This window comes from Epinephelus moara, chromosome 16 (assembly GCF_006386435.1).
Source record: "Epinephelus moara isolate mb chromosome 16, YSFRI_EMoa_1.0, whole genome shotgun sequence".
Classification (NCBI taxonomy): domain Eukaryota; kingdom Metazoa; phylum Chordata; class Actinopteri; order Perciformes; family Serranidae; genus Epinephelus; species Epinephelus moara.
The window spans coordinates 18,943,299-19,087,477 of NC_065521.1; the positions used below are offsets into that span (position 1 = coordinate 18,943,299).

The following is a 144,179-nucleotide window of genomic DNA, read 5'->3' on the forward strand; positions in this document are numbered from 1 at the left end:
CCAAACTATTGTGCACTGTGACAATCCTATTTTTCAGAAGTTAGCAAAAGCTAAACAAAGAGTTGAAATTTGGGCCGATTTTCCAACCTTGCTTCTTTTACCCAGAAGCACATTCTGTGGGTGCACAGGGAGAGAAAGTCGAGGAAAGCATAATAAATTAACCGAGATTTCTGACCTCAATTGTAGATTACAATTCAGCCCCACATTCCTGCAGAGTTGGAGAAAGCATGAGTGAGAGATTAATTGGTAATAGATTCTGGCCTGATCCGAAGCCAGTGTTTTTGCTGTGGGTTCAGAGTTAAGTTGCAGGCTTGTCTCTGGTGAGACTTCATATGACAAAAGGCAACAATGTGATTCATTAGACAGGATCCAGAAGCGAGGCTACATTTCTAAAGCAGGGATTGTGGGCAGAAGAAATATTTCATGATAAAGAAGACATAATTTCACTCTACTCAGATTGTCCCACAAACATCTGGTGCCAGTTCACCCGAGCACTGTACTCATAAATATTCACAACTAAGAGATAAAACTTCTTTAACCCTTATGGAACCTATATAACTTCATACAATAAAAAATGTGGGTAAAAAGAAGTTAGCGTGTGTGATTAACTAGCTTACTGCCAACAGGGGTGAGAGAACCAAACATTAGTTAATGAAATGCTCCTCTGCCTTGGAACTAACGACATTTTGTTGGGCTACGGGATATGTAAAAAATGTAGTAGTAGTATTTCCCCACTGTGTGAAAGCTTGCCCTGGATGCTACTATTGCAATTTTTGGAGTTTTACCCACATGGCTGAATGCACTAACACTTTGGCTAAAGTGTCAGCTAAATAAATGTTATGTCATGCAATATCAGAGTGTCGGCTAATGTTGGCAGCTCTGTTGAAAACCAACTGGAAATATTAAAGTTTCTACAAGGCAGCATTTTTATGTTGCAGGAGCAGTAATATTTAAGTAGCTAGTCACAATCTGCTAGTGACAGTTGTCATTTGAGCTGGCACAAGTTTAGGAAAAACCATCGCCCTGGTTCTCTTGTCAAAAAGTCAATGGAATTTTCCCATTGGAATTTTGATTATTGCAGAAAACAAGCTCTGTGGAGAACAAATGTACAACAAGGCTGTAAAGCTGTGTTTGGTGTAATCATGTTTAGTAGTCTTATTTAACCACTTGTTAGCAATCGTCTTTTTTAAGAAATGTAAAAGCTTTACAATTCACGAGTGGGAAGTGTATTTACTGATGTTTTTTATTCATAGAACAAGATGTAAAAGTTTCTAAAGCTTGTTTTAACCATAGACCTTACAGTATTTCAGGCATCTAAGCAAAAACCCATTCACTTCAAGATGAGGGAACCGGGAGTGCTAAATACTAACTATTAGGATTCATCTCTGCACCACTATGTTAGCAAACTAGACATGAGAAGTTGTCTTTTTCTCCCTCTATCTAAAATAAAAGACTCATTGAAAAGATGTTTTCTGTGGGCCATAATATGATCTGTCTTAGTGCTCATCTGGTGACGCAGCGAAAGGTGAACTTAGTGGAAGAATTTGTCCAAATCCTGACCCTACCTTAGGCTAGAGCTGCCCATCACATTCCCTCATATGAACAATGAGTCCCTTATCTCTTGAGAGTTTTCTGACCATACCTGAGGCCAAATCTTCAGCAAGGACCTCCCTGTAGAATTATGTGTGCTGATCTGAACTTCTTGAATTTATTCTACTAAAACACCTGCCCAACATTAACTTTTCATGGTTTAGGACTAGTTGAAAGAGTGGAAAATCTTAGTTTTGACTACAATGTTTTATTCATTATGCATCTTGCTTATGGCAGATGCCAACCTGAGAAGTGCAATTTATTTAGTCATTTTAATTGGACTAAATCTTGTTGAAATAAATTTGACAAACCACTGCTCTAAGCTGCAGGCTAGTGGATTTGGTTCCATGTCACGGCTGAGTTGTTACTGAAATGTCTCTTTTAAGTAGACAAGGCCGTAGGGTTTGCTTATCTTTCTCTTAACCTTTGACCTCTGGACTACCACCACCTGACCTGCGTGTGTGTATGTGTGTCCTCAGGCGACGTGTTCCTGCTGCAGACCAGGGACAGAAAGAACCCTCTGGTCTACACTGTCTTCTCTACTTCCAGGTCAGAGTCCTTTCATTATGTGTGTGTGTCTTTGCAAGTGTGTATGTGTTTGTCAGTGTGTGTGCAAAAGAGAGAGAAAGGAGATAAAGGTAAGAGTGTGTGTGTTCTGATGTTCCTAACCGAGCTCCCCCTTTCCCCCAGCAGCAGTGTATTTAAAGGCTCAGCTGTGTGTCTCTACTCCATGAATGACATCCGGAGGGCCTTCCTGGGGCCCTTCGCTCACAAAGAGGGGCCTAACTACCAGTGGGTCCCCTTCCAGGGAAAGGTCCCCTACCCACGCCCGGGAATGGTATGTTAATAACTGACAAAAACTCGTCCATAGAGTAGTGTCAGCAGTCTCTCATCCCGGTGAAAAGTAGATTTACAGAGGATCTGTACTTAAGTACACCTCTGAGGTATTTGTACTTTAATTGGTATTTCCATTTTATGCTACTACAATTCAGAAAAAAATATAGTACGTGTTGCACATACACATTCGACACTCATAGTACTCTACATTTATACGACAGCTATAGTTTTATATAGTTACAGTCTGAATGGAGCAAAGTGAGTACTTTTACTGATCCTTCAAAACATTTTATTTTTCCTTTACATAAGTGAACTCCTGGATGTATAACCTTTATATCATTAAATTGTTAATGCAAAAACTTCCCTTGTAATTGAATACTTTAACATTGTGGTATCGTTATAGTACGTTTTATGTGAGTCATAAGTAACTGACACAACAACTTTTGCTCCCTGGTTTCTAATATTTCCATTTGGGACACTGAAGCGTAAAACTACAAAGTCATATCACTATGAATACATTAATGTCATGTAATATCCTTGTGATATGAGTCTATGCACTTCATACACCTACAGTATTAGACCTTATTTATCCAAAAGCTCTCCACAGTCCACCCAATCAATATGTGCTTATTAGGGCTCTTACGTTCTGCTAAGCACACAAGCATAGCGTCAGCAGGATTTGTTATGCAGAGCTTCAGCTGTTACTGCCACAGCAGAACAATCCCCATTGTATGACTGCAGAATAGTAATTGTATTTGGCCTACAGTAAACCCTCTCTCACGCCACCATCACCTCACTGGGTTGTAAAATTAGCGGAACGAATCAAATTAAAAGAAAACGATCCTGCTTACAAGAGAATTATGCAAAACTGCACAGAAAGCAGATTCAGAGCTTGAAATGCAAAAACCAGATCAAAAGTTTTTCACTTTATGAGCAAACTGTAACTCCTGGACACAACATACAAAGTATGAAAACTGCATGACGGGACAGAGTAATATAGTAAAATGTTAGTATCTGGAATGAAAGTCTAAGTCTGGAATTTTAATTAGAGAGGGAGGCTGGACTCTGACCTGCAGAAAATCTCTCACGTCCCTGTGACCCATCACACCATAATCACCTCACTGTGGCCGGCTGGACATGGCTTTGTCAAGTCAGGCATTTTATACTGGTTTACATGCAGAGAACACACAAAACAAATTTGCCCAGCAAATATAGTATGAGTCATATGGAACATTTGAGTCCATACATGGCAACAAGTCTCTGAGTACAGTCAGTCTTGTTCTGCAGAGCTATAGCAAATCCTTTACAGTAGAAGTGGATTGGCTGGATTATAAAGCACTTGGCAGCAGCTAAATCCTATTATAAATACGAAACGTGCATACTTGTACATTCCCGGTTATTCAGATTTACAGAGTTTGTGTTTTAATGTTTAAAATTTACTTGCACCATTTTGCATCCCCATTGAAGCACAGTAAATTGTGAACCACCAAAAATGCACATGCAAAAAAAAACTACAAATGAAACTTTACAATAGTCATTTGCAACACTTATTCTTGAGTTGTAACTCATATGTGCTTGTCTGCAAGTTTCTATAAACAAGGACTTTCTGCTGGAACATAAATTTAACTTTCTCTTTCCTCCATCAGTGTCCCAGCAAGACATTCGGCAGTTTTGAGTCCACAAAGGGTTTCCCAGATGATGTGATCCAGTTTGCACGTCACCACCCTCTGATGTATAACCCAGTCTACCCTATGAGTCGACGGCCTATCTTCGTCAGAACTAATGTGGACTACAGCTTCACACAGATTGCTGTGGACAGAGTCAACGCCGCAGATGGACAGTATGACGTTATGTTTATTGGCACAGGTGAATGATTTGATTTCAGTTTTATCTCTTAACTTTATATTTAAACATTTAAATTCTGAGATGTTGTGTTATGACGTGTGACTTGATTGACTGCATCCCTTATTTCAGACAAAGGGACTGTACTAAAGGTGATCAATGTTCCCAAGGAGAGCTGGAACAACATGGAGGAGCTTCTACTGGAAGAGCTGGAGGTCTTCAAAGTAAGAAAACTAAGATGAAGCTCATGTCTTGTAGATATGAGTGCTTATGTACTGAATGTATGTTGAGTGACAATACATGGCAATTCATGCATTTTAAAATATTAGTCTTTAATAATGCTAATTCATTTGAGAAGTGACATGGTAATTAATTTGCTGTCTCATCTCCTCTGCTCTTCAGGATGCCTCATCTATCATCGACATGCAGATCTCCTCAAAACGGGTATGTTTGTTTTATACTTAAATCACTGACAAAAAATTGGAGCGTTGTGGCTCCCCATTAGGGTAGAACCTAAAGGTTGTAGTTTTACAGGCTCATGCAGCACTGGTTGTACTGGTTGTTGAGGACATTTAAAGTCAAAAAGGGGCTGCCAGATGTGCAAGAGCAGTCTCTTAGACAAAACAGGGCCAAAACTGTAGAAAGTTTGGAAAGCATGGAAAAGAAACTTAGCTGGAGGGAAGTGTGGGGCTTGGAAACAGGCAGGATAGGATTCATGCCAGGAGCCATTTATGCTGTGCTTTCATTTACCCAAAATCTCAGTAAATGAAAGGGCCAGGACCCAACAGATCCTTAACGTTCTGGTCAGCTTCACTCTGGCACATTTTATCAGGGTCTAAAACGAGCCTGTCTCAAAGACGATACACCTGGAGTCATAACCAAGTGCTGAAGTATGCAACAGCAGTGTTTGAGGGCAATCACTTAGGAGGTGAACACACTGGACTAATTATGGATAATGGCTGGACTACTGAGCGGGACATAGCATTAAGATGATACTGCCTATCAGGCCAGTGGAGCCAGCCATAGCCTGATAGGCAGCCTAAGCAGAGGTCAGGGCTAGATAACGGCGTCGCCTACGATGTGGCCCAGTAGCTTTATAACTGTCACAGATGCAACATCACAAGGAGATATCATAACATCATAACTGACTTTTTGAGTCCTGAAACTCTTTTAAAACTTGTCCCTCCACTCTGTGTCCTCACAGCAACAGCTGTATCTGGGCTCAGCCACAGGCATTGCCCAGGTTCCCCTTCACCGCTGCAGTGTGTATGGAAAGGCCTGTGCTGAGTGCTGCTTGGCCAGAGACCCATACTGTGCCTGGGATGGAACATCCTGTACTCGCTACCTGCCAAACACCAAGAGGTCTGTGACACAAACACTAAATACACACACCAGATGATCATTTATTACACTGAGCAGAAAACAAACACAATGAAAACGTTTTCATTTGCAAGTAAAATCAATACTTTTTAATTCCTAATCCCTCTACAACATTTTACAGACGTTTCCGTCGCCAGGATGTAAGGAACGGAGACCCCAACACCCTGTGCTCCGGAGGTATGACTCTAAAACTGTAGTCTTGTCTCGTCAAATCAAAACATGAAAGCTCTGACTGCTGTGACTTTTTTTTTTTTTGGTTGACTGCTGCGGAGGTATATTCTGTATAAAAGAATAGTGCCTCATTCAGATGCCAAGAGTCTCTGTGAGCCAGAGCAGGATCAGACTTCTCACTGTCCCTGTGCCAAAAAATCCCAAATCCCTCCACCCTTCACCCCCAGTGACCTCTGTCCTCCCAGACCACAATACCAGCATTCTGCTGCTATCTGTCTTTCTGCCACAAAACTGAATCAGGCTAATCGCTCAAACCTTAGGAGCTCCTGAGTAATGCGCTTACATCATGTGGCATGCAAGCCCGGTTGTGTAAAACTAATAAAGGTCAAAGTAATTGTCTGTGATGAGAGAAGCATTACCCCAAAGCGCTGATCAGGGTTCAGTTTAGAAGTTTACAAACTTTTGTTTCCGCAATAATTTGTGTAGTGCTGTGTAGCGCTGGTGGCTAGAAACAAAAGTGATCTCATTCTGACCAAGTCATGGTCTTGATGTTAGGTATATTTTGTAAATCTTGTAGAAATTTGAGCACTGATGTACTCCCACTTGTGGTTAAGATTTGGGGCATGGACACCGATTCGTAGTTATGCATGATGCCAATATGAGTGATGAGGTTTGATAATGACTAAGCACCGCCAGGACCAGAGGAGTCCTTGCTTGGTGTCACACATCAAACATGTGACCAAATGTTCAAATCAACCCCCTTAGGTCCTGACAAATATTCACTAGTGTTCTATGGGATGCTGTCATTATGTGTGACGGATTAAACTTTGCCATCAACAGCCAACAGAGGCTTTAATTAATCAGTGCTGACTACGACTCTACTGTAATAATACCTCTATTGAGTTGAGCTAATTTTTCTTGAGATGCCAATGTTTAAATACATTTGCTCACAAGACTGAAAACGACCCAGAAAGTATTTTCAAAACTGAGTCTTTATATATCAGGAAACTGTTTCAAGCTTTGGTTTCTTAGACCGTTAGTATTATCAGTTCAGTTTGTTTCTGTCCCATATTATCCTGTCTTTCCTGGATCCGTCCTGTCTGTTCTTATTTTGTTCAGGTCTTGCCTTGCCCAGTAATTTTACTAGCCCTTGTCTCTCTTGACGTTTCTTGCATTGTCTTGTCTTGTCCTGCCCTCTCCTCTCTTTTTTATTTTTTGCCTTCTTAATTCTCGCCTGGACCAGGATTGTTATGAGTGAGTAAATGTCCTTAGTTACAGTAGACCCCATAATGTCCTTGTCTCTGCTGCCCCCTGCAGACCACCATAAGCACCGCGTTGCAGAGAGAAAGCTGTATGGAGTTGAGGGAAGCAGCACTTTCCTGGAGTGTATCCCCAAATCCCTTCAGGCTAGAGTCACCTGGACCTTCCAGAAACATCCACAGAACCCAAGGGAAGAGGTGAGAGGGATGGTAGAGAATGGAGAGGGGATATAGCCAAGAGATCTGACGAAGATATTGTCTAAAGTCACAAAAAGGTTTTACAACATTGTGTATCTCATGAAGCCATTTTTTTCAACAATGTGCAATTCATGTAAAACATTTATTATGATTCTTGTCTAAAAAAGGACCTTAGTCCTGTATTAGTCATGAAAATGTCTACTGTATCCAGATTTATTCATTTTTCCCACAACATTGTTGTTAAACAGAATCACTCAAGTCAGTGTGTTCTTAAATGCTCTGTAAAGACATTGGCACTGAAGATCCTTTTTTGCCTTTTTCCTTCTTGGTGATGATTATTACTGCCAAAGTCAAATCAGATTAAAGAGAAGTCCTTTGACAGTACAGGGGATGAAAAGCTGCCAACCTTGACTGTTCAGGTTTTGCTGTTGATAAAACGTAGGCTTCACCCTATAGTTGCTTTCAGTGCAATATGTGCAGTGTCATGTAGAGCCACCGTAAGAACCACAGTTTAGCTGCCATTCTCTTAGCTCTTCCATTAATCAGGGTCAGAATCATCTTTACACATGTACAAGGTAGTTACCTCTACAATCTCAGAACCCATCGGCTATCGTCTGATGAAGATGAAGCCCCTGGGGGCGAGGGCCAATACCCCGGCCTGATCTGCTTTAGCTGGTGGATATTCCAGCTAAGATTTCCTTTTCCTTGTGGCAGTCATTTAGGATACTCTCTAAAAAACAGATGTCTGCAGATGAATGCAGATACATTTTTATGAAGCAAACATAAACCTAACTCTTCAGACGTTAGCTGATGGGTTCTGAGATTAGGGTTAGGGTTAGACTGACCCAGACTGTTTACCTACTATTGAAATGAGATTGGTCAATACTACTTGGACTACAAATGCAAATCAGAACATTTGCATTACCAAAATCTTATCCCTGCTCCTACATATTCTGCATACATATGCATGTTTATAGAAATTATTTAATCAAAGACATTGTACAAGTGTGTGTAGCACCATGAAGACAAACAGCACGAGTACACATAGTGCAGTTCAAATATTTCAATGAATTTTGTTTTTGTTTTCCAGGTGCGTCTAGATGATCGCATACTCCAGACAGACAGAGGCCTTCTGATTCGTCGTGTCCTGAAAAGAGATATCGGCATCTACCAATGCCACGCCATGGAACACGGCTTCACCCAAACCTTACTAGGCATCACCTTGGAAGTTGTACCTTCAACATCCTCCTCAGTCTCCAATCTACCCTCTGACGCCCCTGTCCGATTAGACCCCCGCAGTGGAGGTGGGCCCCCAATGAACAATCAAAAGCTTTGGTACCGGGATTTCATGCAGTTGGTGGACCATCCTAACCTGAGCACCGTTGACCAGATTTGTGAGCAAGTTTGGGCACGAAAGAACGCCGGCGGTGACCAAGTGGAAAAGACCTTCCCTGCTCCAGGGAAGGATGTCCCGCCTCTGGGCCCTGCTGTCCGCCCAGCTAACAAGAAGTGGAAGCATCTTCAAGAGATAAGGAAGGGGAGAAACCGCCGGACCCACGATGGGAAACCAAACCCTCGGGCGCCTCGCAGTGCAGGGGAGTAAAAACGTAGTGTAAGACATAGAGGGAGAAAAGAATGACTGATACAATGAGAAAGGAGGAGAATAATAGAATGAGACTGAGAGACCAAGAACTCTTGGAGGTGTTCACGGTTACAGATACACCCACGCACATAAAAACACACACAGACACACACACAGCACCTCCTCTATTGTGTATATTTATCTATGGATGCCCCCACTATATGGTACCCTGATCCCTGAGTCCTCGTCCCACTGGCCAGCCCCTGCATGTGCTGCCTTACTGCCCAAATTGATTCTGCACGATCCCTTTACACTGTTCCACTAGCGTAGTCAAGTGTACAAGCAGGTACGTGGGAGTAAACCCACTTTTATCTGTGGGCAATAAACTTATACTAACCTGTCATTCCCTTTATCACTGACTGAATATGGAAGGTGGGTTCACAGTACAGGATTACCACATCTTTTGTTGGGTAATAAAGGTTGCCTACTACATGCCAGCTACATGTCATATTTGGATAGTGGCTCACAGTATGAACACCTACTCTATGGACTACACCACTCAGAACAACAACAACCCCAAAGTTTTGGATGAACTCTCCTCACAACTTTTCTTACCTGAAGATTTCATACTAATGTAGAAAAATGGTGGACTGGAGTGCTGCGCATAACGGAAGTGAATGGAGAAACTGGAATATACTGAAAAGTAATGATCTCTAACTGGAAACACATTTAACTATTTATGTGCAATTGCACAAGCATGCAGACAAATAAACACTTTTTTTTAAAACATTGTTTCTACAGAAATAGATCAACTTCCTGTGGTGCTCCTGTTGCACATATTTCCAGTAACCTCACTTTTCACATGGTTTTGTGTGCATATTACATAATGCAGTCACAGAAGAGGTAGAGATGCCAGCAGCGTGGGTCAGCCTGTGGAACAGATCAGCATGTTGCAAAACTGGTTATATTATATAGTAGGTTTTTTAGTGGTTTCCTTAGGCACATTGAGGCATGTTGCAGCAAAATAAATCACACAATACTTGCAGTCATGGTTAGAGAGCAGTCGTATCTAGCAAGATATGATTATATTGCTTTACTGGTCCAAACCACTAGAGAATAAGGGGTGGAAAAACTACTGGCATTCCATGATGGGAGAGAAAGAAGAGATGTTTACAGTACACAGACAAAGCTGGAGCACAAAGACGTCAATCTCTAAGAGCAAGTAAAAGCCCAAATAAAACCTGGATTACATCCTGACAAGTTTTAGTTATGTAGCATCTTCAACACACACAAACAATGTAATAAGCATTGAAAACACATATAGAAGAAGAGTTTTGACATGATCTAAAACCTCACTTTAAAAATCACTATTTATTGGTTTTTATTTTGGGCTGTGTTTAATGTTTAGTGCATTGACATCAAGGAGAAATCATGAACATGGTGGTTTGGGTGGAAAGCATTAATACAATGAGGAGGAAGAGGGAAGTGGACTCTAGTATGACAACCCATGTTTTTGGGCTACAGTACAGTATATATATTAGCATGATATTTATGAGTGAAAGTATGATTTTGTTTTTTTGTATTCTAAGCGGTACTTCTACTCCTTGCTCTTTTACACTGTTCTTGCATATGTTGTTTGTGATAAATAGATATATGCAAATAATATAAGATTGAGCGAGTCTCTGACTCCTCATCCAGCACGGTAAAATGCGCAGAAAGCTGTTGTTCTGTGCTACCCACAATGCATTTCACTGTCTGCAAAAAAACAAACAAACAAACAAAAACCTTCCATCTGATTTCTTAAACTGTTGGAATCACTTTCAACGTAGTGTTACAGTCATTAATATCATTGACTTTTGCTGCTTAACGATGTCATCTCTTCCTAATGGACATTTAGTACGATAAGGTCTTCCTTCTCTCTGTCTTTAGTCTAATCTCTCTCTGTGTATTATCTGTAAAGAAACCTTGTTTGTTGGTCGTCTGTGCTGACATGATGTGTGTAGCCTGCCCCCTTAGTGTCCATTGTGTGTACGGGCTCGGATGAGGAGCCTACCTGTGGTACCATACTTTATTATATCATAGTCTATCCACATGAAAGAAAGCAACTGGCTGTGTAAGATAAAACATGCATTTATGTTTTGCATTCATGAAATCTCAGTAAGATTTTTATGATGAATTTATGGTCTAACTTGTGTTGCTGCCACAGAATTGGCTTTTGGTGTGTTCTTTAATTCACACAGGCCCTGATAACTGGAGGCAGCACAAATTAGGTCTGTGAGTGGATTTTAGATGTATGGAATCATTGTCATTGTTATTTATATACCTTCTTTATAGAGATGTAATTAACTCTTTAAACCGAACTGAACTAAACTGACTGACTCCTGTAAAAGACTGACTCTGCATTTTGACACCACATCCAGGATCTACTGCAAAAAAAAAGAGTTTAAATGAAGATGCCGCCTGTCTGCTTTTAAACCACAGAACTAATTTAGATTACTAATTCACTAAATGGAGATTATTAGATGTGTACTTTTGTTTCTTAAGTAAGAGATAATTTACAATGGTAGTGATGTCAAATTTGCTTGAGTCTCTCTTTTAGGCCAGCTGTTGTTTTGTGCTCTTTTGAAATTGCATGACCAATGTTAGTGGCTAATGCGTTTGACAATGGTGCGGTGGCGAGAAAGAGCGAGAGAAAGAAAGCACAATGTTGAATATTATTATTATTCCTATGTATTTATGTGCAAAGATAAGCTGATATGTTGTGGTGGATTTTTATTTTTCTTATAAATGTAGATTTACATCTGTATTGTTCATGTTCTGCTGAAAAGGACTCATCCTCAACATTTTTTTGGACATTACAGCCAATAGTAAAAAGAAAAAGAAAAAAAAAACCTCCTCCTGAACAGTGTCCAGTTAGAGTCTTTGTTGTTCACACAGCCCTCCAATCAACACTCCTATTGTATCCCATGCCATGTGACGCACCCCTGTACGACAGCTCGCTAGGAGAGGCTTGTGTGTGTGTGTGTGTGTGTGTGTGTATTTGTGTGAGCAAGAGAGAAATGTGTGCTTGAGGTCTGTGTGTGTGTGTGAGTTTTGGGGGAAAGCAGAGCTCTGTATATAATGGCAAAGGAACAGTGGTGTGTGTATGTGCATAGAGCGGTCTGTAGGTGAAAGTTCAAAGGTCGAAGGCCAAAGTTAACGTGGTGCACTGTAATACTCCCAGAGGTCTTTGTGAAATGTCATGTCTGATTGTTTTTGATTAACACAATAAAAATATGCAGTTACTTAAAAATGAAACTCCTGATCTGTTCTGTAATATAAGGCGGAGAGGGGAATTAGGAAAAACACACTGTGTGTCTTTATAGTTCACTTTTTCAATAATAACAAGTCATATTCTGAGTCATGACAGTCCAGTTTATTAAAAGGATAAAGATGCTAGTGTGAGATTTCTTAATTTATTTAAATTTAATTCAATTTTATTGAACTTTTTTCTCACTTTGTCCCAGATTTGGATTCCTCATTCTGTTTGTCCACATGGTGGCAGTAACACTATGATGTAAGGTCTTTTATACCTCAGTGGAATTCTTTTTTTATTGAACCTTCTTCATTTCAAAATGTTTTATGTAAATCTAAAAACGTAAATGTAAGGTTTGTGCATAATATATCAATTTTAATAAAACAGAAGCAAAAACCACTTCCTAGAAAGCTACATCTGAACAAGTAAACTCAACAGATATGTCCACAGAAAGCTGCCAATCACTCTACTACTGACTACTCCCGTCTGTCATTTTAAGAGCCCACTCTCTGCTCAGGTGGGATCTATAGGGTGAGCTGAGCAGGTTCAAAACATTAAAGAAATAAATCGTGCAGGAGTTATTGTATCATCACATCAAAATTTGTCTCTGGGCACACACATGAGCTCTAATAACTTTCAGTGTTTTGATCCCGTGTTGTGCTTCGATCTAATCATTACGTAATGAACTAGACTAGTCTCGGACAGCTTGGAATCAGAGGATTTGATTCCCTCAATCCCATCCCCTGACAGAAATCTGCTCCTCAGACCTATCTGAACAGACCCCTCTGGAGGGGTTGGGATGTCCTAAAGGGACTCTGAAGCTCGCAAGAGCAAAAAAAAAGAAGAAGAGGAGAGGGAAGTAAAAATACAATATTAGGGGGAATGAAACAAAAGGGACAAGAAGAAATGCATTAAATTCCATCCTGACCCAGATCCACCCAGCACCTCTTTATCCATAGGACCACAACAGAGATGCCTTCGAAGAGCTCCTCTCCTCTCCTCTCCTCTCCTCTCCTCTCCTCTCCTCTCGCTCTTTCTCTCCCCTCTATATCTCTTACACACAAAAAAAACTAGCACACATACACATACATGAATGAGGCCACTTGCATTCCTTTACACATGACAAACATTCACATATGTTTAAGAATTCAGTGACACACACACACACACACACACACACACGCAGTATGTGGTCACCACTCAAGCAAAATGAAATTGGGTCCATATTACTCAAACTGGGAACCCATTAGTTCCCCAGTGTTTTCAGTGGCCCTCAGCTTTCTGTAAATATATTGGTGTGCATGTGTGCGTGCGTGTTAAAGTGGGTCTGCAATGATCCGTGGGGTCCCAGTTGAGGGCTCATTTCCGTATGCTGATTTTACTGGGTACCACTTGCCGTTCGGTGTGTGTGCGTTTGTGTGTTCTTGTACTTCTATTATTGTGAGGGCTTTTTTATGAGGTCTTTTTGAAAAGTGAGGACATTTTGAAAGTTCGTGTATCAAAGGGGTGTTTGATGGTTAAGACTTTGTTTTAAAGTTAAAGTCAGAATAAGACTTTGCCTGTAGTCAGAGGTCATTTCATCAGCGAAGGTGCTCACAAGTATAGAACTACAAACGTGTGTATATGTATACGTATGTAACTGTATCTGCCTCTTAATGTTTCCTTATCCAGGTACATATCTGTGAGTGTGTGTGATGCAGGTGTGTGTCTCCCTCCTGCCCAGTAAAGCAAACACATTTCCATATATAGCTGAGTGTATCGTAACAGGGTGAATTGAACTTTGGCACACAGTGGCCTCTGTATGAAACATGATATCACTGAGACTTCAACACACACACACACACACACACACACACACTAATGCTCTTTATATGCACCAGCATGTTTACATTCAATTGGTTGCACGGGTAAATGAGATATAAAGAAGTCTTATTCAAGCTGATCCCATGCCATTCAATGCAACGTTAAACACAGACATATATGGAGCCGGTCGAATGATACACTTCTCAGTGAGCTCATAACAGAGTTAAGGTTACAATGATGCCATTTTGATATAATAGGTATGTAAGACACAGCTTTCTTATGGAATATTTTAGATTTTTCTTTCTGAAGTGGTCAGACCCTGGATAATATCTGGCACATCTTACACTTACAAGGTAAGTAAAGAAATTTTACTCTGGTATTGTAAAACATCTGAAAACATGTATCCAGCATTGTCTAAACGTCAGGTACTCCACCTTGAAAGAATTATAGGTTTGCTCTGGACAGTGTATGTAAGGAATATCGAAAAGTTTATTGCTTCTCCGAAAGAAGTCCCAAACAGTAAGGAGTAAAAAAAAAAAAAAAAAAAAAAGACTTAAAGGAATAGTCAAAAGTTGTTTTTTTTTTGGTTCTTTCTTTATGTCTTTTATGTCAACAAAGTTCAAAGTCTAATCAAACCTTTTTTAAAGAGTATGAAATGTGTTAACAAAAATATTTAAGTTAAAAGTGCTTTGCTCAACAGCGCTACTAGTGGTCAAAAACTCTACAGGGTACCTTTAGGTCTTTTGGTACCATTTTTGTTTCCTTCTATCAGCTACCGTAATTTTTTTTTTTTCTTTACAAAAAGGCTTCTCTACCAGAAAAGGGGCTTCTCTACTACAAGTTTTAACTGAAAATATTAACTCTTTAACCCCTTGAGCGGATGGCTTATATTTAACTCAGGAACTGTGAGGTCAACATTCATGACTGTGGTATAGTTTTATAAATTACACCTTGATTTTTTTTGTGGATGTAGTGTGATCCAGCTGGGGCAACAGACAATTAAATACAGGAGTTGTTTTTTATCCTGCACCTCCTAGAAAAATCATTTGTGGAAAGCCATTAGCCAGAAACTCACTGAGCTGGTCATGATGTCACTTACAATGGCATGAAATTCTATAGCTCTATACCAAAGCTATTGAAAATGACCACAAAGCCCAAAAGAGTCTAATCTACACACACGATGATTGTGTTCTTGTGTCAAACAAAACTCTCTCAAATAAAGGTTTTCTTCAAAATCAGATTATTTTAATGGCATGACAGCGTCAGTAAATGATGCGCAAAAAGACTGTAGAAAATGAAAGGAATTACATCCAACAGAGATTCTGAGTTCACGTTGTGACCACACATCACCCACTGATTCGATAATATGAGAGCATGTTTAGAGTCAAAGCTGCAGAGGCTGTGACTGTATTTACTCAATGAATAAACACTATTCTTTCACTACATGCAGGACTGTTTATGTCGGGTTATAAATGAGAAACGGGAGAATGTATATCCCTCTGATTGCATCATTGTCTTGGACAATAAACACATTGTAAAATAAATGTAAAGCAGTTTCAATGAACCATTAGAATACATCACTGCTACCAAGCCACTGATTCTATTGCCATGAAAGTTATTTAAGTCATTGAGTTGTAGTGAATGTAGATCATTTCTGAATAAACACAGGGTTATATTCCTCCAGTTGACTTCTTGTGTTACATGTTGAAAAAATAAGTCCAGTCCTGTAAAGTCCAGCTTTAGCTCCATCTTGCTTTTCTTTTATCCGCAAAATGCAGTTAACACACACACACACACACACACACACACACACATACACACACAAATTCCACTAGGCAGTGAAACAGACTGACAGGTCTAATGATTAATGAGCCTAATTAACAGCAATCACCTCGGTGATTAGCCTTAGCAAGTCAGAAAGCCTGCTGACACAAAGGAGACATTGCTCCCACTAACTAGCCATAGTCAGTCATTCACACACACACACACACACACACACACACACACGCACACACACTTTTGACCACTGCTTGATATTCGATGATGGAAGGCACCACCTTGACAACCCAAACATATTCCCCAGCAAATTGTTTCTATAGAGTATAAACAGCTTGGCCACGAGTAAGAAAACCAAAATGAAAAACAGTAAAATAAAGAAAAAGATAGAAAGAAAGAAAGAAAGAAAGAAAGAAAGAACTTGACAATTATAAGACAAGATTAAAAAAAAAATTAGAGCAAAGGATTGAAAGGCTTCTTTGACCTGAAGTGCTGAGACAGTTAGCCAACAGTTTATCCTACTAAGACATAAACATTCCTTAAATGATCTCCAATTACTGCATATCTCCAGCCAAGTCATTTCATTAGTTTCAGTAGTGTTGTACTACAAAGACAAAGAGAGTGTAATAATGAATTAGTTCATCTAATGCCAGCGCCTCCCTGTCTCTGTTATGTCAGGTGTCGGCACATAGCGTGTGCAAGCGGAGGGCAGGCAGTGTGAATATCAGACTGTTATAGAGCTCTGTTAAGGAGGTGTATTTAAAATTAAATACATGCTCTGCTGAAGGGAAATGTCCCCTGAGCAAAATCAGGCAATTTAATCATCTATGTAAGTGAAGTGGCTGCTATGTCCATGAATCACACCTCATTTAATCACTTCTTTACACAGAAAAGCTGGAGTCGAGTGAGGAGTTTGTGCCTCATACCCATAATGGTAGAATACTGGAGGTCGTTTGTCAGTGCCTCCCAAATCCGCCCACGTGACTGATCCAAAATTTACTTGGCCACTCAAAGGCTACAACCACTACTGGCACCTTTTAGGGTTAGAATGTTTTCTTGCATGTTACTCAGTGCATGAGTTGACATAAATCAATCAACACATTCTCACTCTGACCTCGTCACATATTGCTGTGCTTGGTCATGGACTTTCCATGTCCACATACATGGTACCCTGGGTGTGTTGGTTGTTGACATGGGACACCATGTCAGGTTGTCTTCTTTCAAGATACACTTCCATTTTCACAGGAAATTTTATGTTTACATACAGGCTCTTTCAAAATAAATGCACTACGTCGGTACAGCACCGCAAATTGACGTTTTTTTTTTTCCTTCAACAACAAACACGTGGTTCGGTTTAGGAAAAAAGAACAGGGTTTGGCTTTAGAATCTTACGGGACATGAACACCGCGTGGTTTGTTGGAAACATACACAACCACTTTTTTTGTTGGTTTCTGACACCGCAAGTCACTGCCCAAGTATCAGATTTCGATGATTCATAATGATTGGACCTTTAAACACTTTCGAGTGTACTATGTGAACTATAAATGATCTATTTCTTTAGTGGAGAAAAAAAAGTGTCAGCACTACACCCCTGCTCCTTAATCTCAAATGATTTGATTTTGATCAGATACTTCCAACATGTAGAAAAGACTATGTACATCAAGTAACAAAGACCACCACAAACAAGACATTCTTTGAATGAATGACTTGATGACTTACAAACACACGTACACATATACGTGATGTATATATTCATGTTACCTGGAGAATCAATTACAACCCTGCCTATACAAAGTAAGACTTATCTTTAATAATAAACACATAGGAAGGATAAGCATTCACCTGACTGAAATTTAAAGACATTTCTCCACACTGCAGTGTGCTGAGTTTCATTTATATATTTATTTGTATTTTTCTGTGTACTCATATTTATTTATATATATGCGTTGGTAACATGGTTTTGATCAAAAGGTCATTATGCCAATAAAGTCTCCCTTAGTGTTATGAACGAGAGGGAGAGTTACTTTTTTTTTTACAAAATTTAGCTATATTGGCAAGTGCGTATGAAAATGTGTGGTCTCAGGTGGGCAGTTCCAGAGGCGCCTGCTCTGTTAACCAGTACAGCTGTTGCAGCTATTACACACACGCACGCACACATACATACATACACACACACACACACACACACACACACACACACACACACACACACACACACACACACACACACACACTTGCATGCACATACACATAGCCAGTCTTAGGTGGGTCATTACCTTTGACATAATCAAGGCAGTCTGGAAAAGGACCAAATCCAGCTTTAGCACTGTTCCCTAAACAGGAAAAAGGACAGGAAGTGAGCCATACATGTGTGTGACAGTCAACAACCAGTGGTATGCAGGTTATTTATCCTACTTCCCACAATATTTTTAACATTTGGCATGTAATTGTGTGCTGGTGTAGGTTAACTTCCACCTTAAAATAACCAAGTGTTCGTCCTCCTCTCAGTTGTTTATTGCACTCTGGAAAAAAGCAGCACGTCTTTGTTTCTCTCTCTGCATCAGTTTCTAATACCTAAACGATGAGTCTTTGAGCAACACCACATGAAAACACATGTTCTCCTCTGTGCTGCAACAAACATCTGCTTAAGGCTCAGATAATTTCCCTGCATTTGCTGAAAAGGATCTCGCTAATGCCAGGAAATCACTGGCCCAAACAACATCAGCTTCCAGTTCCTGATGACAGGCTGCGTCCTATTTACAATGACGACACAATAACAGCAAGTGGATCATCTGCGTGGTAGACAAAAGTGCAAATGAGCTGACGCCAGTGGTGAATCATCGCTGTATAAATTATCGTCAGGATCAGGCACATGGGGGGCTAAATACAGTACACTCAGTCTGGGTCTCTGACTAACAATCATCTGTATTGCTCTAAAGCATCAACCTCCAAACCTCATTATATCCGCTAGTGTTTGTGAGCAACTGGAGAGAATGTAAATACTAAGTTAAAAGTTGGTAACAATTTGAAACATACATTAATCAAGATAAGCACATGTATTTCATACATTTCTTATGTATTCTATCATAATTGGGGCCAGTTGTATTTAGGTACATATAAAATATTGATAAGCCAAGTCAGTATTATTTATATAGCCCAATATCTCAAATCTGCCACACGGAGATATAAAGGTTTACAGCCATGCCAGCGTCCTCATCCCAGCACACTTAACTATGTGGCATAATAATAATTCAGCAAATGGAGTCAGGGTTTAATTCAATTCAATTCATATTCAGTTCAATTTAAGCTGGTGGGAATTATCCAGGAATCTGTATTTGGGGGTAATTTCCAACATCTTGGAGTCATGATCTTTCATTTGATGGGCGAAGTTTCATGTATTGGTAAACCTGTTTTATTGGGGGGCAATCTCTTTTACAAGTGCAGCTGGTGGGTGCAAACTGGGTGCTTCAGTGTGGTATAAAATTCTGTACATATTGAAGATGGTCAGAGAACACTTGGGTCTTCTCTCCACGCTGCATGCATTAAAGAGACTTGATTCCTTACACCGAGTCCGTCACTTCTTCAGAGAGGAGAATTTCCCTCACAGCTATTGTTGCCAATTATTTCTAATCAAATAACTGGTGAGGTGTCCCTCAAGGATCATTGTAAGGCCCCCCGTTATTTACTCCATACATAAAAATGGGCATTACAGTGTTAAGTTGGACAGTAAATATTATTTATGCTGATAATATGATCTTGTATGCCAATGGCCCCATCATAAACCATGCCTTCTGCGAGGTTTTCTTTAATCTTGGTAAGCTGTCTCTAAATTTTGTTTTGATGCCGAGGACTGCACATGGCATGAAACTTGCACTGTATACACTGTTGCAACCGCTCCATTTCTGCCTGCACTGAATTAACCTGCCTCCTGCAGCTGCCTGCAGTTAGGAGGGTCATTATCCTACTTTGTGTGGCACCTGTTTACCATCCACCAAGGTAACAACTTCCAGCCCCTTTTCATATTTTCATTTATCTCTTCCTCTCTCCTAAGATGCATGCTGTCAAGGTTTTGGTTTGATTTAACATGTGATTATATCTAAAAAGAATGATACCATTTTGACTTTGAACCAGCCCACAAAGTGTAGGGAAAAGATTAAAGACCTGGAGTATTTTCAGGGAGATGAGTTATGGCCAAAAGATGTTTGTTGTGGGATTGGCGACAACATTCAAGAAAAGAAAAACAAAAAGGATTTATTGAAAAATATGAATCAACATTACTCTCTTTTCATTTCTGAGTAAATTCAACATGAATGTAAGCCAACTAATGGTTGTTTTTTAAAGTCTGATCATTGTGACAGTCTCGGGTCATGCTCAGGACTGTTAAAACATGTTAAAATGGAAGTGTTACATTTGTATTTACTCTGTAACAAAAGGTTGACAGAGATCAATTGTTCGAGAATGAAACATACAGAAAGTATTGTCCTACACTTAATACTTTAATATATACTACCATACCAGATAAAGAATACACAGTCACTGGTATTTGCAATACCACTATCACTATTACACTATAGTAGTACTTTACAGAATGAGCATGTAGATTTGAATGTTTATACTTATTAAAGCATACTATTTGTAAATAAAATCTTATTGTACTCATAAATTTAGTGCATACTAAGTCTGGTAAGACCTCACTGTCGCTTTATATTTTCAGAAGATAATTTTTTTAAGCCTCTGTGCTGGCAAGAGCTGTGGCCAGATGCATAATGTTTTTTGCCTGGCCATCCATCCCATTCTTGTGAACATGATATCTCAAGAAAGACTTGAGGGAATGTCTTCAAATTTGGTACAAACGTCCATTTGGACTCAACAATGAACTAATTACATTTAGGTGGTCAAAGGCACTGTTCCCTCTAAGCTGTTTTACTGTGCAATTGCGCACTGCTCCCCACCTCTTCGCGCAGATGACAAAAAAGTTGCGCGCTCAAATATCCCCGACCAGTTTTTACTGTTTTTATTTTTTTTATCATATGCGCTGTCTTGTGACTTGAACAGTAAATACGTACTCCACTGTGGGCGTTTGTCTGTGCAATGAGTGACAGATGACAGTGAACTGTCGGTCAGTGATGATGTGAAAAAACACGCCCACCAGGCGCTGCCCAACCAATATCTGCAACGGTTGTTTAGCTTGACAGCCAATCAATGGCATTATGTTGGGTATTCGCTGCTGTCGTATTTGTTGTTAGCCGTTAGCCATAGCATCGTAGCTATGGCTAAATGTGTGGGCTGTGGTGCTTCGTCCTCTTGAAAAATCTTAAGAAAAAACGCGCGTCGTTCAAGGTGGAGTGGCTGTCAGAGTACAAACAAACAGACGAGAGAACACCACCAGTGAAACTCTGCAATATTTTTTCTTTTTCAAGCAAGAATGGAGTTGTTTGCGAGACGTGCAAGACGTGAAGCAAAAGTACAAGGCAAGTTTACACACACACACACACACACACACACAGAATATGTGCAATGCACAAACACTTACAACATAAACATATTCTGATATTTTTCTGCACTACCTGGCCAGGCCAGCAATATGTTTTGCCAGTAAAAACTTCATCCTGTACAGCACTGTCAACTACAATTTAAGTTTACATTTAGTTTTTGGTCTAGCATATTATATTTGTGGCAGTTTAGAGGCCTAAAGTAGTTGGCAATTACTATTAAAGAGTGTTACTTATTTTGTATTCCAAATAAAGAGTGTTACTTATTTTGTATTCCAAAGAGTTGTTTGCTCTTTGTGTTGCCATCACTCTTAAAGGTTTGTGTATTGTCTCCAAGTGACTTTTATGGAGCACATTTTTCTCTTAATTGTTCACATTATGGCAATAAATGCAAAATCTATATTGCCAAAACAATGTTTCGTTATTGTTAATTGTAACTGACCTAGATATTCAGTAGCTCATGGTGTTAAAATAATCTTATTATTAATCTTTATAGTAATATTCACTTGTAATGATATTTGGGGTTGGAGAGGTGATGCCATGGCACCGCTACAGTATGTGGATGTAGTGTGTACGCGTCAGATGTCGCCCACAGTCGCTCAAGTAGGTGATCAGAGGAGTTGAATGTCTGCTCAGGAGTTTTCAAAATTAGAGGGAACATTGGTCAAATGTCAAAGTCACTGTGACCTCGCTAAACATGTTTTTTGCCAAAACTGAAGAATTCATGCACTAATTATTACACAACTTTCACACAAATATCTAACAGGCTAAGATGATGATGTGATGACATTTTAGATCCAAAAGGTCAAAGGTCAATCTCACTGTGACATCATAATGCTCTGCGAAAAAACTTTTCTGGCCATTACTCAATGCCATAACTCAGAGGGGGGGACATTTGGCCAGATACTGAACTGGTGACTCTAATCTTGGGTGCCCACCTGAAAATCATAGTGACTGTATAGATCTTGTGCTTGAAGCATTGTCTACATCCAGACATGAATAACTTCAACTTGACCAGTGTGCAAAGGCAAACAACCACAAGGCGGTAATTCTAGTCTTGTGATTGTAAATGAGAATACTCGAGGGCTCAATAATGCAAAACATCTGAGCACTTTGTGGTTGGATTGTGCACAAAACATGACATTATGTTGTTATTTTGAAGCTGTTGCAACTTTAGGGATACAAAATCCTGTCAAACAGGAACCATTTTGGCTGTTAAGATGTTTAAAATGTGTTTTTCATGGCATAAGTTACAGTAATCAGTCTGCTTCCATTAATGGATATGTTTTTGTATTGAGGGGAAGCGTTTAATGGAAGTTATTGCCATGAAGACAGATTCAGAGCCAATAAATAGTTGTTATTCATCAGTTGAAATGGAAGTCTAACATTTGAGAACAACTGTCGACAGACTAATCTTATTAGATCAGGAAAGTTGATATCAATGAACTGTTTTTTCAGGGCAAAGTTTACAACATGTTTTCCCATTTTCAGCACCACTGTGACTTGGGATCAAGTTAACAATTTGACTTGAAGTATATTTATCATTATGTAGAAAATCATTCAACAGTGTGTTTTTTGGAACAAAGTATTTCTTTCCATTCTAACCTTATGTTTTTTCCTACATGCAGAAAACAGTGAAGCGACCCTGGAACAAAACAAGACACAACAAAGCTATCTGTCTCTTATGAACTCCAAGCAAATATTTAAATCATTTCTTTTTATGGGACTCTTGTAAACAAAACAATAGATTTTCAAAGGTTTTCTCCTCTCAAGGGTGGGAATATACATCAGTGAATTTGGATAAATCATGTTGGATTAAAAAAAAGTGTCCACACCATTTTAATTACAGCTCGTTATAAGCTGGAGTGAGGAACACTTCTGTGGTTTTTATGAAAAATGCCTGGAAAACAAAGCACAGCCAGACCTTCAACATGAAGGAGAGTGAGATTCCTGTGGTTGTTGGGGAACATCAACAGGTCAGTGAGTGATAAATGATGCTGGTCTGAAAACAGAAAGAAAAATAATATACAGTACTGCTGAAAGTGGGTCATATAATGTTTGAGCCTGTGCATGGATGGTGGGTCCTCTGAGACTGGGGTGCAATGACACTATCTTTCTAATGAGTAATGAGTTGCATTATTGAGACTGGAATACATGCCTTAACAGCCCCGCCTCAGAGTCTTAACAGGTTGTGACACACCAAGAAATTGTTCATTTCGTTCTCCCAGAGGATGAGAGAGACCGAACATATGAGATTAATGACCAAACTCTCCTGTTCTCCCCAAGAGGCATCCCTGCACCTCCGTTCAGTTCTCCCTTCAACTTCCTCTCTTTGTTCACTGTCCCTCCACATATCTATTCAACATTTTTATCACCGAGCACTCCTCTCTCTCTCTCTCTTCTCCTCTGTGTTTTATCTCCTTCTCCTTTATTTATCAGTCGACTTCCTGTATCAATGCCCCTCTCTTACTTTACCATCATCCACCACTTTAGTATGTTTATCCTCTTTTCTTGCTCCTCCCCTCTGTGCTGGTCCTCATTTCTTCCAACACTGGAGATTTAAACAGCATTTTTGAACATTAATTTATTATTGTGAAATTAATTATAATGCCTTAGTATAATTAGATACATAGATGCTATTTGGCATTATACTCATAGTAGTGTTCAAGCTCATTTTTCCATCTGTTATACACTTCTTACATTTTCACTGTTACATTCTGACACTATTGTGTTTGCGCTGAGAAAGGAGCGTTTTTTGTGCTGTAGAAAACAAGTTAAGAGGCTGGTGGGCTACAAATGTTCTTGATTATTTAAAGTGACATTAGTTTTACCTCTGGGGGGACCTGTACCATCATGTGCAGCTCACATGTCATTATGTATGCACACTGTGTCACCGTACTTTACTGTTTAGACAAGAAACAAAAGTCTGATCGGTGCTATGTGGAAGTCTGTTTGTGTAACCTCTCCAGCTTACAAAACTGTACTCATCCTGCCAGTATCAAAGTTGTATCCTTCTCATTGTCTCTTTCCTGAGTCTAAATAAGGTCTTCTAGTAAATATTTTGCCAGAGCAATTTCACTTCAGCCTTACAAAAAGCTTCTGAGATATCACTTCACATTGATGGATGCCTCGGGAATTGACTGTCCCTGTCAACAAATAAACATTTTACAGGGAAATCAGGTAAAAATATGATTCAGAGAGAAGACAGATTGAAATAACAGCATGTGGTTCATCCTTTTTCCATGAAATACATGCCATTTTCAGACGTCAAACTTTTCAGACATATTTATTAGATCAGTGAAAATCACTTCATGTAGAAACACTGCAAAACTCTAATCTTACCGCAGATATACAGTAAATCTTAGCTAGTCTTATCCATTAGTGTAGTGGTTAGAGCACTCGTCTTCAATGCAGAGGGTCCAAAATTCGAATCCTGCTATGGTCAACATCAGCAAAGGCATGTGGTCGCAAGAGGTTCCCACTGCTGAATCAAATGGGTTCAGATCAGATTCCCTAATTTTACAGCAGATATACAATAAATCTTATTCTTACAGTCTTATCCATTAGTTCAATTCAAAATCATTTTACTGACAGTTTGAGAAAGTCGCAGTTCACAAAGAAGAAAATGAAAAAGGGTTAATTACATAATTTGCATCACTGTGGGTGCTGAACTTTTAGGAAACATGGATGAAGAATTGAATTGCACTTTGAGATTTCTCTGCATTAGTGTGAAGATGGCTCTACATGCCATGATCTTTGATAACTACCAGTCACCAAGTAAAACAAATGTCGAGGGAGATTCTGAATTGAATCCTGCATGCAAACAGTTATTTTCTGCCCCAATCTTTAATAAAAATGGATTTAAATGCATCAAAAGCTGTGTAGATTGCCAGAGTTTAGAGAAGAAACTAAAAGGTGAAACAAAACAGAAAATTCATTCAGTCATCTCACATGCCAACAATGAGCAGCTAAATAGAGTCCAAGTGGAATAATTAAACATATGTTGTGGAAATTCAGACACTTTGGGGCTGGGCAGGCTCTGCAGTCGGTCAGCGTGAGACTGATTCTTTCCAGGACACAGACATAAAAGGAAAACCTCATGCCTCCAATCAGGATCAATGAGTTCAACAGACTGCTCCAGTGGGTACGATCAGAACAAAACCAGACCAAAAAAGAAAACCGAACAAGAGGAAACTTGTTTGTAGTCAACCAGAAATAAAGTAGACCATGAGAGGCGAGCAGACCGGTGGGAAAACTGCCTCTGAGGTACAACACAACTGTGAGGTGCTGTAATAAACCTAAATCGGAGGTCATAAAGCTGCTTTGTCCCACAGCTTTGAACATAAAATGTATTTGAATACATTTAAACTGACACTGGAACACGGGACTGTGGCCTTGAGCATCTTGGGAACGCAGCAGAGACAGGAGCACAACATATTTTTGGTCTAAGCAAAGGAAACAGTAAAGGCAAAAACAAGAACCACTGCTGAGTTAATGTACACATGCTACATTTGGAATTGCATGTTTTGTCACTTTAACAACTTTCAATGGATGTTTATAATCCTGGGAACGTCCAGCTTTCAGCAACAGTCTTTTCACTGGATTTTAAACACCATTATATACAGTACATGTAACCATTGTTGCTGTCAAGTGTTTTTCTATAAGGAATTTCACTCTTCTCTTATCTGGCCTTTTTTGGCAGAAGTCCTGTATTTGCTAAACAATGAATATGGCATCATTAAAGTAATTTATTCCAATCAGTTTGGGCCATTATGTCAATTTAATGTATCCAAATGGACTAATTTAATACCATTAAACCTATAAATGAGACTTATTCTGATAGATCTTTGGCTGTGTTTACATGTGACTGTAATGTAAATAGATCAAGTGTGTTTCCGTATGGTTTCTTACAGTTTGGACAGCTACCAGAGGACTGTGCATTACCACAAACGCTTTCACATTAGAACTGGATATATAGCCCGAGTAAAGAGTTTGAGTCCAAAAGAGTGTAATGTATATATGTATCTACAAACAAACTCAAATGCTTATTAAAAAGAACCAATGAATTTGGATTCTTTCCATATAAGTGAGTTAACGCAAACTAAGTAGATGAAGTCGGCAAAGTTTGTTAGTATTCTGGATTTAGTCTCGAGACAAACCCAAGCTGCATTCTGTCATAAACCTGTGGGCATCCACAAAAAAGTAGGGTTGGTGCTGGATGCAAAATGGTTAAAAAACAATTCTACTTGTCTACTCTACTAGTTTCCTTTCACCTCCTGACCAGTAAATGTTCCACTACATGAAGTCCCAAAGGAAGTGCAAAATCAAAGTGCAGCTTTAAGTCATTTGGCCTTCAACATACCCATACATCACTGCGTCATATAATGTGAAAGACCGCAATCTTTTAGAAGTAGAGGATCCAATCTTTCCAGTCCCATTTCAAACATGTAAAACATTAACAACTGTAACAAGTTGAGGTTTCCTGACATATTACATGTCATAGAAATAATGGGTTTGCTTTCCAGCTGCGATGAGCCAAGGACGACTGTGGGACTGAAATTACTTATACAACTGTGTGTTAAGTTGTTGTGTTTCAAAGTATATTAAGTATTACATCAGCAACATTTTGTTAAATCTCTGACAAGCACATCAGTGGTACTGTCTGCTTTTGTTGATATTTGAACGTGACAGTCAAGCTTAAAAAAATACCCCTTTCTTCGTGGATTTAGTGTCTCTGAGACAATCGTAGTGGTGATGATTTTTTTCTTTCTTTTTTAAAATAAGAGATTCTTGCAGGGAACCTCAGGGTTGTGGACAGGAAATCCCCCTCTTAATCCAAACTGGACTTCAATCAGCCTCCGAAGCGGCTTAAATGTAATCCATCAAAGGTGGTTTACATTGCTGAGTGTAAACCACCTTTGATGAACTTACACTGCCCTGTGGTCCTGGGCTTTATGAATAAGTGTTTAATCATCCACCGCAAGATTCTAAAGTTAACTAGTTAAAAGTTTGCACTGAGTGTAAAAAGAAAAAGCAACCATAACCAAAAGCAACCTAACCATAGGGTGTGTTTGTCTATAACTTGGTTAGAAGTAATTGTAGGTGCATGGGTTTTTTTTATGCGTCTGTGGTTGTACACATGCGTTTGTGTGTGTATATAAAACATTTTCTAGAGTTTAGGATAGTGGGAAAGCCCTGTGTTCTGTGCCTGCCTGGGAGACTGTGTTCACTGAAGTTGTTTAAGCGTACTTCATTCCTCATAAAGACGGGTGATGTGTCTACGCTGTTGGTACTAATGCATGAAAAGAAAGAGTCAAAACAAAGTATGTTTAATTTTCTGATGAGGCTGGCTGTTCTCATGTACTGTTCGTACATATACTCACAAAAAGTAATGCACCACAATTCATATATAACACACATAAGCATGAGCCAGTAATTTGTATCAATGTATAATTGGGAAGGCTGTGATAAAGTAGTGGCAGTATAAGTAGTATAGGGACGGCCTGCATGAAAAGACAGGTTGGTGTGGTGGGTTGGTCACAAATAATGGAACTCTTCCCCAGGAGACTGATAAATCAAGTGAACTCTGAGTTATTTTAAAAAGGTACCTTGTCACCATGTTTCTCTTCCTAAAGCTAACAAAAGAAATTTAACGACGCCCAACCATGTTTCTTTTCCTAAACCTAACATGGGTAACTTTACTCGCTTTACAGTAAGTATATAACATTACGACGCCATTTGTGGGGCACTAATTCATTAGGTATCATACAAACCGTTGTAGGCGCTTTTTTGTAAGCTATCATACACCCCATATTATGAGGATATGTTGGATTAGGTGTAGTGATATAGTAACAAAATAAGGCAAATACAAGACTTTAAGTTGATGAAAGGGTTTCAGTCTGGAATTATTATTATGTACTTTATTGGATGAGGGTTCCTTATAAAAAAGACCTGCTTTATTGGTGCTGCTTAAGGTCAAGAGGTCATCAATACATGGGTTCATCATGTGGAGAAAAACTGTAAAACTGTAAAACCATACAGTTAAGATACTCCTGTAAATGTGTTTGTTAGTGTGGGCCCTACACACAGTGTCAGGGGATTCACCCAAACCATGAATATCCATACCAAGTATTTCAACAGGTTATTACTTGTATTTTGCTCTGGACCAACCTGCCAGATGAATCAGTGAACCAACAACCATCCAACCACCTTTAGGAAAAAATAGGGTTTTGCAAAAAATGCCGAATTTAAGAAAATTTGTCATAAATGTTCAACTTCCTTTTGACAGAAAATGTGTGCACCATTCCCCCAGACACCTGTTTAAACCAAGGCCTGCTGCTGTGGCCTAATGAAGTGTGACTATGACACACACACACACACACACACACACACACACACACACACACAGTAGAATCAAAGCCACAGGTTGTCCTGCATTAGCACAGCTCACTGAGGTGGCTGAGATAAATGAACAGATGCAGATGTCTGAACCAGGCTGCAGCTTTGTTTATGTCCAGTTTACTTTACTTCACAGGGCTTGGAAGTCACATGGAGTCTAGTCCACCAGCTGCAGTTTGTCTGAAAAATGCTACAGGTGTCATTTTTGTGTATGTTACACTTCAAAAAAACATGCACTGAAAGATCAGAAGAGCAAAATATAAAAGTGCAGTCATTTTAGTGCAAATCTCCACCAGGTGTGTCTCGGGGCATGTTGGCAAGGAACAGGGAGTGAAGGGCAGACTGTGTGTCCAGTGTGTTAGTCAAATTCAGGGTTTGAGTTTGTGCAGAATGTGGGCAGCCCCTAGTGTGACACAAAAAGCTACCTTGCTAGCTAGCGTGCTAACATTTACCACAAAATATACATATACACAATTTCCATGCCTATCTCTTTGTAATTAATTTTTTTTTCCCCGCTATGGTCTTTAACTCAAATATTTGCATGTTATTTTTTTTTTACATGGATTCCTATCAACAGAAAAAAAAAAAAAACTAAATAAATAAAATACTATCCGTAGTTTGTACTTGATCTTAAACAACTTTCAAGTTTCAGGATTTTGTTTTTAAACTAAACATCACTGCCAAAGTGGTCCAGGTGAAACATGTTGGAGAGAAGACACAAGCCAGTGTTTGTCTCCTGCCAAAATGCTGGTGTTCCAAGAATAAACTTCTTCAGACACTTTGTGGTTAGTATAGACAAAAGACTAAAATGTTAATGGGAATAGAAATATTTTCATTCATTTAGAAGATTTTCTGTGCCTAAACCAAAAATGACAATTAGTTAAGTAAAATGTTATTAGATCGTAAGGCATAATGACTTTTCTTCAGAGAACTAAAAGCCATTATGCCTTACGATCTATTAACATTTTGCACCTGTCTGCTCCTCGTGTTCAGACTGAAATGGGGAAAAAAAAGCATTCAGTTTCTCTGCCCCCTCTGCTTGGAATACTCTCCAATCTGAACTAAAAATACTAGAACTTATTTCACCTGAAGCCTTTCGTGCTATCCTAAAAGACCGAGAACGGGAATCTATCAAACAGTGCTTTTATTCTTAAGCTGTTACTGAAACCATAACTCCTGCACTTTATTTGTCATATTGTTTAGATTTCTATATTTGTATCTTTTTTATCTGTCTTTACATTTGTAGTATTTATTATGACGTGTGCTGCTGCCTTTCTTGGCCAGGTCACCCTTGTGAAAGAGGTCTTGATCTCAATGGGTCTTTTATCTGGTTAAATAAAGGTTAAATGAAATGAAAAAAAAAGAAGTGATTTTAGTCAGATGCTGTTTAAGCCTGGATATTTGGTCGGGTGAGTAGTGTTTTGAGTATACTTCACTGTCTTTGTTGTCTTTTGTGGTTCAGTATGAGGCATTCAGAGAATTAATATACCAGCAAACTATTTGCTATGCAAAGCTATAGTGGAGTAATGGCATCCTGAGCAGAGAATGAAATTACACATCCTCTGTGTGCGTTGTAACGTGGGTTTCTCTGGTTTGTTGTAGTGCATGTTGGTGCATTTCTTCCACTGGCTATAGCTCAATGCCACTGCTTTGTACTGGACTTATATGGCAGTTACCGCTGATAGAGATGCCATCTTTGCAGTCACCACGTGCCAACCCTCCATTACCCCCAGTTAACACAGTTTAGCTGTGCAGGCCAGGTTGGTGCTTTAGTGACCAGGTGCCAGAAGATAAGATGCATGCATCCAAGAGGAAGCTAGGAAGAATACAGTGCCAAAAAAAACAAACCAAAAACATAAAGTTGAGCAGTCTAATCAGCCAACACTCTAACACCTGTCTCCACTGGCTGCCAGCTATGCAACCAGGAAAAGAAAATCACACTTCTTTAAAGCTGTTCTAACTCAAAAAGTAGATAAAAAAAAAGAATAAGTCAATAAAATATATCACTTGGTGTCATGGGATGCTGTACATTTTTAGACAAAATGTGTCCATAATGTTTTAATTTGGAAAAAAAGCAACAATTGACCTCATGATGCACTGAAAATGTTTAACCTTTCATTAGTTTCATAGTTTGTGTGTTTTTGTTGATTCATCAGTAGCCTTAATAAATCCTCATTCTTTAAAAGTGAGAACTTCTTCACCATGTGCGATAATTTCACTTTCATTTCCAGTGTAATTCAACTTGTTTCAACTGTTTGAAATGCAGTGAGAAAGTAGACTTTACCCCATAAAGTCTTACTTTAGAATATAACTTTAAAGTTAAAATAAGTTGTTTCCCCCTCACTTTATCCAGGCTCAATTGGTTTCTTGAGGGTGGACCCACACCGTGGGACAACATAAACACCGGGCTGCTTTAATTCCTTTTATGCAGCGGAGACTGACATCAGAATTGGCACTCTTAAGTTTTTACAGGGCCATGTGTGTGTTTGTGGGTCTTTATGCACGCACATCTGTGTGTGCAAAGCATGTGTGCTCATTCATTGTGTACATTTGTGCGTGTGCTTATTGGGCCGTGGTAATTGTCAGGGTGTGAAGTCGTTTAGTGGGTTCGGTTGCAGGTTTGGTTTTTATGAGATGATCTGTTTGCTGAAGCGACAAGCAGCCATTGTTACTGCACATTTCCACAGATGTTTACTGCCCAATTACCCTCCAATCACATGCATGGCCAGACGCAGTAACTGGGTAACGTAATGGGCCAGCACTGGGTCTGTAAATCTGCAATCACACACACGCACATGTCCTCCTGCTAATAATACTTTTGAGAGTGTGTGCGCACACAGAGCAGAAGTACAAGAACTTTTGCACTGATACACATTTTGTTGTTTTACATACAGTATGGGGACCACCATTGCCGGCAGGTTGGGTTACCCTAAACCTAGCATGTAGGGTTACCCTGAGAGCAATCCTTACCCAAGCCTTAACATTAAAATAACCTTTAAAAGCCAAAGAAAATTGCTTTTTTTTTTCATCAAGCTTTTCAGCCAAGAGCATTTTGGCCCTTGCATTTTTAGAAAGACACAAAACACACACACAAATTGAAATAATAAATGAAAGCAGACATGGGATATAAAGCCAGTCTCTTTAACCCTGCCATGCCAAACAGCCTTGCTGCAGGTGTGCAGTCTGCATGTTGTTGATTCAGTATTAAACAGAGCATGTCTTGGCTTCAGTGCAGTAAAAGCTATAGTTTATAAAAGTGGCTCATTTCAGGGCACAGCTGTTTGTCTCTGTTTATGTCACCTGGGCCCTTAGTCATGTCCTGCCAAAACACCAAATAGACTCCCCCCTCCCCCCCCAGACTAAGTCAAATTCTTCAAAACACAGACTCAGATCACCTCCTTTATGTTAGAAAATCCACTTTTAATGCTGTTAAATAGCATACAAGTACATAGCATGCATGGTAGAAAGACACTTAAATAAAACATAAATATGCTTTAAATTAGGCTCTGTCAGAGGCCCCACAACCAGCACAGTTTTACAGTACAATAAAGGGACAGGTCACAAAGTTAATGTTCATTGTTAATCAGAAGCTGCTTTTACACTTATAGCCTAAATTCTACATTGGGAGTGTTGATGTCTGCATGTTCAGGGAAACTTGCTTGCTTGCTGAACTCTGCAAATTCATGATGGCTATGTGTGCTTGTTGGACTGCTGACCTTCCAAGCTCGTGAGTGCCAAGATCCTGAGTAGATAGATGTCTTGACTGTTTACTGCAGTGTCGACTTCCACAGTCTGAACCTCTTTGTCTGCTTGATATAAAGTAGCTGTGGTGGTCAGAGCATGTGCAGGCTTTTATGAATCAGTGCACCTCCAATCAGAAGGAGCAGCTAATCACATGGTGTAGTGTGTGACTGGAGCGAAACCATGTCTCAGTTTTACAAAAGTAATCACAATGCATTGATCACACTGATGAATGTTTGAGTCTTTGTCTTATTATAAACCCATCAGGTTTTCTTTTATAAATACTGTAAAACACTACAGTTGGACATTAAAGCAGGACTGATGCAAATTCAACATGTGTTTTAGATAAAAGTGAAGAAGAACTGACAAACTGCACTGAACTAGCTAAAGAGCAGACATCTTAACACTATATAAAAGTGAGATGCGATACTACTACAAACTTTGTGCAACAGTACAACAACTGAAATGCATTTGAAGGCTTTACAATGTGTGTTTTGCACATGCACAAATAACTAACATTTATTCAGTAATGCCACATTTTTGTCAGCGACTAAAAATTACATATTTGCAAAAATGCATAAATTACCAATATCATCCTGAAGTACTACTTTTTGTGTCATTTTAAGTCTTAAAACACTGTCCTGGGAAAAAGGTGTCTGCATTTATTTTGGTAGTTCCATTATGACAGATGCCATAAAATGGAAACTTGTATATTCAGACAGTTTTACACACTGTAAGTTTACAATCATATTTACAAAAGTTATATCTTATTTCATATTTTCTGATGACAGTAATGCAGGGTCATGATGTGGGCTTACAGAAGCACAGCAACAACAAAAACTTCAGTCCAGACAAAGTAACTTTTTAGCTGTTCACAAAAATATGACAAGACTAAAATATAAAATTAGGTGACCATTTTTTGAGAAAAGTAACTTTTGAGGAGGGTTATTTTCTAGATATATTAAGTTTTACCCTGCCTAGTAAACCGTCTCTTTGTGTCATCACACCATCTTCCCGTCACTCTATCATTTTCCTTCCATTTAGATACACATCAGGAGCAATATTGTTAAAGAAAACACTATAAGTGGAGTCTAATAGCCAGTCTCACAGTCCTCAAACCGAGAAAATAAACCTTGCCAAAGTAAAATGTGTGCTTAAGTGTGCTGTACAAACTGGAATACTCATTTCATACTAATGAACTGGGGAGAAAATGGTTTTAATTAATAGGGATTAGGATTTTCTTTTTTTAAATAAACTGTAAATACAGACTTCACAAGATGCTCATAGTACCTCATTCTTTTAATGTCTCCTTTCCTCTCTCTTTTTCTTTCCCCTCTCAGAGGTCATTCACACGCCATTAAGGTTACAAAAAGGTCACTGGTGTTAATGTTGTTTCCTGGCTAATTTTAAACGAGAGGGCTCCCACAATATCGATACCATCTTCCATATGTACACATGTCACAGGGGTTTCACCTTCTGGCAGCCATATTGGAGGTCCTCAGTTCTTTGGCAACAAAAGGCAATTTGTGAACAGCTGATTGTGACTACATGTGTGTAGCTGTCTTCAAATGAATCCAATAAGTATGGGTAACTTTTGTACAGTTCATAATTGGAAACTGAAGATTTCACCCCCTGATTAACATTTAATTTATCACACTTCAAAGGTCGGTAATATCAGCCTGGATATCTGGCATATACAGACATGTGCAGGGGCAAAGATTAAAGGTGCAAGATTCAAGAAATAAGTAAAAGTATTTCATCTGGCAATTATTAGCTATGGCACATTATAAGCACATGTTTTTTATTGTTTATTTTGTGCACTACATGTAACCCATCATATACACAGCTCTCCCCTGGACCTCCATGGTGGCGCCGTAGGAGGTTGCTAGAGTAGCAACTCAAAAGCCTTCATTAATGTAAGTTAATTGTTACATATGGATGATATGGTTTAGAGAAACTCTTAAAACTCATTTCAATAAGAAAATCATTTTACACAATTGTATTTACATTTTCCCTCTGCTTCAGTTTGATTATTGTTGATAGCTTATATTACTGAAGCTCTGTCATGCCCATCCACACTGACCTCACTGAAACTGAAGCTTGGCATTCGTTCTCCTCGCCTGCCGCCTGCTTTCCCTGACCTCCACTCTTTATTTCTTTCCGAAGCCAAATTTGACTTTAGCTTATAAAGCTCACATCTCACCCCATTCAAGGCCAGTCTTTTATTAATCTGCCCTGTCTCTTTATCTGTGTTTTTCTGTCCCATTAATCAGTTCAACCCTCTGTTCTCTTTTCCAGCTGTCATCTGTGGAAGGAAAACCTTTTTTGGATTCATTTTCCATAAAAGTTATATTTTAACAACAAACCTTGAAGACAATACAATGTGGATTATCGTGTTCAAACTATGAACCGTCTTAAAACTGGTGTTTACAAAGCAGAAAGCATAGGAGGAGTCGGCCATTACAGCTGACCCCTTCTATTGTTCCCTCTATTGTCAGTAGAGAGCGACAGCACACAGAGGAACTGTGGGAAAATGAGTTTAGTGTGAGGTGAGGCTATGTCAGAGAGGTCAGGTTATGTAATTTCTCTTTTTAATGGATGGGTTTTGACTACTAAATGCACAGCAAAAAAACGACAGAGGCCAAATGCCCTATTGCCGAACGCGCAATATACGACATTCAGAACATAGCAGCAAACACTTGTTTGCCATGTAAAGATACAGTGGAGAAATGGCATCCTGAGCAGATAATGAAGGCACACTCCCTCTGTGTGTGTTGTGATCTGGGTTTCTCTGTTCTTTGTTGTGGTACCGATCCAGCTGCATATGCATGTGAGTCCCTCCAGCCCCCCTTTTCTTCGAACTTGTTCATATCGGTGTTAGCTCAACTGTTAGCTCATTCAGCCCTGTTGCCGTTGTTAGCACTGTTAGCACCCCTAATAACGCCGCCCCCAACTCACAGTGGCGGAATGGCAGTAAAGTGATACACCCACCCTCCAGTTCCCCCCCAGGTCACCCGGTGATTGTAATCTAACCCCCATTATCACTGTTAACTCTTTCAGCACTGTTGTTAGAACTGCACTGCTAGCCATCACCATCTCATCTTAGCCACCTTCATGCTTGCTTGTAATGTTCAAAGTGAATATCGTATATTGCAAATTTAACAAAAGAGTGAAAAATGATTTGTGTATCCACCCTGTGATTCGGATCTGCTAAAGGGTTCTTCCTTACAGTATGTGCCCAAGAACATGAAACACAAGACATTAAGCCGCTTTGAAAGATCCCTTCAAGGGTCAGTGAGGGGGGAATGTTGATCTGTAGCTGGTGTTTAATGGAAAGTTCAACCCACAGCAGTAAAAATAAAGCAATGTGCCTTTAATCTGTTGAACCATCAACAGTCGTCCCATGGTAGCTTCCAGTTTGGGCTAGTTGAGCTTATGCATTCAGTGTTATGGGTGAGTGGGATTTCAGTTTATTTAAGCGTGTGTGTGTGTGTGTGTGTGTGTGTGTGTGTGTACGTACAGTGGCAAGATCAGACATGGTAGGTCTCTAAGCCTGGGTGAATTAGTTGCATATGCCTCCTATAAATACACTGCAAACTCAGTTATGTCTTGAGCTGAAGTCATGCATAAATATTTCATTTTTTTAAAAAAAAAAGCTAAGTGCAGAGCAAGGCAAGAAACTTGGACCATTAAATATCAAGTGAGAAGAAGATGAATCCAGTGAAAGTAAATGTATGTGAGCTACACTTGACAAACCTGCTATTTTGTAGTCCAAAGATGCAAAGTATGTAAATGTGATGTTCCTCTCTTCTGAAGCTCCAATCTGCCAAAAGCCAACCCAAACTGTTCATTACAGAGTCAGTCCACAGGCACACATACCTTCTTTAAGTCTGAGGTTTGTAAAGGTTTTATATGACTTGATGAAATGGAAGCAGTGTCAGGCGTTTTTAACCGTAAAAGTATACAAGTGTGGGAGCAGGAGGAGTCCTTGTTAATCAAGATTTTTAAAAAGCATCCTCAAAGTGTTTCGTCTCCTCTTTTTAGCAACAGCCTTTTCAGTTCAGTAGCAGTCTTTTTTTGTGCCGTCTTTACAGACAGCCAAACACTTCTGTGTTTTTTGGGCCATGTCCAGAACCAAACCCTAGCACCTGACCTACACATACACTGATTTCACAAAATCCATTCTGTTAGGTTTAATGGCCAAAGCAGATGCTCTGTTCTGATCTACCCCATTCTTACAAACCCAAGCGCCAAAGTTTCAACTATTAGGAGTTGATTCTGGTCCTGACCCTTTTTGCTGCCCAATTCATCTTGTCCTGTACTGCAATCTTTGTCCCTTTTCTCTTCCTTTCCCCCTGCTCACTTTCTCGCTGTTACTCCTCCAAAGCGCTGAGGTCCCTCGGCGTCCGGTTACGTTCTCCAGAGCTCTTGCTACGTGCCTTTCTGGCACTCTCCTGTGCTTGGCGGTATTTTTCCAGCATGCTCTTGTGTTTCCTCCTCAGCTTGTCATTGCACCACATCCTCTCGCAGTACTCCTCCACGTGTGGCAGGTTTGACGGCCCAATCAGCTGCATGATATCCTTGAACCATGTACGGGACTGACCAATTTGGCTTGATGAGCCTGCCCTGCTGTATGCGCTACAAGGCATCCAGGCCCTGTAGCTTCCTGTGGAGCGGTCTTTGAACGAGTCAGAGAGGCCAGCATTGTCGCGTGCCATGAGCTCGTCCACAGTCTCCCCCTGGAGGACTTCGAGGGTGAGGCGGGCCAGGGTCTGCGTGAAGCCATGCTCTCGGGAGCGGCAGATGTACATGCCTTCGTCCTGGCGGAAGAGACGACGAAACAGGAGGCCCTGCTCAGTGGACATCACGCGTTCATCCAGCTTTACCTGAGTGAGGCAGAGGAAGAATATGTTCCTATTTACAAATTATATGCAAGAGAAAACAACATACTGTTAACATACTAAAGAATCACAGATATTCACTTGAATTTTACTGAAAAATCAGCACAGTTTTGTTTGAGATTTTATTGCAATTATGTAATCACATCGCTGCAATGAGGTGCAAAAGAAACATTTGGGAAACAAATATATTTCGGACCTTACAGCAGCATGGATTCTAGATCTGTTATGCTTTGCATGCAAAGTTGGGAGCAAAGTTTGTTATTTTTAAAATTCAAATAAAATCAATTGAACTTTGATGCTTTCACCATGAATCTGTGGATGTCACAAATATTTGCCTTTAGTGTATATAAAAGTTTCAAAACCTTTTGACAAAAATGTAAAGATTTAAATGAATAAACAAGACAGCAGGGCAAAAGATAGATTTCTAAAGCTACTAGATTTCATGGGACTAAAGCATCTTCATCTTCGAAATTCTTATGATGGTAGACATCTTTGTTAGAGAAATCCCTGTGACAACTGTGCTTTCAATGTGTTGCTTTCAGCCCATTCATCTGGCAGCTGCAAACAAGCTATAAAGAAATCAGGAATGATTGGGCAACTAGCATGTAATCCACTTCACAGCATGAGAAAAGAAAGGGGGCGAATGGGACTCATTGTACTGTTTTCTCAGCTTGAATTGCAAGAGCAAGAATGCTGCATGAAATCCAGTCACTGTTAGTTTTCACTCTTTCTCTCACTCTCTCTTTCTTTCCTTATGTAGCTTCAGCCCAAGTCTCTCATCTGTTCATTTATACTTCTCTTTTCTCTATTTACCTCTTTCCTTCCCCTCTTCAGATTCTATCCCTCTGTGCCAACACAAACATGGCAGCCTTGTCAGCTGGAGTGGCAGCCAAATGTTTATTTGCAAGGAAATGGAGAGGGGTGGTAATGCCTTAATACTCTCATGGCTGACCGAGACACTCGATTAAGCTTGGAGAAACATACCCTCGAACAAATGAATGATTACTGTGGGTGTGGGCAAACGCAGTGTGACATAATTTTCTACGTAGTTTTAAAAGAACTTTGTAATGCTGTGTTTAAATCTCAGTGGCAAGTAGACATTGAGTGACACTTCAGCTTTCAGTGGCATGTGGTCAAGGTTTGAATTCACTGTTTATCCAAGAGAAAGAGTGGTTGTGCATTTTCCTTTGAAATATAACTGCTTAAATGAAACCACATGCCAAATGGCTGTCAAATGTTTCAACCACGTGCCAAATTCACATACAAATCTCACTTTTAAAGGCAGTTAAAGGCCGTTACTTTGGCCATTGCCGGCCAGAAGTTTCATTCATCTTCTCATTTGTCTCCCAAAGCTTCCCCACCTCCTTCCTATCATATAGCACAGGTTGGCATTTCATCATTACAATAATGATTTTGTTCTGATAGCTACACTTATCTTACCTCTTCCTTGCGGTCATCACGTTGGACCAGCCAGGTAACAGTAGCTTGTGGAGAGCGAGGAACACACTCAAGGAAGGTGCTGTTGTTCTCGGTCCCGTACACAACCCTGTCTTCTGTCACATCAAGGTCTTCTGGTTGAGAGAGAGATCATTTGAAAGATTGTAAAATGATTGAATTGTCAGTCTAGTAACGGACTAAATACCCTCTACAGACACCTACTTTGTGCGTCAAATGTACAGTATAACAGCATTTGCCAAGTAAACTGAAGTCCTCTTGAGCAACACATTAAGCCATATGTATATGAGACAATTCCACACATCTAACTGACTCAAGCAGTGAAGACACTGTCAACAAAACTGAAGGTAAAAGCCAGTCAAATCAGGTATCTGACAAAACAATATCAATGAGGTGTTTAAAATTTCAGGACATAAACCTATTTGCTTTCTTGCCAAGAGTTGGATAGAAAGATCAATACCAATCTCAGTTCATTGAAGATTCAGTAACAGAAATCTTAGCTTGGCATAAAGACTGGAAACAGATGGAAACAGCTAGTCAGGCTCTGTCCAAAGGTAACAAAATACACCTACCAGGAAGTCACTGCTCCAAGCCAAGACATATATATATATATATACAGTGGTGTAAAAAAGTGTTTGCCCCCTTCCTGATTTCTTACTTTTTTGCATGTTTTCCACACTTAAATGTTTCAGATCATCAAACAAATTTAAACATTAGTCAAAGATAACACAAGTAAACACAAAATGCAGTTTTTAAATGAAGGGTTTTATTAATGAGGAAGAAAAAAATCCAAAGCTACATGGCCCTGTGTGAAAAAGTGTTTGCCCCCCAGCTCCTGTTAAAACATAACTGTGGTTGATCACACCTGAGTTCAATTTCTGTAGCCACACCCAGGCCTGATTACTGCACACCTGTTCCCAATCTAGAAATCACTTAAATAGGACCTACCTGACAAAGTGAAGTAGACCAAAAGATCCTCAAAAGCTACAGACATCATGCCGAGATCCAAAGAAATTCAGGAACAAATGAGAAAAAAAGTAATTGAAATCTATCAGTCTGGAAAAGGTTATAAAGCCATTTCTAAAGCTTTGGGACTCCAGCGAACCACAGTGAGAGCCATTATCCACAAATGGCGAAAACACGGAACAGTGGTGAACTTTCCCAGGAGTGGCCGGCCGACCAAAATTACCCCAAGAGCGCAGCGACGACTCATCCAAGAGGTGACAAAAGACCCCACAACAACATCTAAAGAACTGCAGGCATCACTTGCCTCAGTTAAGGTCAGTGTTCATGACTCCACCATAAGAAAGAGACTGGGCAAAAATGGCCTGCATGGCAGAGTTCCAAGACGAAAACCACTGCTAAGCAAAAAGAACATTAAGGCTCGTCTCATTTTTGCCAGAAAACATCTTGATGATCCCCAAGACTTTTGGGAAAATATTCTGTGGACTGACGAGACAAAAGTTGAACTTTTTGGAAGGTCTGTGTCCCATTACATCTGGCGTAAAAGTAACACCGCATTTCAGAAACAGAACATCATACCAACAGTAAAATATGGTGGTGGCAGTGTGATGGTCTGGGGCTGTTTTGCTGCTTCAGGACCTGGAAGACTTGCTGTGATAAATGGAAGCATGAATTCTGCTGTCTACCAAAAAATCCTGAAGGAGAATGTCCGGCCATCTGTTCGTGACCTCAAGCTGAAGCGAACTTGGGTTCTACAGCAGGACAATGATCCAAAACACACCAGCAAGTCCACCTCTGAATGGCTGAAGAAAAACAAAATGAAGACTTTGGAGTGGCCTAGTCAAAGTCCTGACCTGAATCCTATTGAGATGCTGTGGCATGACCTTAAAAAGGCGGTTCATGCTCGAAAACCCTCCAATGTGGCTGAATTACAACAATTCTGCAAAGATGAGTGGGCCAAAATTCCTCCACAGCGTTGTAAAAGACTCATTGCAAGTTATCGCAAACGCTTGATTGCAGTAGTTGCTGCTAAGGGTGGCCCAACCAGTTATTAGGTTTAGGGGGCAAACACTTTTTCACACAGGGCCATGTAGCTTTGGATTTTTTTCTTCCTCATTAATAAAACCCTTCATTTAAAAACTGCATTTTGTGTTTACTTGTGTTATCTTTGACTAATGTTTAAATTTGTTTGATGATCTGAAACATTTAAGTGCGGAAAACATGCAAAAAAGTAAGAAATCAGGAAGGGGGCAAACACTTTTTCACACCACTGTATATATATATATATGTACATACATACAACTGTAACTTGTCTTAACACTTTGGGTTTTATATGGATTAAACAAGAAACAAATAATGGGCTAATTAGTCAGTCTTAAAAGGTGCTGGAAGGCAGATATTTTTACCATTAGACAGTGCCAGGCTATGCTATTACTATCCTATTTCTGCTATGCTACGCTAAATGGCTGCTGGCTTTACCTTCATATTAAGTGTACAGACATGACATGACATGGTATCAGTCTCTTCATCTAACTCCTGGCAAGAAGTCAAATAAGCTTATTTTTCAAGCTATGTCAGACAAGTCCGATCATTACCTACTGTACACAAGAAAAAATGCAATTTGAGCTGCAAATCTCAGAAAATACAAATGATGTCAGCCTCATATCATGGTGATTTGAAGACACAGTTAGTACACTAAGCAGTATCTTTGCATGTACTTTGTAAAAGTTCACGTCATGTAAGCACACATTGAGAAATCACTGACAAATAGCAAACGCCCGAAGTTAAGATGATATTTTAGTCTTAGCAAAGAAAACACATGCCTCCGGGAGTTCTACTTAACAACAACTTGACACCTTGGCACAAAGAGACCTTGTAGAACAGGGGCTCATCCAAAGGCCTTAAGGGAGGTATATTTATCAACTCAGCACCACACCTACACTCAGGTGAGCAAACACATCCACAACACATCCTTTCTTCTCCCTCTCTACAGCCTCCTTTTTCTCCTTTTATTCTGTCTTCACACTGTTTCTTGCCCTCACACCCACATCTACTTTATCTTTACTTTCATCTACTTTATCTTTACTTGATCTTTTTCATATGATCGCTGATGGCTTTAGATAACCTAAGTTTGAGCTTGTCAATCTTTCAGCTCTCGCTCTCTGTCACACATACTTGTTTTTAACAGTTGTGGGATCCACTGTTTTTTTGGTCACTTGTGAGGACCACACACACACACACACACACACACACACACACACACACACACACACACACACACACAGACCATATCTTTCGTTTGGTCTTCTCGTCCTCTTAATGAGGTTCTTAAAGATCAATGATGGCAAAAATCGAAATGTCTTACAAAGCCCAGCAACATGTACAATCTGGTGTGAAATGAGTAAGGTTGTGTTCTGCATGCACTGAATGTGTGGTGTGTAAACAGACATGTGTTGCTGAGGAGTTAACATGTATTTTCTGTCTAATATACTGTACAACATCTGTCTCACACAGCTTGGATAAACTGCTAGACTTGTACAAATCTAACTTCTCACATAAACACTCTTTGTCTTTCATCCTGAGAAAGAGGCATGGAGACTTACACTGACCCTTACAGACACTAACACATACTGTACAAACAGTCTTCATTCAAACACAGGTTGGCACATGTCCAGCAGCATCCTTCCCTGGACCTCAGGTGTTTACAGACACACAGACAGTATACACAAGAGTGGGGTCTCACCGGCACTTATTCCTATCCACAGCTAAATAGTTTAGAGTTTGAGGAGAGAACTGCCTTGGTCTAGACCATACAAGAAGTAATGCTCACCCACAGTGTCCTGGGAAGATTTTGTAAAACTTTGCTGACAGATAAAATAATATTTAGAACATGAGCAAAAACCAGAACAATAAGCAATTGTTAAAACCTATGAAAAAATGTGCAACAGTTGTGATATAGTAGTCTAGGAGGAGTGTCATGTACTATGGCAAATATTTGTTTACTTGAATCTCCTATTTATGGTGATAATAAGCTTCCCTTTTCATTTCTCAATTTTATTTCCCATTTCTAAATGGTAAAGCAGATGGAGCATCCTAACCTAGATCTTCCAGCAATACAACAACCACCCTCTGAAACAGTTTGACCACTTGTATCTTTACATTGTTCTATAATGTTAAAGGTATGGTTCAGTATTTTGGGAAATATGCTCATTCACTTTCTTAGATGAGAAGATTGCTACCACTGTCATACAGTATATTTGGTTAATATAAAGCTACAGTTAGCAGATGCTTAGCTTAGTTTAGCATAAAGACTGGAAGAAGGGGGAAATGGCTAGCCTGGCTCTGTCTACTGGTAACAAGATTGGCAATCAGCAACTCTTAAGCTCACTAATTATATTGTTATATCTTGTCTGTTTTAAGACGCACAAAAACTAAAGTTAAAAAAAAAAAAAAAAGTTGAGGTTTTATGAGGAATTATCACTTGGCCGGGTGCTGTCCAGGAAGTCACCCAACCAGGAAATCGTCCTGCGTAATGGACAAAGAGGACTCAAATGAAGGTTTTAAGTAGGTCGTTGCTCTTACCATTCAAGTTCTGATCCACACACTGCAGCACAGGGTTGCCATGCCTGATGTCCTGTCTGCGGTAACGCCGTTTGCTGTTTGGCATGTACCGCGCACAGAGGGATCCATCCCAGGCACAGTAAGGGTCTCTGGCCAAGCAGCACTCAGCACAGGCTTTCCCATACGTCTCACAGCGATGCAGCTTCACCTGCGCAACACCTGCTGGCGATCCCACATACAGGGCTTGCTGTTTGAAATCATGAGAGGAGAGAGAAGAGCATGAGGTAAAATGTTGCTCAAACAGTTGTTTAATAGCAGTGAGAATTAAAGTTTGAGAGAATGAGGTTTGTAATTACAGCCACATTAACGTACCCTTTTCACGGATATGTCCATTGATGTAACTGGAGTTGGCACCTGCAATAATAAAAAGAATTGACCTGATTTATTTCACAATGTGTGAAAAGGCTTACAAGTAGAAAGGTGACAAGTTGCAGAGCAGAATTATTCTTTTAGATAGAGAAGGGAAAAAGGTTTGAGGTGTGATAAGGTTTAAACAGGTTTTCTTTGAAGACATATATGTGGTCCCTTATCTGTCAACTTCAAAGAGGGATGAAGGGACAGAAATGTTATCTATAATGATGAACGGCCGCTTCTTCAATATGGCCTAAAAAACAATGACTGGGGAAGAAAAAGACACCTGAGGGAGTAAATCTTACTTTGAAGACTTGTAGCTCCTCCAGTGTGACCTCCTCTGTCTCCAGGCTGTTTCCAGTGTGCAGGGCAATGACCTTCAATACTGTGCCAACGTCTGAAAGACACAAACACCTACTGTAAGTGACAAGGTCATAGAACAGGAACAGAATGTCTGCATGTTATTGCAAATTCCTCTCTGCCACAATAATCCAATTTCCCCACAGGGCTCAATCAATAACATTCATACTACTATTACCTGTGCCGATGAACATGACATCATACTGCCCATCCTCTGCCTCGACCCGGTCCACCACGATTTGTTTTAGCTTGTAAGGAATGTTGGCCTTTACAAGCACAGGTTGACGCAGGGCAGGATACACCGGACGCCACATCAATGGGTGGCTGCGTGCAAACTGCAGCACTGAATCAGGGAAGTCTTTTGTGCTGCCAAACTCTCTGCCCGGCTGGTTGGTAATTTTACTTGGGCACTGGAGAGGTGGATGTGGAGAAAGATGTGGAGAAACAAAGGAAAGGGGAGATGGATTATCTAAAACGAACAATTTCAGTAAAATCCTTGGCTGGTTAACTGCTGATGCTACACTGGAAGAATGGCTAGAGGCAGGGGTAGACAAACATAGGCAGAAAGAGAAAGCAAAATTCTGGCATTTTTCCAGCACGACTCTACATTCCCACCATTTACCACCACTGGAGGTGTGATTTCCAGAAGAATTGTAGCCTAATTATGGTTTTAAAGTCTTCTCAAAGAACCCTCATTAGCAGTTTTATTGTGCCTGAAAATGTTGGATGAAAGTTCAAAACCACAGTTGTAAAGTTATGTGTTTGGAAGCAGCTTTATAGAAGCAGAGTTTGTTGTTAGTTTAAACTCCTTCCATTTGTGTCATTGTAGTAATGAGAAAAAGAATGTGCTGGCACTTGGCTGAGATATGTATTACTCAGATAATTAGGAGGGTTGAACACGGTCCAAGTGAAAGCATGTATGCGAACCATGTGGCCTTTGGGTTTGCTCATTCTGATCAGCAATTCTTTGCAAAGAAGCCAATGTTTTGCAGTTTTGCGCATTTAAGATTGGTGACCGCAGCAACTGAGAGAGAGAGGCGGACTTTGTCTTCACAGAGCTTCTGTCTCGATTCACAAGATTCCAATCTGGCCTTATTTGGCCAAAGAACACAAATAAAGAAAAATAAAATTAAGAGTGTGACTTTGAAATAAACTAAGGAGCTGCAAGATTAGCTGCTCTGTGGCGAATGATAATTTCCCTCAAACTTTGAAATCCTTTGAAATTACCTGAGAGCCTGAGAAGCAAACAAACTGACAAGTGATCATTTGATGAAGGCTGGGATGACAGAGATGCAGATAAGAGAAGCCCCATCAGTAAAGAGAAATATCACTGCAGCAGTTACTGACTAAAATGAAAGCATATGTCAAAGTCATAATCTGTCAAATGTAAATTGAAGCTGAGGCGAAATTCAACTGAGCTCAAGTCCCTTGCACAGTCGGGATTCTTTAGAGAGCAGTTAGTCATCTGACCACTTGGTATTTGTATAAATCTCATTACCTGATGTTGCTATTCCAGACTATACTTCCATATGGTAGATATATTGTAACTCCTGCTTATCACAACAGTAAGTAATCCACACAATAGCCCTGTAATGGTCTGGATTCAATTTCAGAGGGCGGATCTGAACTGTGCAGGGACTTAAATCTGCACAAACCATTGATGTATAATTCCTGTGAGTATGATTTACTAAATGGCGTCAATCACTGTATATGGCAGCAGGTAAGGAATGCGTAAGAAAATCGAAACCCAATTCTGCAACTTACTAACTACAAATGCTTCTGGAAAAATGCATGAGTTACGAGGTTTTACAAGAAGAAGGGTTTGTGCATAATTCAAAATGGGTTCCAAGCACACTTTACTTAATCTGTGGGTAAACTGTGCTAAAATCAATGTAATTGTTATTTTTACACACAAAACAAATCAACGTTATATTCTTTTAATTTCTTTTTGGAACTGAAGGGACTATGTTTTCAACGTGAATTTATATAAGATTTCCACACAGCTCATAGTTGTGCAGCTCATAATGCAGATCCTTGATATGTCAGCTGCTAACTAAACCACTCCTCTGTTTGCACAGCACGTAAAACCTAAACTGGAACAGCTCCAAAACCTTTTGTCAAACTCATCTGAACTTTGCTGCAGCTAGTCGACTGCTTTCAATCTCAAACTGAGAGCCAAGTGAGGATTAATGAGAGAGAGAAGAGGTGAGCATATTTGGCAGACTTCTATTCACACCCATTATTACCATGTACAGCCAGTGTGTTTGCATGTACGTGTGTTAAGCACAGTGTGCATTGTGTCAGCCCTTTTGTATTGTATTTGGGAAATTGCTCAATTATAACAAAAGGACCCAGCAGAGGGGAGTGAGATTAGCTGAGGTACAAATCCTGGAAAATTACTTGCCTCAATTCTGTATCAACCTTAGCTCACATAAATAAGTTAGCAAGAGCCTGTTTTTAATTAAGAACCATACTGATATCCCATATTCTATCTCAATTCAAAGTAGGTAGTTGACAATCCCTGAATTGGTCTGAAATGTGTTCTGACTGAATCAGGTAAAGGAGAAAGGATTGCTAAAGTCCCCCTCCATTTAAACATGTCTTTCTTCTGTTGTCCCCTAAAATGTTTGAACTTGTCTGTAATCTGTGCAAAGTTTGCCTCTAGAAAGGTGTTTTCACATTCCACGTCTAAAGGGGGTGACGTCTGTGCACAACCTTAAAATCTGAGTTCCAAACTTACCCGGACAAGCTAGATTAGGTATGTCACAAATTCAAAAGTCAATTGCTGTCTATTGCAGTAAAGACATATCGACGGGGGAACGGACTTCGACAGAGCACCAGCAAAGGAAACTGAAACCTCCAGCACAGAGCAGATTTTCAAAGTTTTTTTTGTTTGTTTTTTAGATTTAAACTTGACCAATGTGGACACACTGTGACAGTGTTGCAGATATTATGTACGTTTCACAACCACTAACGCTGTGTCAGCCACTGCCAGTAACAAGCTGACAAACAACATTAACAAATACAAGATGCTTACTGCACTTATCATTCTGATACATCTGCTGAATCACCAATTTTGATGCACAACAAACTGCTGATCCCAGGCTGGGAGCAGCTCGGGTTCAGTTCTAGCCTGCGGCCCTTTGTCATCCCTGTTCTTATTCCCCTTTCCTGTCACTTGCTAGCTCCTGTAATAAAGGCGAAAAGCCCTAAAAAATAATCTTGTAAAGTATGACACTTTAAAACCAATCTTAACTGTCAGGGCAGACAGGGTGCAGAAAATATGCAGATGATGCTCTAATTTTAAATGCGACAGCATATTATAATACTGCTGATTTAAAACTACAAAAGTGGTTTTCATGTCAGAAATCAATCCAAGAGAAACACCCAGGTAAATTAAAAACTGTATGGATCACCAAAAAATAATGTCATTCTGGTAGCAACCCAAAAGCCTGATATTAAACCATCAATCAAGGGGCCTTTATGATTAGATGTCCATGTGGATGAAAGAGGCAGGCAGAGAAATATATTACATATCTCAGTCCAGGTAGGATTACCATTAAAACTCTGGTAAATCCGCAATCCAGACTATCCCATCATTTCCTCTATTACAGAATGAGTTCTGTCACAAATTTAAACAATGTGCAACAAAAGTTCGATCCAAAATAAATATCATGGGAGCATGAATCCACCAAATCTCTCTCATATTAACTGAACTTTTATTTTCCATTCCTGGGTGAGTTTTGACAGGTGAGTAAGGAGAGATGATGGATATTACATAGTATGATGTTTAAATCCAGGAAAATGAAAAGGACGTAAATGTTCTGTCTGGTGCGAGTGAGACAGAAAAATCTAGGTCATTGTAACAGTTCTACAGATGAATAGAGTGAATATTTTAACTCCAGCTAAACATCTATGTAGGACAGCAAGACATTTTTCATCAAATGAGTTTTGATGAATATTTCAATCGAAAAGAAGCAAGAATCAACTGATATGCCTCTATCTTCTCACTCTTCTCTCCTTCCCATCTGTGCTTCTTCATCAGCCTGCCTTGCGTCGTCATCATTCTCCCTGTTTCTTCTCTTCCTCCATTTCCTCCTTTCCTCTCTTTCTTTCTCTCTTTCTTCTATACTCTCAGTTTTGGGCCAAGACATTCCTGTTAATCAGAGAGTCAGCGGAGTGAAACCACAGAGGTGTCTGCTCTGTTCTCACATTATTCATATTCCTTCTGCCTCCATACGCTCGCCTGCACTCTGGTAATAAGGTGGAATTACACGGGCGACGTGAGCGTGTGTATGTGTGTTGCCTAACACACGTGTGTTTATGTGTGTAACAAGTCTGAATTACAGTGATGTGGTTGAGAGAACATGACAGAGCTCTGCTGAGAGTCAGGATGTAAACCAGGAGAAGGCTCTGCACTGTGTACAGTCACCACAGCTGCACTACCGCATACAGTAGTTTACTTTACTGATGTGGAAACTTTCTTCGCCTCATTTTTAATGTTTTTATCACCTTGCAATTCTTTTTTTCCTGCTCTATTGTAGCTTAGACAGTAAGCCTGAGCAACCTCTCATAAGGATTGCATTTGTACACAGTTGTGTCACTAGCTAAATATGTTTTGGGAAAAACACAGCACATCCACATTATCACTGTAGAAAAATGAATGAGTTCAAGCCACTGGATTTCCTCTCACGTTACAAGAAATAATACAGATTTTTTCCCAGTGAGGTCACCACAATGACAAAAAGGGATGCTCCACCAATTTTAAACTGATTCTGAAGTGATTTTAAGTACTGGCATGATAGTGTATAGGTACACCTAGCTACAACTATTGCATTCTAATATGGCACCCCTGCAATAAAACCTACCTTAATAAGGGTTCAGATATTGTTAAAACTGTTTTCAGAGAGGTATGATCATAGCGGAGGCTTTAGCATGCACTGCTGCTGCTGCTGCTCCCGCCATGTTTTAAAATGAGCTTGAGCCTTCCTGTTGGTTATCCAAGAACAAAAAAATTGCTATGTTTGAAACAAATGCATTTACTAGTTTTTCAGCATCAGTTTGAGGTAAAAATCCTCTAACTTTTTCCAAGCAAACTCAGTTAGCACAGGACGTCAAAAAGGCACTGGTCTATGTTGTATGGACGATAACATTATGATGTTTTGCAGATGCTGGGGTTTGTCCGCCATACCTTACGATTAACTGTCATTAGTCTACCTCAAGATGACGGTGACATGAGAGGTTTGGAAGATGGTGGATTTTTGTAACTCAACTTAAAACCAACAAAATATCAACATCGACTGTTGACAGTATTCTACGTTAAACTGACTTTTGGTCACCTGACGTCACTACCTAAATTCAACCAATGTAGGTGGCCAGCTGGGCAGATGAAAATTACAGTTTACAAGTTTGTTAATAGGACTGAGATGAGAAGAGGATAGAGAAATGTAAACCTGTGTGTCATCAGCGTATGATCGGTCGGACATCTTATGTTTCCTTATAGTGTTGCCAAGCAGTGGCAAGTATTATGGGAAATAGTGTGGTTATGGTAAGTGCAGTGTGGTTAAGGTACAGTTAAGATTGGGCAACTAAAACTTTAAGTAAATTTAGGGTTAGAGGTGATGTACTATGTAACAATCACTCACCACGCCTGGTCTTGGATAAGGGACCCTGCCCTCATAGGCCCCCCACTGGTAGTCCTGACCCTCTTTATGAGCGAAGGGTCCGTTAAAGGCTTCTCTGATGTCAGCCATACGGTAAACACACACGGCAAAACCCTGGAACACATTACTGTGGAGGAGAGATATACAGCTGAAAATCTTCACAAACAGATTCAGTTACATTTGCAAGAAAGACAAACTTGTTGAGTGGTTGAAAATGAGGGCAATAATGAAGTCACCAGTGTCTGTATTTAATTACTTGGATCCATAAAGGTTTTAAAGTCTAACAGCAATAAAAACATTATTAGTTTCAAGTAACTGAAGTCACAAAATCAGCTATCATCACTTGTGTAACAAACCAGGCTGAACAGCCAGCATTACTAATGGGTGTGATCTGGTGCACCCATAGCCACACTTAACAGTGATGTCATTGTGTACTGACACATCTTAGAATACACAACTACATCACTGCAGCACCACACCACTGGATGTTGTTAGGTTGCTAAGTATGTGGCAGTGGAGAAGCCTCTAATGCTGTCATTTGACCACCATGGGATATTGCAACATCCCAAATCACATAAATTCAGTTACGTAGGCTTTAGCAACTCTATTAGTCAAGACACTCATTTTGACTTCCCAGTGGTAGGAAACTTTATGTCATACACTGCCTTTAAATGAAGGAAAAACACAACTTCACAATAAAATTCCTCTCTTTTTATTCGAGAAAATCTAAGCTAGATTAAATTCTGATAAAGTAAGGCAGAGTAGTTGATGTGTAGATGAAACACATGTGATGCTTCATGGTAATTCACCTAATGGTGCTGAAGATTGCATAGACATCTGGGTTCCTCTCATCCTTGGTCCTCAGCAGGAAAACATCCTCTGTTTTGTATAAGAAGACAATGCAATTGAGTATGTCTGTGTGCATAAATGCTCTTGTGCCTTTTATATGTTGAAGAGAAGAGGTGTTTTCTGCACAGTGTCCATATGCATTTGTAGGTGAAATGCTGCTTTATGTGTTCAGGTTCAAATACGTAACCTTGTTAAAAAAGGTTTGTGTGTATCTCACCCAGTTGGTTAAAGTGTGTGTCGATGCCGTGGGGCCCTGGTACAGAGCAGACCAGTCTGGCTTTGATGAAGGTGCTCCACTTGTTCACCAGCACTCTCTGGCCTCCAACATCATTCTGGTGGAAAACAGGACACACAATCTATAAAACACAGCTACATATTCATTTCCAAATAGTCATTTCATTGTCCTCCAGCACACTGGAATGGGACTGAAACACTTGGGTTAAAGCAGCTTTAAGGGGTGTTTGCAGTGGGTGAGACAGTGTAAGATCCCCAATTTTAGGACAATGGAGCAGGATTATGAACTTAAATTAAAAAAACAAGGACATTCCAGAGGTTTCATGTCTGTCACATGAACTCCATCCTGCCAATCATATATTCCGCTGTTGAAGACCAGACCGAAGGCAAAAAGCCTGCTGAAACAAGCAGTAAGGGAACATCACTCCTAAATTCAGTTGGAAAAAAGGACGATGTGGTGTCCTTTGCAGAGAACAAATATGTAGGGACTCACAATAGTTACTGGATGCATGTGTGTGTGTGTGTGTGTGTGTGTGTGTGTCCTTCATCATCCCATTTTATCAAAACTGAATAATTTTTTATGCATATATGCATGACAGTGTGCATGGTGCATGTGTGTGTCTATGCATGCGTGTGTGTAAGAATGTGTCTTTGTGTGTGTGTGTGACAGAGAGAGATGAGGACCAGCGGTGATAATTGGCTTCTTGGCAAGAAGCACCACGGGGGAAGTGATGACAACTATTCAGAATCGCCTGAGGGAGAGAAGGAGGGCTGGAGAAGAAATACTATAACGTGTGTGTAGGGAGACAAAGAGAGACAGATGGAGAGAAAGAGGAGTGAGAGAGGGGAAGATGAGGATGACAAAGAAAGTTATAATTCGAAGGTTTAGGTGGGATTTTGTCTGAGAAGTTTGTGCAAACTTTTCTGGCACAGTCGAACAAGTGAGTAGGTGTGTATAATTTGCGTGTATTCTTCTATGCATACCTATGATGCACACATAACACATATGGTTTTCTAAGACAAATCAATGTGTAATAGAGTGTGAGTGAGATTGCAGAGCAGATGGAGATCACAGTTGGCCAATTTGACAGCTGTGTGGGTTTTGGAAGGAGAAAGAATTTGTATGATTCCGAATAACATGATGCCTTCACAGTCCTTAGAGGAAATGTAAATATTTGACTGCTCCAAAAGACATTTGTCTTTTCCACAAGAGGGTTTGGAACTGTCACAATAGCAGGATAAACCCATAAAACCATTATCTCCTGTCCTGGGAAGTTAATCCTGCAGACATTTGTATGTGACCATAAATCAAATTACTGTCTCTCTCCAGCTTAGCCTTTCTCTGTACTTGTGTTCTCATATAACCCCTTTTACAGTGGACTTCAATGGGAGTGTGAATCAGAGTGAGAGGCCTGTTATTGACTCAAAATTTAGGCCATGACAGATCCTCCAAAAAACAAGAACGCCCAATAGGATTCTCAGACTCTCCCAGATCACAGCCTCTTCCTCAAGTGAAAGACGACTGCAGATGTCTCACTGTAGCTCACCTGACCATCTGGCTTCACTCTTCCCCACCTGCCAACAGATAATCTCTCAATCCTTCTGTTTGCATCTGGAGTTCTTCAGATGAATTTTTTTAATGCTTTGAGAACCTCTGACAAAATTCACCTCCATGGGAATAGAGTGACAGCATGAGACTCAGTGAGAGATGACCTTGGCCTCTCAAAATCCTTGGCGCATAAAAGTCTCTGTGTGACTAGATATCAGTTGCGTGTTGCAGCTTTAACAGAAACATCATGTACTGCGTCTCAAAGTAAATGTGTACTCATGAAGAGTTAATAAAGTATCTCACCGCACACACTCGTCCGATACGTGTGTGTATGGCTCCCTCCCTGTCCCCTGCCTCCGTGGCCTTCTCAGTGAAGAAGAAATACACTTTATCGTTGTCTCTGTCATCGTTGTCAGGGATTAGGTGGGCAGCGATGAATTTAGGGTCTGCAGAGGAAGATTTAATGATGGAGAGACATGGACGTTACTATGACTATGGTTTTAAAGAAAACAAAGCAGAACATCACAATTATAAGTAGTCTTTCTCATAGCAGCAGAGCCCATCTTGCTGCTAAAATGTACAATACTTACAACAACCACAGGTATAGATTTATTGGGGGGCACAGAGGACAGTGGACATTTGTCTACTCCAATAAATATATGAAAGTATCAGAGGGCTTTTGTTTGGACAAACTGCTTAAAAGCGACTCATAGACACAACAATGCCTCTGATAAAGTAGGTTGTGCGAGTATGAAACCCTTAAAAGCAGCGGTTGCAACCTGCCATTAAACAGAAAGAAGATGAATCAACTATGCACAGCTGAAGCAGGAAGTACATGACATTTCTGCGATACATTGATGCAGAAGAATTCAGTAGAACACATGAAATGAAGTTTTTGACGGTCATTATTTCCTGAGGGAGGGGCAGACCTCAAGCTTAATATGTATTACAAATGTTGAAACAAAACCAAAACAGAACCTGATGCTTTCTAAACATAAAACAATGTCACTACCCTGGATGGCACTGCTTGATGTGCACTTATTGTCTGGCTTTTGGTTCAGATGTAAGCTAGGCTAATCCATCTGGCAAATCACTTCACACGACAAGGAATCTTCTGTTTCTGCACTTAACTTAACTTTGGCAGATGAGTGCTGAACATAGAGCCATTTACATCGGTGAAGGCAACTCTGCGCGGTTGCAGTCTCTAGTTGAGGTACAGAAGAGCAAGCTAGCGCTGTCCATGCAATGAGCTGCATGCACCGTTCAACCTTTACAAACTGACTCCTTCTAAAACTTGCTGTTCTCATACATTATCTTGCAATGTCAACTAACCAATCTAAATGTTACATCTAGCAACAAGGAAACATTTGTAAGGGAAGAGAGGGGGCACAAACTGTACTATTGTAAACTGCCTTACAGTATAAACAAGTAATTTGCCATCATTATTTTTACTCCTTTGACCAAAGATCTTTGAGTCTTAGTTCTGATTTGTGTTGAAAGTCATATCTGAAGATTTTCTGCAAAATAAAATGCAACATAACAGTAGATACTGTAGTTTGTTTTTCCTGATAATACCAGTGTCCCACAAAGTTAAGTCCACTCACACAAAACACACACACACAAAATGTAATTGGATAATTAAATTAACTATTATCATACTATGGCCTAGGGGAAACATCAATATCTGATTGGCTGGCAAGTGTTCATTAACATTTTTTTATGAGTATATAACACAACATGTAATCGTAGTATATGTGCTTTTGCTTCAGGCTATATTGCTGATTACCTCTCACTGGCAAAATGGACCTAAATGAGTATTATAATAATACACTCCAAGGTGTCCTCCTAATATGGAAAATAATGTTTGATTTATATTTTCTCATTTCTGTATTAAATGTTTCAGGTTGATAAAACAGCGAAACATTACCATGGAGAAGTTTCTGGTCAGTTTCTGTCCTCATGATGGAGCGACCTCCCATACTCCTGAAGATCACAGAGTCTCTACCCAGGAAGTCTGCAGTCAGTCCTGTGTACAGCTCCCCACCTATAGAGAGGCAGGGACAGAGGTGGAGGGAGATGGAGAATTAGTTTAAAGAGTAAGGTAGGGAGATACATATAACAAACAGCAGCAAAGACAAAAGAAGGTAAGAGTGAAATAAGTGAAAGGGATTGGAGAGTAGAGGGACAGAAGCAGATGTAAAGAAACAGCAGCAATAAAGGAAAACAGATTAAGAGAAAATAAAAAGTTTGGCACAGAAGAACAATAAGGAAATCGTGGGTGACAGAATGAGAACTTGCGTTTCAGACGACTGAGGAAGGGAAGGAAAAAGGAGATCAAATAAATCCAATATAGAACACACCGAGAGAGTAATCTGAGACCCAAACTCAAACAAACTTCGTACAGTACAGCCTCCACTGAGACCATAGGCATGGACTAAATTTCAACAACTCAGAAAACTGAATTTACTGCAAGTAGATATAATATCTGTCCTGTGCCATGTTGAGTAAATGAACCTTGGAAAACCCTCTAACAGTCACAGTTATCTGTCATTAGACAAGATGGGAACCTCAGCAACTTGGAGACAGAAATCATACAACACTGGTCAGATAATGAAGAATTATTAGAGATAGTTTTCAGAAAAAGCCTATCTGTTTTGTTTTTATTTTTTCCCAGCATAGTGACCAATGTAGAAAATGAATCTGGCTACAGAAAGTGATCTCATTGCTGTGTATTAATTCTTATCTAATCTCATTTGGCTGCAATAACGGTATTAGAAACACATCTCTCTTTACCTTACAAACATGCACAAGCATAAATACAGTCGACTCTTGTTGACATAAGCAAACATGACACACGCACACGCAGATACAATAATTGGTGATGACAGAGCCTGCTGAGCTTTGTGTATTTTGGGAGAAGATACTGAAATTCAGGAGAAGAAAAGAGGATGGCTGATGAAGAGGACTTTCATCATCATCTTTTACAGTTTCATTCTTGGCACCTTTTCTCTCTTTCTTCATTTGCTCATCTTATGCTGTAATATGTTGGCCAAGCCCGGTTTGTATGCCTGTGTCTGTATTATTGTCAGTCCACACTTGTCTACTCTGTCAGCAGGGGCGGACTGTGAGACAGTGGACCCCTGGGCACAGCTGTGCGGAAGGTCCCACCACCTCTCCTACATAGGGGCAAGGCACACAACAACATTCTGTGTCTATCTGTGGTCATTGTGTGTCTTTTTGTGATTGTTTTGCCCCTTTTTGTAGTCGTCATGAGTCTCTTTGTGTCTTTGCAGATGTTTTGCATTTTTCCGCCTCTTTAGAGTCGTTTTGTGTTTCTTTGCGGCCATTTCCAGTCTCTTCTTGGTCGGTACATGTCTTTTTGAGTGACATTTTGTAGGTGAAGGCCAGGGAGGCCCTGACACTTTGGGCTCTGGGCTTGTGCCCTGTAGCCCATTCAGTATTTCATCCATGTCTATCAGTTTTCTCTTGATTTGTTTCTTATTTTACAGAATAGTTTTGAGGCTGGTGTAAGTAACATAGGAGAAAAATGGGAGTGTGGGTGATCCCTGAAGAGGAAAATCCATCGAGAGGTCAGTGGTCACGGTCAGAGATAGGAACAGACACCCTGAATATTGCAGTCAGTCAGACTCAAGGACAGTCCTGTAACAGGAGCTTAAACTTCAGCTGACTGGTCATTTCACACAACACCTGCTGACCTTGAGGAGGCCGACAGATCTGCAAAAGTCAGCTCTTTCCACTTTCATCATGTTGTGACATTTAAACCAGTGCAGGTGAACAAACGTTCAACAACAAATCACCTTCCTCTCCCAGACTGTGCAATTCAAAATTTATTTTTATATGTCAGTCTTCTATAGTAAACTTCTGCAGGCCTAATGACATTCTTCAACAGCTTTGCGTGTCTTGCTCTGTATCGTTGCATCCACTGAATGTCTCTGAGGTCCAAACTACTGAGTGTTTGGCTATAACTGAACAATTTCCTGCCAAATACGATGCTTTGTGAAATAAATTCTGATGCTTAAAGCACCCAGCTGCACAGAGAGGAAGGTGGGATAGAGGCCTGCACACACATACACACTTCCTGCCTCAGTGGCTCCCAGGATTGTCTGTCACTGGTATAAATCAGCATTATTTCCATAAACTAAATACTGAATGACATTCATAGAGAAACACCCAGGACTATTTAACCTACTCAGCTCCAGAGTGTGTGCATGTGTAAATGTGTCAGAGCCAAAAAAGGTTTCCCTAGTTGCTGTTCTGAAGGTTATCAACTTTTCAAAACATAGCAGAGATCAGTGCAGAGAGGGGAAAGGTGTAGAATGAGATCTGTGTTTGGCATTTTAAATAGTTAGATGTGGCAGATAAAGAATAACACACTACAAAAAGGCCAGTGTTAATTTGACAGCTTTGTCACAGCGGGTCAGCTTGTGAAAGTTGTTTCAATGGGATAGGGATAGAATACCCACCTTTTTGGATCGGATATCCTCAGTGTTTGTCTTTCTGTTTTGGGGCATTTTTTGGGTATTTCCGAAGGAGGAGGGATACAACATGCAACAGTTTTTTAATGTAGGCCAAAATACCCATGGAAACTGGTTCTCTTGGGAAACTGTTTAGAAATATAGGCAAAACAACACGGGACATACCACTGAAGGTGCTAGCGAAGGGAAAGCTGGGGTCATGTGGAACCTTCCCTCGTCCATTCTCCACATTTGTAGGGTCCATGGTGAACACATGCTGCAGAAGAAAGGGACACATGAAAGATTTTAAATCATTAATTCCAGCATGTGCTCTGTAAGAAAGAATGTATCAAAACTAGCTGTTTTGACTCTCAGCCTGTGTTTCAGATTTATCTGTCCTTGCACTGAACTCCGTATCTGTCTGAGAACTAAGACGCTGTCTGAGAAACCCGGAAATGCAGGATCAGTGTAGTTGCCAGAGTTCAGAAAAAAATTTCCCACATGGTTCCCAGTTGAGATCGACCCTGAGAGCTGAACTGTATATTACAGAGCCAGCAGGGTAACAAAGGAAAACAAATTACGTACGACTGTTATCAAATAAAGACTGCACATAAAATCCAACTTTATCAATAGAAAAATAATTCTGACAGTTCATATGACAACAGGTTTCATGACCCTTGGGATCATAAAACTCACTCAACACATACAGAGCAGTAACTGACCAAATAAATATATAAAGTCATAATCCATGACATTTACATGTGAAAATGTTTCCACTCTGTCTTGCCAACTTGACAGAACCAATACCATGTCCATGAAACCATTCTTATTTGTGATGTGGAGCGCCTGGTGTCTGGTAAGGTTTTTTTTTTGTCCTGTAAAATATATTCTGCTGCACAGGAGGTGATGTGATTTATGTTTTCAGCGGCACAAATAAAAGACTGTTGGGAAAAAAAAATTAAAAAAAACCTGAGTTGTCAAAATCATGAATGCATTACTAGACGAGCCTACCAGGGACTAGTCTCTTACACAGACGCCGATGACGTCAGCACGCTGGCTGACTCTGTTGTCTGTGGACATTCCCATAGGAAAGTAGGAAATAGAACTAGCGCTGGCTCCCAGGGGCAGTGATGTGATTGGATCCAAATCCTTGTACTTCCGTACTTCCTCGACCAACGGCAGACTAGCTTTGCCTTACACCCGCCTACACCGGAATTACTGTTCCTCGAATTGTTGTCCGTAGTACAACAAAAAAGGAAATGTTCAGTGCATCGCAAGAAGAGATTAAAATGGATATGATTTCATTTGATTCAGCTATATTGCGCCTCTGTTACATGTAACACACGTGCCGTACCTATGGCAACGACGTCACGTGGTCTGGATATCCCCGCCCTTTTCTATTACAAAATGAAAGACAAATGTCCCCAGACTCCCATTTCGAAATAAGGGAGGCTGGTCACGCGAGACTAACCAGGGACATGCTTGGGGCCCAAAGCGTCATAGACCCTCCGGCCTTCATCTTCAAAATGTCACTCAAAGTAACACACACTGACCAGAAAAAGACTCAGAGAAGACAGAGAGACAGAGAAAGAATGACCATAAAGAGACACAAAAAGACCACAAAGTGATTCAAAGGAACTACAAAGAGCCACAAAACAACAACAGGCACAAAAAATGACAATAAAAACACACAAAACATCTACAAGGAAACACAAAAGGATCACAAAGGGACAAAAAACAATTATAAAAGGCACAAAATTAGGAGACACAAAATGTATCAAAAAAATTGATACCTCAAAGGCGCAAAAAACACACAGAGACACAAAATGACCACAACAAAACACAAAAAAAATGACAAGATGACACAAAATGACCTCAAAGAGAAACAAAATAACTCAGAGAAGATGCATAATTATCACAAACAGACACAAAATCAACACAAACTCTTTAGGAGAGGTGTTGGGCCTTTAACATGTGTGTGCTCAAGGGTCCATTGTCTCATAATCCACCCATGGTGATCATGATTGATCAAAACAGACAATTCAAGTAAAAAAGTGCCAAGTGGAAAGGTCCCACCCAAACACATTTGTACTGTCAGCAGGATTCTGTGGATCACCATTCAACATCAAACTGCACTCAAATTCTTTTTTCTTACTCCAGCAGTGAAGAAGTAAGGAAGCAATTAGAATAACAGAGTGGTTCTTTCTTCGTCATTCACCAGTTAGTCAAGTCCACCTGACAAACACTGGCCACATCCTTGGATTGTGTGATTTGCCAGGTCAAAACAGGGTCACTGTGGATAAAAGACCTTTTGTTTTTAGCCTGACTACTCCCACTTCGACGACATCAGTGTACCAGGCTGATCAATGTGAGTCCTAACGTAGTCGACTTTCCAGGATAAAACAGGGAATGAAAGGCGACAGGACCTACAGTAAGACCTCCAGTTTGAGTTCATATAACTGATTTAAATGTCCTTACGGTGAACTCTGTGTGTGTGACTCTGTGTTCCTCTTATAGACAATGGAGTATTGTTACTGGGAGGGTGAGTCTTTGACTGAGCGGAGATCACAGGGGAGATGATGACATTGAAGTCTGCGGGATAAAAATACTGAATGAAACAGAGTGGACAATACGCACACACACGCATGTTAAATTTTGTACGTGCACCAACTCATACTCAGGCGTGCTGAGCAGCATGGACACGGCACATTGCTTCTGTCAGACACACACCAAAAGATTATATATACACTGGCATATCCAACAGCTGTCAGGAAATAAAGAGAGACAGTTAATTTCTTACTTGATTCACATGTAGCTTTTTGAATGTTCCTGAAGAGGTTTTAATTGAGTCTTACAGGTGTCAGAGGGCACATATATAGCCCACCAGTGCGCAGAGTGATCACACACGCTCGCACTTAATTAAATTTGAGATGATGGGGGACGTTTAAAATGAACTCTGAATCTTGTCTCGCACTATTCATGCAGCGCTGTACATCAGTGTGATTTATGAAGATTCCTTTTGTCGTTTTCACTTGACTCTGTGCACTGTGTGATTATTTATTCAGGCATTTTGAAGTTGTGCCACATTTTTTGTCACAAAACTGGCAACCATTTGAAGAAATGTGGCGCTTCAATCACAAATCACGTTAACAGAAGATGATGGCTTTTGCGCACACCACTTTCTCAATAATTCATCGATAGAGATACTGAACAATAAAAATGTCGCTCTTGAGTTTGATATATATGATTTTGTAAATGTGTTGTTTGTTCATTTCATCACCCAGTAAACCTTTTCCCTTCTTTCTTCCATGGATCTCATCGCTTTCATCTTCTCTTTATCTTGAATTTCTGATTTGGTTTACATCTGTTTTCTGCTCTCCGTCTCACTCTCTGACGAGGTCTCTAAGTTCACTCATTAGTCATCCTTATTCTCTCAGCACCTCTTTGCTCTATTGTTACTGAAGTTAACGTCACTGCACATTTGTCTTCCCCATCTGAGTGTATGTGCATGGGATGTGGGTGTGTGCTTGTCCATTTCTGCATTCGCTGAACACTTGTGCATCTTATACATGCAAGAAAGTGTGCAGTTTTCAGGGTTCTTTGTGTGTGTGTGTGTGTGTGTGTGTGTGTGTGTGTGTGTGCGCGCGTGTGTGTGTGTGCGTGTGTTTGTGTCTGTGTTATCTCGTTATGATCCGGAGGAATGGTGCGACTGACTGTGCAGCTGATTAGAGTGTCAGAGTCACTTTGGCCAAACTTTGGCCAAGATAAATACACACATGATCTGTGATACACAGAGAGAGAAAGACATGCAGGCCACTTTGTACTCAGCTGTGCCAAGCAAAATACATCAGGACCCCCACTACAAAACCATTTAGACAAGTGACTACTGACACACATACATGCACATTTGTATAATTTAACTTGTGAAAAACGTCATTTACTAAAAAAAAATCATCAGCCTCTACCCTATCCATTATATAAACTTACCATTTTTCAACACTGGCTTTAATCTTGTCCCCAAATCAGCTGCCTTAAAGTGAGATATATTGAACACTTTTCTTATTACAAATGAAAAAGTTGGAATGAATAAGCCATGAAACGAACCCTTGCTGAGCTTACCCAGGAGTTTTCCTGCTACAGCCTTACTAGGACTAGTATGACCTCTAGCTTATGGTGAGTTACATTATGTAACTAATGTTAACAAACTCTTTATGACTCTTCCCTATATGTTTTGGCAGTTAGCTGTATCCAGTTACTCTCAATTTTGGTCACAATGGCTGTTGCTCAGCAGTTACACAGTCTCCTTTTAAGGGAACAATTGACCCAATGACATTAAAAAAACAGCAGTTAAATGATAATGGATGGTTTTGGTTTCATTTCCTAAGATTCAGCTCCTTTGGAATTCATTTCAGAAACACTTTTTTACAACAGTGTTAATCCATACAGGGAGAAATCTACTGTAGAAAAGCATAGAAGGCAATTTCCCCACAGAGAGTAGCCTTTATGGACCAGATGCAATACAGCTACTAGACAAATAAGCATTTAGCACTGTGGCAGGTGAAGTACTGAAAATCTATACCCAATCACAATTACTGCCATTAAAAATAACTCAAGTTAAAATTTAAAAAAAAGTTCTCTGTTTGTAAATAACTCAAAGTACAAGTTATTTTCTATTTCAGTGTTTTTTTTAGTTTTCAGGCCAGCACAGAGCAAAGAAAGAACAGCATGTTGATAAAACTTTTTTCAAATAAAGTAGAGCAGTCAAACCAATAAGGATGGTCAATACTGGTGGTTCTCAAATTGTGTGCCGTGATGCCAAACCAGGTGTGCCATGGGATTTTGTGATTACCACACATTATTATTCCAATACTCAACTGGGCCTTTACAAAAAGTTATGAATTAACTTTTATTGACTTTATCAGTATGTTGTGTGCACCCATTCCTAATAAAGAGGCAAACTCTAGCTAAAAAATGCAATGTAATTTAATTTAATTTAATGTAATGTAATTTAAAAAACCTTCATGGGGGACCTATTTGTCGCCGTTCACCGTTATAAGTGTGTGACACATCAAAAGGTCCTATTGCCAGCCTGTGTGAGGGATGATAACATTTGAAAGGAGAAAGCTGTGAATGGGACAATAGATCACTTTACTGTACAGAGCAAATTACAACAAAGCACCAGCAAAGACGACCTCCCGCTCAAAGACAAGAGAAAAAAAACTGTCAGCAGTGGCAGTTCTAGCCTAAATGGCGCCCTGGGTGACACCCCCCTATGGCGGCATCCCCCCCCCCCCTTGAAGGTCAAGTTAGTTTTATTTAAATTTAATTTTCTATATAGCACTATATAGCACCAGATCACAACAGAAGTCATTTAATGTTACTTTTCCTATAGAACAGGTCTATACCTTGTCCTCCTGCCACCCCCCCCACGTGTCGTGACAAAGTGCCGCCCCTGGGCAAATGCCCATTCGGTCCATATCAGGATCCGCTACTGACTGTCAGTAGACAGCATCATGAAAACTACATGTCTTTTGCACAGCTATTGCGCACAGATATAAACACAGGTGTGCCTTGGGATTTTGGCTTGCCTGTTTGTGTGCCTTGGGCATAAAAAGTTTGAAAACCACTTGTCTATACTAAGATATGAACAATCTAACACTCACGCTCCATCTCTTCCTCTCCACACCTCTCTGTCTAATAACATCAAAGATTAAGAGAACAACTGACAATTTAAAATAGCTAATGTTAGCTAGCTAACTACATTTTCACCTATGTGCAGTACTTGCGTATGTGAGAAGGGGAGTTTTAAAAGCTGAAATTTCAGTGTTTTTGGAATGCTCAGCAAGCACTTAGTCATCTAATTGTTGTCTTTTTTAGATTTTGGTATAAAAAGTCTGGCCAGATGTCATCAGAGACTGTTCCTGGAAGCTGCCTCTTGTTGTGGGTTTTGCTCCGTCACCATCACATCACGCTCAAAAGACAGATGGTACTTCTTTTCCTCTAGGCAGCATATAAAAATGATGCATCTATTCAGTTACATTATCAAGCTGAAATGCAGTTGCATGTAACCTCTCATTTTCTTTCGACCAAGGTGGCAGACTTGGCACCTTAATTAATCCTCCTTGCCTTTCTGTGAGAACATCTGGACCTTTCTGGAAGAAAACAAAGGATCCTGTGCATGCACTACCCAGTCACAAAACAGCTTCTCTTCTCCCTGTCCCATCTCTCTTCCTCTGTCCCACAGAGTTGAACAAAGCAGACATCCACCTTTTGTACTCCCAGCTCCTTCCAGCCTCTCATCTTCTTCTCCATCTCCCTCCCCTCCTGCCTGGCTGATGCTACATGAGCGTATGAAACTCTGAACCAGAGTTTGATGATTTGAAATATCTGTCAAGAGTCCCGAGTTTTATCTTTGACCCTCAAGCTGCCATGTTTTATCTGTCCATGCTTTAAAATTCACAGTTTAACACTGGATAGAAGCCACTACACAACTGGCCTACTAGTGTGGTTTTTAAAAAAAAAAGTTAAACGTCTATAAGTCCACAGCTTGGACTCACTTCAAGCATCTTAAAAGCAACTTGGCCAGCCAACAGACCTTATTTGAAATGGTGTTGTACTTGGCCTTTTCCTCAGTGTCCAGTCAAATAATGGCTGGGCTCCCTCTCTCACCACTCAGCGCTCGCTGTAGTGAAAGCATGGGAAGCTTGCTCTCTCATTTAATCTTCCTTTACTTTTCATTCTTCGCCATTGAAAGAAAGTGAAAGACAAAGATGAAGCAGAGTCAGAGGGAGAGAAAGAGTGAGACAGGACTAGAGCCGATTAAGAGTTATAGTTATAACACAGTGAAAAATATATGAAATTGTGTAAAAGACTAGATATGGAGCAAAACTGACAGCAACATGATCTCCAGTTTGTAGGGCTTTGATCCAAAGGCAACATGCATGGGGAAAATAAATGGGTGATTTATAAGCAATACTTTTTATTATCATGCTTTAAATCTTTTTAGTCCACTTTTTCATCCACCTTAATGCTGTGCTATTGGCCCTGCTGAAGAGCTTTTTCTCCCACAGGACTTAAAAGTGCCCCGTGTGTAGCACTTACAGAGGTTGTCATGGAAGTCTGCCATTATGGTGAGAGGAAGTAAGTTACTCAGCAAGTTACACACCGAGTGCCAAAAAGCAGATCTGGGAAGTAAAAGTGGGCTTTTACCCGAAATGGAGCATTTGAACTGTTTCAGTTTACAATACAGCTCCGCTGAGGAGGCCAGACGGGTATTTGTGTGCTTTAATGTGTGTGTTCAACTTTCAATTTCTTTTTTATCAATCTGTCAGTTGCTGTTAGGTATGCATAAATATCTGCTTCCCTCTGTATGTGTGTGTTTTAACTTCTGTGTCTTTCTACATTTGCTTCCATGTATTTGGATTTATGCTTGACTGTGCGTGTCTTTCATCATGTTTGTGTGTGTTTCTGTCTGTATCTCTGCATATTTATATGCTCAAGTTTGTGTCATTTGTTTTGTTTGACTGGGTGTGTGTGTGTATTCATGTTTATGTGCGCGTGTGGGGTCTGGTCCTCTGTATGTCGTCACTGTTATACGGTGGTTTATTTTCTCATCCATGACAGCGCTCAGGCAGCTGTGTCACTCACCATGGGGATTCCAGTTTATGTGTGTATGAGAAAAGACTGAGGCAGAAACACGTAGACTCGAGACACGGATTAAAGTTTCATATGTGTTCATAATTAAGATGAACACCATGTTGTGGGAATTCATTTAAACATTGTTTTCACACTCAAAGAAAAACAGTAAAGAAAGTTTTTCTCAATTGGCCAGAAAAAAATTCAATGTTACAGAACGATTTCAAAATACTCTTGGTGATTTTGAAATGAACTTGACAACCTCCCAGAGTACAATCTCTATCATGATTGTACTTCAACTGGTTGCAGTACTAGAATATTGCAAGATGAATTTTCTTTTTTCTTTGGATGAAAGCATGAAATTTATTTCAGAACATAAACTGCTTAAATACCGAGAGATTCATTCATTGTTTGACAGTAAAAGAGCCAATACAGCTGATGTAAAAGTAGCCTAATTCCCATCGTATTTCTTGCTACATTCGTAAGTTTGGCGTAAAATTTGTGTAATAGGCGGCAACTCAAGACTGAGACAGAGAGAGGTGGCATGAGAGCGAAAGAGCATGTGTCTGTCTGCCCCTAACTGAGATGAAACACCTACAAGGTCAGAGATCATCCCACCCAGAGTCCAGTCAGGGGGCTCGCAGCCTTGGTCCCCTTGAGAGGTCAGACGAACAGATGGGTGTGTGTTCTCCACCAGTTAACGATTGGTTAAATAAATGGACAGGCTCCCTGTGGTGTCGTCCATTCACACATACACTCTGACTATAGTTGTAAGGATGCAGTTGTGGTCGGAGTGATGAAGGGACACACGTACAGAAATATACACACACACACAAGCAGGAGGACAACTGGTGTCTTGACATCAGTCAGGGCAGTGGAGTTTAAACACACATACAGCTGACACAACCTGGGAGTTCCATGCACACCTGGGTATGCACAGATACAAACACACTATCATATCACCTTTATAAACTAGTCAACAACAGAAGGTACGTTCTCACTCTCAACTTTTCAAATACCAACACTTTGCAGTGGCCTGTCACGTCAAAATATCACATGCAGGTACCCTTCCAGTATTAGTTTAGGACATTCAGGGACGATGGCATCGTCTTTTTTCAAAATAAACTTCAGAGTTGACAGGAAATGTACAGTTTCCTTCATCAAATGCATAAAGTCTTTTCATAATATACTTAGAATGTAGGTAAAAAAAACTCTGAGCTACAAAAAAAACATGGTTAGGTTTATAAAAAACATTGTGGTTTGGCTTAAAAGAAGTACGCTTATGACTAACATGATATAAGGTCAGGTGACATCACTAGCATAGCATGCTAAACATATTAGCACACTACATCACTATTAAAACAACTTGACGAACTTTTGGACACACCTGACTCCCACCAGCCGAACGTTCAGCCCAATGTGGACTGTCTTGCTCTTTATACTGCCTGGAGCGTAGTCCCCAGGTTGTCTCATACTGCTGCTTAAGAGTGCTTCTGTGCATCGGTGTCTGATGCTGACGGACCACTGACCAAGTGTCCATATTTGATGAGTTGGGAGTGAGACCACATTGCAGAAGGTTTAACGTGCTCATGATGAACACTCGACTTTTCCCTCTGTACCTACAGACAATTGTAACTGAAATGCTAACCTCAGGTAAAAGCGTTAAACCATCTCTACATTATACCTGAACTGCAAAAACTCTGGCTTGTTTTTTGCTTGGCTTGTTGAATCACTGCTACACAATACACATACACATTTGGTTCATGTGGTTTGATTGGTTGCCAGCAAGTGATGAGCTTGAGTGCTTTGCTACAAAGTTCCTGGACAGCATCTCCTGTGTTCCCAGCAGGTCTGTGGATACATACAGGTGTTCCACTGTTCATAACATGGCTGCTCGGTCCTTCAGCCCAGTACCACCCTACAAGGATTCCACTGACTTATTTTTCTATCTCTAGTTTTTGTTTTCTTTGTTCTTGACCATGCAAACCGCTGTATATTGTCACTTGGCTTAAAGTTATTTAGCATGAACCGAGGAAGACGTGCGCTGTTTCTTTTCCCTTTCCATGATGTGCAATAAATCTCATAGTCCAAGAATTACACTGAGGATGACAGACTGAGAGGAAGGCAGAAAATGGCAGCAAGGAGAGCACACACACTGCGGGAGCAACTAAATCCACAAGGAAAAAAAATGCTGCAATGCACCTTCTGTACTTTATGTCCACCACACATACACACACACTTAAAACGCTGGCACTCTTCTACCCCCAATGTCTCATTTCCCTTTCTCAGCTCTTTGCCAACATCCAGCTTTCCTCTCTCCTCATGCCCAGTTTGACCCCCTCCTGCTGGGCCATGCAGGGCTGCACACTGGGCTGCGATCTGGAAGATCGCCGTGAAACAGCAAGTTACGAGTCTGCTGCAATAGCTCCATTCATTGATTCTTGTCTTTCAAATGGCTCAAAGTGTGAGACTCTGCAGAGGGTTCCACTGAGCAAAGTGGCTGTGTAGAGAGCCAGCCTGTGCGGTTGAAAAGATGTATAGAAGTCCTGATGCTGCGGCTGAGTAGCCCTACAGAAAGACTCATGGCAGAGCTGCCTGCTGAGGCTTAACCTTGAGCCCCGGGGATCCGAGCTAAGAGCAGGGCCAGTCTGAGCTGTGTTTTGGCACCAAACATATTTGTTCCATTACTCTGGTTTCCTCTGCAGGTTTGCTTAGAGGCCACCTATAGATTCCTTATCATCTCATGTGTACAGTTCTTCCTATGTATTATGATACAGTGGCATCCTGTCTCCATACTGCAATAATAATGCAGACATTTCTGTATGGCTTATTCAAACTGTGAACTCGTTAGACAACCAGAGGTTGTATCAACTTTGGATAAGTTCTACTTTAGTCAGCATTCATATACTTTACCAACTTGACTGGTGTTACAGCAACACTTCAAACATCATTGAGCAATATATTTGATTTAGACATAAAACTAAATGTAATCATAAAAACGTAACCACAAGTGTCTGTGGTGGTCCAGTTCTGAAGTGCAGGCTTTGCGGAAAGCTCTTGTCTCTCTTTCACATAAAACTTGTCTCTGTGTAAAGTAAAATGATTTCTTGCAATGCTGAACCCAAACTTAGTTTTTAGCCATTTGTTTGGATTTTGCGGTCTGCACATTTTTCTGTGGAGTCCATTCTCCTAGCTTTCACCAGTACCCATTAAACCATAAATCCATGTAGGCAGCCGTTTCCCGCAAACACAAGTTAACTGTACAATTTACATATCCAAAACCAAAAGGCACACAGTTCATTTAAACAAGTATGAGTATTACTTGTATAAAGAGACATGCTCAGATGCTCAAGATGCCTGTTTTACAGCATGCAAGAATTAAAGCACCCACCATACCAACACAACACCTCTCTTTACACTCTAAAAACAATATTCACAACTTGGATTAATTTTAATGAAAAACTGTTATGACTGTTTTATTCAGTGAACCCTTACAGACTAAAGGAATGTAAACAACCAAAGAATGGACATGTTCGGACTTTATGACTGCTTCAGAGGTAGGGAGTCACCACTTATTTTAGTCTCTCTTGTTTACTGTGCTGGTAAATCTAAAGAAATTATTCTTTGGTGCTCAAGGTCTCAGTATGAACTGAATAATTGAATTGTGGAGAATCTAACTAAGCTAACAATGTGTAGCATGTCCATATTAACAAAAGTTAAACTATCTATATTTGTATGGGTGATCTATGCAGCTAACTGATATTAGCCTAAGTAGGTAGCCAACAACACAACGGGCTTTGAGAGGTTTCATACATTCAAAGAAACTGCTTCAATGGCAACCAAACCCGGTCTCTGAGTGGCACCAGCATTTATTTTTCAAAATATGTAGCCACACTCGGCCAGTTAAAAGGGACACAGCATTTAGTTTTACGATACTTTCATCACGTAGACGGAAACATCATCACACTGTCAGTTGAGATTTACATACACAGTTGCCAAAGGCAGTTTGTGGCTGACAATATAGAGCAATAAAACTGGAAATAGTTCATGCTATGGAGTGACTCAGCAGTAAAAACTACCGTACAGTCAGTTGACAGCAAAGTAAATTGCATAGTCCAATTGAAAGTCTTTCTAATGGCTACTCAGTGCATAAAAAGTGAACATAATTTACAGTTTCCAAACATTTCCTTTAGGTAATGGAGACAGACTGCAGTGTTACTTCAGCATGCACACAGTAAAATTTAGGTCCTACACAGCTGTGATAGCTGTATATCAGAGTTTTCCTCAAAAACACCAACTCACTGTTATTTTTTTTTGCATCTAATTCCTTTGTGGCTGTATGTGTGTGTTTGTGTTTGTGTATGACTGATGTGCTGGGACATTTCCCCTCCCACGGTACTTTGTAAGCAACCCAGTTCTCTCCAGCAGCAGGCCCCCCACACACACATGCCCAATACACACACACAGTGCCTATCTTCACCCCAGCTTACCTCGCCTCTGTGTCCCACGTAGATGAAGGCACACATGGGCTGGAAGGCACCAGTGCCACAGGCCAGGAGGTGGGTGCGGTTGTAGGGCTGCAGGAGGCGAACAAAGTTTGCACACTCCGTCTGTAAAACACAGATACATAAACACAGATTAAGACTCTGTATCTCAACGAAATAGGGGCGAAGGCATAATGTAATATGTATGTATAAAATGTTTTGCAATGTCCATTTGAACACAAAGTTCACTCGAAGAGAGCCAAGGTAAACTTGTGGTGTCCTGGCACTGTTTTGTGAATAAAGTGCTTTTAGTTCTCATTTTGGGTCCTGACCCTGCAGAGAAAGAACCGTGTATAACTTTACATTTACTTAAAACATTTTCATGGTAACGCAGGTAAAGGATGTAAACATTCACTCTTGCACGCATGTTACACACACACACACACACACACACTAGAGAAGGGCCTTTAAATAAATCAAATCACACAGTGCAATGGTAACTGTTATCCAAATGCAGATAAGTTGATTTTCAGGGTATTGAAGAGAATCACAATGATTTCTTAACCACGCTTATTGATCCCACATGTTTGTAATGAAGGCCAAGAAAAGAGCTTTATTAGATGAAATGTGATATCCTCAGTGTCTCGCACAGGACTCGCATCTCTGATTTTTGGATTTCAGCCAAGGTGACATGCTGTTGTTGTAGAACAAGTTTCATCACATTCGGGTCAAAGGAACTTTATAGAGATTTGTGAAGCATCACAAATACCTGGGTGCCAAAATGAAAAAGTGAGGGATGATTTGATGTGAAATGTGAGTTTCAAGTCATAAGGGATATGAAGACAGCAGCAATAACTCTGAATTTCACTCTCCTAACTTTGATAAACTTCGTCATGTACTCAGCTGCTGTGAATGCGGAGCTAAAACTGGAGACAAAAGGCCCTGAAATGGAAACAAAGATATTCAAATGGCTAATGTCAAAAGGCCAGACGCTCAAATACACATCACAGTGAGAACAAAAGAAGTGGTAACTGAGGAAACAAGTATCGAGACGTTTCTGTACTACACAGAGGTCCAGAGGAAGCAAAGGGCACGACTACTTCCTTCTTCCTGTCTGTAACAGCAGCGGCTGACAAAATAGGTGTAAGGAAAGGATCAGCCGGGTGTCACTCTCTCAAGTTGACAGGGTCAAACTCATATCTGCACAGTGAGAATATGGTGTGTCTCTGTTCAGAATGTGTAAAGGCATAGTGTTTGTTCATGTCTACATATTAAATAAGACGAGTTTAATGCAGTCCAAGTGTAACGGTGCATGGGTCTTTGCCTTTGAAGCATCCATGTTGCTGTGTTTTTTTCCTGATTTCGACGTTTGAACTTGTGCATGTGTGCTAGTCTCTGTGTTTTTACATGTGCTGTGTGTGAATGAGTCTAGTAAATCTGTCATGTTGTGTGTGGCCCACGTCCCTCTCAAACTCGCAGTCAGACGCTTAAACATTTCCTCGAGTGCTTTGCGGTGCTGCAGACCTGATGTAAACCATGTCACTGCAGTTTACATCATCATATTGCCCCTTCCCGCTGGCTCATTTCTCTACCCAAACAAAACCAGAGCAGTAATAAACTAAACAGAAACACATTTGTATTAAGAATGCTTTCAGTAAATCTGAATTTGCTGCTAAGTATTAAGTATCTTTACAAAAAAGGAGCATCTGGGTTTCACATATGTTTCTGTTAAGGACGAGGGAATATCATAAAGCAAATTTGACATGTTCCCTCTAATTATTTATTCAAATTAGTATTGTATGGTTTTATTCATGACTAACCAGTGTAAATTATATCTCCAGTCGACCTAAATCATCTGCTGGAGGGGAAAAAAAAGGCTGGTCTTTACATTAAGTCTATATCGTTACAGAAAATATACGAGTTCTAGGACAGCATACCAAGTGGACTGAAAATGAATAGAGTAATGTCTCTCCTATGTTTCCATTCTACTACTAAGGGAGTCATCTTGGAGATCTGTGTGGCCAGGAGAGCAAAGAGAGGAATGAAATGTTGAAAAGAGGAAATATGTCTCCGCTCTCCCACCCTGGGATCTGGGGTTTTTACATACAGTATCTGTGTGGTCTTACTGAGATTAAGTGGCAATAAAGGGAGTGGTGTTAAACAGAAAATGAAGTGGTTTGAGTACTAACTCTGGTTTAGTCTCACTGGGAGATTTCAGGGAGAAGTCTTCACATGTATCCAGAATTCAAAATGGTGGTATTTAATCACTTCACAAATATCCAAGGTCAGGTTATTTTTTGGAAACAAAAGCTCACAATGTTCAATTATTAACCTTTGATTATCAAGGGAGGGTTGGCTGACCACAAATTCTCCTTCCCAGCAATACCAAGCTCCTGCTTCACACTATCCAAACTTTTAAACTGACCACAGAAACCAGTTTTGTGTCTTAGAGGTTGAAAAAAAGGTAAGTATTGAGTTTCAAACATCAAATTATTACTACAATTGCTCTGAGACATATGTATCATTAACATAAACAAACAAGAACATTGCCAAGACCTCCGGCAGCCTCTCTCAGCCTTCACAGCAAGACTCATTTCCCATGGAGCATGGTGATATGGGGGCGTACAACAGCAGGACACCATGCTTCCATTGGAGCCAAAGATTCAAAGGTTCAATAGCAGATATGTAACAGTTCTTCATTTTTGGTACTTGCTGCCATTTCCCATTAACTTGAGCTGAATGTCACATTTCCCCTGAGCTGATTGGAGGGTTATAGTCAGATCACCTGATGCACATGTATGTGGGGACTGACTCCTACGTAAGAACTGAGAGTGGCTTGGTGCCTATCCGCTCTGGGCAAATCAGAGTGTGACACCTTTTCTCAGGGTTTAAGAGGCATTCTGATCCAATCTCAACCTAATGCCGACCTCATTTAGCAGATATTGTCTGCCAGAAACTCTGGTCTCTAGGCCCTTTTGAGACTTTGCTGTCTTTTGCTGTTCTGGTTGAGGGTGTTGGAGGGGATATTGAAGAATACCTTTCTACTAGGTTACCGGCATCAGGGCAGTTCTTTGTGTCTTTCATACAAGAATTTTACTTGCCCAACAATGATTTATTATTTCATTTTATTTTGTAATTTTCTTTGAAACACAATATAAACCCTAATCCCACTTTGTTTATTGATGATGCATTTGTTTATCATTATTAAGGAGGCTTCTTTTTTATTGTGAAGGCTCCCCTTAGATCTGATTCTCCAAGTGAATATTTTTTGCATTCTGTGGTTAGGAGGTGGTTCCCTGGCTTCTTCCTGAGCAGTTGAAATCTGGAGAATTAGTGTCGCCACAGACGAAGGCGTCAAACAACAGCAGCAAAATCACTTTCCACATGTCCAACAATGATCAAACCACTGTACAAATGGCTGAGGAACCATATCTAGTCCAATGGATTAATTAAAAGTTGAATTGACATCTGACTACAGACTCTTCCAACATTTGTCTTTCAAGTACACTGAAAAAGAGAAACTTGGGCTGAAGAAGCAGAGGAGGTGACTCCAGAGAGCGGGAGTGGAGACAAATGTCTTCTTTGTGACATAAAGAAACAGTGTTTGAACGCGGCATTTATTTTTGAGAAATATGAGCAACGACACACTGCCACAGGCTGCAAATCATTTTAATCATGGTCTGATTTGTTTACAGTAAGTATTACACAGCATCACAATTTGGCAATGACACATTCGTTCTTAAATATGCTACATGTAGATGCAGTCAAGAAATTTGTTCAAGGACCAGGAAAATGTTTCTCATACTATTTCTTTTCCAAGTTTGTCCTTGGCGGGCTGACAAATCTGAACTCTCAACCTCTTTTGCACATTGTCGAATGCATGTTGGTTCAAGGGATTTAAAGGTGTTTGCCAAAAGAGGGCACTGACGAATGGCAGTGAGCCCTAACAGGACTTAAAGGGAGAGATGGCATTGCTACTGATGTGCCATGTAAGAAACAATTAACTAACCAGCACCAACCAGTCTTATCTGCTCCTCTTACATTTTGCTTAAGACCAATTCTGGTCTGCATGCCACAAGTCAACATTAACAGCTAACTGGTGTTGTCACTGTTGTTGTTTTTGGGCGAACAGAGTATGTTTTAAACAGTAACGAGGAAAGAAGGAAGTTTGGGCCAACACTGAGCTGCTGCTTGGGTAATTTTACTTAATTCGTGGTCATAGCCAGTTTATTACCAAAGTCCATGGAGTACTGTGGTAGAACTAAGGTGGAGCTATAGCAAAGAAAGCTCTCGCAGCCAAACATGTTCTATGATGAGTGACCCGGGCAGGGAGAGGCAAGTTTGGACATGGAGAACAGTTTCCAGTATAAACAGCCAATGTTCAGTGGAGAGAAGTGAGATTCTGTAATACTAACAGGAAATGAGGACCAACAAGTTCACCCCCCTCACACACACACACACACACACATAAATATGCACATGTACAAAGGTGCAGTCAAAAGGACTCCATACACAAACACAAACACACACAAATATCATAAAAACAAGTTCAAAGCCTGACAGATGGATGAGCCGGCTCCTCCAAGTCTTTGGTCTCAGCGACTGTTTGATCCTCAAAGAAGTCCTTTTTCTAAGAACTCTCGATTGACTTCCAGACAGCACTGAAAACATTCAGTCATGGCAAGAAACTCTTGCCAAAGTGTGTGAGATGATTTTTCCAAGCATCTCCAAGCTTCTCCCATCATGTAAGCAATCAAATATTCATTTTAGGATAAAAAAAACCCACAGTCACCTACTTGGCTTCCTGGCAGACGTTAAGAGCTGCAACCAACAACATTTTGGCAGCAAAACAAGCATGGGGACAGACCACACTTTGTCTGTGTGTGTGTGTGTGTGTGTGTGTGTGTGTGTCTGGCCTGTGCAGCATCTTTCTCTCATTAATATTTAACAAAAAATATTTAAGAGCCATTTAAAAAGGAACTGCTGTATCGTCCCAAATCTGGAGCCCACATGTATAACGGTATTATACCAGTGAAAACAATGAATTTATTTTTGTTTTTTAACTTAAAAACAAACATAATCTACAAATGCACAAGTCAATATGGAGAATGACACTGCATACAATAAACTGGACGTGCTTCTCTCTACCATCTAGGACTAAATACTTCATTTAGGAAGTTTAAATTGTAGTGCTGCTGTGTTGTTTACTGGTGTTGGAGAGATGTACTGATCAAACTTCTAGTTGTAAGCATGTCAACAATATGGTCACATTATGACTTCACTCCTGCCTCTTCCATAAAGCACTTTCTCTCTAATCTTTTCACCTGGTATTACTTTTCAACAAGTTTAATGCATTACAAAACGGGCAGTGTTTCGGTGCTTTATTATAAAGTCGCTTAAAAGAGTCATAAGATTGTTTTCTAATCTTCCTGTTAAAGGTGAGTAGGCAGTTTTCTCCCACCAGATGCACACAGGCATATCCACATGCTTCATACAGTAACCAGCTGTTTCCCATACATTGATGTTTTAAATCTTATTTCATTGTAGAGCTGTGTGTAATGTATTCAATCTGCTCCTTCTTGCCCCATTATCTCTTTGTTTATTAGACCACAAACAAGACAAGAATTAGTTAGTTAGGCACCCTATGGCCCCTCCACCCAATCCCCCATCACTGTGGATTGCTTGGACAGGAAGGGAGCTGGCAGCCCTGGAGACAGACCTTCGTTCGGTGGCTGTAGTGGCTCGATTTCAGCCAGCACAAACTCCCAGTGCTGGGGTAACCTGTGTAACTAGTGTAATGGCAGCAACAGAAAGTTTGCTTATCTGGCCTTGAGTCAGAGTGGTCCAGTCTCCCAGCACTTGCTCTTGCTGGATTTGGGATGCTGCAGCCACCGAGTGGGGATCTGCCTCTGGAGCTGCTGCCTGCTCTCATTTTGGCAAGGTGGTCTGTAGCGGCAGGGAGTGAGGCAGAGGACACACAAATTCTGGGCTTTAGCTACATTAACAAGTACTTGAATTAACTGCAGCTGTGACTTTGCAGTAGGCAGTCGCTGCCAATGCTGAAATTGCAACTCTGCAGGACTCTTTGCCATTGAATGAGGCTTTCGCCCTTTGGGATGTGCATTTGCATTTGCATTTGTAAAACTGCCAATAGAAATGCCCTATCTCTAAAGTGACTTGTGATTGACCAAAGTCTCCTGTCACAGGCTAGATCTTCTAAAGCTTGAAAACAGAGCCAATGGGAGGTGCAGAGGTCTAGTGTTCCCTCAGACCACTTGAATTACAATATGCTGAAAGGTTATTATGGGATTTTTGCCCAGTGACGCCAAAATAAAACTGCCTACCCTAGCTTTAAAGGTGAGCTTTGAATAGCTTTATGTTAAGGATGAGGCAACATTACCTTCATGGTGAAAAGAAACCATCACTTAAAGTTGGTAGAACAAAGGACCTAAACCCCATTCTTCTTAAAACTTTTTGCTGCAGTATAACATCCCCTGACCATTTTCTTCAATAGGACAGTCTCTCACTTTCCTGCACACAGACATGAATTGCCACAGAGTCAAACAAAGCAGAACTGATCCCAGCTCCACTGATAAAGCCAAACCATGAGAGAAGGCAGATTACTGGCACTATCAAGCTTGTCATGAAAGAATAAAGCAGAGAACTGAGTACACGAACCAATTTTCTTAGTCCATAAAGAGATGTAGGGAATTCTGACTTGCATACACAATGCCTCGCTCTTTTTCTCAAAACTGAATTATCCACTCATTCAATATGCCTAACTTGCTATCTCTGCTACGATCCCTGCTCTGCCTTTTTGTGCTCAGCACACACTGCATTATAATGAGTCACAATTTTAACACATTAGAAATGGAGGAAGTAAGCAGCTGATTAGATAATCAATCCAATTGTAAGATGCAGATAGAGGAAGCAGAAAAATGTGTTAACAGCCAGAGCAAGACACTGCACGCTTGGCTGAAGTCACTGAGTGCCTCCCCTCAGCCTGTTATTTATTTGTCTGAGCTGTAATTAATGATGGTGAAGGTCCTGAGGTTGTGACTCTGGGAGGAGACGCTATCAGTAAAAACATGTTTAAGGTGGTCGACACTTGTCAGTGGGAGGCTGTGGAGACAGAGGCTTTCATTAAAGGGATAACAGGACGGTGTTACCTATTCTTCAGTCACATTTAATGTGAAAGTATGCACATATTGATGATGGTCAAACAGCTACAGTACATGAAGGACTTCCTGGAACTCTTTTTCTTTCTGTTTATGTCTCATGTATATCTTTCACCTAACACACACACTCTCACATGCAAAAGTCCAAAAAAACAATGTGAAGACCTTTCACCTTTCAACCTCTACCACTTTTTGTCAAACTCGGTTATGTTTAACAGATGCAGATAGCAAACATATGAGATGGAACTGGTGTGTGTGTATGTGTGTGTGTGTGTGTGTGTGTGTCTGTGTGTGTGTCCATGTGTGTATCTTTTGCTTTGTAGATGTCACGGGATACAGCAGTAATCCATCTCATTTGACACCAAAAAACTCGAGACATATAGAGACGTGAAGGAATGCAGAAAGATGCCTGTGTAGTTTCACATAAGCAGAGAAACATCTCTATCTGTTACTTACACAATTTCTCTCTCTCTGTCTCACATACACACACACACACACACACACACACACACACACACACACACACACACACACTTTATGACTCCTTTGGCACATGTAAGGTAGAGTTACACACATCCTGTTTTAAGACCTGCCTAATAATGCATTGTGGCTCCTTCTCTCCGCTATGGACAGTACAGTAGCGCACACACACACACACACACACACAGCCGTGTGAGCCCTGCGCTGAGGAAACACTTAATAAAAGTGATATAAGACACCCAAGACACACCTGCCACTTCAAACACAAGGAACATATACCTATAAGCACACACACACAGTCTAACCCGTTCCAGATGCCAGTGGCTGTCAGACTTCTTGCCATGAGCACAAGAAGGCACAAACAGTCACAATAGTTTTACAACCCACAGAACAGTGTCTTCATTTTGTGTGTGTGTGTGTAAATCAGTAATTAGTGCCAGTTTATGTATTCTGAGCACCACTAAAGCCACAGGGAGCTTCTTCTCCGACTGGGACCAAATTTAACAATGTCTCGGTACATCAAAGGGGCTTCACCACAAAATCTTTTTCCTCCCTCTTTCATTCAGTCAGTGCTTCCTTACCCTTACAGCCTTTCCATGAGTCCTTCTTTCTTTTCCTATTTCCTTTTTTCTGTCCATTCTCCGTGGCTTTTTTTCTTTGGTTATGTTTTCATCTTAATAATAATAATAATAATAGTGTATAGCTATGTTAGGCTTTGTGAGGCTGTACTTAGTAGGTATAATGTTTACCATTAACAGTCTTAGTGTAGCTTGTTAGCATGCTAATTAGCAGTATAGCTGAGGCTAATGGGAATATTATTAGTTGTGCAGGTTTTAGTTATAAACCAAAGTACTTGACAAATTAAGAATTTAACCTGATGGTGATGCTGGATGAAAAGTTCCAAGATCACAAAAGTTACAAATCATTCTAAAGGAAACAGTTGTCAAGACGGTCCACCTAAAACAACAAATGCCAACCTCATGGTAGCACTTAAACAAAATTCAGGAGATCACTAAAGTCAGCAGGTGTCATCCCCGGGGAACCACAAATGTCTGTACAAAATTTCATGGCAATCCACTCAAACAGCAACTGTAGTTTTTGAGATATTTTAGTTTGGACCAAAGTGGTGGATCAGCCTACAGGCTACCATCCCTCAGAACCACGGCACTAGCATGAAAACCTCTCCTGCAGATGGTTGCACTACCTGCTTTACTTTGTCAGGTCTTTCATGTTGCACTTATAACTATCATTATCTTCGTCTCCTACTCTCTTCCTCTCCATCTGCTGTGAAGAACAACATACAACTCATTTTAACCTCCTCCAGGTTTACAAACAGAAAGCTGAGTCAGACTGTGAGGAGGGAAACAACTCAAGGTGCTGACACATTTCTGGACACTGGCTCCATTCATTACAGTATACATTTTGTGTAGCTGAAACTTTACACTGAGATGCTTTGTTTCTCTATATTATTTGAGGCTGGTGCATGGGAATGCCCCTCTCCTCTTTTTCCTCTTGTTGTAAACATGGTCTTAATTACACGAACATATCCTCCTCTTCTCCAGTATGTTACGCTACCCTCCCTATCTCCTTTTATTTTCCTTAATTCCATATCATCCTTCCTCCCTCTGCATTTTGAGCTCATTAAGTGATGAAGTCCCGCCTTAATTTCTCTCTTCACAGAACCAATAAAAGCCCTTTTAGAATGACTGCTTCATTTAGACTTCATAAGAGTCGTCTGTAATCTATAGTTTATTGTACCTTTTCAGGGATGTGGGGGAGCACCGTGGCACTAAACTGTCTAACTAGGTTATGCCATTTACTCTACACACAGTTTGTTATACTGCTAGAGGCACATTCTGCACTTCCCATCACAAAATGTTCCATTTGGGGACTGCTCTTAAAAAGGGGGCCTTGTAGTGCCGGGAATTCATTAATATTTTGTATCCTGGGTCTCAAACTCGTTAAAAAGTCTTTTTAAAAATTAGCCAGGAACTGAAAAATACAGGAGAACCACTGAGAGCGGAGCAGAGACTGATGTGGCAACAGGATTCAGCTCGGAGGAGCCAAAATCTCTGAAAGCCCATACACCAACTTGATAAGCCAGGGTTTGGAGGACACAAGTGCCGTGCTGAGAGCTGCTTCTCTGCTTGCCACTTGAGGCATTTTGGCAAAAAGCGTAGAGCTGCTCAATAGCGTAGGGCAATGCAGTCACCTCATTTATCGAAAAAGCAGCATCTGTTGGGTTCATTTTTGGACCACATTGTGCTGTCGGAGTTCAAGTTACATGAAAGAGGGATGACAATCCAAATGGAGACATCAAGGCCCAGCTGGTAGAATAAAAGCTACCAAAACAGGCAGGCAGTCAGGCCATGGGCAAACAAATTCAACCATCAGCAAACAGACAGGACATTGGCAACAGAGCTGGTTACAAAGCACAGGCAGGAAACAGGTCTTGACAGTTATAGCAGCAAAGCAACAGACAATCTCGAAAAGACTGTCTGAAAGCTGGCTTCTACTGTATATGCTGTTTACTCCCAGGCTATGGGGAATGAAAAGCAGCTTTGTAGTGTGTCCTGTGATCTCAGGAGAATGCAAACTTGAGGACAAGTAATGGGCAGGTGAAGCAGGACAAGGTGTAAGGGTGTCTCTGGGTGCATTCAGGCACACATTTTTTAATGGAAATGTGATAATCCAAGCAGGAATTAAAAGTCAATCACTAACCTGTGGTTCTTTCCCGGTTTGAATGCAGTCCTCTCTGTTGCCAGGTAACGGGGGCCAGTAGATCTACGAAGGAAGAGAAAAAGAAAAAGATGGAGGGACAGAGAAAGAAGAAAAAACAAGTGATGATTAATGACCTCATAACATTGAAGCAATGCAAACAACTACCTTATTCAGCCATATTGCAAAATGTAATTGCTTTGTTGAACTCACACATGTTTTATGTGATTTGGTTAATGCAATAAAAACATAATAATCAGCCCATGTTGTTACATTTGAATTATTTCCCCTGCAAATTAAGCTCTATAGCCATTGGAAGCTAAATGAGCTGAGCAGATGCTCTACATATGATGAAACAAAGGCTTCAAAATGAAGCACCGAAGACTTTGGGAACTAATTTTTTGGCTTCAGAGCTGAAGCCTTGATTGAGACATGACAGACACATTTATCAGTCCACTTATTCCAGTTACAAGAGTCAGTTCATTCAAATTACAAAAACATACTTTCTAAGACACCTCTGGTAATAGCCAAGTGGATCATTTTGATTGTATATGTCTAGGTTTTGAGAGAATCTGTCTCCCTGATTTCTGCCTTTACTTCAATACAGTGGAGGTGAAAGTGAAAAATGGGATTGTTTTTAAAAGACAATGTCCTGGTTACTCTAGAAGACGCATCACATTGATTTTACAGTGACCTGTTTGTATTGGAACTACTTTGTGGACAGTAAATCCCTATAAAATATCTTTTGTGGGTAATCCAGAGTAGCAGCTCATTATTTAGTTATTTATTCATTTATTTATTGGAAATGAATGTTTGCCTTTGAATTTTTTAATTGTAATTTTCCAAATGCTGTTAACACCGGAAACAAATCTCCTTTCACTTCTATTGTGTCCAGTTGGACATCTCAGACAGATGTGCATCTCAAACCCTCTGCAAATTAAACCAATCACTATCTGTATGGTTCTATACCACTATAAGTAAATCATACACTATTTCTATTTTTCATATTGTGGGTGAACTTACCCTCAAACAAGGAAAAAATAATAATTTAATTTGAGACTGACTGCTAAAATCAATATAAACATTTGGATTTTATTTATTTACTTATTCATTTTTAACTCATCAAATACTGCTAGTCATTTCAGAACAGGCTATATGATTTTGCTACTGAGCTATGTGATTGTCCCTCTCTTCTACTTCCATACTGCTTAAGGGAAAACTTTGCCAGTTTTCAAACATTCATTCATTCATTTTCTGTAACCACTTATCCTGTTGGAGGTGGCAGAGGGGCTGGAGCCTATCCCAGTTGACATTGGGCAAGAGGCGTGGTACACCCAGGACAGGTCGCCAGACTATCACAGGGCTGAAGGCAACCATTCACGCTCGCATTCACACCCACACATGCAAACTCCGCACAGAAGGGCTCCCTCACCCTGCTGTGCCCTCTTGCTGTGAGGCGACAACGCTATCCACTGCACCGTGTCGCCTGTGTTTTCAACCAGCTCTGTGTCATTGCAGTGTGTGCAGATGAATGGTGTTTGGCTTTCCCCCATGCCATGAGCGTCCTGCTCATATGCTGATGGAGGTTAGACTTCAACTTCAAAGCACAGCAGGAAGCCAAAAACTGTTCATCTGCAAACTCTGTGATGACACAGAGCTGGTTGAAAATGATCAGTTTCCCTTTAACAGTCTCAGTCAGACCATATATTTAAGATAAATTTTTCTACTGAAAAAACAAAGATTTGATGAACTATCTGCTCCCAGAATCACTGATCAGGAAGACTTTCACATTTAGTTATTCTTTGGGAAACACTGGACTTGCTTACTGTGGACAATATGTACTCAGCTTCAATAACAGAAAATAGAAACACTGAAACACAGTCTTTCTGATACTATGAAAGACTTTGAACTCGCTATACTGTAGATGCAATTGACTCCAGAGACTCAGTCCCCTTCAGTGTCAATCTTATGTTTTGTGCCTAGAAATGAAATTAGACCTTTGGATATAAACACACGGGAAATCTGTGCTCAGAAAAACCTTCAGCGTATCCTAACAAGACCATCTGGAGCATAAAAAAGTATGAATAAATAAAATGCTTCAATTTTCAGTTCAAGTTCTCACAGTATAGATCCAAGATTTCCTGATTAGGAAAGTCCAACAGTCTTCATCTCATTCAGCCAACTCAACAAGATGAGGTGAGCTTCAGATGAGCATGAAATAGAATTTGGACCTGAAACAATGGGACTAGTTTTCACACTGCTTTCTACAAATGAAAAATGAAATGGAATTGCCACTGAAGAGGAAAGCCCAAGTCTGTCTCGGTATTGAGACAATGACGTGTTTGATTCTGTAGTTTCGTGCAGACTAGCAGTGAGGTTGTTCTCTCACACAATAAGTCTTTGTCTGGAAAACTGGCTTTGTTTTGGCGAACAGGGAGGAAAGAAACCAGAGAAGAAAACAAATGCTCCTGACTTGCATTACTATGTCTGATTATGTCCGGTGTGTATGGAGACCGAGAGCGTGTGTGTGTGTGTGTCAAGGGGCCACTGTGGTAGCTATATGGTGTTTAAGAGTGTACATGAATGCAAAGTGATAAAGTGGTAGAAACAAAATGTTGAAAAGATGACTGAATGATTCTCCCCCTTTTGCCCCGAATTTCATACCAGCAGTAAAGTTTGAGACACATTTGGTCTCCTTTGTCATAAACCTCGATTCATCACAGGCAGCTCAGTGCACTCACTGTAAATCAGGGTGACTGAAACCTGGCTCACAAAGATTTAATTCTCCAACAAGTTAAGGATGTGACATTGGAGAGCCTGGAACTACTTTAACTCCTCTAATATAATACAAAAGGCCAATTGTTACAATAAAATTTCATTGTGTATGATGAATTATCGGCCAGGATATAGATCAGATTGAGAGAATATTGAATTTTTTTCATGGCTATAAACTGCTTATTGGCTCAAAGGAGGTAGATTATATCTGCGAGTACAAATATTTGCAGTCTATAGACGTGCAGCCTTGTTATGTGAGGTCAAACTTACTGTATGTACGCTCTGTTACAAATATAACAGGGTATATATATCATCTCTTGTCTCTTATGTTACTTCAGACAAAACAGAGAATAGACGTGTTTTTAAATCATGTTTCCAGTATGTTTCTTTTGGCATAGTCAATTAGCTAAACATGTTCCCCTCACAGTTCACCTTGGATTTTGTTTGATTAGATTGTTTTAGTCACCATATTATAAGTTAATGTGTGAACAAAGACAGTGTTACCATAGCAACTGATGACTGTAAGAAATCATATTTTGCCTTATATTAGGAATGTTTGTGAGATACTTTTACAACACAGTGAGTGCATATATCAATTACATGAGAAGACTGATACCACCGTCATATCTATGAAGCTAAAAGCTAAAAGGTTAACTATTGTGTACAGATATGACACTCAATAGGAAAGCGATTAAGAGTATTTCCCCAAAAAATGTCAGGGTATATTCACATCAGAGGACAAGAAAATAGAGAAGGGCTGTCTGGCTAAAAGTAGCTTTTAGTGAAACTGTGAAATGAACAGTATTGCAAACTTTGTTTTGTGAGCGCTCCACTATCACACCATCTCACTGCAGGGCCGTCTCACACCCAGCCTACTTTTGTCTGGCTTGCAAATGTGGGAATCCATTAGAAACAATAATTGGTTTCATGCATGACTGAAATGAATAAATAAATTAGGGCCGGTCTAAAACTTGGCATATAATGCTCTCGATCTCTGGACTAGTTGCTTTGGCATGATGCTGGACTGATATGAATGTGTGGCTGGCTCACACACACACACACACATAGTCTGACCTAGAGCAGCCTGATAACACGTCTGACTCATACTGATGTACTGTGAAATCAGGCCCTGCCTAACACCTGGCTGGCAATAGTCTGAGTGAGTACACTGCAATACTCCATCCATCATCCAAGAGTCTTGCTCCACACGCTCTAGGAAATATGGCCGACCTCCACCAGGCATCCACGTTCTTTCCTCTGTGTAACTATTTCCTGACTCTTCATCAATGTGACTCAAAGTGCTCTTTAATTTTTAATCCACCCTTCAGACATAATTCACATTTGTGACGTCTTTGATTTTTGAACTTGGAACATTGTTTATTTGAAGTGCAGAAAAATCTATCCAGAGCTGGAGACAAGCACGCCAAGCAGGACTGTCACGAACACAGGCTGTCCTTTATACTTATGTCCATACCTTTTAACTGCCCCGGCGACTAAACAGGACCTTCAAAAACGTCAGGGGCTCCAGACACAATACTTTAGAAGTCAGCCAAAATCATGGAAAGATACAAATCATAAAATGATGTCTTTGTTCATGTGCCAGCTGCTAAACAACCTGCAACACATCAAAACCCAGCAGTGTGTTTGTCACTCGTTAGTTCATATTACTGCAACTGAGGAAAGGCATTAAATAACCCCTTTTTAAGTGCAGACAATAAAACATATCAAATGAATGCATTAATTTAGCATATTTTTGATATGTCTTCCATATGTCCTGTGGCCATAAATGTCACAATATTGTGTAAGTGCACTCACTAACTCTGCTGAGACCCAAGCTACTGTAGTAACATCATGCTGCTGCATGCTGATGTAAGCAGATGCCTTTCCATTTTCTCAGTTGTAATTTTGCACAAAACCATCTGTCTTTTCTGTCAACTGGGTGTTGCTGAGCCAAAGCGAAATTTGGCAGAAGCAGACAGATGGAATCATGGGATATGATGAGTTTATTTTTGACCGAATCCGGATGCAACAAAGCTGGAGTTGCCTGATTTGAATATTGGACCGAAACACGAAGAGAACCTTTGCATTCTTCAATCCTAAAACCAACTCAGAGAAAGAAAAAATAGTCTTGGGGGAGAAGGTTTAAATTTCAACACAAACTTTTCTTTTATCAACACGGCACTTTTTACATTGTATTCTTTTGAGGCCAAAGGAATTACTCCAGAATTAAGATACACTATGTAAACTGGGCCAGAAGCCATCTCTGAAATCACAAAGGAAGCACAGTAACACAAGATACACTGCATGTAAGTAAACACTGAGCGAAATAAACCAACTGTCTGAACATGCTGAAACATATCTGACAGGTGCCAACCACATTTCCACACCAAATATTTATATATATATATACGTATATATATAAACGAATCCTTCTATATGATGATAAACGATGGTATACCAAATACCAATTATACTAGCTCATGTTTTAAGGAAGGAGAAAGAATATTTACTCCATCATATGAAACATTTACATGAATTAAATTACTATTTGTTTTAGCTTTTCCTGGGTAATTATCATTAAGCAAACTGTCCCACTTCCCAGATTTGATTCAGTGAGGACTGGATCCAGTAGAAACACACTGGCTGCACTGATTTCAGGCCATCTGACTTGCTCTCAACCAAAGCCTTGTGTTTAGAATTAAACGTTACTCCCATTTCCAATTTTACTACACTGCTGGTCAGAGTTACAGTGGAGAGGGTGGCAAACCAGGTTTTTGTGCCAAATAGATATTGTACACTCTGGTGGGCAGAGTTTGAGCTGGAAAAGGGCAAGCGAGTATAATAGATTTAAGTGTTGTGCAACTTCACTCTGGTTGTGAAAACTTTAAATGTTTTTCCACAAAGTCTAAATTTTTATCAGATGCACAATAGAAAGCCAGAGAAGTGTGAAAAAAGGTTATATACTTGGCAGTGATTAACTTCTTATCTCTGATATGAGTGGAAACATAGCGGTGTTAGACAGACTTCTTAGCATGTGTGTTTCTGCAGCAGATGCCAAAAGAACAAGGGGACTGACAGGGTGGCAATTAAACCAGAACACACACATTTACTACAAACATTTAAGGAATATTTTTTTTCTAAAGTGACATACATACTTATTCACTTTCTTTCCAAAAATTAAATGAGCTCGATACACTGATCTGATGATGTATTAAGGATGGAACTGGAGCAGAAAAAAGGGTATCTCATTTTTTTTTTTAAATCTGTACATAAACAGAGATGCAAAAATGACAGCTTGTGGGGTTTATGGGGAGTTTCATAGTGTTGGTAGGTATATTTTTCAACTTGGGAGAGAGTCAGGCTTGCTGTTTCCTCCTGCTTCCAGTCATCATGCTAAGCTACGCTAATAGACTCCTGGCTCTAATTCGGCTGTGGGGCCCTTGAGTTTTCAACGTCAGTGCTTGTTGTCATAGCAAAACTGATTTAAATCTCCAGATTGTGGGATTTGGGGGGATATATTGGCAGAAATAGAATATAATAAGTATATTTTTTTAGTGTATAATCACCTGAAAATAGGAATCATTGTGTTTTTGTTATGTTAGAATGAGTTGTTGAAGTCGACAAAGGGGGCGCGTCCACGTCCATGTTGCATCACCATGTTTCTGCGATAGCCCAGAATGGACAACCCAAACACTGGTTGTAGTTAGAAACTGCTTTATTTAGTGTTTGTGCCTGTTTAAATCATAGGGCCCATTCATTTTGAAGAGGAAGAAACCTGTGGATATCTTTGCTCATGATAAGAACCTCCTAAACGTTTTGGTCTCAATTTATCAAAGAAAAAAGCTGAGCACTCAATAGCAGGTGCTGGGCTAGCAGCCCATCTGCAATGAAATGAACAGAATCAGAGACACCCTGATTTGTAATGTGAAAAACTGCTTTATTATTGTTATTATAATTATTTTACCAGTTTAATTATCTGGTTAATCACCTGGTCCACTTGTTTTGGGGAGGTAGAGACCTCAGCAGATAATGTGGCTCCCAGTAAAAAGCTCTTGAGTAATGAACACTGAAGGGATTCTAACCAAGAGAAGTTTCAGCTAATTGCAATCTGCGATCCTCACCACTATGCCATTAAATCCTACACACTGCTCCTTTAACATCAACATGTGTTCTTGGAGTGATAATTTTTTTGTGAGGGCAAACACAGTTTATATTCATTCTGTGTTTTGTTTATTGTTTCTTTTTTCTTTTCTCCCTCTCTCAGCGTTGGTTTATGGTTTAGTCTTTGGCAGATGTGTGTCATCTTGTAAACCTTTGTTTCACTGAACTGGCATCACGGAGAGATTTCACAATGGCTGGCTCTGATAGAAGCGCGGGCATTAAGGCTCAAACGCCTTGCAGCAAACTAGCAAGCCTCATGTGTGATCATCAGCCAAGACAGAGAGCAGTGAGAGGAGGCTACCAGAGGATTTAAAAGGGTGGATAAGGTGGGCGACATCTGGCTCTCTGTTTACACAAATTCCCCATTCACCCATTCACTTTTTGTCATCCCACTGTCTTTGACCGAAGTATGAGCACAGATACACACACTCATAAGCACACACAGACACACTGCTGCTCTTAGCTGAAGTGCTGAAACTCAATGAGGGGTTTTTGTTTTAAAGAGAGTTATTTTTGTTCTGTGCTCACTAGAAACCAGTTTAATGGAACACAGAGTGGAGATACTGGGCACCCAACTGGAGAGTGAAATATGAATTAATATATGCTGCGTATTTTCTCAGTGCTATTCTTTTACAGATGAAATGAAATCCTGTTTTAATTTAAATGTGCTCATTTCCCTTGTGTTGAAGCTTTCCAATAAAAACCCTCTGAAAACTCGTAAGATACAACTCACAGGTAATAATAACCCCCCACCTCCACAAATCACAGCTAAACTTCTATCTGTGTCTTTTGTTCCACTGAATAAATTACATGAAATATGAATTCCACTCTAATAGGAGATGCACATTTTTCCATAATTGTTAACATACTGTATCTGGTCTGCGCTGCCAAAGCACTACATCACAGTAACAAAGCCCTGTGATTCTTGAAATGAATAACTGATAAAAATTCATAAAAAGTTAAGTTTCAAAATCCAAGACCCAATATTTGTAGATAAAATGAAAACAGTAATAATCAGTGTGGGGAAGTTACTTTGCAAGCTACCAATTATTAAGAAGTTGAACTACAGCAAAGCTACGTCAGGGAGTTTAGTTAACAAAGGCTACTAATAAAAAGTTCAGACTGCAGTACTTTATCAAATGATCACACTGACAATGTACGTGTGATACAAAAAAATGAAACTCAAATTAGTTTAGTGCAAAAACTGCCCTTTTTCACAGGTCATAAACCAAAAAAAACAACAATAACAAAAAAAAAAACACCCACTATTCATGGAAAAGTGAAAGAAATGTCAGCTTTGGTTTTGTAGAGAGGAACCTCCTAACCTGGTGTGAATTGTAACATTGACTTTTTAAGTGGTTACACGGGGTTGATCCTTTTGTGCTTCTAGCCAGTTGACCAAAATATCGCCAAACAGTGACCTGTGAAAGTCCACAGAGATTGGGTGTGTTTCAGCAGAGTTCTGTGACAAAGAGTGTTTTCTGCCGATATAAGTTCATTTCTTTGCCATGCTTGTTTTTTGATTACTGAGCTGTCTATGTAAGTCACTAAATCCAACCATATATCATCTTAATAACTGTTGCCTAAAGCATGTAAAACTATGTAACCAACTCCCAGTAAGTGTTAGCTAGACTTGATAAAATTTCCACCCAGCAGGGTGTTGCAGCTAAGCCACCTATAGCACATTTTCTCTATTTTTGCACTTCAAAGTAATGTTCGGTTTGAACCAATATCCTTAATTAAATTAGATATACTTTGAATTTAATTTGTAAGGTATCTTATTGTCACACAGTTTCAGAGTTGTCAATATAATTGTCAATATTCATACATTCAATACTCATATTCTGACATGTGGATCTAGGTTACCCAGTCTGTGTACGTCTACCGGTCCAACCCTTGAATATCCAACCATTGACTAACAGATAGATAGATACCTGTATGGATACTTATCCTTCCCCTGATGCAGATGGAGAGATAGGTGTCTACATGCATCTTAACATCAATCTATCATTGATCAATCATATCATAGCATTGGTGGTTAGATTAGGGATGTACAGATGTTTGGATATCTATCATATATAGGTCTATGAACAGTATGACTGTATGACTAATTGTGGTCAAATGGGGTTCAGATACAGTAGAGAATTGCAAAATAAAAACTTTTTTTTTTTTTAAATCATTCTTTTCCCTTTATGGCCCAACATTGTTTGTAGTTTTAGTAGCTATCTATAGCAAAACAACAACAACAACAAAAACCCCCACAAAGAAGTAATTTAACTGCTTGAATCACTATACAAATATGAATGTAGCTGAACTATCAACAATCTACTGCAAAATGTAGTTTAACTACTAATATATTTACATGTAGTCCACTACTTCCTGACATGATAAAAATAGCATGATAGCATTCTTCTCTCTCTGTTATTCAAAGTGTTTGATGACAGTGGAAATCTGCAGCTCAGTTAACAGATCGGACTTCTAGATTGTAATTTATTTCTCATGTCTTCATGGTGAGCCAAGAAACTGTAACTCTCGCAATGTAACCGCTGTGTTTGACAAGCCTTACTGACAAATTAAATGCAGGCTGCAGATTAAAGGTGACGTCGATGGAAAAACAAGGTTTGATTTACGACTAGCTGCACTTTTACAGGTGTGAGATTGATGAAATGTTCTGGCGAAGGAAACGAAGCGTAAAATTTGACTGTCAGAACAGCCCTGTTTATAAAACAAGAGAAAGAGGAGAAAACCTAAAATGTCTTACTGTAATAAATCCCTTTATCCACAAATTGGCATGAAGACTGTATATGTATATAATCCATTAGTGACTGGTCAGAAATCACAAATAACGGGTGTGTGACCCATTATAGTCTATCTTTTTTTTATCTTCTGAAAACTGAGCTTTCTTTAATATTTTCAGCGCTGTTTTCTGTTCCCGTTTCAGTGATGATGCAATAGCAGTAATATAGAATAAAATGGCTGTTCAGGTTTGAGTCACCACGTTTATGGTTGATTTATGAGTTAAAGAGTGCTTTAACAGATGTTCTGCAGAGAGGGAATTCTGGAAAACACAATATCGTACGCCTATCTCTTCGAGTCATATATTATCTTCTGCAGATTGAAACCACTCGCAGAGTCAGTGTGACTTAAATCAAAATGGAATGATAAATGTAGACTGTACAGTAACTAACCTTTTACTACGCATCAATCATCAGGACAAAATACATTAAAATACTTGAATAACTTTAACTGATATTATTTATTGCCTCCAAAAACCTCACCTCTTTGGACTCGCTGCTGGCAGGCCCCAGCATGAGAGAGTACAGGATGTCTTTCCCTCCCAGGAAGAGGCGGTCACGGTACTCGTCCAGGAAGACGGCGGAAAGGGAGAGCTGGCCGTGATGGCCGCTGAAGATGGACGACCTGTTGGTGGACAGCAGGTCTGCAGAGACAGAGGAGAGCAAAGGATGAGTAAGAAACACATTTAGTTTAACATCACTTTTGTTTTCACAGCACTTTTCACACAACTTAAAGAAATTCCCCTAAGCGACAAAGAATCAGATCCGAAGAGGAGAAGATCAAAGATCAATTTTAAAAGTTATGATAGCAGTGAAGAAGAGTGTCTTCAGTTCTCTCACAGGCCCACTACTGATGGATTTTTAAACTTCTTTTTGACATTGAAGCCTTAATGGCCGCTATGAGCATAAGGGACTCTCGCCCCCGTTTTTTAACCAATGGATACATTTTCACATCAGTTTAAATCATTTAATGTTATTTAATAGTGAACTCTGCTGTGTGTTTCACAATATCTGACACTGCACAAACACTGAATGGCAGGATGTTAAGTTGGATCTCTCATTTTATACCTCACATGCTGTAAAGCATTGTTCTGGACATTCACTCATCCATGAATGAACACTGGAAGTACATGAGGAAACTGTACGAGGATTTTTCAAAACTCTTGCCCCTGTCACACCACAAGGGGAAATATATAGTTTTTATAGACTGATCTGATATGTGAAGATCAATCTTCTCAAGCCTTAAAATTGGCTCCTTTGTGCTGCTGCTGCCTTCACATTAATCTGACGGCACTCAGTTCACACTTTTGTTGTACTGAAAATGACATGTTAAAGTGAGAACCACAAAAAAAGCACGTCTCCAGTGGGAATCCACATCTTGTAATATCGCCTTCTGTTCCGCCCTACAGCATTTGTCTCCAAACCCTCTTCCTGTTGCTGCTGTCAACACATCATCCCTGCGTATTAAAAGATGTTCCAAGAAAAGTCCTACAATACCAACAAGAACAGGAAATGTAGAACATTTATTAATCTGATGATGAATGTAGCATAAACAGGCAATAATTCATTCTCAAGGCCAATATGTCATATCAGGCTAACTAATGGTGCTCTAGTAAAAGTACAGTCAGACTATACTTCTGCATGCTTAGGCCTGTAATTTAATTTCTCATATCATCTGCCATTCACTCCTGGCACGCATGCTTATTCAGAGTTTCTTGCTGTCATTGACTGGGGCTGTCAATTCTCTCAGCTGATGGCATTTAACCAACAGCAGAGTGCCATGCCTTCACTCTTAGGCTACTATCTATCTGCTGTTTTTATCATTCTTTTTCTGACTTTAGTACGTTCATGCTGCAGTTGTGCACACCCTCCACCTCTCCATCATAGTCTTCGCAGATTCATCAGCTTCATCAGCCTTTTAGTCTCAGCAGAGTCACCAGCTACCACCACCACTAGTGTATGGACTCCTTGGAGGATTTATCTTGCTGCTACTCAGGGCAGACATCCCTCGATTACAAAATCACCCTGTAAAACGTAAACGCCAAAGTCTTTTGTCAAAGGAAGCTCTAGCTAAAGTTCAGTCAGGAAGACAACACCTTTCATGCTCGGGCTGGAAGTTTCTTTCTCATCCTGCCGTTTACACCTTGCACTTATGCTCACTGACTATCTCCAGGTGTCATTGTCTGGGTCTGTCAATTGAGTCATCAGCTGATTCACAATCAACCAATAGAACAGCGACACACCTTCTCTTTCAGCCTATCATCTTACTGCCCCTCATTTTAGATATGGTTCTTTCTTGCTGCTGTCTTGCGCACCCTCCACCTCCCCATCACCACCTAGTCTTTATGGATTCATCAGCCACATGCCTCTCAGCAGCCATCAGCCTCAGAGTCATCAGCCACCACCAGTGTCTGGACTCCATGGGTGGATTTATCCTGCTGCCACTCAGATGTCCCTCAATCACAAAATATCTCCCACTGGTGTCTAAGAGCCAAAGACTTCTTTTAAACCTTAATCAGCACAAATCATCTGTTAATCTGTACACTCATATTCTGTATTAAATATTATCTTTAATTTATTCACCTGTCTCTCCTGATTGAACTGTATTTGAATCCAGTGATGCCAAACAGTATGAAAACCTCTACTGATAATTTTATGAGATATATGGCTTTATGAGAGCACACACACACACGATACACACTTTCATATAAGGGAACATGTATCAGTGGGAGAGCAGGAGTCCGTCTGCACACACCAGTCTGCACCTGGCTCTCCTCTCTGATCTGGCAGCAGCTTCAAAGTCAAAAGGTTGATGCAACGACTCTGCTGGAGTGGTAGGGACAAGGTTGAATTCAAGTTCAGCTAAACCTGGGGTGTCTCACACACTCACCCACACATACATACATACATACACTGGTAAAGAAACAGCAGCGAGCTCATTGCTTCTTAGCCTGTCAAACTCCCACATATTTGAAATCTTCCACTTTCTCACACAAACACCTATTATATCTCCCTAACCTACCTTTCCGTCATGACTTCCCTTCTGTATCACCTCTCCTTCTCCCTCTCTCTCTCTTAAGGTAACGAGATGAGGAGAGAAGTATGTGTGTGAGAAGACGTCTTCGGTATGCCAAACTCTCGGTGGAGAAGTCTTTCAGCTCAATCGTCTTTCAGTCTACCTCTCATCACTCGTCTGTCATGCTCGTTATTCCTCACTCTCCCTCTTTTTCACTCAGTCCAACACACACACTAACCTGCACATACACACACGGTGAGAAAGTAGGCTCAGTCACTCACCACTCAGCAAGGGTACTGAGTGAGAGAAGCAGAGAGGCCTCCTATACCAGTGACACCTTGTCCATCACCGGAGCCTTGCAGACACACTAACACACACACACACACACACACACACACACACACACAAACGATCTGTTTTTATTAGAAATCTCCATTTCTCAAACCCATAAGCTTCCACACACACCTGCATCCTCTACAGTTAGGTTATACACACATTCAAACAGTCTCACCCTGAATCACCCTCATTATCAGCGCACAAGAAACTTTTATAGTGAGGGGAGAGCACTTTCAACAGTTTAACATTTTGTCATGTTGTCTCTGTGTATATACTCCCTAATAGGATCTTTACAGCGGCCAAATCAAAGCTGGCCAACCGACATTGAAGCGTTTTAAATGTTGTTATGCAAAATCCTCTAAAGACAGCAATGAGGGGAATAGTTTAAAAAAAAAGAGTGGATGTAAAATTTTAAAGCTGCTGGCAAGAAAATAACGTCGAGACACACGAGTGGGAAGACATTGGGGATACTCTGCAGGGAGTGAGGGAGTTGGAGGAAGTTAGAGAATGGAAGATAAAGTTGGAGAGGGAAAAGGAAGGGGGGGTATTGTGGCTTTTAGCGGCTGGTAAAAGTCAGAAAATAATGAGTGGGAAAGGCAGAGAAAGCCACAAGACATACAGAGAGTGCAGCGATGTATGATGGATTTATTGAAACTGACAAGGTTAGCAGAAAACACATGATGAGGAGACAGAAGACGATAACCTTTAGAACTGTTTTACATTAGATGATGGAGATCTGTGCCAGAGCATGATATGCATTTTCATACCAAATGCTTGTTTTTTTCTCAGTGTAATTTGAATGTATTCATTATACTTGTGAAACTGAATCTTTTTTGCAAAATGCATTGACATTTTTTGGATGAAAAGTGAATAGAGTTACAATACTACACACAAAGCATCAGCACATATTCATACACTGATACCAGCAGACATGTAGAGGCCCAGATATTACAGCTGAAAGGTCTAATATATTTTCATGACACAGTTTATCAGCAGAACATGCAGGCAGCTCCACACACCATCAGCTGGTGACTGTCTGTCTCCACAAGTTCAACTTTTTCCACGTAGCTCTGAGCCCTGAGATGACCTCCAGCTGGAGAGTGAGTGATGACTGAAGACCATGTGCGGATTTGTGTATGTATGATGGGTATATAGTGTGGAGTTGCATGAGTGTGTGTGTTGGTGTGCTGAGACCCTTAACAGAAACTGGGTAGGTATTGCATCTAATGTTCACGGCACCTCTTTGTTTTGACAGGAAAGATTGCAGAAGATAGATAATGTCAGGTTACTAGGGCATAGTTGTCATTTTTTTGTAACCCATGTGTCAGTAGATTTGCTATATTGGCTCTAAAGAGGGCGTTCCTTAGTTGTTGTCCTATAAATGCAGATGCGAGTGCATGTCCTTTTAGTGAAGGCCTGATTCAGTGGTGGAGAACCCTGCAGAGAAAGTTGATATTCTGGCTTATCAAAAGTCTGACAATGAACAAAAAAACATGTGTCAACATCAACAAAGTGTTTCAGGGATGGACAAAAAACGTTTGTAATTGTTTAGACTTCTGCTAACTGTAGAGAAAAGGCTCATGGCTACAGATTCAAGTTCATGTTTATGTAGCTAATGTTAGCTAGCGCCTCGGATCACAGTGTGTCCTCTGCCTCACTACCCATTGCTACAGACCACCTCAGCATCTCCAGAGACAGACCCAAAGTCAGTGGCCTCAACTACCCAAATCCAGCCAGCACAAATCCCAGTAAGGGGTACCCAGACAGCCCCAACTCTACTATATCAGCAAACTTTATGTTGCTGCCTTCACACAGGTTAGACCCAGTGCTGCTGCTGGCCACTAGCCCACTGTGACACCCAGTACTGGGGGGGGTTGCGCTGGCTGAATTTGAGCTGCCACAGCCACCAACCGAAAGTCCATGTCCCAGTTGCTGCCTGCTCTCCTCCCAGGGAAGCAGTCCACAGCCGCACGTGTGAAGCAGAAGGGCCGTGGCGTGGCTAGCTAGCTAAACATGTCTCATTTGTGGTCTGATGAACAGACAGAGAGATAGTCTGAAAAAAATCAGCTGCATGCGGCTCTACAATGAAATAGGACTAAACAAATGAATGCATGGGACACACTAGGTCACTGTATGAAATGTGTGCATATGCCCGTTGTTGCCATGTTACTGTTCATCCTGTGGGGGACATAAATGTCTGTGCCAGATTTTATGGTAAGGCATCCAAGAATTGTTCAGACAATTTATAAAAACCACAAATGTCAACCTCTTGGCTGCACTGGAAGAAAAGTCAAGAGACCACCAAAGTTAGTACGATTCCTCCTTTGGATGCTGTGAATGTGTGTTCAACATTTCATGGTAATCCATACAATAGATATTGATAGCATGGCTGTGTCGGCTACAGTCGGTGTTGGCATTCGTCAAAGTCACACCAGAGGGGTGCTCAATGTGCATAGGAAGTTTGACACTGAGAGCAAAAGGAGCAAGGGTCTGAACGACTACCATTTAAAATAAAGCCCTGTGTCTCTGAACAGTGATTGGCTGCTTTACACACACAATAACATCATCACAGCACTTTCAGTATTTGTTTGGTGACTGCTTAGGGGGAGGTTATCCGACTCTCTTTTTAAAGCTCAAGATTGTTTGGCACAGTGCACCTTGTGTCATTTATATTCCCCCTTGGCTGTAAACACACACACACACACACACAAACACAAACACACTCAGAATACTGTTTGATGTCTCTTCCTCTTCTTTCTTTCTACCTTTGTGTATCGTAAATCACTCAGAAGTGTACACAAATCTTCAATAACAACTGAAATGTACGCACATACATTCCATAGCCACACACACACACACACACACACACACACACATATGCACACACAGACACGCAAACAGAGGGTAAAGGTGACCTAACAGCTTCCATCTGCAGCTTGTTATCACTCCAGCAGCTCATCGCCTCTCTGTGAAAACCACACCACTGTCTCACCTCTCACCAACCTCTTCCTCTCCTGCTGTCTATCCATCTTCACATCTCTCCAATTAACCTTTCCCTCTCCTCTCCATCATGCACTGCCCCTTCTGTCTATCCATCTTTAACTTCCTCTCTGGTGTTATATTTCCTCTCTTGAAGTCACTTCTAAATATGTCTTCACTTTTATCTCTCTCGTCTGTCCATCGGTCTTCTTGTCTCTCTAGATCTTCCTTTCTTGTCTCTCTTTCTTGTGTCCTAGGAGCCTATGCATCTACCAACTCCCTCACAGCATCCATAGGGAGACGTCTACATCTGTCTCCAATGTGTCTCGTTTCCCTAAAGGCAGCCAGCCGACGCTGCATTGACAAACAGCAGCCGTGCCAAACCGAAGCGACACGCGATAGAGCATCTGGTTTCACTGTATGTGTCAAACCTCAGCTATCGCATCATGCAGTCTCAGCCACTTCAAAGATATGCATGCAGTAATTTATTCTGGGATTTGTTTACATTGTCAGTGTTCCGCTTAGTCAGGCTGAGGCATGCCCTGGTGTCTGTCAAATGTGAGCGTCAGACGATTCAGACTGCGCAATCTTATTCACTGCTGCTGCTGAAAGACCATTTGCTTATTTGCATTTTTGTTTGATCTGGGCGCTTACACGGGCCTTTCATCACCCAATGGTACGTAAAAAAGAAAAGATTTTGTGTGATGAAACTGAGGGCAGCGTTACATGAAAGCATTTAAAAAAAAGCGCAAATGTACAGGAAAGGTTAAAGAAATAAGATTTGCACTGACAGGTCTGGAAACAAGAGTGAAAGTGGGCTCAAGATGAGAAACAGAGGAGCAGAACTGAGAAGAGAATAAAAAAAGTTCACTTCCAAATCTTATGCTGACATCTCTAGTGTACAAATTGGGCACAGGCAGAGTGTAAGCTGTGTTAAGCTGTGGACACACACACGCGCGCGCATGCATGTATGTATGTAGGCACACACACAATAGCATCAGTGTTATCGTTGGCTCAGTGGGAGAGGGGGACACATCTGAAGCCTATTAGACCCCCTGTGCTACAAAATGCATACCAGAAATACACACACACACACACACACACATGCACACACACACCATAATGAACTAATGAGTCCCTGGTTCAGTCACACCTATTCCCATCTCAGCTGACAAAACCCACTCTCGCTCTCTGTCTCTAAATATTGCTTTTTTGACATTTTGTTTTTGTGAGCTCCGACACACACAAACACACCCACTCACAAACAAATAAAGACCCATTAGACTCATTACACCGCTAACAGACTTCCCAGGGTATCATTAGATCGCGGCTGTATATTGTTGCAGTGTGCCAAGTATTTCTGGAATCCGCCACATGGACAAAAAGTCATCTCACGGTGCTTCTCCTCCTCTCACCACTCCCACCCGTCCTCCTCCTCACCCTCCTCTCACAGGTCTCATATTCCCTCTCATCCTCCTCGGTTTGCCTACTCGGGTGGTTCTTTATGAGATGTGTATTTGAGCTGGACAAATTACCGACATTATGGATTTCTTGCTGACTTTCAGTTTTTCATACGTACTGTATATTCTGTATGTGAAGAAAACTGTGGTGTTGCATTTATTGTTATCGAGGTAAATGTGACGCTTCATCCTTATGTAGATTTCAGGTCATGATATTCATATCTGAATAGTGACAGTGCTCATAAGTGCATGGAGTCAAAATACTAAACACATGGCACTGCAGCGCTTGGAAAATAAGTATGCCACCAGGGCATGATTGGATACATCAGGTTGGATTACTTTTATAAATGAAAACCCTCCTCCTTTCTCCCTCTCTCAGTCTCTCTCTCCTTGTCTCTCGTGTAAAAAAAACAACAGCGGCAGATGGAGGAAAGCACAGCTGCAGTCTCTCACCACGCAGGGTACTAGTGACTGAATGGCAAAGTTCAGACTCACACAGAAATATTTCTTTACGATTGTTGTTCTGGCTGCAGTGGAATCTGGTGTTTCTCTCTGATGTCCCGTACACTGCAAATGTGCTGCAAGTGCATCCTTTGTAGTTTTCACATATGTTTCTCTATTCAGATTTCTATGTGCAAAAATGCAAGCTAGGCATACACTTAACGCTTTGAGCCCATTTCTGACACAACTCATTCTAGTGTCAGACCGAATATCAGCTTCGTCTGGCGTCGTTTGCTGTGCATTTTAAAAGAAGAGTGAGGGCTAATAATGGCCTGATAAACTGCTCCCGACTGGCCGCAGGACATTTAAATGAATTTCTGACATGTTAGAAATTTTGGTCGGCCGTCATCAGGCTCTCACACAGTTGAAGCAGAGCCAGGAGTCAATCCCTCAAGGTTAGTGCGTTTTTTTCTCAATCAGTTGTTCTGGGCAGATCAAAACTTGGACTCACCGTTTTTGCAGAAATAGACTTTTAAACTCTTTTTAGGACGTCTGTCTCAACATTGTGTGAACTGTACCTCCACTAGCAAACAAATATCTACCTGCCTGCAGCCCTGGAGCATTCAAACAACTCTTTATTGACAACTGTCAATAGCCAGAAAAGTCTTCAAAGACCATACAGTATGAGCACATATATCGTGAGCATTGGCTTTACATCGCAGATGATTAACTCGTACAGTGGGAGTTGGAATTAAACAACAACATTTCAAAAACGGGCTCAAATTGTACAATGTATGCTCAGCTTTAGGATTGTTGCACATAGGCTTCTATTACTATTATCATTATAATTAGGTAGTCAAATCCATATTTATAGTTTCTAACTTAGAGCACAATTTTACCATCAAACATGTTTCTTTTTAGCCTCAGTTGTTAATAAAGTATTAATTCACAGCTATTAGACCTTCAGCTATCTGTGCTTTCAGTGTCACAGGGATTTATCCTGGCAGAGACACCACAGGGCAGATAGCTTCTGACAGAGTAAATCCTGGGATTTCCTGCCAACCTGTTACTGCTCCTCACTGGAGATGCCATTTTACAGCTTGCATTCTTGACACACTTGATCATGTGATAAAACCATGAGAAGTGAGATGAGTGCAGAAGCACACAAAAAAACAGTGACCTTACAGTCAAAGTTAGATGTTTTCTTTCTTTGTCTGTCTCTCTGTTTCTTTTTTTCTGTCCTAGTTTTGTCTTTTCTTCTCTCTGTGTCTCACACACACACTCATGCGTGCACATACACACTGACATATTCAAGGCTTCTTCTCTCTCTGTCGTCTCAGGATGCCTATCAGAGTTCCTGTTACCCGATCTTCCCCTCCGGGCCAATCAAAACACAGAGCAGGGTGTTACCTCATCACCCTCGATCCTCATCAACCCTCACCCTCCTCTGCTTCCCCTTCCTCCCTCATTTCATCATCTCTCCCTCCTCTCTTTCTCTCCTTATCTTCCTCCCTCCCTGATGGCCAGTTGCTCTCTCTCTATCCATCTCTCTCTTTTGTCCACTTTCATCCTCACATTTTTAATGCGCTCTTACTCCATTACTCATCCATACCACACACCTCTCTCCCATTTTATCTCCCTCATCCAAAATGATCCACGACTTACCCTGCTCCCTTTAACCCGAGCTTTTCTCTGTCCTTTTCCTCATCGCTGCTTCTCTCCTTACTTAATATCATCCTTCCTCCCATTGCCTAGGAAATCTGTTATCCTCCCTCCTCACCTCTTCCTGGTTCTTATTCCATTTCACTTCATCCCTCCGACCATGCTACAGTATATTTCTCTCTGAGGAAAGACCGGTGTGATCTTATCCCCTCAGTCTTAAAATTTAGTTTTCTCATCACTCGCTTCCTCAATGCCTCATCCTGGGCCTCTAGCTCTCTCTAGCTTCACAAACTTTGTTGAGCACATGCAGCAAAGCACGGGCACACATGCAGTTCTGTACAGTTTAGTTAAACAGGGAAAACAGGCCAATAGTTCAGTCTAGAACCAAGCTTCTGTATCACAGAACAAGACAGTGCGACACATGGAGCCAATGAAACGTTACATATATACAGCTGATGCTCTGTTCTGCAGCAAATTACTGTAAATGAAGAAGCTGGCGGCCAGTATAATAAATGGTTGCAAAACATATTAGGCAGCACTCTTTGTCAGTTAAGATAAACACAAACAGATGCACACGAGTATGAACACATGCACACACTTATCAGAGTTTTTCTTCTGGCATCAGTTAACGGTGATGTTTGTATATTGATTGTGTTTGTCAGTTGCTGTCTAATAGATACATCAGCCCACAGTAGAGTCGTTGTTCTCACTACTTCTTGTCAGCTTTTTCAGTGGAACTAATTGATTGTGGTTATTTCAGTGGCGGGGGGCACAGCACTTCAACATGTGACATGTAAGGTCTCCCATCCTGCACCATAGAGGGTTCCCATCACCTCTGGCCTGTTTTTCTATCACTTTGCATTGGTCCTGAGCCAAAGTGCCAAATGGTACGACACTGAAATGACATGAGAAGACAAGGAGAACCCTCTTTGTCTTTGCTTGTGTTCCTGTGTGTGCTTATGTGTGTGTGTTTGTGCAATCATCCTTGTAAGTTTCTTTCCCTCTGTTTTTCTTTCTTTGTATGCTTGCTGCTCTCTGCAGGAAGATCCAGCTGTACTACTGTGTATGTAATGCCTGGTGATCCTTTAATGTCTCCAGTGAAAAAACACACGAGCAGAGCTGAGGATGTTTATCTATCTCACAGAGAGAGGGTGGTGGAGAGATGTTTCTTTCTTATGTTGAAATAATAAGACTTCACATAAAACACTGGCAAGGCATCTGTCATTCCAACAACGCGACCCAGCATGCACTTGGCGGACGGTGACATACAGGAGGAGGCCAAGTTCAACATTAGTCCAACTGAGCACAAAGTTTTCACAAGGTGTTATTATGAGACTGTGATTTGTTGAAAGTATTAAAAGCTCTGAGCAGACATGTAAAGTAGATGGGCATGTAAGTTAGAATAAATTTCATATTAGTACTACATTTGCACTGGTTTTCAATAAAGGTGCTGTCATATTGTCCAAATGTTGTTTGGCAAGTGACACTAGGCATTAGCATGTCTGAAGAAACCTGTATTGTTTGTCATTTACCATGGATGGGTTACTGAACGGGACTACCCGGCACAGGTCCAGGTGCACAAAGTGTTAAGGCCCCCCCTGGCCTTTATCTGAAAAATGTCACTCAAATTACCACATACCAATACCCTGGAAATCCAGAGCTCTCGTGAGAGCACAATTTGAATTTACTCAGCGAGTCACTCTGGCAATCAGTAATGATGCTCATTACCCATGCCGTTGGAGCCGAGCTGCACCAATCACATCGGTGTATCTGATATAGGCGGGCCAGAGGCGAGCTAAACAGATGACGACAGTCCGGAATCAGTCAGTAAACATTGCAAGATGGCTATGGATGAACACCAGTTGTTTGAAACGGCTTTGGCTGCTACAATGACCTCTTTAAAAGAGGAACAGAAGACGGCGCTCGAATCTTTCCTTTGCAAGAAGGACGTTTTTGCCGACCGGATACGGCAAGAGTCTAATCTACCAGTTAGCTCCGCTGGTAGCGCTGTGGATACGTCACCCTGTGTACTGTTCCGATTGGTCGTAGTGTTATCCAGTTGCATGCAGTGATATTTACAAATGCATGCTTGGTGCTGCCCCTCGAGTTGGGCCATTCTCATTACTCATGGCCAGACCCTAAATCTTTCTAGATTTGGGTCTGGATTTCCAGGCTAACATACCAACCCAAAAGAGACTCAAAATGACCACAAAGAGAAGCAAAGGAGCAACAAAGAGACACTAAATAACAACAAGAACGGGCAAAACAACCATAAAGAGACACCGAATGACCAAAAAAGACACAAAATTACCTCAAAAACACACACAAAGAGACACAAAACTGCAAAAAGATGCATAACGACTACAAAGAGATGAAAAACCACCATGAAGTTTGTGTGTTTGTGTGTCTTGCTTCTGCATAGGAGAGGTGGTGGAGCCCTTTGCATATCTGTACCCAACTGGGGCCACCTGTCTCACAACCTGCACATGCATTTAACCCTGACTGTGATCTTTCCCTTACCTTTACCAGCTGGTTTTAATGGTTATTTTTCTGCCTATGTTGTAGACAACAGGCACAGCAAGACACGCCAACAAGTGGTTTTAGTTTTAGTTAGCTAACCTTAAAAAGACACCATAATCAACATCAGCTACACTCATATTTTAGTCTCCACGTGTGGTTGCCATGGGAGAACTGTCGAAAACATTAGCTTTGAGGATTTCATGCATCCGTTTTCACCGGGACTATCTAATTTGTCTACAAACAAAAATATGCCTCAGGAGTAATTTCAAAGACGCTGCAATCAAATCAGAATCCTACACACAGGGGCTTTTATTTGGAGCTGAGACAGGGTAGACGGAAAATGAGCAGAGCAGTGAAGACCAGCACAGTCAGAGTAGATAACAATGGATCAGATTGGGACCAGAGCAGAGGGTGAGTCAGACCTCTCGAGGACAGCAAGGAGGAGAGTGCGTGTTCATTCTTCAGGGTGTGGCAGCGTGAAGAAAGTTTGGAGAAATTGGTTTTTTTTTTAGGACTTGAACCCCCCTTGGTGAACGTCCACTGCTGTGATTTATAACGCCCATGTTGGAAAAACGACCATCGCCGTGGACACTGAGGGTTGGTTTTGGCTGGCCTTTTTAGCGCACACACACACACACACACACACAAAAACACACACACACACATTCTTTAACATGGACATGCGAGTCAAACAAGAGTGGATAGACGTAAAGATTTCACAAATGAAGGAGATACAGGATACTCCCACTATGTGCACGACACACACACAAACACACACACATACACAGAGACACACACGTCTCATAACTCCTGTGTGTAAGAAGAGTACTTGGTAATCTACATGACAGATGGTCAAAGCCACATTGTTGGGACTTGAACCCTCAACCTTTGCTTCTCAAAGAGACCAGTGTCTTTCAGCCTGCAGGTTAGCCTCTCTCTTCCTCTTATCCATCTATCTGTCATTCTTCCATGTCCCTCATCTTTCTCTCCTCTCTTTCAACCTTGTTTCCTTTCCTTTTGATTTTCTTAGCCTCTCTCTGTCCTTTTTTTTCATCCATTTATCTCTCTCCACTACGGTGCCATGACCTCTTTTCATCTGTAGTTCCCTCTCTGTCCAATGCTTCCTTTTTCCTCTCTTCATTCACCTCTGTTTCTTTTACATTCACTCTTTCATGGACCAATCATTTGTTTTCTGTCGACATTCAAAGATCTTTCATTCATTACTTCCCTCTCTTTCTCCTCTGTCCTTTTCTCTCTCTGTTCTTTGAAATTCATTGGTGTGTCCATTCTTTCTTCCATTCACCCTTCAGCCTGTTGATTCATGCCAGCATTAGGGGCACATCTTTTAATTCACAGTGCAGTCCTGCTTCAGGCGTTTGAGAGGCCTGCGTGCACTGACCTTTCAGGGGTATCAATGTAGCGTTTATCTGGACATGTTTTGCAGCAAATCTAAGCTGTTTGAATCCAGCAGGGGTTTATCAGTCTATCCTTGGACTATAAGGGACATGATGGGGTGGTAGTCTTATCTCTCAGGGGTAGCTAGTAGGCACAAGGCAGTCCAGCTTTAGAGTCTATAGTTAATGGATGTTTTAAGAGCAAAGCTGTATCTTGAAGTAAAATTGCACAACTTTTATTAGGTACCAGTGATGGCTGAACATCTTAAGAGACAGGGCTGGCCTCACTATACCTTTCTTATTATTGACACATTTCAATAAAAGACCAAAACCAACAATGTCCCAGTCAGTCTCACCACTTTCCAACTTTTCTACCTTGTCTGCGACTTTGAAATGGGTAACTAATTCCCTTAAACACCTGGGCACTGTAATTTTTAGCAAGCATGCCTTGTTGGAGACTATTTTCAGCGATGGATTAAAACACATTTGGAACTCCAGCAACTTACAGTAAAGTACAAGTGGAAGTCTATGGAATACTACGCTATATCAAGCTGTGACTCCACTGAGTATCTAGTAGGATCAATATATTGTTGGGTTTTTCGTTTTCAGGACATTTGTTGACAGTTAGGAAATATAGAATAATGTCAGCCTCGTCCTTTAACCACCTTTGTCTACTTAAAGGGATAGTTTGGATTGTTTTGAAGTGGGGTTGTATGAGGTACTTGCTGAAGGGTAACTGCACTAAAAGTGAAACTCATGCTCTCTTCAAAGCCACCAGACTCCATTCACGAAAACAGCAATTTTACCTTGCAGAACACAGGAGCTGCTGGTTTACCACTGCCTCGATTAGTTAGTTTGTTTGTGTAATTTTGTGACTTTGGAGTTTTAAATGGGTAGTCCTGATTCACCAAAGTCACACAATCACACAAACCAATTAACTGATCGAGGCAGTGGTAGACCAGCAGCTCCCGTGTTCTGCAAGGTAAAATTGCTGTTTTTGTCAAAGGAGTCTGGTGGCTTTGAAGAGAGTATAGCTGGATTATGGCTTTAGTTCCCAGTTGGAAAGGGCTGTCTGGCAGCAAGGTAAAGCAGTGAAAATATTCGAAATATAGCGTACACTTAAACTGATATTGATTTTTGTTTTGGTGGCTGAAACACATTTTGCTGCTGCCCATGTCCACAGCAGTACATTGCCTATCTTCTTAGTTGGTATTACTGTCTGTTCCTCAAAATCTCGGGCGCACTGACCGCCATCTACTGTAGGTAATACACTGACTTTGGATCAGTAACTCACACAACCCCACTTAAAAAAAAATCCAGACTATCCCTTTAAGGTGCTAAGAGGAACTTATTTACAAAGTTCTTGTCTTGTAGACACAATTTCACATGATTTCTTCTTGTTAAAAGCTGCCACTAGTGGCTGCCAAAATACTGACTACTGCTGGCCATTCATGTAAGGCAAAAAGAAGTTGTAAATCATCATCCAACAATTTCGTAGGCTGTGTAACAGATGATTAGATCAGTTTGACCACCGATGGATGACTGCTAATGTTAAACAAAGCACAAGGTGGGCCTACTGTTGCTATGGTTGCCTGTTTAATATACTTTACCAAATGCTTAAGGGTGTTGGGTTAACTGGTGACTGGAAATATGCTCATTGTGTCCTGTTCTGTTAGTATTAATGCTGCCAGGCAGTAAGAAACACGTACGTTCTGTGTCCTTCATGTGATAATATCTGTTTGCTTTATAGTGATGAAGATAAAACACTTCAACTACCAACATGTTCCTGGGTCATTTAAAATCTGCTCTGCCGAGAAATGAGCCTCGACCTCACCTATAATGCAATTTCCTTTTAGAAGCAGGAGGAACAATAGCAACAGTCAGCAGGGAGTTATTCTTTATCGGTGTGACACATGTGGTTCAGCAAATAGAAACAATTAAGGACAGATGTTTTCATCCACAGTGTTTATAAAGGATTTCTTGCGCAGAAGTTTTCTTATCTTAGACGTCCTTGTGGCTTTCTGATTTGTGAACTTTATCTCTTATATCTCTTCCTCTCTTTTCTCTTACTTTCCCCTTTTTTTCTTTCCCTCGCTCCGTCATTTTTCTTTTCCTTTAAACATCACAGGCACCTTTCCTTTTCTCACCCCAGCTTCCTCTCCATCTGTGCTCTCTGATCTGGCCCTGTGTTTATCTCAATCCTGTTTCCAGCTCCCCATCTCTCACACATTGACTGCCGATTCTCTCTGATTCCTCCATCTGTGTGTCGTCTGTGATCTGGCCAGGCCGCCATCTGAGGGCTGTCACAGGAGAGATGCTGTTGACATGACACACAAGTGACACCTTGAGACACACAGATGTCTCCATCAGACGCAATCGCCCTCTCTGCCTTTGACACACAGTCACACAGAGTTAACTTCAAACACACACACACACACACACACTACTTCAGCATCCACATGTTTCTACATCAGAAGCAATATGTCTCTTTTTCTTTCACACACAGAGTCACATTTTGTACTTCATACACACCTACACAGTAATACCCACACATACACACACAAAAATGCTTTACAGATCAAAGACACCTACACACACATATCTGTATCCAACATACTCACTGCCTTTCTCTTTTTTCTCACACACACACCACTCTTCACCCCTCACATCATGCCCGCGGTGTCAGAAACATGTAGTGTGTTTCCTCTGTCAGCAGCTCCACATACCAGACAGAAAACCTCTCCACGGTGTCTCTGTAGCCTCCAAACTAAATATGGGTAATTTTTTATGGACCACACAAAGCACTTTTGTGCTGCTTCCATTACAGTATGTAGGACATACATACATACATACATACATACATCTCTATTCATCCAATCACTGGACTGAGTAAACAAAAACATATTTTTTGTTGTGATTTTATATTCAAACCACAATACTGAAGTACAGTAGCATGCACAGGGAAAATGTTTATGGTTAAGAAAGCTGAATTATTACTCCCTAAATTGCTCCCTAAATGTGAAATGTATGTTTTTTCCAATGAGTGCGTAGGCTGAGGTGGGTCCCCAGAAGGACAGGTCAACATTTATGTAATAGACCTTAAAGACTTGTCTATTATGTCATGGTAGTGACAGGCAGGAGAATTCAAACTCTTAGATCAAAGCAGCAAGAAGCCTTTGTCTGTGGAGTTTGTATGTTCTCTTCACTCTCTCGGGTTAACTTAATTGGCAACTCTAAATTGCCCGTAGGTATGAGTGTGAGCTTGAATGTCTGTGTCGGCCCTGTGATTTTTCTTTAAATATATGTTTTTATTGCCTTTATGATGAAGCAGCTGGAGAGTGACAAGATAGGGCAGAGAGGGAGGGGGTGAAGGGGGACCTAAACTCAAGCTGCTGTGACCTGTACATGGTGTGCAGCACCCTGCAACCCTCTAAAGCAGCGGTTCCCAACTAGTCCAGCCACGGGGTCCAGATTTCTTCTTAATCATCAGATCAAGGTCCAAATAGTTTCATATATTTAGGGTGATGCTAGTGTTTGGCCATGGCCTCAAGCTAGCTAGTTGTCTCCGTCAAATAGCTGTTTGTAACAATCACTCTTCAGCAGGAAACGACACTTCAAAATAAATTCTCTGTGCCAGAAATTCTCTGTATAAATAAATAAAGTGGGTTTTTTAACAAACTCAATGCGCTGGCAAATAACTTGCAGTCCATTTAGAATGGACCCACGACTCACCAGTTGGGAACCACTGCTCTCAAGGATGAGAGGGTAGAGCTGATGGATGGATATATATCTAAATGGATTTTTTCTTTGATAACATATGACCTTATGTTGGCAAACTGTCCTGACATCAGCAGGGTAATACCCTTGCTCATTCAAATCCATATGTTCCATTATAATGAAGAGCAGTGATTCAATCATGGAACATAGAACCTTTCAGCTGTAATCCCTTACACAATACACACACTATCTTGCCAATCGGAGTTAAGCATTCTATACCATGAAATATACTAATAATAAAAACTTCAAGACATACTTAAATGCCATCGTAATGGTGTCCCAGTGGATATGTTTGGGGCTCAAACTTGCATACAAAGCTTCAGAAACACATTACCCAACAGTAAGATGCCCCTTCATCTTGGCTTAAAAGCTTAAAGACCTTATCAAACTGTTTCAACCTTTATAAATACATCACTTCTGCACTTGAGTGGACAGCTGAAATCAATAAAGGATTACAACTTTCACCTGGACCAGGACTTTACTTTCAGTCTGTTTCTTACTGTTCCTTTTCATTTCTTTTATGAAACTATTTGGACTATTGTTCATGAACTGTAAACTTTAAATATTGTCCATTGAGCCTACGGGCTAAACCCCCCCTTGCCTATAGTTAAGATCTTACACAAACATTTGAAATTTATTCACATGTCAACCATTAATAAAACAGTAAAACCTCTAAACGCTTTCTTATTCTCGATATTTCTTCGAGCTGAAGCTTACAATCATCCCAGTAAAAATCCAGGTGCCTGACGAGCCAGTTGGCTTGGTTATTAAAACCTTGAAGTTCCTCTCTTTTCTTTCCTCTTTTTCTTTCCTTTGCTGGGGTTTAGATTTGTCCAGAGGCCTGGGAGCACTTAAACTGAGCTCAGGGAAGGAGCTATTACACAGAGCAGGGAGGGAGTGATGGATGAAAAAGAATAGAGAAAGAAAGGAAAAGAGTTGAAAGATGAAAGGATGGGAGACGCCCTACATTTCAGCAGCTCCGGAGTCTCCGGCAGACTCCGGGTGACAGATTACCCAGCTCCGCCTAAGAACAACTAACACCCGTCCGTATGTAAGCATGTGGGCAACACCGACTGAGAAAACAAACTCATTAATTCGCAGGCTGTAAGCAAAAACAAACACAACCCTTCAGTCTGAGAACTAACGCGATCTGATCAAAATAGGACGCTGATGTGTGAGTTGGTGTTTTCAAGTGCCCCCCTGCCTTTGGCGAGACAAAGTGAATATTGTATTAGACAGAGTGTGCGTCTCCAAAGTCAGTGTGTGTTTGTGTGAGTGCGAGAGAGGAATTCAAATGAATAAATGAAGCCGGCAGATTGAAGAAAGAGGAAGACAAATGAAAGACATACAGAGACAGATAGGAGAAAGGCAGAGAGAGATGCATGATGGGAGGTTGGTATAGATGCTTGGCAGAGGGCTGGGAGTGCAGCCAACCGCGCACACATCGCATACCTCGACGTCTCAATGTTACCCCCCGTAAGACACACACATGAGCAAACACACATTCTCACTTTTGTTGTTGAGAGTGAATTGCAAATTAGGCTTTTAAGAAAATATGAACTGGGATTTTCTCTAAACATATTAATGTTCTATAAAATCACTAAAGGAAGATAAATAAATAAGCAAGATATAAGAAAGTGACATTTGATTATTTGCAGGCCAAAAGCAGTTTAGGTGTTTAAGTTAAAACTGGGATACATTAGTGTAGAAGTTTTTTAGATGTCTAGGCTCATGTCAGCATTTTAGCATTTAAATGAGTGTACTGCAACGTGTATTTAGGATCAATTTCACATTGAAATAAAGGCATTTTAATGCTGTAGAAAGGCCGGGTGTATGTAAAATAGATGTCTAAAATAATCACTCTTCAACTTATTATACTAAGATGAATTTTACCTTCAAATGACTAAATCAATGCTGACTGGAATGTCTGACGTACTTTAATAGTTTGGAGGTAAAAATGGCATTCTTCCTGCTTTAACCTCTACCCACTAATTGATTGAAATGAGATAATGACAGCTTTTCCTGTCGCCAAATTAACTCTACATCCTCCTGGGGATACAAACACCCTCCGGGCTTCCCCGGGTTATAATGAAAGAGGGGGCGATAGAGGAAGAGACACACAAACAAGAGGCAGAAAGAAAGAGCACTTAGGTGAGTCAGGAATTAGACTAAAGAGAGAGAAGATGAGACACATGAAGACTTACAAAACAATATATCAAGAAGGATCAAACAAAGACAAGAGACTTAACTTGAGGGAAATTATGTATAACAGGACAAACTGGAGGGGTCAGATCTGAGGTCATCAAGGCAGGAAGCAAGAAACGGGTTGGTTGCTAATGGGAATCATATAGGCAGTTATTTCCCACACTCCTCATAATGCTCAAAAAAATGAGAGTTGAGTGTTTTTCGATGGCAATTAATGATGAAAAACAAGTTTTATGTGGTGCTGTTTATTGCCAGACCAAAGTGAAAATGGACTGGCTTTGAAAAAGCGGCTCTACATCAGTGAAGGGCAGTGACTCACAATCTTGGGTACTGCTTTTTCCATTTCAAGTGTTTGCCCAGGGCATGAACGTGTGTGTTCAATAACAGAGGTTCTCTGCACCCTGCGTCTACTACTCAGCTGTGTTGCAGGATTTCCTGATTATTTTCTATCATATATAATGACAATATTACAGTGAAACAATAAAAATAGACTCTCAAGATATTATACAGTGACAAAACTATAAGATCAAATTTGAATGAACAGAGGATAAAATGCTAAATTTGTCACATTTAATCACACCCAAACTGACCTTGGTGGACACCCAATAATCTAACTGCAACCTGGCACCTCACTACAGGCCACAGTGGTCATGACATTGCCCCCCACAAAACAAAAGTGTTACAATAAATTAAAAGAAACATAAAGTTCTTTAAAAAAAATAATGGTCCATCCTCTGAGGAGCATGACTGTTCAGAAAGGTTCATAGTGGTTTGTCAGTTAGATTTTGATATTTCATGTGCATAAGTGACATTTGGCCTGATGGTGTCACTAGAGGAAATTTCAGGGGTTACCTGAGCATTAAGGTTCTTCCACTGCAGGACCATTTGATTCGATCGGTCATTTTTATCCTTCGGCCGTGCTGCTAACAGAGCAAAATCTAATAATACGACAGCACAAAGCAGTGGCCAAGTTCATAAAAATACCAAATATCCGTTGCCCTGTAACCTCAATCTGTATTCAGCCCCTTTCCAGTTGTTCTCCCTCATTTCTTAATCAGTCTCTATCTCTCTGTCTCCCCTGCTGAGCTGTATTTCCAGTGTAGCCAACAGGAAGACCAGTTAACTCAGATGGTGACTTTTCTCCTGAAAACATGGAGCTGAACAGGAGGAAATCCTGTGTGATATCTATCGCTGATGATGATTGCAGACTCGCTCCAGCCTGAGTGAAACGAAACAATGAGCATGGTTTGGCAATAACACGGTCAACAGCATTTAAGCGGGCACACACACACACACACACACACACACACACACACACAGGGTCTATCTTTACTGCCTTATTATCATTGAACTTGTGTGAGTCATGTTCAACAACAGGGTTCTGATTAGAGAGGGGAGAGGAAAAGAGATCATGCTGTGTGTGAACTGTATATGGCAATGTTTCAATTTTTGGAAAGATATTAAACTATTTAATACTTATCATGTGAGGAGCAAAAAGATCAGCGCCAATAAAATCAGTTTTATCAAAGCCTTTCATTGTTCTGCAGCAGAAACGACTTTTTAAAGGTGAAAGGTCATCACAGAGGTGTGGACAGTCTGAGCCTTAATAGATTAAACCCACCTCTTTGTCTTTTAGACCTAATCACATAATGTTAAAAACCATACCGTCATAAGAGATAATTAGCCTATCTAACATCCTTGCGAGGTGTTTCCGTTGCGGTTGCCGCTTCTCATAAACCTTTAGTGAGAAGATCACACCCTGGTGTGTCCCACCGCAGAGCGATGAACCTCAGCCAAAATCTCCTCTGGCTGGACACCCCGCCTGCTCTGCAGAGCGCTCTCAACCTGGAAACCAACGTGTGCGTACTTCCTTAAACACATAAACCTCCCGTAACAGTAGCCAAAACATCGAGCAGAATTTAACGCTTCCAGCTCGGACCACCGCGAAGAAAATAAATACTTTGAGATAAATAAAAATAAGTAAATAAAAATAAGCCTTTAAGCTCTGTTACCGTGGGAGTGTTAAGGTGAAATATTCACAGAAAGAATATCTGCTCACCAATTAGTGCCACCTGTAGGGCACGCGCGTGCACAGAATGAAGTGATTGAGAGCAGCTGCGTCAAGATAGATAGATAACTAGAAATAGATAGCTGATCAGTTAATTACCTTTGTATGACAGTCTCAGCCGCGGAACATTTAACTTGGTCGCTGTGACGCTGGCGACAAGTAGCGCAACAAGGATCATGTTGAAGAAAGGTGTAAATCCCTTCATTCTGTTCAGGAGATGCTCCCCAGCTTTTACCTGTTACTCAACAAATGTCTTTCCAATAATCAAAACAGAATATTCCAGGAGAATTTAAGGGGGGGAGACACTGCTGGATCCTTGCTCTCACAGTGCCAACATTTGCGTTTTCAGGTAGTTCCCCGCGGTGCGTAAAAGGGTCTTTGGCCGAGTAGCTGGGTGTCCTCTCCGCGGAGTGACTGCCGCGCTCTGCTCGGGCTGATGATTTGATTCAGTGACTCCGCTCTAGAGGCTGACGCTCCTTCACTTCACTTCCAGCAGCTGCCCAACAGAAGTCTGTTTCAGCCTGAGAGAGAGACACCACGCCTTTACAGCACAGAGAGAGAGAGAGCAGTAGCGCTTAATGAGCTCCCCCTCCTTTGCGCACAACCTACACTCTACAAACGGTGCACTTGGCGGCACGCTTTTACAGATGATTCATACTATTTCAACACCAAGTAAAGTGCATTTAGTAATAATGTAGCCATTTATCATTAAGGAGTATGTGAACCTATAATCAATCTTTTGTTACACGTTATCATTCACCTAAGACATTTAAAGTGTTCACATGAATAAAGTAGTTGGCTACATGCTTCAGAGACCTTATACCTGCTTACAACTGCAATTCTGTTTTATTTTTAACCACTTATTAAATGTTCATATATATTGCTTGTAAATGCTAAATAGGGGTATGAGACACAGTGGGCAGCATTTTTTGACGCTCGGAGCAACTGCCATCATATAAAGAGCAAGAAAGACACGCACAGACCTCAAACTTAAATAACATAGTCATTGATAATTGTTTTATTCTCTGGCCTTATTTTGTTCTCCTCTTTGACTTTGTCTTGACCCGTATTTTACTGTATAAGTTGTGTTGTATTACTCCATGCTCAGTAATCTTTCACTTACTGTTTCAAATGAAAACCCTAACCAGGCACAGGGGTTGCAATTTAGCCATGGCTAGAAACCTGTATGCATTGCACCTACCTTGTATTTTACATATGAAGCAATGTATTGTGCTTTTGTCCTTGCCAAATAAACAAGTAAGAAATAAAAGTCTGCATAGGGTGGGCAGGAGGGGAGATGGATGGGTCCAATAAACTTCGGACTTTCACCCAGGAGACCACAGTTCGACAAGTCAGTTGAGCTACTTTAACTACATATAGTGTGATAGTATTTGTAGCAACTATGCTAGTTACGTTTGTCACGGAACAACCATGAGAACCCCATCCTAAAACCAAGATTTGTTTTTCTAAAGCTAACTATGTGCTATTGGTGCCTAAACCTAAAGAAGTAAAGTAGACGCGATGTGTTTAATGAGCAGAAAATTGCCTGTGAAAATGTAAGTTTATTGTGAAAAGACACAATGCACATAATTAGCATAAATTAACATCTAAAAACTGATGTTGGAGGAGTACGTGGAGCGTCATATTTTGCCGTGTAGGGTCACTGACCAAGCGTTGATCACATATTGACATTTGGTCATTGACCTTCCACATTCAGATACGATGTGAAAGGTACCCTGGGTGAATTGGTTGTTGACATTCTGGGATGCCATGTTAAGTTAAGCCTATTACATGCATTGTCTTCTTTCAAGATACACTTCCGTTTTGACAGGAAATTTACCATTTACATACAGTCTCCTTCAAAATAAACACACTACAACGGTACAACAACGCAAATTGATATTGTGATACAAGTGATTGGGTTTAGGCAACAAAAACATGTAGCTAGGTTTAGGAAAAAAGAACAGGGTTTGGCTTTAGAATCTTACAGGATGCAAACACTGCACTCCTGGGTGAAAGTCCGAGTTTTTTGGACCCATTCACCACACTCCCCACCCGATCTACTCTGACTTTCGGCACCTTAACTTTCGTTCTTGTTCCACTGTGTTTCCCCTGTGACGCTGCCGAGCACTGTTAAAATACACTGCAACTGGTCATGTATCATGCCAACGTTAAAGGACAGCTTTTTTCATCCGTGTCTGACGCTGTAAGTCACTGCAAGCGCCGAATTTTGACGACTTTGGAGTGAGGATGGAATGTGTTGATGGGTTGGAGGACTTGTTTAGAAAATAGCATTTCAGTGAAAATGAGCTGTTTCAAAGCTAAATTAGATTTGATATTTTAAGGTAAACTCAAGACAAACTGTAGAAAATTCTTTGCACTAAGTTAAAAAAAAATGTCTTTTTGTATTTTGGGTGACATGGCCCTTTAAGCAAGTTGTAGGCGTAGACCTATTGGAGCACTGAGGGAGACTTTCCACCAGCTGACTTTTTCAAGGTAATGAAGACATCAAGAAGCTTTAGGGTTTATAGGCTATAAACGATTCTTTTTAAAAAGGACATGCATCTCCATCTCTGAAATTCTCTCTGCTGTGAGCCTTGTGCATGCCTGGCCTATCTTAACCCCTTCAGTGCCAGCAGGACATGTTCAGTAGTTTAATTAAGATATGTTGGTACCTTCTCAACACCCCCCTCATGTTTGCATCTATTCACAAGCAAGCCTACAAGTGAACACAGGGGTCATGGCAGGGTGAGGGAGAGCCATTCAAGGTGTCATTACTGCAACCCCGAGTCTTTTGGAAACATTTGTTTGCACCAGGAAAGAGGCTCCCATACATGTCTCATATAGACCGAGAGGCAGAGAGTGGGGGAAGAGAGGAGCGAGCAAGTGTTAGAAGGAATGCAGGGTGCTTGAGATAACAGCGTGTCTCGTAGCCATGCAGAGGGTTCGATTGTGTCGGGGAGGAGGCTCCTGTGTGCACTTCAAGTTCATCGGGGAACTTGTCATGGCAGATGAGTGGAGGAACACAAAGACTCATGTGCTTACTGCTTTGGTTTTGTCACATAGTCACAAGGCTCACAGTTAGATATCTTTGTATGAATGTTTTGTAATAGGTTTTGATTGTGATGAAATTTGGAAATGTTTTCTCTTACGAAAAATTGTGTGAAATGTTATATCTTTTGTCATTATTTTTTTCTGTACTTTAGTGGAGACTGATGATTGCCTTCACAATGCTTTATAAAGTGTTTTGAACATTAATATGTCACTGAGAAATGACTTAAAATGCCTTAGTAAAATTACTGTAGACAAAGGAAACCACAGTGCTGACAGTGGGTAGCCTCTGTCTCATTCCAGCTGTATTCTTCTTCTTGAAATTAAGATCAAGTTTCAAGTAAACACTGATGCTGACTGATGAAAAAAAGATGTTGCTACTTGTCCTTGTCCTCGGGCACATGTTTTTGTGTATCTTAGAGGACAAACATGTTCAAATTGATTTTCCATCTGCCATTGTCTGGTTTCATTATGTGCCATCACCAGAAACTCTGAAATATTATCTGTCTTTGCTCTTGTTTTGTGCCATAAAGCAATATAGCAGATTTCTAACAAAACCAGACACAATGATACATAATATAAAATGTCATGTGGAGGCCAGTAGAGGCTTCCAGTGATGGCGTTGTAATTGTTTCTGGTTTTTCTCATAGTTTGTCACCATTTAAGCTGTAGTTGCTAACTTTTAGAAAGAAAAAAAAAATAACTCTGTCACATTTGCTGAAAATGTCACTATACATACAGCAGGACATGGAACAGGTGATCTGGGAAAAAAATCTAATTCCTCTGCCCCCTTAAATTCCTTGTAATAGCATAGTCATGTCAATCACTCCATGAACTGCGGTCAAACTGTGAAACTGGGTGGCGCTGATCAAATATGAATCAAAGTACTACATTTCTTATTTCTTGTCTCAAACGTATTCAGAAACATATTTTAGTGTACTGTTTGGCTGTAACATGAGAAAGTTGGTCTGGCAGGTGGGCAGTGTTTAGTGCAACACTCGATTGTTTACAACATGGCAACCAGGTCACAAACTTTCTCATTTACAGGTAAATGGTATACATACTTGTATTTGATGAGTGCTGCCTAGTTTGACAGTTTGACAATAGTTTACGTGTTGTGATCAACACAATTGACAGCTGTGTTAGAGCTGTTAGCTCTGATAGGTTGTTTTCCATGAATGGTGGTAGATTTTAGCAAGTTTGATTAGAAGCCATAGAAGACAGACAATCAGTCTCAAGCAAGGGCACTGACTATCTGCAGAACCAATATTCATGCTGAATGTGGACAGTGCCTGACTTGGCAGACATGGAAACCTAGCTTGCTAGCTAATGTTAGCTAGCTAATAAATACACCAAAATTTGATTTTGAATTTGATTTTTCTGTTATTGGAGAAAAGCATGAATCAAAAGTTTGTTGCAACAGAGAAATTGTAATTTTTCAAAGAAAAAAATTACAAATGCATTTTTGCAATAAATAGAATGCACTGCAAATTAATTCATGACAATTTATACAAACAACAGAATTAAACTGACATTGGTTATACGAATAAATTCTAAAGAGAATTAAGTTTTTTATTCAAAGAAAACAAAACCAACTGATTTCACAAGTAAGCGACCACCTGTGACTGAAGTTCTTTTTAATTGGTCTTTTTCTTGGTGTGAAGTGCTCTCAGCCCTCAGTGGCACAAGATTGGACAACACTCGTCCAATCACAGGCTCATTTTGAAGGACAAACAGACGTGGGAAAGCAGCAGAAGAGGCCACGGGCAGCGTGGGAGTTCAAGAGCTGAATTAATTAATTTGTCACAACACTAGCCATCCTACCATCCTTGTGAACAAGGGTTCCCTGGATTTGTACTAGTAACTGGAAATTACCTCTTAAATCATAAGGTTGTAAGAGAAACATGAGGAGCTGGGCTGATTAAATAAAATGAATATCCTTTGCTCTGTTTTACTCTCTCTTTCTCATACTTTCTGTAAATTCCTCAGTGTCATTACCAATCACTGACAACACTCGTATGGGTTTCAAACACAGGGCTTGCTCTTAAAAATCCCATGAAGGATCTTTATACCTCTCAGTATCGCCATTCAAACTCTTAAACGAGGTAATTCAGTTTGAAAGGTACACCATACTACTCAGAATTCCCTGTGTTTAAGGACTGCAGTCTATTGTCTGACTGAATCGTACTGTCAGAGCGAAGGACCTTCTTTGCGCCTCTACAAACCCTCCCGGGGTTGAATTATGCTCTTCAAACTGTCAGTGAAGATGAAACGTAAGACCACTTACCAGCATCTTGACATTGCGTCACTTTGACAAACCGGATTGGTGCTCCTTGAGTGGTGATTGGAAATGGCAGGGCAGAAGTTCATGAATTCACAATGTGGGAGGTAGGGCAGAAGTAGAGGATGGAGAACAAGGCGAGGAGACAGATGGTGTGTTTGTGTGCACGCCTGAGGGTTCATAAATGTTTCATCTTACTTGGCAATAAGAGGAGAAACGCGGATAATGGAGGTGACATGAGTGGAGACACATTGAAGGACAAAGTGACTCAGGAAAGTCAAAATGAGTGGAGAGAGAACGACGAAGGAATGTAATGTGAATGTCAACACTAAGTTTTAGCTTGGCGATTTTGACAAGTAGTCAGAGGAGGACAGAAGGCATTTTCCACTCTGAGTGAGTGGTTGTGGCTATTTACTGGTAGTGGTACGCAGGCTGTTCTCATTTTCTGTTTTTACATAGACCTACGAAATGTCATGCACTATAAACCATAACCCCAGCCTGTTCTCATTCCAAGGTCATCAAATATCAACATTTTGTCACGCCCCTTGTCGTTGATATCAACGCCAAAGGCAGCCCTCAACATCTTTATGAGACGCACCAGGCTTTCAACAACTCTAATCTTAAACCAGTCCAAAGCAATACCTGCTAACAGCAAGTGATGTAGTATTAAGATAGAGAAAGTCCTGGTAGGTGGATGGGTCAAACAAAACCGGACTTTCACCCAGGAGACCATAGTTCATGTCCCATGTGAAACCCAGTCATTGTTGTTTTACTGTAATGTAACGATATGTGACTATCATGCACTGATGTCCCTCACATGACGTTTTTATGTCAACTTATGTTACTTACTTTATGTCAACCCATAACCCATTTTACCCATTGCCTAAACCTAACCGTGACTGTTTCACAACATTAACCACGTTATCACGTAATCTTTTTCTGCTGTCCGTCACATAGATACACTAAAGGATGCCTGGTGTGTTGCTATGAGACACTGAGAGACGTGATGAAGTGTCAGTATGTGACAATCTGGGAATAAGAACGGGTTGATAACCTATGAGACTGCAATCACATGACCTATGTCCTGCAGGCTGTCCTCTGTCATATGACAGGAGTGAAGGTGGAAGTGAGGTCATCTAGTTTACAAAGCGACAAAGTCTGCATAGGGAGGAAGGTCAGGGTGGTGGATGGGTCAAACAAAGACAGGACTTTGACCAAAGAGAAGAGGGGTCATGTCATATTCATTGTAAAACTAAAAGTCAGCGTTGAGTGATGAGTTATTTAAGTGCGTAACATTGTGATGTAATGTCATGTCATTACTTCATATCACTTTATGTAATGTGATGATGCCAAACCATGATTCTTTCCAAAACCTCACCTAATTGGTAGAGGCACAAACTTAAGATCTCATATGAACCATTGTATGGTTGTATGAGGATAAATTGTGGGGTATGCTACTGAAGATCCAATATATATAAAGCTCAAAGAAAATACAAAATAGTCATTCATTCATTCATTAGGTAACCACATTACATCAAATGGAGAACTATGATATTCTGTACGTGCAACTGTGTTTTGTTTTTACACTTTCAGTGGACATTGGTAAAACAGTTTTTATTTAACTTGTAAAAGTCCCAAACTACAATTTAAAGCAACTCTACATAACTTTTAATGAGGGTTGCGATCGAATTGATGGATCAAATTCTTTACCTTTCCCAAGATTCTCTTGATCTGGGTGTTTTAACTGTTTTTGTCACAGCAGACATTTTGACTTTAATAAAAGGAAAAGCACAGGTGTTACTAATATAACAATAGCTCTGTTTTATCCAAGTGTCCCAGTGATTCATGACAGTGAGCCAGCATGCACAATAACAGGATCCTGAAAGTAAAGCAGCAAAATGGAATTCAGCCACCATTCATTTTATTATTTACACCAAAATCCAAAAAGTCTTCACAGAAAAAGGCCTACTATTATTCTAATAATATTAATATTAATAATATCTAATATTATTCTAATAGGTGAGCTGACTAAGAATGGGTGCCATGGGACCCATCACAGGAAGCAACAGTCTCTGGTGGAGTACGGTGTGGTTAGCTCTTGTTTAACCTTGTGATAAAATCACTGAAATATTTATCACACACTAAATTGTTGCAAAACTTTAGCACAAGAGGGCTAGCGAGGGGAGACTAGTTCAAGGCCAACATTAGAAAAATTAAGATAACCTTATTTCCAAACCAAATGTTTTTCTCAAAGCCAGCCGACTTGGAACGAGTGGCATGCAAGCTTCACATAAGGAGCACTTTAGCAAGCATGAAGAGCAATCAAACTCAGAGCGCTTTCCATCAATTGAAAAAAAATAGATCAATTCAGTTGCAACAGCTGGTGGGTCTGTGAGCAGGGGGATGTACTGACCCAGTTTCCACACAGCCTGACATGTTCGGTCACATACTTAGAGAAACAGAGGTCTATCTTTGACTTTGTGTTGTTGTTTTTATAGGTTTTGTTTGTTTGTGATCTGTTTTGGTCTGTTTTGATTGGTGGTTGTGGTGTGTGTGTGTGTGTGTGTGTGCGTGTGTGTGTGTGTGTGTGTGTGTGTGTGTGTGTGTGTGTACTCCACCCTCCACCAAATGCATCTGTGATGATATGACCATTTCAAACATCACTCATGTATGCTCTGCTTTATTATTTAAATGAATTAATATCATTTGGCCCAAGTCATAGGCAGAAAAACAAAATCATCAAATTATACTTTCATTACAGGAACTAGTTTGAGGAAAGTATAATGGCTGAGTGGAAAGCTATGTGGATGTGATGGAGGAGGGAGGCTAACACGCCAAAAGTGATTCTTTTTCTAAATATTGGTCCATAGAGTTTATGTTACCAGTGCACAGATGTGTAGGAAAAAATACACACCAGAAGGACCGACGACCTCCATCCCTTTCCTCCATGGATTATTTGGTTTTTCGAGAACTTTATATGCTGTTAGGGATGGGTCATAAAATTTAAGAAATCCCTCCGCAAACACAGCTGTAATAATTCTCTCCTCCATCTTCCAAGTCAAGGAAACCGAACAAGAAGTCATGACTTTATGTCACGAAGAACTGAGAGCTGTCTAAATGCTCCAGCACCAGCATCATTTACACAACAGTTAACTTGAACTCTTCAGCCATGCTGTTGCAGCAGGGCATCACTGTAGGGCGGCAATGTCAGTCAGTCAGTCTGTTGGTCCAGAGAGAAATATTTCCACAGTGAATGGACTGCCATGGATTTTGGTACAGACATGCATGGTCCTCAGAGGATGAATCCTAAATAGTTTGATGATCCTCTGACTTTTTCTCTCGTGTTATAATTAGGTGTGTTTAATTTTTTTGGTTGATGACCTTATACCAGCAAAACTAAAGACATCCCATCCCCAGCTGTAATTTCATTTGAAATACTAGCATCATGCTAACATACTAAACTAATGTGTTAATGTGTCTTAGTCTTGCCATAATTCATTTATTTATTTTTACTCTCTCGCCCTAAAGTTGTTGTTTTTTTGTTTTTGTTTTTGTCTTTTTTTGTAAGTTAGCATTCATGTTTTCTTCTTCTGTTTTTTGGCTTACAAGAAGAAATAAAAAATAACTGCCTCTTTAAAAATACTTTCTCTCTTCACTGGGAATATCAGAGCTGGAATTTAGTATCCACAATAATGAAAACATGATGTAATGGCAGAGCTGCATTTTTGCAATACTTAAATACATTTTTATGTCAGCGTAATATCGATAAAATTCATAATTTAAAAACAAAATCCAGATGCTGCTCACCTATAATAAGGAGAGCGATATGTGACTAAAGTATATAGCTATAATAAGGAGAGCGATATGTGACTAAAGTATATAGGATGAACTATATATATATATATATATGTACAGATGATAAATGGTAGTACATGAGAGGTTAAGAGGAGAGAACAGAGAGGAGATGTCAGGTAACTTTCCCCAGAGAAAACATTTTTCAGTGAGTCTTTGCGGTGCAACACACTAACTGTCCTCTGCTGGGTGAGTTATGTACAGTAGGAAGGACGGTGGATGGGGGGAGGAAAAAGAGAAAGGAGAGAAAGAAAAGGAACTGAGGAGCAACAGAGAAATGAGGACAAAAGGAGAGAGATGAATGGAGAAGGCAGGCAAGACAAAGAAGAAGGGAGAGAAAGAAGAAATGAAAGAAAGGGGGAAAAGGGAATTTGGAGGTATAAGTAGGGGAATAGGGAAAGAAAGAAAGATGAAGGAAAAGGGAGGTAAGAGAGGAGTAAGAGGAGAACAGTAAGTAATGGAAAAGGGACAGAGCAAGGTGGAGGACAAAGGATGAGACAGGAGGGAACAAGAGAGGAAAACTATGAGGAGAGAATGACAGAAAACAAAGGAAAAGGGGGAGTGAAGGTAGGAATGAAGGCGCACGCACACACACACACACACACACACACACACTTGGTCTTTAACATGTGGCCTGTGCAGCAAGGAGGTAAATTTTAATTTGGTTTGGTTTGGGACCTTTCTGCAATGGAACACACACACACGCAGACGCACACACACACCACACAGACTCCTCTGAGGACCTTTACGTGCCCCAAGTTTCAATTTAGACTGATTAGAGCCTGACCTTCGCAGTGAACTCACACACACACAGGACTCCTGCCTGTCCTGATTAAGCTGTGACCCTGCCACTGACCACTGGACACTAAACACTCCCAGACCAGGATAAAACACAGCTGACGTACTGGGCAGACCACATGGGGACTTCCATTATGCAGAGAAAAAGCCTCAGCTGTGAAACTGCATGAGGAAGTCATTTAAAGATCCTTGTTCTGCTTAAACTGCATGTCATTCAGTTCACTAGCAGGGAGGATTAAAAAGTTTTCCAGTTTGGAAACATTTACTGGAATGAAATTAAACATGTTGTCAATTACTGTCATCAGTACTTTAATTTCAGAGCCCCTTTTTTATTCTAACAGTTTAATTTTAATTTGCATTACACACTACATTGATTTTTAGCCTGATTTTACTCTCTTTCATGTCATTACGTTCTTTACTCATTTTTAAGATGTCAATATGACACAAATGACAAAAAAATAGCAAACACTTTAACTGCATTTTCCACCCTGTATTTTCCCTGGTGTGTGAGTTTCACACAGATGTCGCCACCTCAGAAGTTCCCAGTTGCGTGCATTCTTTGATTGCTGCAGTTCTGCTGTTGCTCAACATCTGAGAATAAATGATTGAAAAATCCTCTGCAGCTGTAAATAAAAATATTTTCCATAACTCAGTGGACAACACTTCAAAGTGCAAGAATGATTTAAAACGTAACATGTTATAAAAAGAAGTAGTTATAAAAAACATTGTAAACTGATTATTACAGTTTGATTCTCTGCTTTTTAATGTCTGTTTATTGCCCTGTTATTGGTAGTATTTTGCACCGTCTGCAATATTCTCAACATACTAACAGTAGCTATATGTTAAATTTCTATTTGTACATGTTTTTTGCTTCTTTCTGTCTCCATATTGCAGGACTTAAAGGGGAACTAATGTTTTTTCCAACCTGGGCCCTATTTTCTGAGCTACTTTTGTCTAAATGAGTGATAGGATGTTCAATATGTGACATTTCTCCAGTATGAAGCTGACCTGCCTGCAGCCCGTGAGCATGCGCTCTATCAAATATTAGGGCAATCAGACAGCGTCAAACAACGTCAAAATATGTCCACTAAAAGTGCATTTTTTTCACACAGATAGGTTCGGATTGTTAGTATAATTATCCGACAACATAACAGAAAGGAGAAAGGTTGGAAAAAACATTAGTTCCCCTTTAAAGACATGTTAACTGCCTCTCCCCTTTGTTCTCAGAGATTATTATCTATTAATTCATGTTTTCCCAGAAACCAACTGGGTTGTGTCCTGTGGTGGGAGGAACAAAGTCAGGTCAAGAGTGATGAACATCTTTATTCTGCTGCCAGACACACACATTCAAAAAAACAACACAAAAATACACACATTTTAATAAACCATCCTGTCCCCATACCTTCTTATTCAATCCTCACTCTTTAAAAAGCCCATGTTCTTATTTAACATCCATGTTTTATTATCTCTGTAACAAAACGTGGTTCTTCTAAGGATACAAATACAAGAACAAACACATGGACACACGCACACAAGCTTTAACCTGGGTTAAATCCCAATTGAGCAACCTCTTCTGTCGTCACCCTCCTCTCCCTCGTTTAAATCATCCACCTCTCGCTCCTCTCCTCTCCCCCGCAGTGAGCTGGTTTCCAGTAGAATGTATAAAACAGCCCGTGAGGAGAAAAACTACCACTGACTTTGTTATCAGCAGAAATGCCAAAAAATAAATTGTCTTTATGGTTTGTTGGGAGAGGTTTTCATGTACCTAGCATTCCTCAGCACACGAGTATTTCAAACTGCAGGAGTGCATTGTAGCTAGACTTACTGCAGGAAAGTGATTGATGTCTTTTATTAAATACTGTGTGGTAATAATAAGCCAAACATTATTTTGTAGCAGATTTCTCTATTGAGGATAAATATAGTATACACATAATGCTCTCCTCCCAGTGGTCCCAGTCCTTCCTGTCGCTTATCCCTGTTTACCATCTACTGAAGCAGAATAGACTTCAACAATAATCATTAAATTAAAGTAAACAGCCTGGTCGTGTGCGTCCACTCCGTGAGGACAAAGTGATGACTATAGTGAAGTTCCTACAGCACGCCGAGGTCGTGACCCTGCACTAAAGGTTACGATCCCTTAATGTGGTTGATCAGTATGATGGTGTCATTAACACCAACACACACACAGACACACACAGACATTAGCCACGCTCTACAACCTCTTGACCCACAGATCATGGTGCCAGATGTTTATTTGTTGATTCCCTCCATCCATCATCACTGTCAGAGTGGAGGAGGAGTGTGTGTGTTTATGCGTGTGAGTGTGACTGTAGCATTACGGGCGCTGAGTGATTCGCTGTGTGTCAATATTTAGCTCTATTAAAATTTAAGAGATGACATGGGTGGTCGTGATGTGTGTTCTTGGCTCATTTGAGTTTTAGACCTCGGAGTGAGGATATTTCTGGAAAGTCAGGTTAAGATTCAGGATTTAAGTCAGAATTATTTTGATTAGATTAGATGATGGTGAAGATTAGGAGTCAGAAAAAGCACTAGGTTAACCAAGGTCTTTACAAGAATAGATGCACAAATGTGTGTTTGTACATGTATTTAAGATAGATGGGTTACACATACATCTTCATCTCATTTAGCAGTGTCACCCTTACTACTCCCCTGCAGACACCACACACATTCACACACAGTCTATGCACTCCCAGAAGACTAAACAAACACACCTCACAAAATTTTAACACTCCCTAAAGATGAATGAAAAACACTGGAAAACTGAAATAAAAAGAAACACATCATCACGTTGAGAAAAACGCACCTTTGTTCACTCTTAAGAATGTTTATGTGCTTTTATGCTGTATGATGCATTGTCAAGATATAGTTTGCAGGAATTGTCAGTTATTGTTTGTAAACAGTATCATCAGCAAAAGTAAAAGCCATGCCAGGTTTGCTATAGTTGTGTATTTCCAGCACTGTGTCTGCAATTGTCAGCTTCCTCTTGGGTGAGTGCACCTAGTCGCTAGTTTTTATAAAGTGCCAACCTCACATGCGCACATGGAACATCTCAAACACAGGGGTTTCGTATGAGTCTATTACTTTTTTTTTTTTTTTTTGCAGGAAAATCCTGCTTAGTGTACCATTAATTGAAAGTCTCTGTTTTGCTGTACCAACAGTACTTCAATCAGTAATTTTCTACATTTCCCCAAGTTACTTTCAGCAACCTCCAGCTTTCAGCTGATGGTTTCATTTGTAGGTGGAACCAGGAATAAAATAGATTAGAGGTATCAATAAAAGAGCTGATTTATTTCTTTTTTTAAACTGGGTTGTGTGAGGTTCTTATCCATGGCGAGTGAATTACCTACAGTAGCTGGAGGTCAACATGCCCCCCAGTTCGGAGAAGCAGGCAGTACCAGCACAGAACCTAAACAATGTATTTCTGTGGACGAGGGCAGCAGCAAACCCTTTTATCAGTTCAAGTGTATGTTATATTTAGAATATTTTCACCATTACCTTGCACTCAGACAGCCCTTTCTGACGGGAAACTGGAGTTGCTATCTATGCTCTCTTCAAAGCCACCACACTCCACTGACAAAACAGTAATTTCATAGAACACAGGAGTTGCTGGTCTACAACTGCCTCGATCAGTTAGTTTTTACATGTTATTATGTCCTGAAAGAAGCCTTTGGATTTGTTTGCAGCCTGACACTTATCGGTTATAGACCCACAAAGCCATATTCAGACCAGTTCAGGTAAAAGCAACACATGGAAATCAAGTTCAAGTTGGTTCTGGTTTCATATACAATTGCTTCATCTGTCATGTGATCCCTCCATTACTGTCACTAATTCATCAATCACAAAATCACAAAACTAAAAAATATGGCAGTATTTCAAATTATAATTTATTTATTTACATCCGTCCCTCAGTGGTTAAACACAGTCTAGTGCATTATCTTCACCAACTGGACCAGTTTATCTTACGCAACAAGAGTCAGCAAAGGTGCTTTAAAAGGTTGCAAATCTTTCACCCATTAAACTCTGTTGCAGCTACATTGGAAATATCTCTACACGCCATCAATTTGTCAAAGTTTAACCAAAAATAACTCCCTAAACAAGTGTACTTGAACCTTTTCATTCCATATATCACCATGAACTATTAATTTCTCTGTTATTAAAGTGACATTTCATTTTGTTGGACTTGTGTTGTTATATGATTAGTTTAATAGTCTGCTACCAACACCGGCTCTGTTGTTAATGAGCAGTGATGTCACCTGTTAACCTGCTATTGGTGTATTTCCACCTGTCTGGAAGTCACATATCCAAAACTAACACCTAAAGTGGATTGACTGAAATAATATTTTTCTGGGATGCATATTACATTTTTCTAACGGTATGCAAACGGTGAACACACACTCCAGACACAACACACCGCCAAAGGTTGCCGGCCAACTAAATCAAACTCGCTCAGTGTACTGACAGATGAAAACATTCAATTTAGAACAAACTTTTCACTTTTGATTAAATTAAAAACCGTGAGCCAAATTTCTAACATTTCTTTTCAAATATATTTTTTTGCCTTGAGATGATAAACACCAGCGCTGCGCCTGCTGCGGTCCCGCTCCAGGCTTTAAAGGTGGGCTGTTTAATGTCCCGTAACCCTCACAGAGTAATGGTTTTCAAACCTCTGAAACAAGGAAAAACAAGGTGCCACCTTAAAATTTATGAGACATTAAATTTCTTTCCATTAAATCTCAGTCAATCCATCATCATTAAGGCTTATCAAAATAATCACCAGGCCTGTAAAACAACTTAAATAGTGTCGGCTGAGGCGCAAGGAAGAGGTCTGTGTGTGTGTGTGTGTGTGTGTGTGTGTGTGTGTGTGGGTAGTTATTATATGTTGTAACATGTGATTATATAAGTGTTTTGTCCCCCTTATCTATCTCTAATTCTCACATTCCTCCATGTAGTTTGATACATTTATATCCTCCTCAGTACAGACTGAATTATACAAAAAGTCACTCTTTTAAATTGGATGAAAATATTAGTGAGTAATGTACCCATGTCACATACTTTTTTTTTTTTACTTTAAAGATACTGAGGATATGACTCCGATGGGAGGTGGTCAAAGGGACCATCTCTACATGACTTGACAGGCATGGAACACTCGTGAATTTTGCCTATACCTTGGTCCAAATCAGGGACTAATTTTGTGTCAGAGTTGCATAAATTTCCTAGAGTTAGTTTGTGTTCTCACAGCAGCATAAACAAGTGGACCAGATAAAATGCCTTGTGCAAAAAATATGCTCTTGATTAGTCATAAATGTTGAAGAAGAGTACTTGCAGGATAAATGCAACACTTTCTATCCCACAATGTAGGGACAACTACGCGGGTCAGAACATGTTCTTACCACAAACAAACTGCACCAGAGTTCGTTTGTAACCTGATTGAGACCACCTCTCCAAGAAGGTCTTGGTCTGGTTGTTTTGGTGTGTGCCTGAATGCGATTGCTGTGTTCACACCTGCACAAACGAACCGCACATAGGGGGGCGAACAAACTTGAGTTCGATTTAACTGCACCAAACAGGGCCGGTGTGAAAGCTCCCTTAAATTACTCGTATGTGAAGCTTAGAATGAATGTCTTCTTCTGTGTGGTTCATGCAGCACCAATTTGCTTCACAGCAGATGGAAAGACTGATTCAAAAAGTTTAAACATTCAATAAAGTAAATAAAAGTGTCATTTAAGCAGTTCAGTTCATTAAACATTAGACATGGTTATTTTTGTGTTTCCATTGTGAAAAGGTGTGGATGATGCCAATAGAACCGTTCTATTTCTGTCCATTTTTTCATCACCTTTCTGTTAAGGTTGCACACTAATGCATTACTAAAAATGTAGAGCTGGAAACACCGCAGTCTGCTGGTCAAGAGAGATTCATCACTCTCAAACACTCCAGTCTGGTCTTTCTGAAAAAAGTCAGTTTGCAACCCATTCTGTGGAAGATCACCAGGATGCAGTCGAAAAACAAGAGCAAGAGCTGGATGGATAAGTGAACCCTGTTTGGGGTCATGTCCGTACAGGTTATGTAACCATTCTAAGAGAACTTGAAATGCAACTAAAGACAAATTTAGGTGAGACTATAACTACATTAGAAAATGTTGCAATTACTACTCCAGAGCATATAAAATTTATCAAATCAAAACTTTATAAAGTATTCTAACTATCTCACTTCCTCTGGATCATCTCCCTCACCTTTCATCTCTCCATCCAGGCTGGCAACACTTTCTGACTCCCAACTGGTCAAATGCAGCAGCTTGGTCAGTGGCCCTTCAAAGTTTGATTCTCTAGGTACCCCCCAGAGTCAGTTTTGGACACTTAGGGGTAGTGTGTCAATTTTGGACCATAATGCACAGTGTATTTTTCAAAATAAACTTCCATGTGACAGGACACGTAGGCTTTGTCACCAAAACTACTTGACGTTTATGCTAAAAAACTAGACTACTTGCTCAAGTTTAGAAAACAGACCATGGTTTGGGTTAAAGTAACACAAACACTGGTCTCCTGGGTGAAAGTCAGGAGAGACATCATCATTGCCACAGATGGGTTTTAATTAGAGTTGAAAGTCCTGTGTGTCTCATATGGACATTAAAGGTTGCCTTGTGCATCAGAACCACATGTCAATGGCTACTGACCAAACTGCTGTATTTGAAGTCCTGGGAATGAGAAAAGATTGCTCCCTATGATGTGCAGGTTCAGTGGTTGCCACAGTATGAACTACAGGGCAGATTGAAGTTTGCATTAAATAGCAGTAACAGTCCAAAGACATATTCTTCAGTAACCGATGGTGATCTGATGAAGAAATAAAATTCCATCTCTTCATGTTTCACTCTCCCACCCTCCTCTAACTTTCCTCTTTTCTCAGTTCTAAACACTGAAATAAAAGTCTCCATGCTTCACTGACACTTAGTCGAGCGCCACCGTCTTTCCTCTCCTCTTAAAAGCCAGCACCGCCTCTCCCTGTCGACAGACTGAGCCAGCGGATGCTACAGAGCGTGCCCAGTGGAGCCCGATTACAGCCCTCAATGGTTTCTGCCTGGCAGATCACAGCTTCATTGAAAAGTTAAAAAAAGTTTCTAAAGCTCAGCTCAGAGTCGTCACCTCTACATTTCCTGCCAAAATTTACTTCGCATTTCTTCGGCATCTTGGCACTTTTCACGACAGGAAGTTACAAAGACAGCTAAATCAGCTCCTCTGTTGCCAACATTACAGAGGCAACCAACAGTCATAGCCATTATAATGTAATAATAATGTGCAGCTATTCAAAGTGTGATGTGTTTCCTTTTTCTCTGACAACAAAATGATGTTTGATACTAAAAGAATGTCTTGATATCTAAGGGGAGAAGTTACAGCAGATCAGTTGGGAAACTTAGTGTGACCCGTACCCAAGGCTGGCAATATTCTCCAAAGAAAACTGAATCTGACAGATTTCTGACTAAAAAGAAGCAACGCGTTTAGCTTTGATCACACTTGTGTGTTCATACAGCAGCATATGTATACAGTCGGAGAGGCCAAGTTCGCCAAAGTGCCATAGGGAACATAACTACTTTTGGTTTATTTTCAAAGTGTTACCAGTTTTAGTATAACTTTGTGTGCTGTGTATCTCAGCTCCCATCACAGTTGGCAGCTTCCTCTGCAGAGCTGTATGCAGCAATGTTTAGTGTTTTACCATTACACTGACATTATTTGTCAATGTGGGATAGCAAGACATAATGTCACAAAGTAAAACGTCAAGCTGATATTGCTAAAAGCTGCACAGTAAGTTGCAGGGTGGTCTTTGGATAGTAAAACATAATTAAAGCTAGAGTTGACAGTTTTAATTTTCCAGTTTCATTGGGAAAAATTGCTAACCTTTCAATCTCTGCACCTCCACTTTGCTTTGTTTTCAAGCTTTAGAAAGTCTTGGCTATGACAAGAGACTTTGGCCAATCACAGGTCATTTCAGAGAGAGCATGTTACTCTTTGCTGTTTACAAATGCAGATGTGTGTGCAGGTCCATGAGGCCTGATTCAACGGTGAAGAATCCTGCAGAAAAAACTGCTATTGTAGCACTGGTTACAACTGTCTACACTGCACAGCAACCCAAGAAAAGGAAGCTGGATTTATCAAAAAAGGAGACTAAAAGAGAGTCTGACAACAAACAAGAAGAAGGCTCACCCCGGCTGCTTCATGTTCACGTTTATGTAGCTAACATTAACAAGAGTCTTGAATCACAGTGTGTCCTCTCCTCTCCTTGGTGCTACAGACTACCTCGCTAGGAGGTGAGCGGGCAGCAGCTCCTAAGACAGATCCCCAGTCAGCAGCCATAGCCCCAGAATCCACCAAAAGCAAACCCCAGCTGGACTGGACAGCCCACAGTCCCTGCTGCATCAGCAAACTTTCTGTTGCTGCCATTACACAGGTTAGACCTGGCACTGCTGCTCGTCACCAGCCCACTGTGACACCTGGTGCTGGGGGGGTATGCTGGCCAAATTTGGCTGCAAAAGCAAGGAACAAGGTTGATCAACCTTGAGGTGGCTAGCCAGCTCGTTCTTGTCTCATCTGTGGTGTGGTAAACAGAGAGAGAGCGGGGCAAGAAGAGGCTGAGCAAATGGGCTGTGTGCAACTTTCAACTACAATGAAATAAGATTAGATAAGTAATATGCGGGAAACACCAGGTTACTGTATGAAGTGTAGCCTGTAGTCATCTGGTGGGAGGGGCTTAGGATAGAAAGGGGAGAGCTGCAGGAGGAGGGTGTATTTTTTAATAATGTATGAATATCTCAAAATGACAATAAGTATATTATTATCAAATGTACAGTTAATTCTGTTTAACTTTGGTTAACTTAGTTATCTAAATTTCATCAGTTTAAACTGTATCTCAGCTCAGCTATGTATCAAGCCTAATGCTAACTTGTCAGCGTACCACTTCCATCAATACAGTGATCTTGTTTGTTTACAGCAATTATACCAATTAACTGAACAACAGTCACTTCAATAACAACATCTTTTTAACCTGCCAGGGGAAGAACACGTTTATAAAGAGTTTGTGAAACTTGTGGTCTTAATTTTAGAAACTGTTGTTATACTGGTGTAACACAAAGACTGACACATTGCATCACTGATGTTTGTTGGCTTAGTACGTTGGCTTTTACAAGTGTTCTTTGTAGCTCTCACTCATCCCTTTAGTCTGTCTGTAGTCTGTTCTTTTGGGGCCAAAAGTTTATGCTCTTTATCTTCTGTTGTCTCCCTTTAATTTTCTAAAGCAATCTGTCATTATTCCTTTCTTTCTTTGTCACTGCCAGCCTCTCTATGACCCCATTCATCTCTCGCTTTCCTCTTTCCTTTCATCATCAAGCTCGCCCTCTGTCACTGATGTCTTCAGTGTTTCCTTCCTTTCTCTATTCCCCTTTTCCTCCCCTTGGTCTTTTATCTCGCCACTTTCCTTTTTTCTGTTCTTATTAGCCTGTCTCATTGTATTCTTCTTCCCACATCTAACATCCACCAGCTCCAGCTGACTGTCTGGGTACACCCACACACACTGTCTGTCCATTTCTTTCTAACATCATACACATAAAGTCCATCTACCCTGCACATAAACCTGCACTTGTCCACCTCACAGCGTCTATAAAAAACTGCATGAATAATGCTTGACGGGCAGCCACAGCAGTTAATTAAAGAAAGTGCTTGTGGTGAAAGTCTATAACTGTATGGTATGCAAATTATTTTGTACATAAATATATTATATGTTTCGTCAGTTTGTAAGTTTTTCGGGTCTAGTTTTTCTTGTCTTATATCTTTATCTCTGTGTCCTGCCGCTGTCTATCCTGTCCATCTGAACTAATCATTTTCTCCACATGTTACCAATCTATTTAATTATCCAGATATATTACAGCGGTGTGTGTGTGTGTGTGTGTGTGTGTGTGTGTGTTTGTGTGTGTGTGTGTGTGTGTGTGTGTGTGTTGCACATACAAGCCCTGAAAGTGAGATGGTAAAATGAAATATACTCCCATTATGAGAACTTAAACCCTCAGTGATTTACAATAGGTGTCCAGTCCAATTACCTCTTCCATATCCTCATCTCTCTCTCTGACACACACACATACACACACACACTCTCTGCAAACTTTACTGCACCTCTCACTACACCTGAGAGACCTAGGTCACAAGGTTTATGGCTTGAGGTAAAGAAGGACGGTGAGAGGATTGGCAGAACAGAGGAACAGGGAAAAAAAACTGAATGGAGGTAGAAACTGAGACTCGACAGAGGAGGCAGAAAAAGATAGATGGAAGAGCTGAGAAATAGAGCCAGAGAGGAGGTGTGAAAATGGAAAAGAGATGTGTTTAAGAGAAAGACGACTGAAATAAGGAACTGAGGTAATGATGAAAAACGAACAGGGAGAAAATGTTGAAAAGTGTGATGGAGGGATGGACCAGTGAGGGACTGAGGGGGGATGTATATAACCAGCACCATGTAGTGTGATTTTTCTGCTGCTTTCCAAGACACATGGAAATACTCTTAATGGCAACGCTGCTGTAGAAGTTTATTTTTTATTTTTTTAAGACTCTACATTTAGTTAAACATATGAAAATAATCTTTAGGTTTAAAATAAAAAAACAGGCACATGATGGAAAACTTTTAACTTGACGTTTTCAATCCCCGCTGAACGGAAGACTTCTGTTTCTGTGCACAAGTGACAGGACTGAATACTAATGTATGGTTTATTATCCGTCATCTTTTCATGCTCGTACATCCTGTACTCCCACATCTCGGATTTCGGGAGTCAAGTGTCTTGCTCAAGGGCACTGCAAAAGTTGGTTGTCGAGAGCGTTCTCCCACCCACACCTCTCTCCAGCTGCTTCAGAGTTTCTGTTTTTCAACTTTCTGCATCCCAGAGGGCTCCTGCTGCCAAAGTTTGACTGTAACAAAATGTCTAGCAACATAAATCAAGCAAAGCTGAAATATGCCAAATATTTGAAGCCATTGTCTTCTCTGCTTTTACATTCGGATGGAAAGTAGCAAACAGATCTGTGCTCTTGATCAAAAAAGTGTTTCAGAAGTAATTTGATTACTTTTCCCTGAATGAAAGACTGAAATCAAAGTGAAGGGGATACATTTAATGTACCTGATGAAACTTGTTGTGTTGATCTCCTGCTAGACTGATGAGAAACCCTTCATTTTATAGGCATTAATGGTTAAGTTAAGTCATTTCTGAAAGACAACTGTAACACTTTGCTGTATGTTGAAATCAAAACTGTAGTCTGTTACACCAGTCTTTACTGGAATGTTATACTGTGACTGGAACTTGTTATCTAAACTATGCAAACAAAAACCTGACAAAAAAAATGGGTGCCGGTCCTTTTGATGGCAGGCTCTGATAACAATCAACTTATAATCCTAATTGGTGGTTTTAGACCCCATTAACACAGTTGAATGTGTTTTAATGAGTGTTTTTAAAGAAATAAGCATCACTGTTATATTTAATGGTGATGGATTTACCCATCTAAACATGAGTGTAGGATTTAATGAGCAGCATTACCCACATAAACATAAATGTGTTTTTAATGGCAGGTTTTGACTATATAAATATGGGTTTGTTTTTTCTGTGGTTCTGACACTTCTTCTGATCTTGCATCTCCTGATGAAGCACAGACCGCCTCTTTAATCCCTCACAGCCCCCCCACCTCACCTTTAAGTCTGGCTTTTATAGTAAACATAACTCACAGCATGAACGCTTAACGCTTTCTTCCTATGAATGAAGCCCATTTTATCCTCATTAGAAGATCACATGATGAAGTGAATGTTGCAGAGCACTTGCACAAACATACACATCAAATATACACTCAGACCCAAACACTCCATATGCACAACAGAAACACCCACAGCCAACGCTGTCTGCTGCAAAGAATTTTCAAGACCCTCATCCGCTGTGAGGGTCATAAGGACAGAGGGATGTCGTATGCTGTAAAGCCCCTTGAGGCAAATTGTGATTTGTGATATTGGGCTTTATAAATAAAATTGAATTGAATTGAATCAAATTTAATTGAATTGAACAGGTTATGTTTAGGCACAAAAACCACTTGGTTAGGATTGAGAAAACTGGTTTTGTTGCCACACACATGGCTGGAAATGTCATTAGTTTCAAACAGTGGTCTGCTGCTGCTTGGAAGCTGTCTCACCTAGGTGTCACACCATCCATCATCCTCTCCTCCCGATAGGAAACTTAGTTCATATGCATGTATAATGACCTATGTCACTTTATAAAGTATACATATATGAAACGTACAAATTTAACATATCTGTGGTTTGCGGAAAGGAACAATGCCAACATTTTATTCTGGTAAGTGGGCTATCATTAGACTGAAATTATAGAAAAATGTAGAATAAATAAAAAAATAATGGCTCCTAACTATCTCTTTCAATTAAACAAGCCACTATAAATCCAATCATAACAAATAGTCTGAGAATCTGGAGCCACTTTTAGAAGAGGCTGGCCAAAATACACCCGGACAGGTCTGATTCTTGCAATAGGTGTAAAAGTTCACCCGCTGACTATGTACACATGTTCCTGTCATGCCCTCAATTATTAGAGTTTCGGGCTGCTGTATTTGAGACAATTAGGAATGTACTGGGTAAAACAGTTGACTGTGACCCCCTTGCTGCCCCCTTCAGAATCTCCTCTGCGCCCAATATGCCCAAGACTGCACAACAAATACTTTTTTTTTACCACCCTACTTGCGAGGAGACTCATTCTCCTTAAATGGACACACTCCTCACCCCCTACTAATAATAGATGGATTCATGAGGTACTGCAGTGCATCAGGCATTCCGGAAGTTAGGCAGGAGTGAGATCCAGGAAAGTGAATAGGAGTGAGATGGTGATTTTTAACTACCAAAGAGAGTTGGAAAAAAATAATGCATCACTTCCTGTGCAGTACAGTTTCATTACTGTGGATGATGCAGCACACTTTAGATCAGATATGGCAATTCTGAAAGATCTTAGACCTGCATCAACTCATTTTTTGGCCAGTTTAGGACATCAGAAGTAAGTTATGAACATGGACAGATCATCTCCTTTTCACTTTGACCTTCTTAGCAAACAGATGCTTATTTATGTATCCGGCAGTAATGGAGCAACAGATTCACTCTCTTATAGCTCTGTTTTGGTCTCTACCGACTCCTAGGGGAAATATCTGGCTCTTGGTGCAAGAAGCTCCACTATCCTCACAACTTACTAACTGTGCCTATCTGGTGGAAGCTGTTGAGCAGGTAGTGTACAGTGAGTTTTAATACCTTTTTTATTGACGACACTGCCTGTTGTGGCTGAAAACAAAGCTGTGAGAGTGGTGAGAGTGAACCAAAGCTGTGGCCGAACAGCTGAACTATGAGCTGCAAGTTACAATGAAGCTCCGTGAAGATGAGGACAGCTGCAGACCTCACATTGTCATTTGATACATTAGTAGCATAATATGACAGATTATGCTCTAAGTGTAGCTAGATGCTTTGTTACATCTGTATATGAGATGTGGGGAAGTGAATGTTTCTCCTCATTATGTAGGCATACAGTAACAAGGCCTCCACAGTTCAGCATCCTTGTGCATCTTTTAATTGTAGACGTCTGTGGAGTTGGACCTCCACACTGTAACAGCACACAGCTGAAGACATGCTGGTGGTCACTAATGATACATTAGATGCAGAAAGCTGCAGCTGTAAAAGTGGCTCCAGGTCTGTCCTTGATGCAGAACAAACAGTAACTCTGGACACTGAACAAACATCAGCAGTGTCAGAGGTCTGCAGCCCCTCAATAAAACCTGTGTGATGGTTTGCACACACTATCTTTAATTGTAGTAGAGAAATGTCAAGAAAACATTTTTAATATTATTTAGTTTTTTATGAGGCAACATATATTTTGGCTTCTTATCACACACATGCACTCATACAAACTCATTTCAGTCCACACACTCAATTTCTGTGAATGCACACACTTAAACACACACACACACACACACACAAACCTCTTCAGCCCTCAGGCTAATTTCCTATTTCCACGCGGCGCCTTGTCCTAATCCTTGGTTTGCCTCTGACTCCTGAAGCTAAACCATACACACACAAACACGCTCTTACACACACAAAGACTGCAACCTTCCCACCAGCAGCCGTGAGGAAGTCCTGGAGGCCTGTTCGACCTCCTCTCACAGATGCAGATGTGCTTGGGTTGTGAGGTCATTTAGGTATATATCATTGCGGACTTTGCTTTGAAAGTTACTGATTAATGATCAGATACTTTTTTAAACTTTGTAATGCTTATTCTTTATGAAGACACGTCATATCATAAGGAAATAAGAATCCACAACATTTTCAGACATCTAGGTTTTTATTGCATGGTGACATCACCCAACACTAATTCAGCTTTTAGCCAGTGTGCCAGGGGGTGCCAAAATCCTAAGGGAATAAGGGTAAAATGATCCAAAGAACTAAAGGCTGCGTTGCGTTGCTTCATATCGCCTGTTGCTCAGCCACAAAGTTGAACTTGAACACATCGCAAAGATAACAGCCAGCGGTCAACTAGCACATATGTTCCATGCTTGTGTGAGAGGAAATAACTTTCCATACCAGCAGGGGGCAGTAGTCTGTATTTGTCATTCAAAAAGGGAAATCAGAAGACCGACAGGACTGATTCAAGACACTAGAGAGCCATTTAGCACATTAACAACACAATCTGATATTGAAATAACAAATTATATTCACTGTATAATAATAAATAATAAATAATAATAACACAAACAGTTACAAACCACTTCTGCTAGAGAGCTCAATGGCTAAAAAATGATAACAAATTTGTTTTGATCTCACACCCTCTTGACTTAAGCTGTTTGTTTGTTTTTTCACTTTCTTTCTTCTCATCCACTGACCTGCCAGTTAGTGATTACATTCAGTGACAAACTCCACCATGTCCAACACCAATTCAACGTGTCAAATCAGCCAAAAAAAGCTGACAGGCCTACATTGGCCGACTTGTACGATCAGTGTAGGACACACCGTTAAAAACAAGGACGACAGACACTCACCAACAGTCCAACAATGACTGACAGCCAACCAACGGCTTGGTGTGTCAGGGCCCTAATGCTAAGGGTCGGTCTGTAGTGGGGGTACAACCTCTAGTCTGGCATTGCAGTTCACCTTAATGTGTTCATCAGTGAGTGATCCTCACAGTCAGAACATTCTGGAGCATTCATAGGTATGGCAGAGTGAAGTGTTTGTGGAGGGTATTAGATAGGGTGACCATATTTTGATTTCCAAAAAAGAGGACACTCGGCCAGCCACGACATAGCCTACTTAAATGATACTCGCAGTTTACTCAAAGATGCCTTATAATTTTAATATTTAAAATTTATATGTATGGATAGAAAATTCAGTTATATTACAAAATAATATCTCTCAAAGACAGAAATTCAGATAGGCCCCAATAGGGACACATACACACACTAGAGTGTGGCGATCCGAGCCCAACGGTACCCGACGGGTCGGGCTGGGTTTGGTCAAAAATGTAGCTATAAATTGTATTTGGGCTCGGGTCGGATTCGGTCAGCTTTCAGTGAAAATGTAGTGTAAAAATAAATAAAATCCTATTGTCTGTTTTGTTTATTGCTTGGGCACTGTTATTTACGTGACAACACCTGAACATAACACACACAGACACTCACTGGCTGTTTGTTTCTACCTCTCTCCTTGCTGGAAGTCTCGGACCTCCAGCCGCCCGCCTCCGCCTTGATTAAACGCTGAAAATAAAATAAAAGAGGGAGACAGGTTTTTCCTATTTTATCTTATTTTGTTTTATTTCTCCCTCTCCTCTCGCTGGAAGCCTCGGACCTCCTGCCTCCCGCTCCCATCTCAAACACGGAGGTCTCCCTCTCCGCTGAGCACCCACGGCGCACGCCCAGTCTGTTAAATAGCCTGTAACCATAACAACTGTGTGACACAAAGTCAGTGCTTTCGGACAGAAATATGCAGCCCGTGCCACACTCTAACACACACACACAAACACACGGAAAACCGGACATTATCATCAGTTTATAAAAAACCCGGGACGTGAAAAGTGGACATGTCCAGGCAAAAGAGGACGTTTGGTCAGCCTATATTAGAGTAAGAGCAAATGAGGTCAAAAGCTATCTGGGGCACAGTACCAAAAAGAAAAAAGAACAAGACGAAATTTGCATATTTGCACATATCCTTTTATAGTTTGTTATTTTTTTTTTTATTGTTTGTTAGCTATGTTGTTTATTTGCATGATATCCCACATGGGACTGCCTGTGTGGGAAGCTTTTACAGCTGCTGTACCAAACATCTGGGGTGAGACACAGAAAAGTGTACGTGGATTCAGAGGATAAAGATGGGCATGCACATAAACAAAAATATTTGCATCAGATTTATAAACCCCTGCACATGTGTGATTCCATATAAGACATTTCAGTTGTCATTAATTATACGCACATGTCTGACGCCAGGCTCATATTATCCATGGATGTTGACACGCTCTTCTTTTTATTCATGTCTGGATATAAACCAGACTCAGTCTGCGCTTGGTCTGAGAGTAATAAAGCAGCCAGTGTGTGGCTGCAAACAGCCATTGTGCACTAGTAGATGATGTGAGCCATACTGTAGGTCTTTGATAATTGGTGGCATGAAGAGATCACAATCTCTGAATTATTGTATGGATTCGATTGCAGTTTTTATTTACTCAGGGGGAAAAAACTGTTGCTATAAACACCTATACTGTTAACATTAATATGACAGTTTCTGTGGTTGAGACCTATGGTATCCTGAAAACAGCTCCAAAAAATGTCACCCAGTACCTTTGATCTTATACTGTCCCATACTTACCTCAACTCACTAACTAAAGTTTGTGTGCATGGGGTAAAACCTGCAACTAGGCATCCATATCCTAAAGGTAAATGCTTTTTATGGTGTGTTTTATACATACAAATTCTATTTGTAAAGTGGCAGATGCCTTCTTTATGTGCATACTAATTGTTTATGCATCCCAGTATCAGGGGCCATATTGACAAAAAACATTCTGAGAATACTTTCAGAGAGTTCCTAACTTAGTCCTAGCTCAGGAGTGATTTAGAAAAGTTCTTAGAGCAACTCTGAGCGAGGAAGGGATAGAACTTTTAACTTACTGGGGGGTGGGGGATGACCCAGCTGATAGGTATGACACACTCTTGGTTGTCACAGACACTCCCTTTTGTGAGCCTGCAAGGTGTGGACAGTCAGTGGAAATTAAATGAACTGCTGACTATGATTGCTCTGCTGATGGAGGGTTGAGACAGACCTGAGCCATCACTGCTGCACTGTTGTATTTTTCCAGTTTTCCAACTATCTTGGTTTCGTGATCATTTTATTTCTGGCGATATAGTGTTATTGTGTTAGGTGGGAAATGTGTGCATATCCCTAATGACATCGAAAATACATATTACCTTTGAACGATCTGATCTATAGTATTTCATTTACTCAGTGAAATCCAGCATTTGGAGAATATTTCTCTGACCTCTTTGTTTTCACCATTTCCTCCGCTCTTTAAGAAACTATTAAGCCTCTCAAAGTCCTCCTCCCTGCTCCCAACAGTTTTTCAGCTTAGGAGCTCTTTTAAGGTCTAAGATGCTCTGTGACTAACTTTTATCTTTACAAGGACCTAATCTTAACTTTAAGGGGAATTTCTAAGAAAACATCACAATTCAATTTTCTGAGAATTTCATAACTAGGAGGAACTCTTGTGTCTTAGGCCCCAGGTCTTTTCTTGGATAGATCATCTAATGGAAAGGCAATAATAAATGTTTTCCAGTAGCAACAACACAGCTTTTTCAACAAATAAAAGTGGTAGTTTGTATGAGCAGCAAAAGCCACCATGACTGAACAACGTAATCATTCACATCATTAACAAAAATACATGGAGGAAGATGTTTAAGGGTTTAATGGACAGCTTAACTCTGGGTAGCTCAGTGTAAAATCAGCAGATTATCATTAACATAATGCAGATGGTTTAAATAAGATACTAACCTGGCATTTTTCCCTTTTACCCCTGTGTCTCTACAGAAATGAATTGCTTGCAGCAGCAGAAGGGTGAGCAGCTCCTCAGTGTGACATCGCCCACTCTGCACATTCAACAGCTAGAGAAAGAAAAAAAAAATCCCATCATTTATGAAACAGATTCGAACGAATTTGATTCGTTCCAAAACATCAAAGAGCAAAACGCGGTCTGTTGCTAAGCGAGACACTGCTGATGACCCCGAAATAGAGACCATGGATACAAAAACACACACATGCTGTATACACACAAACACACACCGCTCACACACACAGAGGTGGTATTTCACTTCCTGATGTGATAAGACTTAATCACAACTCAATGGAGCAGTCAGGGTGAGAGAAGCGGCCCGGTGTGCACGGTAGTAGGTCTGACACACACATACGCACACACATAATTCATTCAATTCATTCCACAAACTCAGTCCAGCGGTGGGCTCTGCAGACTCCCTGGGGACTCGCAGATTAGCTGCGGCCAAAGCCACTAATCCTACACATACCTACACACACATAAAGTGAACCAAGCCCAGGATCAGTCAGTACCTCTGCCCTGTGCTGGCCACATGCAGTCTCATTCAGCGAGTCACTGAAAGGCGAGGGGGGACTACTTTAAAGTGGTCTTCTGCGCACACAAACACACACACACAGAAGAAATGAGGGATGGAAACAGAGAGAGGTGAGGGGGTTTGTCTCCAGAGGGTTTACTGAAACCACTCTGCGCTACCTTTAACCTCTATATTCCCTCTGCCATCTGAAGGAACGCGTGTGACGAAGAGAAGAAAACCTTAAAATGCGTATTGAGTTTTGTAAGGCTCTGACGCACCAGCAGAATCAATGATCCATATTTTAATGTCCTCTCAAGGCTCTGCAGGAATGCATGGGAGGGGAAGATTTGGCCGGCTGTAAGAGTTTAAGTCTGAAGTTGCCAGAGTAGTATGTAGTCAAAAGTGTGTTAGCAACAGCACAGGAATGTTCAAAAAATAAAATAAACAGATAAATAAATTCTGCATCTTGGGTGACACCTGGTTTATCTGCATTCTCCGCCTTACACATAAATCAAACCCATTTACCCTCTGTTTAAAAGAGACATGTTTTCAACAAATCAAAACAACAAAAGTCTGATGGGTGCTTGCAGAACTCGCATTATTTCCAAAATAATATTAAGAAATACACTGTATTTCGACATGCAGTGCACTGTGTTACGCACCTCATTCAGGTAGGTGGTTTAACAAACATGTAATCACTCCCCGGCTACAACTTTACCACAAGTATCTGATGGTTTCACAGCGGCTAAACTAACCGCGCCGTAACTAAGACGAGGTCGCGAGTTCAAAGGTTAAAACTACACTGGCTCCTACTGGGAGATTCAGTTTCCTAAGGTGTGTGTGTGTGTGTGTGTGTGTGTGTGTGTGTGTGTGTGTGTGTGTGTGTGCCTCTTTTAGCCACTTCAACACACCGTAACAATCACTCTCCTCCCGCTGACCACCAACTCAATATCCTGTGTGGTTCGGTATGTTGGTTCAGAGATGTTTGCTTCTTTTCTTCTCCGGCTTTAATCTATATACTTTTTTTCTTATGTACTTCGTCAGTCTTTCACTCGTCTCTTGTTACTTTCAATCTTTAATCATCTCTTGTTATTCCTTCCTGTCCTTAGATTAGTGTTTCTCTCTTGCTCTCTCCTTCTCACTGTCACTTTCTTTTCTTCTACAATAGGCTTTTCACTTCGTCCACTTACGCACTCAATCCATCATCTAGACCTGTTCTCAGATCCCCAGATGCCTATTGAGGGAAAAATCCAGCACCAAACTAAAAGCAGATTACACTTCCTTCTTAACATAGGAAGATGAAGAGAGCGAGAACAAGAGCCGGTCCACTTTTAAAGGATTACTGGTTTTAGCCCCTAAAGAAAGAAAGGGATACCTCTCCAATTTTACAGGATTACCTTTGTGCCTTGAAAAGTGGACAGTGCCCAAAGAGAAGAAGAAAAAAATCTGCCCTGTGGGTTAGGGTTTACTAACAAGAATCTACGCATTTTGTTTCAGGATTATCATTGCATTACAGCGCTCTCGTGGCCTGTTGGTGGTCTGTTTTAAAACATGCACCCAACACGATCACACTCTCACCATTTCATGGACCTGCTAAATGATTCAATTACCAGCTTGTTTTAAGTGGAAAGGTCATTAAAATGAATTTGTATGTAAATTTTAATATATATACACAAATATAAATCATAATGCTGAGCAACACCACCTTAAAAATGTTTCACCACATAACATATAGCATAAGCCCTCTTCACAGATACTGTAGACCCTCCAGAAATGGTCATGTCTGGAATGTGCATTATTTTGGAAATCTGAATCCTGTAATTTTTCTGTCTTTGAGACCGACCAAAATTCTCAGGAATCTTTCATTTCAACACTAAAGGGAGAGGTCCAGAACAAACACACTCTGCTAGTGTATCTCATTCACAGACAGAAATTGAAAGTTAAAAAACTGGCTACATTACACATTGTTTCAGTCTGAAAAGTGGACTTTGCAACAAGTCATCTGAGCAGAAGAGAAGAGTATTAACAGCATGATATCACAATCATCTGCTAGGAGAAAAAAAAGAAAACATTGTCTAACCTTGCGTACCTTTCATACAATATCTTTTAGCAATCAGACAGCAATCCAACTGGACACCTCAAGCATGATACTGTATGACAAATATGAAGTTATCAATAGCAGCCAATTAGCCTATCCTGGCAGGCTTCCAGCACCCCTAAATCTCATTAAGTAAGGCATTGTATTTCATTTGTGTAATCCCTGCAAAAAATGAAGTGTAAAAACACAAAGTTGTGGTTTTACTTTGGGTTAGGTGCAGTGGTGACTTTCTCGAAATCTCATGGCGACAGCAAGACTCCAGGAAGACAAAGCCAGGCTAACTGTTTCCCCCTGATTCTAGTGTCTTATCTGGCTTCTGAATGTAGCTCCATATTTACTGTACAGACATGAGAGTGATATCGATCTCTAACGCTCAGCAAGACAGTTGATAAGTGTATTCCCCAGAATGTCAGACTATTCCCAGAAGGTATTGCATTAAATGTATTAGAGATTTCAGTAGATGTTGGTCTATTACTGCCTGTTGACAGAGACATGCCACAGTACATCTGTGGCTACCTACAGTAGGACAACCTCCAGGACTGAAAAATTAAGCCAACGCATTAGTGTCAAAAGCTGCAGTTCCTTGAATGGCCACTTGAACCTGGCACCAGAAGTGAGTCAGTCTCCATAGACCCCCATGTTAAAATGCTTAACTTTACAAGAGAAATAAACATGTTCACAGCCTGGTAAAAAAACAAACAGTTTTGGTCTCTATAGCTTTATGACAGCTGTGCAGTGGATTCATTTTTATATGACTCATCCATTTAAACATTTAATTAAGACTTAAAGTTATGCATTATTAAGGGTGTGGCTACTTTGAGTGACAGGCTGTCTGCAAGGCATCACCGCAGTCTATGAGCCAGATCCACCCCTCGCTCCTCCACAGCTCCACCCTCTCATCCAAATATGGTCGCCTCTGCTCCAAAGATCAAGATGGCAGCAGCCAAAACGCCAAACTCAAGGCTTCAAAACAGAAGTCCACAAACTAAAGGGTGATGTCATGGTGTGTACATCCATTAGTTAAATACAGTCTGTGTTGGCTACTTTAGCAGCCCTTTGTGCAGGCCCGCCATGGTACAGATAACCCAGGCCCAAGGCCAAGGGGGAAGCCTTGAAAATTTCCATGGTGACTTAAATCACTGACACTACAAGATATATGTATTTACATGATAAATACATTTCATTTCATAAATCAAACACATTTCAACGTGCCATCTGATACTCCACTCCCAAAACTGAGAGCTGACAATTAACTCTTTACAATTTTCAGTTCTGCCCACAATTTGACTAATATTTAATTAAAAGTAGCCCTCAAGAAATAAGGAGGAAAAAAATATTACTTCACTCCTGATTTGATCTTATGATTTAATACCTTGCAGTAAATTCCTCAATCAATGTTTGATTTAATTTTGCTCTAATCATTTATTGGAGGGCATTTTTTTCAACCTAGGACACACGTGACTACCTCTGCTTTACAAAATAAGAAAACAAGGTCTTAACAGGAGATAGAAGTACACGTAGATATAGAATACATGTGGAAATATTTTTAATTGGATTATATTCGCAGAGAGTATATAAATGTATAGGGACCCCCTCCCCCATTGAGTGTGGATGAGGGGCCCACTTTTGAAAATGGTGTCCCCCTGCCTGTATTTCCTAACGGCTATCCGGCCTTTGTGTCAGGATTATGCTGATAAAGAGCACTTTGCTTGAGACATGGCTCAACGGTAGCTTTCATGTCATGATTTTTAATTATGTTCAGTCCAGCAGCTGACATACAATTTGTTTTTATTTGATTAACACTTGACCATAAATATATACAACAATCTAGTGTAGTTCTACTTTAATAAAAAACAAAACAAAACTCTACATCCTACTAACAGCAAGGAACAATACCACTTTAAGAGGTTAACATAACCAGTATTTGCAATGAGTGATTACTATTCTGCACCGAGATGATAATGGTGGAATCCAGCCCACTGAGAAACAACAAAGGAAAGGAGAAAGAGGTTTTTTTATTAAAAAAGTTACAAAACAGAAGAGAGGAAAATGTAATAAAGACATAAGGGATTAAAAAATAGTGGGAGTGTATGGGGAAGATTTGGGATCCGACTGGGGAGGCAAGAAAGTGAAGGAAGAAGAATAATGACAGAGGAGAAAAGAAGGATGAGAAAGGAGAATATAAAGACAGTGGGAGGGCTCTTGGTATCCATGGAGGTAAGTAATGAGAATCTCATGACATGGGGCCTCCAGGAGAGCGTCCCACTTTTCTCTCATTCTACTCCTCCTCTTCTTCTCTTCTCCCCCATGTTTTCATCCATCCCCCTCTCAGCCGACTCCCTTTTCTCTTCCCAAATCCTTCCTGCCTTTCTCTCAACCAGCGGCACACATATGTTTGAATTCATCTAGCTTGATTAACATAAGAACAAAAAAAGACTTTTTTTTTAAAATTCCTCATGGAGCAGATCCGAGACGGCCATTAATGATTAAACAGTGATTACTATGTCTGCCTTTTGACTCTCGTCTGTCTGGAATGTCATGAATAACAAGCTAATCTGTGACATA

At 40.4% G+C, this 144,179-nt stretch overlaps 2 protein-coding genes across 4 annotated transcripts in view; one reads left to right on the forward strand and one right to left on the reverse strand.

Annotated features, from left to right (window-relative positions):
- sema3b (sema domain, immunoglobulin domain (Ig), short basic domain, secreted, (semaphorin) 3B) overlaps positions 1–12,156 on the forward strand; it is a 98,883-nt gene extending 86,727 nt beyond the window's left edge. For both annotated transcript variants that reach the window (XM_050064827.1, XM_050064826.1), the window contains exons 10-18: positions 2,070–2,139; positions 2,284–2,428; positions 4,074–4,293; positions 4,402–4,493; positions 4,672–4,713; positions 5,474–5,631; positions 5,771–5,826; positions 7,138–7,277; positions 8,368–12,156. In XM_050064827.1, the coding sequence (XP_049920784.1) occupies positions 2,070–2,139; positions 2,284–2,428; positions 4,074–4,293; positions 4,402–4,493; positions 4,672–4,713; positions 5,474–5,631; positions 5,771–5,826; positions 7,138–7,277; positions 8,368–8,880 (1,436 nt within the window). In that variant the 3' untranslated portion in view covers positions 8,881–12,156. The remainder of the gene's footprint in view (positions 1–2,069; positions 2,140–2,283; positions 2,429–4,073; positions 4,294–4,401; positions 4,494–4,671; positions 4,714–5,473; positions 5,632–5,770; positions 5,827–7,137; positions 7,278–8,367) is intronic.
- A 19,866-nt stretch (positions 12,157–32,022) lies between these two features.
- sema3bl (sema domain, immunoglobulin domain (Ig), short basic domain, secreted, (semaphorin) 3bl) lies at positions 32,023–111,376 on the reverse strand. Of its 2 annotated transcripts, none has more exons than XM_050065217.1 (16): positions 110,969–111,376; positions 89,495–89,655; positions 79,284–79,346; positions 68,911–69,030; positions 56,972–57,062; positions 54,238–54,354; positions 52,614–52,756; positions 50,745–50,859; positions 50,488–50,557; positions 49,661–49,805; positions 44,194–44,425; positions 43,961–44,052; positions 43,617–43,658; positions 43,266–43,491; positions 38,706–38,833; positions 32,023–37,250 (listed from the first exon to the last, which is right to left on the reverse strand). In XM_050065217.1, exons 1-16 carry the CDS (start codon positions 111,072–111,074, stop codon positions 36,738–36,740), a joined length of 2,364 nt encoding a protein of 787 aa, XP_049921174.1. In that variant the 5' UTR covers positions 111,075–111,376; the 3' UTR covers positions 32,023–36,737. The 2 variants fall into 2 exon arrangements, with proteins under 2 accessions (XP_049921174.1, XP_049921173.1); XM_050065216.1 differs by having other exon boundaries at positions 38,706–38,836.
- Positions 111,377–144,179: the final 32,803 nt, after the last annotated feature.

What these genes read in the sequence shown, in the direction of transcription:
- sema3bl (XM_050065216.1), bottom strand. Translation starts at nt 111,074, where the DNA reads ATGAAGGGATTTACACCTTTCTTCAACATGATCCTTGTTGCGCTACTT. An exon ending in ACGTGGGACACAGAGGCGAG is followed by an intron (nt 57,063 to 68,910) that starts GTAAGCTGGGGT and finishes TTTCTTCTGCAG; the next exon opens with CATGTGTTCACCATGGACCC. An exon ending in TGACCAGAAACTTCTCCATG is followed by an intron (nt 52,757 to 54,237) that starts GTAATGTTTCGC and finishes CTTCCTCTGCAG; the next exon opens with ACCCTAAATTCATCGCTGCC.